We start from the raw sequence: 144,179 nt of genomic DNA on the forward strand, positions 1-144,179 counted from the left end.
AGAAAGCCCACGTAGCCATGGTATTTGATCTCTTGGTTTGGTTTGTACAATGAGAAAATGTTAAGAGTTGCAGATAAAGAGTCCATAGTTTTTTCTGTCGCAACAGTGCCGATTGTTAACCTATAATAAGTTGATTTTGAAGTTCTTCAGGGATAATGTCACATAGCATTATATATTAAGCAGCATGTGTGTATGTGTGCGTATGTGAGCGCGTCTGCGTTGGCATGTAGTGAGAGACCGGAGGGTGATTGTGATACGTTGAGCTGATATGAAGCCCTTACCAGATCTTTAGAGATGTTAGCACCTATATAATACCACTTGCCTTTTTACCATATCAAAATCTATATAGCTTCACTTTCCCTTGCCCTCTTCACATGTGTTCCCTCCATTATTGATAGATTGAATAAAGATTTGTTGGAGGGAATCTTGCACCTTGGTAGTGGATGCTTGACATGTGCGATCTGTGCCTGGATTTGAGAAACCTCGTATGAACAACTGACTCAATCAGTACCTCTGAGACTCCTCAGACCTGGATTTAATTAAATGGTGTCTGATAATGCTCAAAGAGATTCGTCTAAAATAACTTTCCTCTAATTGTAGTTTTTTTTCTCCACTTTGCCAACACTTGTGGTGCAAATAGCTCTGTTGTACAGTCTGCACCAATCTACGTGTATGGATTAGGAAAAATGAAATAAACCTGATGATAACAATTGTGAAAATTAGACTCTCAGGCCTTTTGTTTCACAGAGCATACACGAGATCAGTACAGACGGTTTATTTGATCTTATTGTCGTCATGAAGTTGAAAACAAGTCAGTCGTGCAAGTGTAAAGGCACGACTGTATGCATTGCATTCTAAACACGTATGTAATGTTATGTCGATTACATCCAGACTTGCTACATCGGATCAGCATGACCCCAATTTATGTGTAAGGGTCTTTTTATCTTTGTTGGTGGTCTGGGTGGGGGGCGGGGAAGGGGATCTCCGGTAAATGTGTCATATATTGCTGCCTCCAGGTGGTGGGGGCCTCCAAGTATTACAAGTCCCACCTCTTTACAGTAAGAGTAAAGTATTCCTGTCCCCATGTTTTCTTGTGCAGTGAGGTGTTTTGAATTACAAGCAGTAGGTATGTTTTTGCTTCATGCACATAACCTGGGTTATTAGCCCCCTTTGGTCTTTGTCCGAAACGGGGGCTTCTGGATTTGGTCTCAATTTTTGTGTCCGTGTGTGTGCGTCCACCCGGTGTGTACCCCGGTCAGAATAGGTACACCGTATTCCTGCGTGTCGTAAAAGGCGACTAAAAGGGTTGGCGTCAGGAAGGGCATCCGGCCATAAAAACATCGCCTCAAAAGGAAACCATGATGAGTACAACTGATGGGCAGGGTACAGCCCGAAGTACCCCGTGGGGGTCCTCACCCCCTCTCGTTAAAACTCAAGGTGGGGAACCCGATCGAAGCAAGGGAGGAAATTTTTCCATTTATGATGACCAATCGTCTGATGCCCCCACGTGGAGATCGGTTTCTGAGGTTTGGTACATGGAATGTAGGGACAATGACAGGGAGATCTGGAGAAGTGGTTGAAACATTGGTCAGAAGAAGAGTGGACATATGGTGTGTGCAGGAGACACGGTGGAAGGGAAGTGGTGTGAGAATGGTGAAGGGAAGGCAGGGGCAGAAGTACAAGTTTATGTGGCAAGGGTGCCTGGAAGGCGTGCATGGTGTTGGTGTAATGTTTTCTGAGGAGTTTGTAGACAGTGTAGTGAGTGTGACTAGAGTGAGTGAAAGGTTGATGATGGTGAGAATCGTGATCGGAAATCTCTTGGTGAACGTCATCTCGGGATATGCCCCACAGGTCGGTCGAAGCGATGAAGAGAAGAACATGTTCTGGTGTGCGATGGAGAAGTTGATGGACAATGTGAAAGATGAGGAAGTTGTTGTGGTTGGAGGAGACTTGAATGGACATGTGGGAAGGAGTCCAGACGGTTTTGAGGGAGTCCATGGGGGTTATGGATATGGTGTGAGAAATGGAGAAGGTGAAAGGATCTTGGAGTTTGCTGATGGAGCTGATTTGTTGATTTTTAATACTCAATTCTAGAAAGCGGATAATAAGCTTATTACATACACGTCAGGTGGGTCGACGACAACCATTGACTACCTGATGGTGCGTCGGCGAGATAGGGGAAACCTCCGGGACACAAAGGTGATCCCAGGGGAGGAGACTGTTTCACAGCACCACCTGGTTGTCTGCGATATAAGGGTGAAAGGTGCGCGGAGAATTCGGCTGGTGAAGTACCAACCGAGGATGAAGGTGTGGAGGTTGAAAGAGGCGACAGTGAAGGAAGCATTAAGAGAGAGGCTGAGTATGGTTGAAGATGATGTGGTTGAGCTTGAAAGTGGTTGGATGTCAATGAAAGATAGTCTATTGGGAGCCGTTGGTGAGGTATGTGGATGGACAAAAGGATCACCGAGGCACTCGGAAACATGGTGGTGGGGTGATGAAGTTGGAAAGATGATTGAAGAGAAGAGGAAGAAGTTCAAGGAATGGCAAAAGGAAAAGGATACGGTGGAAGAGGAGGCTGCACATGAAAGTTATAAGGAAGCCAAGAAGGCTGCAAAGAAAGAGGTTGCAAAGGCGCAGGAGGCCCATCGGAAAATGTTCGGAGAACGCTTGGATTCGGAGGAGGGTAAGAGATCGGTATTCAGGATTGCAAAGCAGATAGCGAGAGAGAGATTTGATGTGACGGGGGTGAGTTGCTTGAAGGATGAAGTGGGACAAATAGTTGTGGACTCAGATGGAATTAAAGGAAGATGGAAAAGATATATGCAAAGGCTGTTGAATGTAGAAAATGAATGGGATAGAAACATCGAGAGTGTACTGTACTGAAATGGAAGATGCTTAGCAGGCAGACACGAGCGGAAGGACAGTCGAGCCGGGCTGTGTTGTACAAGTATGAGCGCGGGCGTACTCTGCCCGGCAGCTCTCCTTTATTCGTATGCACCCGCACGAGCCAGCCGACTCCAGCATTACTACGACGCCTCAGACGGCGCGCACACCCTATATCCCTTGCAGATACGATAACAGTAGGGTAAGAATACTGATTCTGGCTCACTTTTCCCCATGTAAATGAATGGGGGATTTTCAGCGATTCATAATTTTTTTCCCTAAAAATAAATCCCCTTTTTATCCCAAGGTATATTTATTTGTCTCCCCTTTTAACCTGGAGGTTGAACCTCATTGAATTGAACACCTGGGGGGTTGAACAGCTCACTCATTGAACCTATAAAGATTTGTTCATTCTCAAATTCCTTCAATAGTTTAATTTTCTTTGCACAATAATCCCCATCTAAAATATTGACAAACAAAACATTTGAATCTTTATATTTTTTAAGATACCCCTTTTGTGCCATTACGAAATGATAAACTTCTCTTAATGCTCTCATCTGACCACCTCCTGAGCCACATATCATTTTGAGATTATAGTAAATTGTTTTTTCATTGTTCAATTGATAACCATCAAAGTTTTCAGTCCATTCAAGGATATTCATTTTTTCTTTACATCCTCTAACTTACTAGTTTTTAAATTAATTCGCTTATTTGTTTTATTTACCTTTGTTTTAGTTATTTTTTCAATAAGACTTATTTGATATTTTTCACATTCATTATGTTTTCCATTTATATACCAAGACTGAGATTTTCTCCACTCTTTAGTTTGATTAATACTTGGTTTAACCATTTATATATTGTGAAAAACGCGGCGGTAGCCCTTAAAAAACCCTAACCCATCTTCCCATCGTTAAAACATAATCTATTTTATACACTCTATCATACAATATCCATATGGAACACAATCTATTCCATTATCTAAAATAAATCTCTTATCATCAAAGGCTCCTAATGCCTTTTTATTTACTTCTTCACTATATATGTTATGTTTATAACTTCTTATTGTATTCATTTTCCTATATTCTTCTTTCTTATTCATCAAACAATTATAATAATTTCTAAAAGTTATTGATTTCTTTATTACATATTTCTTTATTCCCTTTAACCTCTTATCAATCTGTTCACCATACTTATAAGCATATGCCTTTGCTCTCAATCCAATAAACTCACTCATTACTTTTCCACCCAACTCATCCTTAAACTTACCAATAACCTTTTCATTCTTTTTGGAAAATAACTCACTCTTCTTGCTGAAATTACTTGTATCATATACTCCAATATTTTTTCTTCATATCTTCATAAACATCATCAGTTTTTATATCTAGGATAAAACTATCAGTATCCATATACAACAATGAAACATTTTCACCATACTCTTTCTTTAAGTCATTATACAAATAATCATACATCAATATCTTTGATAAATCAAGAACTGCTGTTCCAATATAAATTGGTTTATCCATTACAATACTTTCCTTTTTCATATGAATTGCAGAAAAGTTCTCTGAAAAAACCTCTTCTCTCTCAAAACTTGGTTTATTTATCAATCTCGAAGCTTCTTTCCAAGATGTTGCGAATCTAATGTTTTGCCTGTTTCTAACATTTTCCATAGTCTTTCCAAATACAGCATTATTCATTAATTTATAAAAGTCCCCTTCAAATTTTACTTTTGTATTTGCTCTCATATCTGTATTAAATTGAATATACTTTTTCACCCAAGGACTTTGTTTAAATTTTAAAACTCTATGAATTTTAGCTACTCTCAATCCTTCTCTCAAAAACTGTTTTAAGCTTCTCTGATGTAAAACATATCCCTCTTTATCATAGAATGTTGTTAATAACTTTTCTGTTGATTTGCCTTTAATATTAAAACTTTTATGATAATCACTTAACCATTCTTTCTTTGGAGTTTCTTTCTCACATGCAAAAGGAAGATCTTTATGCTTATTATGAAGATCACTCGGGTACCTCAAATCAACTTCAAAATAATAACCTTCTTCTTCGTCATTCAATTCCTCTTGAGAAGAAATAACAATATTCATCAAAGCCTTTTCATAATCCTTTTCTTCCACCCACTCTAATTTACCATAAGGCAGAGATTGAGACATTGCCCATCCATACAAATTATTAGCATCAAAATACATCAAATAATTACTATCTTTTTCACTATCATAATTTGGAAGATATTTATTATTTGCTTTAGCATATCTTTTTGAACATACTTGTGATATTCCACCTCTCTTGGACTTCTCAATCATCAAAAGCATATCCACATCACTGATTAAATCTATATCTTGTTTTGTCATTTTCAACATTGCACTCCAAGCTAAACCAGGAGCTGTGAAATAGTGGGCAGGATCTAATCCATAACAATTTTTATTATGACAGAGTGATCTAAAAGCTTCAAACACATCAGCTAACAATAAAACATCTGTTTTTAGATATAAATCGTGATATTCTCCAAGGTTCTTTATCTTAAATATTTTCCATATTTCTTGTGCGTGTTTATATTCCTTATCACTTATCTCTTCTTCATAAAGGTTATTATAGAAACTTTCTTTTGAAGGAAGTTGTGTTTCTTTAAATCTCATAAATGAATCCATATAATCATAAGGATAAATTCCCTTACTTGTAAGAATTTTCTCTTTACTTTGAATTTCATTCCTTGTTTGAATTTCCTCTCTCGTAAGAATTCCTTCTTTAATCAGAATTTCATCTTTAATCTGAATTTCCTCTTTAGTTCGAATTTTCTTTATAATTAGAATTTCATCTTCAGTTAGAATTTCTTCATTAATTAGAGTTTCCTCTTTACTTTGAATTCTCTCTTTAATCTGAATTTCCTCTTGAGTGAGAATTTCCTCTTTTGGAAAGAATGAATTAAGATTTGGAAAAGAGTCCGTGGAGCTTAGATTTGATGCGAGGTAGGCTAGTGGTGTTCCCATAAACTTGTAAGAATCTAAAAACCTAATACGAGTTATAGGTTTTGTGAATATCATTTTTGAAAATGAAATATACTTTTGACTTGTGTTTGTTATGGCAGAAATATTCCCTGGTGTTTTTGAAAGTTCATTTATAAATAGATGTGTATCATAGTTGGCGCTGTTGTGAAGAAAGACTGGAATAAAAGAAGGTAATTTATAATTAAGATTACAACAGGAATGAGCGGGACCTCTATATTTACCAGTAAGATGACAATGGTCTCTAACTTTAGACTCCTTAATTTCCCCCTCACAAATATGACAGATATTGTTCATTCTAAATTCTAATTTTTCTTCTTTGGTTAATTTCATCGGTTCATTTGTTTCTTTCATTAATTTAGTGAGTCTTATACAATCCTTTTCTAATCGTTTTACAAACTCTTGTGAAGCATTTTTTCCACGATAATGTTCAAGTTTGTTATACTTTTCTCCAACAGATGATTTGATATAATAACAGAAACCACAAGGAATATGTTTTTGATATTTATTTGTATATGGTTCTTTTGGATTAGGAGAAGCAGTATTTATCTTTTTAAGGATACATTCAAAATCAGCGTATATCACAAATGGGTGCATGATAGATTTATTATAATCTTCAAAATAAATCTTTTCACCAGGTTTAGGCATTGTAATTACAGCTGATTTATGATTACTACAATATTTTGAATGTTGTTCTAATCGTTCTTTTGTATGAAATGAATTAAGACATCGCTTACAAGGATATATTTTGTTTGCTGTTCTGAATACCTGAGAAGAGATTAATCTTGATAAATTATTGATGTATGTGTAATGTGAATTCTTTCCAACACTAAAATATAAAAGGTCAATGTGTGTTTCTTCATTTTTATAGTTGTTTGAAATTTTTAATATTTGAACTTTGTTTGTATCCGTTAACCCATATACATTAATAGAAAGATTATTCTTTTTCTCAAATTTAGGAATATCTGTTAGTGGCATTGGGAATTTAAAATCTTTAATGTCTAAGGTATTCTCATATTTCATATATTGTTTTACTCTTTCTGAATTACATTTTGGTGGATGTAAGTGAGCAAGAACAGACCAGAGAAAACATTTATTATCATTGTTCTTAATATTAACAACTGCCTTCTTTAGTTTTATTTCTTTTGGTAATTCAATATAAGAAGAAGCTTTAAGAGGGTTTGATTTTAGAATGTGTATATCTAAAAAGATGATTTTTTAATATTGAATCCACTTCCTACCACTGTATTATCAACATCCTCCTCTTGTCTTGATAGTTCTTCATAAACCCCACTATTCAAAAAATCTTGAAATGATGTTATAAAATGAAGATCTGTTCTCATATAAGGAGTTTGTTCTTCATCTTGTCTTTTCATATTCATTTTCACTCCCATATAAAACTTTAAAGTTTTCATTTCTTTTAATGTCTTTTTAATAAATTTTTCAACATCGGGTTTCACTATTTCAATTGATTCAGCTATTGATGATGGACCGGGTTCTCCAAATTGAAAAATCCTTATTTTTATATGCCCTTTAAATGCCCCATCAGTGTTTTCAATATAATAGTCTCCCTTTACTTTAAACTCATTTTTCTTGTGTTCTTGTGATTGAAGATGTTGATTATAACTACTCTTCAAAACATCCTTTGAACAGATATCACAATGTTTTCTTTCCAACTCAAGAGGAGATATTTGATGAAATAGATTAAATGTGTGTTTGTTGGTTCGGAGGTGTTTTCTATAATGTTTATATTCGTGATTACAAACATCGCAGTACGTTGTATTCACCATATTTATAGAATAAAACTTTGCTTAAACTAAAATTTTCTTGATGAAAATTTCGTTTAATTTATAGGTGAATCTGTGCTTAAAAACATTTTATCCTCCAACTTTTTCACTTAATAAATACAATGTTTCAAGACACAAAAGACAAGTTTCAATCAATCTCTTCATCTGTTAAAGATACTGAGAAATATGTCAAGGATGTAAAATTGAACAAAGATAAATATAACAACTATTGGATAAAAACTATTATGGTAAATAATATGAGTTCTTCAATTTCCTTCAGTGGAAGGGCTTTTAGTATACCTGGTAGAACATCAATTAAAGTATCTCTAACAAAAGTTTCTCCTCTCCTTCTAGTAATATATTCAAAACTAGAAAAAGCAATGAAACAAGAAAAAGTATCAAAGAACAAAAACCTTATGGATGAAGCTTTAGAAAGAAAAGATAAGACCATCTGTAATATGCAAGGAGAAATTTGTATTTTTTTCAACAACCCTAAAGATGTAAATCTTGATGAAATAAAGGATGTTAATATATCAGGTGAAATGACATTTCGTTCAATAGTAGTTAACGATAATTTTAAAATTACCTTTAATATAAAAAATGTTGTCGTTGAATCTGATAATGAAAAAAAGTATATCGATATCGATGGTAATATACAACTGAAAGTATAGATGAATTTCAGTTTAAGTAAAGTTTGACTTTATAAATATGCTAGACTTTCCTGATTCTCCATATGACAAAATTGAGAATTGTCCTGCGTGTGAAAGACGGGGATTAAACACAGAGTCAAAAGCCTATAAACAATGTATATTCTGTGATTATCTTCTAATTAATGATAATAAAAAATATAAAAAGGAAAATAATTCTTTTAGATTTACACCAAAAATGAATTACTTTACAAGATTGATTAGAGAAATGAATGTAAAGTATGAGGATGATAACACACCTTTCCTTACAAGGGAAGAAACTGAACGTATAAGAGAAATGTTCAAAGGATTGTTGTTGTATATTATTCATGGATGTAATTTTCAGGGAAATATCAACACAAGATATTGTATAAATAAAATAATGGATTATCTTGAAATTAAACCTGAACTTAGGATAAAATATAGAGTTTCTAAAAAAGCCAATAATAAATTAAATAATCTGTTTTTCAAATATATAAATGAATGATTTTTTACCTATTTGGGAAAATAAGATAAAATTTAACAACCATAAAAATCTCCCAAATTCATTAAGATGTCTCATAGTTGGTTCAAGTGGATGTGGAAAAACCTGCTTACTTTTAAAAATGCTCCTCACTCCCAACTTTTTAGATTATGATAATTTAATAATTTTCACAAAGTCGAGTTTTCAACCAGAGTATCAACTACTCTCACAAGGTTTTAATGCTGGTCTTCAAAAAGAAGATATAATAGGTTTATTTAAACGTCAAAAAAACCTAAATGATTATAACATTGAAGATATAATTCAACTATTTTGTGATACACAGAGATGTAAAAAGAAATCAAATCTTATAACTTGTATTCTTAGTGATAATACGGATGATATACCGTCTCCCCAAGATTTGGATAAATCAAAAAAGAACCTCGTTATCTTTGATGATTGTGTTAATGAGAGAAACCAAACGGTAATGGACAGCTACTACACAAGAGGGAGACATTCTTCTTGTAATTGTATTTATCTTAGTCAATCGTACTTTCAACTTCCTCGTCGTTCCATCAGAAACAATGCTAATACTTTTATTTTATTCAAGTTAAATTCAATAGATATCAATAATTTTTGGAGAGATAATTGTTCTACATTATGTAGTAAAAAGAAATTTGAGGATTATATGAAGCACACGACTGAAAAATATAAATATATTGTTGTGAAACAAGATGAGATATTAAGGGATATATTTTTTGTTTTATAAACAATTACATATATAAATGACAACTATTATTATAAATCTTGTGGGTAAATCTGCTTCTGGAAAAAACTTTCATAAATCAAGGTTCTTGTGTAGTACAAATGAGAATATTGTAAATTTACTTAAAAAACACCCCGTGATACGCATTGTATCAACAACAACTAGAGCAATAAGACCTGGAGAAGTAAAAGGTGAAGATTATCACTATATTTCAGTGGAGGAACATATGCGATTGAGGAATGAAGGACAAATATTTGAGGAGGTTTCTCTTGGTACAACAAAATATTCACATTGTAAGAGTGAGTTAAAGAAACTAAAATCTGGTGGTGTTGGGATATTAGAAACTAATCCAGAAGGAACGAGACAAATTATTAAATATCTGAGTGGAGTGAAGATTTTATCATTCGGTTTTGATGTTGATGAAGAAACTCAACACAAACGTATGAAAAGCAGAGATGCAAGGATTAGTGAAGAAGAAATTACAACTCGCATTAATGTTAATAAAGAATTTGATGAAATATTTAAAGAAAAGGATTTATTTGAACACATCTACTTGAATGATGAAGAAAAGGAAAATTTCCCTGTTGATCTTTACAATTCATTAAATGATATTTTACAATAAATAAATGGATACAAAAGAAAGAGCAAGAAGATTTAAGGAACATCAAGAGTTGGTTTCAAAAGTGGTAAAACAACAGGAAGACATAAAGAAGAAACGCAGACAGAAACTAACGGGCGAAGAAGCATTTGAAAAAAAACAAGAGAAATTTTTTAAACCACTTTTAAAAACTTCCCAAGAAAAAATGAAAGATGTTTCCACAGTTCCCACAGTAGAATATACTCCTAGAAAGCTTCAAATGTTAAAAGATTTCAGTCAAATGACGGAGGAAGAATTAGAGCATATTGGAGAATTAGAACATGATGAAGGTTTATTTCAACAACTGGAAGAGATTAATCAACCCCCTGATTATATTGTGAATGCTGTTCAAAACAATGAATATTCAGCGGATTCAAAAACCAAAGCAGGACTCATTCCAACAGAACAACCAGCAATATTTCATCTTGTTCAAGAAAAGGTATTGATATTTAATGATGAATTAAGGTTCTTAAGTTCTGCTCAACCCCCTGTTAAACTAACTCCGAGATTAATGTTTCTTCTCACAAAAGATGGAAGACAAGGTTCAACTGTGAGGGATGAATCAAAGTATATTGATAAACCATTGGATATGGAAAATAATGATGATAGAGTATATATTGATTTGCTGAACACTCTAAATTATAAGGTTATTCTTTCTGGTAAAAGTAGGAAGAATGAGAAGGAGAAACACATTATTCAGGCTTTAAGTATCCTTGGTTCAGGTATTAGTTTTCTTCCAAATGACCCATCGCAATTAGTTAATAGACTGTTATTGTTGTTCGGCAGTAAGAAGGCTGGAAATAACAATTGTTTTAATGAAGCATCAGCCATTTTAGACCAGTTGATGAACATGAAAATAATTAATAAATCTCAATATAAAGACATTTTATCTCATATTAAATAAGATGAGAAGCACAATCCTGAGTTTTAATTTCACAACAAGCGACCACACATCTTCATTCCCATACCCACTACAACTTGACACAACAAAAGAATATGAGGCATCTTTATTGTCCATGGAGACTTATAATACCTTATTTAATATAACCGAGAAAAATGACAAGTTTAGTTATAATCCGGGAAGTGGATACAAAACGATAACAGTCTCAACCCAAGCATACGAGATTTCTCAAATATCTTCCGAAATTGCTCGTCTTATGAAAGAACAGGGTGATGAACCAAAAAATATTGTTATAAACATTCAAAAACATACTTCAAAATCAACGATTAAAGTAAAAAATAACTACAAGGTTGATTTCACAATTGATAATTCATTTAGAGAGTTATTAGGTTTCTCCTCAAAAAGATTGAAACTAATGGGACGTTTTACAGTGATAATGTCATTCAAATATCCTCAGGAATAAATTCGGTGTTAATTCACTGTGATTTGATTGATGGTGCTTATAATGATGGATTAAAAACAAATACAATATTTTCATTCAGCGCATACTCAACCCCAATTGGTTATAAATTCAATATGGAGCCTAAAAATTTGGTTTATCTACCTGTGTCAGGAAAAACCATACACAGAGTAAATTTTAGGATAACCGACCAAGATAATCGTGTGATTTCTTTTAATGGAGAAGTTATATCCATCAGAATTCACCTACGTGAAGTTTTTCAATAAATAAATACGATGGTTATTGTGAGGAAGCACGAGTTGGGAAAATATAAAATAATTACAGGGGATGGGATGTTCCTTTCCCGTACTACAAGGGTGAAGGTATGTATCTTGGTAGAGGATACTATAAACCTAAGAGACAAAGGGGTGTTGGACATCAATTTAGAGGAGATGGGATAATTGATACTCTCATGGGTATTGGTTCAACTATTCTTAAACATAAAGACCTAATTGGTTCAACTGCTTCTGCTGTGGGAAATGTAGCAGGTGCTGTAAAGAGTATAAAAGATGCTCAGAAAGAATCTCATAAATTACAAGCAATAAAAGAAATTAAGAAAGGTAAAACTCAGTTGTCCCCCCAAGAACGACAGAAAATAATTCAAATACTTGGATCAGGGTTTCAAAAGTTTTAACATCTTTTTCCTAAATAAATACAAGTATGGAAGCAATTGATAGTATCTATGATTTGGATGATACTATTATTATCTCAAACTCCACTAAAAAGAAGATTACTTCAAGGTAAATGCAATAACTGGAACAGACTGGAATACAAATGGTACAAAAAGTTTTGAAATAAATAATCAACAAACCTATTTGAATCTCTCCGAAAGTTTCTTGTTGTGTAAATTTAAATTCACTAAGGCTGGGAATAACACAAACGCTACACTTGTAAATGATTTCTTCTGGAAAATGTTTGATAGTGTGCGATTGTATATTGGAACACAAGAAGTTGAAGCGGTTGATTATGTCTCTGCTGTATCTGAAATGATGAAATTTACACTCTATACATTCAGTGATAGAATGGGAAAGGGGTCTGTCGAAGGTTTTATTCCTGATATGTCAACGGGAACAAACACAGACCCTGGATATATTCAAAGGAAAGGAATGTATAATGATGATACAAAAGCAGAAAATAGTTTTACTGTGGCAGTTCCTCTTAAAGGTATATTTGGATTTTGTGATTATGATAAAGTTCTGTATGGTCTTAAAATTAGATTTCAACTACAAAGGAATGATAATGAAAATAGATTGCTTTTTGGTGTTGGTAATGCTTTTGGTGATCAGAATAAATTTGTAATTGAGGAGATGAGTTGGTATATCAGTGAATATACTCCTAATCTTAAAACAGAAGAGATGTTGAATCGAAGACTTAACTCAAAGAATCCACTCAGTGTATCATACCTCAAAAGAAGATGTCAACACGTTAAACTCAATCAAACTACTTACACGTGGAATTTGGGTGTTCTGGAAGGAAAGCCACGATATCTGTGGATGATTTTTAAAAAGCCAGATGGTGATACTGCGACTGATAAGAATAATGCATTGAGTGATAATGCTAAGGTGAAACAACTTCGCGTTTCTCTAGATGGAACATTTTATCCACGAGATAGATTGGAAATTAATTGGGAAAAAAATGATTTTGCTGAAGCATACAAGTCTTACCAAAAGGTGTGTGAAAGTAATGGAAATAAAGAACCTATTTTGGATATGACAGCATTTAAAAGTTTGTATACAATCTATACGTTTGACCTGAGCGCTCAAAAAGAAACTATAAAGTCTAATCGAGTGGATACTTCCCTATACATTGAAAGAGGAGAGAGTGAAGAAGTTGATACATATTGTTTGCTTTTGGAAGAAACAGAATTGCAGATTAATACAGATAATGGTGTGATGATTAGTCTCACATAATTTTTTTGTTAAATAAATGAGTGGCAAAGTACCAACTGGGGTATATGTTAATCAAATCAATCTTCATAAACTATCATCTTGTGTTCAAAATCAAAAGCCTTGTACGATTAACGTGAATACAATTCAGAGAAAAGGAGCAGTAAGAATTGATGTTTTGCTCACAAGAGAACAGGTTAAAATCTTGAATGACACTGGCTCACTTAAAATTAAAATGATAAAACGAATGTTGAAAAAATATTCAATAAGAGAGACGAGTGGAGGATTTCTCCCATTTCTAATTCCTTTATTTGCTGGTTTAAGTGCGGTTGGAGCATTGACGGGTGGTATTTCAACAGCGGTCAAAACTGCCAACGAAAGGAAGGCTCAACTCCAGGCTCAAAAAGAATTGGAAAGACATAACAAAGAGTTGGAGAAACAAATTAGTGGAAGTGGTGTAATTGTAGATTTTGCTGAAAAACTTGAAGGTCTGCCTGATAAAGCGAGATTGTTAGTTGGAGATATGCTTTCTTCTATAGCACAAGCAGGTGTAAAATTAACGAAAAGAGGTAATGGATTATATCTTTCTAATAAATAAATGAGCATTGATGAGTGGTTGAAAGAATTTGGAAAGAATACAACATCAAATTTACAACTTGTCAAATATTGTAAGAAATTAAAAATTCATAATGTGGTTATTTGTATGAGAGATGAATTAACAAATGTGTCGAAACATACAAAGAATATTATTATGAACTTAGAAGATAATGATGGGAACGGTTCTCATTGGGTTTGTATTTTTAATAGTCAAGACAAATATTATTTTGATAGTTTTGGTCTTCCACCACCTGTTGAAGTCATAAAATTCTTACAGAATGGTGTTTATCAAACATTTCAAGTCCAAGAATTAAATTCCAAGTGTTGTGGTCAATTATGTCTATATGTGTTATTTCAACTCAACAAAAATAAAAAATTTTATGATATTATTTTTAATCTAATATAAATGACTTATGTTGGTAAAGATGGTTCTATCTTTGGTGTATCTCAAGAACTGGATATTGATTTATCAAATTATTATACAAAGGCACAGGCTGAACGATATAAATATAATATAAACAAAAATATTAACATGAAAAATGCTTATAAATTAAAAATTATCCAAGCCCGACTGACGCGAATGACTTGGTGAGATTAAGCGATTTATCACAATATATATACTTAAATAAAACGGCTGTGTATTCTAAAGATACAGAAGTGTTGATATTATCTCCAGGTCATACAGAATTCACAGTTCGAATTAAAATAAATTTTTATAAAGAAGGGCGTATCGTTTGTATGAGAATAGAACAATGGGGGTATGATATGAATGATTTAGGGTATAATTGGTCATTTAAAATTAACCTCGAAGACCTGGAACAATTAAATCAGTCTCGTAAGGAAGAATATTATCCACTTTGTATCGAGAATGAGTTTTGTGGAGCCACGATTAGTAAACAACAAATAAAAGAATTTAATAAGGGTAAATATAATAATGGTTTTGCCCTTGTTTATCTCATGAAAACAGAAAAAACAGGATTATATATAATAAGTAAGGAAATACAAAATGATTTAACTATGGGAAGATGGGGAGGTGTTTCGTGCCATAATATTATTCTAACATATATTTCTAATACATAAATGACAGCAAGAAGGCTTCAAGAAAATTATCATTTCTGTGTCCAAGCATACCTTCAAGAAAAGGGTATTCGGTATTTTAATAAATATGTTCTACAACATAAGAATGAGGTATTTTCAATAAAAGATTGGCATTATGCTGATGTTGATAAACCGACAACTTTAGATTTAATTAGAATGTTAAATAATGAAAAAATTATAAGGTTAAGAAAAGGTAAGGCTCTTTTAGAAATTCAAAAGAAATTTTATTGGTTTCCTGTTGTAAAAAAAATTATTTTGGATACAGGAATAACAAGAAATCCTGATGAATATATGTATAATATTCTATGGGGTGTAAACGATTCAAGTATAGTAAGGGATGAGGAAGGAGTTGAAGAAGAGAGGGAAGAGGAGGAAAAGGAGAAGGAGGAGAGAGAGAATCGAGAGAGGGAGGAAAGAGAGAAGAGAGAGAGGGAGAAGAGAGAGAAGGAGGAAAAAGAGAAGAGAGAGAGGGAGGAGAGGGAGAAGAAAGAGAAGGAGGAAAAAGAGAAGAGAGAGAGGGAGGAGAGGGAGGAAAGAGAGAGAATAAATAAATATTATAGTATGGAAACCAGTGAGATTCAAAAAAGAATAGAGGTATTACAGAAAATAACTCAACCCACCAAGGAGGAATACAAAGAATTAACAAGTCTATTTGCAATACTTTCAACAAAACTATTAGCATCGTCAAGCTATTCATTTTAATTCAAGTTTTTTCTTAAATAAATGGAGGAGAGAGTGAAGGCATTTCTAAGGATTCTTTATGTTTTAAAAATTAAGATTCAAATGTGCATGTTGGAAACTAAAAAGGTTTTTGCACTCTGCAGAAATTTTTCTCATAAATAAATGAGTTATTGTCTCAAATGTAAAAAGAAAACTAATACTAAAAATATTTCATATATTAAAAGTAAAAATAACAGGGTTATACAAAAAGGTATATGTTCGGTGTGTGGTTCAAAAAAAAATCAATTTATCTCTAAACACAAACTCGGAGGAGATATACAAAAGTTTTTATCAGGAAGTAAATTTACAACTACTGGAATACCAGGGGAATTACATCTTCCAGGGTATTCTTTCTGTGGTGCAGGCACAAACTTGGATAAAAGATTAGATGAGGCAAACAATCCTAAATCCTGGAGTAAACCAATCAATAGAGTTGATGAAGTGTGCATGAGACACGATATTGATTATGGGAATACCACAACGTTGGAAGAAAAGCATGAAGCCGATAGAGAAATGTTATATAATTTGTCTCTGATACAAAATCCAACCTTGAGAGAAAAAGTTGATAGGTTCATCGTGAAGAAGATGATTAGTGCTAAATTGAAACTTGGACTTGGAAATTCAAAAAACTTATAGGCTCTAATGATGCCATTAAGACTGAAGAGCAATTAGCTGATGAATTACATAAACCAATATTCACAAAGTTTCAGAGAAGGAAAGTTTATTCCAAGGAAGTTGATTATATCTGGTCTGCTGATTTGATTGAACTCAATAATGATAAGGGGTACAAGTATGCTTTAACCGTTATTGATTTGAGGAGTAGATATGCGTGGGTTGTCCCTTTAAAAAACAAAACAGGTAATACTCTTATGTTAGCTTTTCAACAGATATTTAATAAAAGTAAGAGAAAACCTAAGAAATTGTGGACTGATGAGGGTAGAGAGTTTTATAACAAGACATTTATGAATTTTCTAAAAATAACAGTATTACATTATACAGTACCTTTAATGAAGGGAAGGCAGTTGTTGTTGAACGTTTTAATCGTACCTTAAAAGAGAGACTATATAAAAAATTCACACAACTCGGTTCACAACAATGGTTATCTTTTATTCAGGATATTGTGGATAAGTATAATGACACGATTCACACGTCAACGAATATGAAGCCATCAGAAACATTTACAAAATTAAAATATGAAAAAGAGATTAATGTCAGAAAACCTAAGTTCAAAGTTGGTGATATCGTAAGAATATATAGGTGGAAATCTCATTTTGAAAAGGGTTTTACTGAACGATGGACGAAAGAACTTTTTAAAATTGTTGATGTAATAGATACAGTTCCTTGGACTTATAAAATATATGATTTGGAAGGGAAGAGATTTTAGGTTCATTTTATTCACAGGAATTACAAAAGACAAAACTAAGCAGATAATACACCTTTGTGGACACTAGAGGGACAAGTCCGAGGTGTATTACAGTATATAATGTGTGTCAAGGGGGACGTTCTTAGATCTGTGAACCCCAAACACAGAATCCTCAACTGAATAGTCAAGGCTTAACTTTTGTTTGTGTGTGTGTGTGTGTGTGCAATGGGAGCAATAGGTTGGCGCTTCACTCCCTCCTACTATACACCGTTGTGGACACTCGAGGGCCAAGTCCGAGGTGTATAACAGTATATAATGTGTGTCAAGGGGGACGTTCTTAGATCTGTGAACCCCAAACACAGAATCCTCAACTGAATAGTCAAGGCTTAACTTTTGTTTGTTGATGTGTATGTGTGTGTGTGTGTCCCAACCCTCACATTCAAAATCTCAACCCCAACCCTCACATTCAAAATCTCAACCCCAACTCAATCCTCGCCCAACACAATGTCTTTTTCAAAATGAGATTTCCACCTATATATATATATATATTTTTACGTTTTTTTTTTTCTTCTTCCAATTCTGTCTTTTAAGGCTTTCAGGTTTGATGACGTAAAAAGGGGGAGTAAGCCTGCACTTTCTTCCCAGAACTTTCTTGATCTTGCTCCCATCAAGCACCATCCGACAAAGAACTACATCGATAGGTTTAGATCCCAAAGAGTGATAGCAACTCCAAAAGTCTCCAAAATATAAATAAATAAAATAATAATAATAATAAATAAATAAATAAATAAATAAAAGCCCCCAAAAAAGTTTCAAGTGTCCAACATAAACCCAACTTTCCAAGTCTTCAAGGTATAACCACATTCCCGTTGAGTTTCCAAGATATGTATCACATTGTGAGTTATCAATCCAGAACCCACATTTCAAGTATTCAAAGTAAAACCAACTTACAAAGTCTCTTAAGGATAACTCATTTACTGATTTTTTCAAAATTTGTGAGTCTCCAAGGTAGGACCCATATTTAGAACCATCTTGGCAGAACCCTTTTTCTGAGTCTCCAAGGTAGTTATTTAAACCATCAAGGCAGAACTCATTTACTGATTTTTTCAAAATTTGTGAGTCTCCAAGGTAGACCCCATATTTAGAACCATCTTGGCAGAACCCTTTTCCTGAGTCTCCAAGGTAGTTATTTAAACCATCAAGGCAGAACTCATTTACTGATTTCTTCAAAATTTGTGAGTCTCCAAGGTAGGCCCCATATTTAGAACCATCTTGGCAGAACCCTTTTCCTGAGTCTCCAAGGTAGTTATTTAAACCATCAAGGCAGAACTCATTTACTGATTTTTTCAAAATTTGTGAGTCTCCAAGGTAAAACTTGTATTCTGGCTCATCAAGGTATAACTTGTTCAGTGGGTATTGTCTTGATAACTCACAATGAGTACTATTGCTGTAAAACTCTTTTTCAGGATTTTGCTGGTCTCCAAGGTATAACTCTTTGGTTGGGTCATCAAGGACGAACTCGTTCTGTGGGTCTTGGTCGCTCATAAGGTCTTCAACCAAGCCAACAATTTCGCCCCAAGTTGTAGCAAAAGCAGTATTTTCATTTCGTATTTCAGACACAATTTCCTGTGAGAGAAAATAATAATGTATTAATTAAGTTATTTAATTATTAAATGAGTATGCTTCAATCAAAGTTTGAAAATAGGAAAATAAAAAATCTTACCTCAATAGATAAGAGGTTTGAATCCAGTTCATCAACTTGAAGGTTTAGTTCCATACAAGACAGAGAGTTCCAAGGAACACCAAAGTCATCCCACTCAAGGTCTTGGTCGCTCATAAGGTCTTCAACCAAGCCAACAATTTCCCCCCAAGTTGTGGCAAAAGCAGTATTTTCATTTCGTATTTCAGACACAATTTCCTGTGAGAGAAAATAATAATGTATTAATTAAGTTATTTAATTATTAAATGAGTATGCTTCAATCAAAGTTTGAAAATAGGAAAATAAAAAATCTTACCTCAATAGATAAGAGGTTTGAATCCAGTTCATCAACTTGAAGGTTTAGTTCCATAGAAGACAGAGAGTTCGAGACAAGCACACAAAACACCATTGCCAGCAAAAACAAATGTTTAAAATGGAGCCTGGGTTTGAAGCTTTTATAGAGAAAGACTGGTGGGTGTGGTTTCCTTTGGAAATTCCCTGGGCAAGCCTAGGCAAGCCTTCATTGGGAAATTTTTCAAAACCATAACATCCTGTAATTTTCTAGTGATTTCTTTGTGAGTCAGAGATGAACTGGAAATGATGTAAGAGTGGGCGGGGCTTAGCAAAAGTAGGCGGAGCTTAGGAAAAGTGGGCGTGGCTTAGAAAAAATACCTTATGAAAAGTGGGCGAAGCTTAGCAAAAGTGGGCGGGGCTTAGGAAAAGTGGGCGTGGCTTAGAAAAAATACCTCATGAAAAGTGGGCGGAGCTTAGCAAAAGTGGGCGGGGCTTAGGAAAAGTGGGCGTGGCTTAGAAGAAATACCTTATGAAAAGTGGGCGGAGCTTAGCAAAAGTGGGCGGGGCTTAGCAAAAGTGGGCGGGGTTTAAAGAAAAGTGGGCGGGGCTTATTGAATACCTTGTGGAAAGTGGGCGGGGCTTAAAGAAAAGTGGGCGGGGCTTAACAAAAAATAACCTGTGGCTCAGGAGGTGGTCAAACAAGAGCATTAAGAGAAGTTTATCATTTCGTAATGGCACAAATGGGGTATCTTAAAAAATATAAAGATTCAAATGTCTTGTTTGTCAATATTTTAGATGGGGATTATTGTGCAAAGAAAATTAAACTATTGAAGGAATTTGAGAATGAACAAATCTTTATACGTTCAATGAGTGAGCTGTTCAACCCCCAGGTGTTCAATTCAATGAGGTTCAACCTCCAAGTTAAAAGGGGAGACAAATAAATATACCTTGGGATAAAAAGGGGATTTATTTTTAGGGAAAAAAATTATGAATCGCTGAAAATCCCCCATTCATTTACATGGGGAAAAGTGAGCCAGAATCAGTATTCTTACCCTACTGATAACCACCACGACCACTCCTCCAATCATCACGCCCATCATGCATCACCATCATGCCCCTCCCCGTAGGCCCGCAGACTACACCACACTCCTCCCTCCTAAAAGTATGATTATTAAATGACCACCAATATAAGAAGCATTATAAGGACTTCGGTATAATAATCATGAAAATAAAATGACCAATAGCGAAGTATAATAGCACACCACATCATATAATGTGTCGATGTGAGCGAGTGGAGCAGCAAAGGCCAGGTCTGACCGCGTTACCGATATGAAGCAGCAAAAATGAGAAGCACAGCAGCACTACGCAGCAAAAACGCCCCCAGGCGGCCCATGCTGACATGACCCTCGCGAAGGTCGTAACGACCTTTCGGGCCAACCTCCTCCAGCCCCATCAAACGCCTCTGGCCCACTCCCCCCAGGCAGACCCGACGTAGATAAACATCCCGAGGCCGGCAGCCCGCTGTCTGGAAGCCGTGGCGCCAGCCTTGATCGACCTTGGCCGGGGGCGCTGAACAGCGCCGCTGGCTGTACGCATTTAATGCTCCAAAACAACCCACGCACCACAATCAGTTGAGACGCCAACGCCCGTCCCAACGGCCTTGAGCGAACACAGAGAGCTGCGCCCGCAATCAGAGGTGGGGGTAACGCCGACCAGGGCACCAGTCTTGGTTCCGAGTCGACCTCCGAGACCCACACGGCAGCTAGACGGGAGCAACTCCATTTAAACCACACTGCAATCATAGGCTCGTTATAAATCACTACGAACATTATACGAAGCATTGCAAACTCATTTGTCCGTACAGCGCGCTTCTCTGATAAAATCCCAGCACATGACAAAGCAATTACCTGCGGCCCGGGGCAACTGGAGGCCAATAAACCTTCTTTATTTGCCCCCACATCACATTGATCATAACACCAACTCCATTGACTGATCTCCGCCACATCCACTTTTACACGAGAACTGCTGGCATTTATTTCAACAACGTTAAACTGCATCACTAGAGCAAGGAAAAACACATATGCCATGAACAACAACCCACAACCCGCATCACGAGTCCGCTTCTTGGCTGTCGACTCGATGTTGTGACTCGCGACTCCCTTTAACGCCACGGGCTCACCGTCACCTGTCGAAGCTGCCTGCACAACACCGACGCGCATTGCCTCACGAACCCTGCCGAAGCGCGGGAACTCATCGCGAGCGAAGCGCGGGAACTCATCGCGAGAGCTGATACGGCTCTCGCCGCCCGCCAGAGCCTCGCCCTCGGTACTCGACGAAGGCCTCAAAGAGAGCATTGGCACATCTGGAGGTACGAACCGGAGACCCAGTCCGAGGTGCGCCAGCCAGTCCCGACCCAACAGGGGGGGCCCTCCCCCTCCCCTCGTACAACGAACACCGAGAGCCGGGCGCATCGATCTCGGTTGCGCACTGAGACGTCGGCCCTCGCCAGCGGTGCAATCGCTTCACCGGTGTACGTGTATAACGACAAGGCCGTCTTGACCAGGCGAATACCGCGAAGACCACGAGTCGCCCGCTCATCCATGACCGACACTGCCGCCCCAGTATCCACGCAAAACACAGTAGGTTGGCCATTCACTTCGACCTCAACCGTGAAAGGCGTCGTCATCTCCGAACCAACGGAAAACAGACTCAACCGTGGTTGCATCTCCTGCTCTGGCTCGCCGGCATTGTCAGGCCCCGGTTGCAGGCCGATCTCCAGGTCACTGGGGTCCTCTCGCACCTCGTCATCCAAGACCCCAACGGAGGCCCCCGCCATCCGACACACATGCTTCAAATGTCCCACCTTGTGACAATTCAAACACACGGTGTTCTTATATGGGCACATTTGTCGCAGGTGCGGACCCCCACACCCCCAGCAGCCGCGGAAAGTCCCTTCGCTCCAGGTGCGACCGTGCTGCGGTGCCCCCTCGCTCCAGGTGCGACCGTGCTGCGGTTCCCCCTCGCTCCCGGTGCGACTGTGCTGCGGTGCCCCTTCGCTCCCGGTGCGACCGTGCTGCGGTGCCCCTCGCCCCGCACCGCCAGGCGCGCGTGCGACCTGCGGCACTTGAGCCACCGTTCGGACTCCGGGCTGCATGACCCGCGGCACTTGTGCGGTTACCGCGTGGACTTCGGGATTAGCCGCCATGCTCCAGCTGGAGCTACTCACTACGTCCTGGCCGGCAATGGCGCGGACATCCGTGAGTGTCTGCTTGACAGACGAAGCAGTCACGACCGCCGAGTCGAATGTGATGTCGGTTAATCGCAGGATGGCCGCTACCATCTTTGCGTCTCGCAGACCAGAAATAAAACGATCTCTGAGCCTTGTCGGACGCTCCTCTGCCGTGAATTTGCATGGCACAGCCGAATGCTTCACTCGTGCTACGAAGTCCGCCACGCGCTCCTCGCCACCCTTAGCGAGATGATCGAACTGGAACCGCGCGAGATGTAACGACTTCTCCGGCGCCAAGTGGGTCTTCATTTTCGCCACGATGTCCTGAAAGGATAGCACATCATCACTGGGTCTATTTGGAGCCACCAAATCACTCAGCAGGCGGTAGTGCTCCGTTGATAGCGAGGCGAGCAAGATCGCCTTGCGTTTCTCTTCATCCTCTACATCATTCGCCCGAAAGTAGCAACCTAACTGTTCAGAAAACAACTCGAATTCATCTCCCCTGAACACGGGTACACATCCGTGTGCCGTGCCTCGACCTTCCGCCATGCTCCGTGAGACCCTTGGCTCCGTAGCTTGGAACCGCCCGGGTTACTTGCCGACCCTGCAAGTATTCGAACCCTGCCGATTCGAAGATCCTCGTTCGCCAACTGTACTGTACTGAAATGGAAGATGCTTAGCAGGCAGACACGAGCGGAAGGACAGTCGAGCCGGGCTGTGTTGTACAAGTACGAGCGCGGGCGTACTCTGCCCGGCAGCTCTCCTTTATTCGTATGCACCCGCACGAGCCGGCCGACTCCAGCATTACTACGACGCCTCAGACGGCGCGCACACCCTATATCCCTTGCAGATACGATAACCACCACGACCACTCCTCCAATCATCACGCCCATCATGCATCACCATCATGCCCCTCCCCGTAGGCCCGCAGACTACACCACAGAGAGTAACCCAGTTTTAGGACCAGCAGCGAAGATAACTGAGAAGGAAGTTGAGGAAGCTATAAGAGCAATGAAGAGTAGAAAAGCAGGAGGGCCGACGGGAGTTGTGGGAGATATGTTGAAGGCAGCAGGAAGTTGGGGTGTGAAGAGAATGACAGAGATCTGTAATCTGGTGGTGAAAGAAGGCCGCATTCCAGTGGATTGGGAACTGAGTACCCTCGTCCCTCTGTACAAGGGGAAAGGTGTGGCTCCTCTGGACTGTGGCTCCTATAGAGCAATAAAGTTATTGGAGCATGGAATGAAGGTATTGGAAAGGGTGTTGGAGAAGAGGATAAGGAAGAAGGTAAAGATTGACGAAATGCAGTTTGGATTTATGCCAGGAAGAGGAACGACAGATGCAATTTTTATTGTAAGGCAGTTGCAGGAGAAGTACATGGAGAAGAGGAAGAAGTTGTTTTTTGGGTTTGTTGATCTGGAGAAAGCATTTGATAGGGTCCCACGCGAAGTAATGGCATGGGCATTGAGGAAGTTAGGAGTGGAGGAATGGTTGATCAGAGTAGTGATGGCCATGTACGAGAGAGCACGCACAGATGTGAGGACGAAGGATGGGAACAGTGGTGAGTTTGAGGTGAGGGTAGGAGTGCACCAGGGGTCGGTACTAAGTCCACTTCTATTTGTAGTTGTGATGGAGGTGCTGGCTCGGAGGGTAAAGGAAGGTTTACCGTGGGAGCTGCTGTATGCAGATAATCTGGTGTTGATTGCAGAGAGTATGGATGGACTGAAGGAGAAGATGAACAAGTGGAAGGATTGTATGGAGGCAAAAGGTTTGAAGGTGAATATCGGAAAGATGAAGGTGATGGCGAATGGTAAAGCATGTGGTGAGGTGGAAAGGACTGGGAAGTGGCCGTGTTCTGTGTGCAGGAAGGGTGTCGGAGTGAACTCCATTCAGTGTACAATGTGTGCTGAATGGGTTCATCGAAAATGTAGTGGGGTGAGAGGGTCATTAACCAGTGTGGCAGCTACATTCAAGTGTAAGGTGTGCATCGAGGGAGCAGCAGATGAAGGAATTGTTGAGTTGGATCTTGGAGATGGTGTGAAGCTGGAAGGTGTGAAAACATTTTGCTATCTCGGAGACATGCTGAATGGAGAAGGTGGATCAGACTCTTCGACGGTTGCTAGAGTGAGATGTGCATGGAAGAAGTTTCGGGAACTGAGTGGCGTGCTGACGAAGAGGGGAGTGTCGTTGAAGCTGAAGGGAAAGGTGTATGCTTCATGTGTGAGGAGTACGATGATTTATGGGAGTGAGACATGGGTACTGAACATGGAGCAGCAACAAAGGCTGGAAAGGGTGGAAATGCGAATGGTTCGGTGGATGTGTGGAGTATCGTTGAGAGAGAGGAAGACAAATGATGACTTGCGGAAGATGATGGGAATAGAGTCTGTGATGGAGGTTGTGAAGAGAAACAGGTTGAGATGGTTGGGTCATGTGTTGAGGAAGGATGAAAGTGACTGGGTGAGAGGAGTGTTGGAAATGAGTGTAGTCGGAAGTAGAGGACGGGGAAGACCGAGAAAAACTTGGCTAAATGTGGTGGAAGAGGAAATGTGGGCAAGGGGATTAAGAAGGGGAGATACAGAAAATAGGGTAAAGTGGAGAAGATTGTCATGGGGCCCGCAAGGCTAACCCCCGCTTTAGCGGGGAAAATGGCCTTTAAATGCTTGTGTGTGTGTGTGTGTGTGTGTGTGTGTGTGTGTGTGTGTGTGCGTGCGTGCGTGCGTGCGTGCGTGCGTGCGTGCGTGCGTGTGTGTGTGTCCACAACCAGAACGCAGACATGTATGAACCGATTTTATTCGTACTTGGCACAAAGACAACACATGATGGTATACATAAGCATTTTTTTTTGTTGTTGTTGGACATCAGATCCAAGATGGCCGGCTGACGGCCATTTTAGTTGTAAAAATAGAAATTCGGTGTCGAACATGTCCTCAACCATTTCTCTGACATGCATTTACTGATGTTATTCAAACTTGGCACACAGATGATAAATTATGGCTTACATGTGCACGCCATTTGTTTTCAAGATCAGTTCCAAGATGGCCGACTGGCGGCCATTTGGTTACTTAAACGTGTCCCCAACCTTTTCTGAGACATGCTTGGTCAGATTTTGTTCAAACGTGGCACAAGCACAGTACACAATAATATACACTTGCACCTAAATTTATTTTCTGATCTGATCAAAGATTGCCGACTGGCAGACTGGCGGCCATTTTAGTTGTAAAAAAACCCCCCATGTTGAACACGTCCTCAACCATTTATCGGACATGCATTTACCGATGTTGTTCAAACTTGGCAAACAGATAACGAATGATGCCTTACACATGTGCATAATTTTTTCTCGACATCAGCTCCAAGTTGGCCGACTGGCAGCCATTTTAATTGTTAAGAAAAACCTGATGTTCAACACGTCCTCAACCATTTCCCAGACATGCATTGACTGATGTTCAAACTTGGCACCCGGATAATGAATGATGGCTTCCATAAGCACGTCATTTTATTTTGAGATCAGATGCAAGATGGCTGACTGGTGGCCATTTTGTTATTTGAACGTGTCCACAACCATTTCTCAGTCGTGCATGCTCTGATTTATGTTCAAACTTGGCACAAGCACAGTACATGATGGCATACACGTGCCCCTCACTATAATTTCCAATCTGATCAAAGATGGTGGACTGGTGGCCATTTTAGGTGTCCATAAATATGGGCTAGCCCTTTAACTCCATAACAGAAAAATTCTAAAATAATGGTGGCTATGACATTTTATGTCTTTTTTAGTTGTTTTTATTTTATTTTCTGGAGCGATTGAAGCAGCTGTCAGTTGCCTATACACCACCCAAATAAAGGTATTTGTCAGAATATCGTGTTGCATGCTTGGAACAATATCGCGCATACTCTGCTAGTATGCATAATACATCTACAGAACATTGAAACTGCACCACTCAATGAAATAGGTTGCCCAAATTTTGACAAGTTTGATCGAAATTTGAGAATACTTTCTTTTAAAGGATAGTACCATATGCATGACAAACAACAGTGCTCACTTGCTGTAGGAAGAGGGTGAGGTGGACTGATAGGGTAGGAACTAATTAGGAGGGAAATTTGGGGGAGTAATGAGCTTTTACATTTTCTTCCACATTATCAATGGCCCCATTCCCAACAGGCTCTTTTCAGTTAGTACATGTATCTGTAGCTGTATGGGGCTGTGAGTGCTATAACATTGATCTACTTCTTGGTTTATACACCATGCTCAATACAGAGTGTCGGTTTGGGCAAAGCACTTTCTTGCTTGGGGTTACAATCCTGGACCGGTGCAGGATACTTGACAGAGTGTGCACGTACTTTGGAATTTTGGCCTGGGTGCTGGCAATAGCTCACTCTACGTGAAGGACACCATAGGATCTTTAAAGACCAGTGCTGGCAGATTGACCCTCCCACTTCACTTTCTTCCAATGGACGACACACATATTGATGCCTCGCCATGCCAGTGAAACACGAAGGTGGCAGTTTAGAGCTGGGTTGAGATTCCAACCCAAGCGAGACAACCCAGAGGCGAGTGTACATACGGCGATCTTCTTGCCAGCCTCAATATATTCTTGTATATGTTCAAGCAGTTACAAGGAACTTTAATGCAGGAGGAGGCCATTGGGCCGATCAAGCTTTTGCAATCCTGCCAATATCCAAGTATGCAATGCCCTTATACCCACTGCTACATAATAACTACACAACTCAAAAGTAAATCTATCCACTGTTTCTGCTTCCACTTCCTTTCCAGGAAGACCCTTTGTTTCTGCTGCCACTACCTTTCCAGGGGAGACCTTCCCATGCATTCACTACGCCCAGAGTGAAAGATCCTTGCCTTACTATTACTACCATCCTAACACGTCTCTTCCTTACTCTGACACTGTGACTCCTGGTCCTGTCACTGTCGATTCCACTGAAAAACTCTTCTGTACTTAATTTGTCGATCCCCTTCATTATCTTAAACATCTCTATCAGATCCCTTTGCAATCACCGCCTTTCTAATGTAAAGGTCCTGTCTCCTTCAGCCACCCCTCATAGCTTAGTCTCGCGAAGCCTAGAATCAATACAGTTGTTCTACGCTATATCCTCTCTCTGGCAGCTATGTCCTTCCTCAGAGGTGGTGCCCAAAATTTAACACAATAGTCAAGATGAGACCTCACTAAATTCCTGTACAGTGTGAACACTACCTTTTTTTGATTACCTCCGCTTTCGGTGGACACAGGGAATGTTTTCACCCCTGTCTGTTTGTTACTTGCGAAATCAAAGATTCACAAATATATTGGTCTGGTCTGTTATTCTGTTTGTCGTCTGTCTGTCTGCCTGCTGTTTGTTACTTGGGAAAAAAATTAAAAAATTTTTACAAGTATGTTGATCACCTCCGTTTGTTTGTTTGTTTGTGTGTGTGTTTGTTTGTCTGTCTGCTCAACTCCAGCCCAAACACCTCAACCGATCACTCTGAAATTTTCAGAGATTAATGTTACCGACCCTGCGACGGTCAGGCATTGAAGTTTCGTCAAGTTCGGTCGACCGAAAAGGCCGACACAGGCCAATAGGCCAATTTGAGCCAGATTCTCTAAAATCCTCAAATTTCATCCAATTGACTTGAAATTTGAACAGTATTTGCATATAAGGTCATTTAATTCAGCCACCTATTACTTTTGAGGTTATCATCGGTCAAAAGATCAACTTACGCCACAAGGTCAACCCAAAATAGGCCAAATTTTAAAGTTGTTTCTGAAATTGTCAATTGTCATCCGATTGAATTGAAATTTGAAGACCATTTGCATATCAGGTCACTGAATTCAACCACCTTCTAATTTTGCGGTAAACATAGGCCAAAAGGTCGACAAATGGCAATAGGCCAATTTGGGCTAAATTTTCTAAAATCCTCAATTTTCATCTGATTGAGTTGAAATCTGAAAAAGGATTTACATATCAAGTCACTGAATTCAACCACCTATTCATTTTGAGGTAAACATAAGCCAGAAGGTCAAAATAGGCCAAAAGGCCAATTTGGGCCAAATTTTCTAAAATCCTCAATTTTCATCCGATGGACTTGAAATTTCAAGAGCATTTGCATGTCAGATCACTGAATTCAACTCCAAATGAATTTTAAGGTCAAAAGGTCAACACAGGTCTGATTTCTAAAGTTGATAGATCGGGCCAAAAACTAAATATATCACTATATCTCAAAAAGTTGTGGACAAGTTATGACAAAACAAGGTGGATGAGTTGGATCGGTGACAAGAACAAGTGGATTGGATTTTGATTCGGATCCAGCCCATCAGTGGGGTACAAAACGTGAACTGTTCCACCTGGCAGAGGTATGCGCTCTACCGAGTGACATTCCACTTTGTGTTGTTTTGCCAAGTTGTCACTCTATGAATGATTTTTTTATTTGTACGTCAATCGTCATCAGGTCACGTTTTTACTCCGATCTTCCCAAAACTTCACCACCTGAACAAAGTAGTGACAAGCTGGAAGTCCATTGTTTTGAGGTCAAAAGGTCAAAGGTCAAGGTCACATAAATCGTAAATTTTCAACCGATTCACTTGATATCAATGGAGATACTGGATATAAAACTGAAAAACATGGGTGGACGGTGAACCCTCGGCGAGGTGAAGTCTTGGTCGACCCCTGGGAGTATGTCTATTAATTATGTCCTTTTCGAACGTCTATCAATTAACTTGACTTGGTCTATTAATTACAGACTATTGGAACATACCTTTTAGACATGTAGACCTTTCGAGCCATTTCACCTTTTCGCTCCTTTAGATTCTTAATGGCATCCTTTAGACTCTTTAGACCTCGAAGAATCTTTAGACTTAGACTCTTAAGACCCTTTAGACCCCAAAGACCAGTAAGACACATAAAACCCTGAAGAACTTTTATAGCCCTAAGACCCCTTAAGACCATTATAGACTTGTTAGACCCTTAAGACCATTTGTAACCCTAAGACCTTTTAAGACCCTGAAGAATCTTTATGACCATAAGACCCTGTAGATCCTATAGACCTCATTAGAACCATTAGTACCCTAAGAAACTATAGCTCCCTTTGGACCTTCTGCCTTGAGAGCCTTCTGCAATAACATTTGAGGTTCACCAGTCATAATCAAAAGCCCCCCCCCCCCAAATTGGGAAATCACCTCAGTACCAAGCGAAGAGAGTGAAAAATAGAATTGATTAATTAAATGTCTGTTTTTTTTCAGGTTCTGCACGTCTTGGTTAGTGGCATCGGGAAAAGTCTGACGTGGAATAGAAAAATTCCCACGTGGCAAAGAGAAAACAGTGTCCATTACAACAATTTCACCCATGATATAATCAAATGGGATATGTTTGTGATTTTATTATTGCCAATACTCAGGAATTTTTGAAGATATCAGAATGAAACTTACACAGCTTATTTGTTTGCATTTGTAGTATGTGTGTATAAAATCTGGTCAAAATTAGTCAAAGGTTAAGGTCAATGCCATCCAAAACATGTAAAACACCTATTAGGGCACAATTAGAAAATGTATCAACCAAATTTGTTATGCACAACATTAGATCAAATTTTACAAATTACCAAATTGCTGTTTCCATGGCAACTATTACTTATTTGGATTTCACTTGTATCGTGCTATGCACGACATCTTTCTTGTTTGTCTGTTTGTGTGCAGGATATCTCAAAAAGTTACAGACAGATTCGGACAAAATTTGGTGAACAGGTTGGGTGTGTGACAAGGACGAATTGTTTAGATGTTGGTGAAGATCCAGATCTGGTCTATCAGTGGGTTACAAAACGTAAACTCTTCAGCCTGGTGAAGGTACGTGCTCTACCGAGTGCCATTCTAATTTATAATAAATCCCCCTACAAATACAACCGAAAACCCTGTTAGCTTTACCTATGGCTCCCTGGTACTATGATGTCTGCTTACCCCCCAAATGTATTCCCACCCCCATATCCTTATCCTGTGTCCTATGCTCCAACACTGCCTCTTGCATTACATAATCCCTATTTTCATTATTCTTCCCCAACCCAAACACTTTAATCTTTAGCCAATCAATTAAAGTGTCCAGACTTTCTTAAATCTGTTTATACCTCTCTCTCTCTCTCTCTCTCTCTGATGTCGACCATAGCTCCAAGCATAGTGTCGTATGCAAACATGGAAAGCTTACTCTTAACTCCTCTGTCCTAATCATTGATGTATATTATGAATAAGAACAGTCCATGTTCTGATCTCTGAGGTACATCCTCTGATCTGATCTGATCCATCCTCCCAGCTTGACATCCTCCCACTCACAGCCACTCTTTGCTTGCTCTCACTAAGCCAGTTTTCAATCAAGTTGGCTCCTCTACCAGCCAATCCACAAGTCCTCACCTTCACTCTCAGCCTTCTAAGTAGTACAATACCTTATTTACAGCCTTCTGAAAAATCGAGATAAACTACATCCACTGCACTTCCCTCATCTACCCAATCATAAACTGCTTCATTCAACTAGAATAAATTTGTTAATCATGATGTCCCCTTCATAAACTCATGCTGACTGCCTCTAATTAGTTTGTATGTATTTAAATGGTTCCTCATCTGGTTCCCCACACCTGAAGTCAAACTAACAGGTCTATAGTTTCCCAATTCTTCTCTGGGTCCTTTCTTAAATAATGTTGTAACATTTGCTACTCTCCAATCCTCCGGTACCTGTCCTGATTCCAGTGATTTGTTAAACATATCCATTAATAATCTCGCTTACCTGCTCAGCCACCTCCCTCAAACACTCTCGGGTGCATATTATCTGGACCCGGAGCTTTATCTACTCTTAGATTTCCTCGCTGTTCCTTTGCTTCCTCCACTCCTGCTAGAATATGTTCAAGAAGCCCCTTCCTTACCCCTGAGATAAATGTTTGCAGCTACTGTAAGTTACCCTCACTGTACTTGTGCAAATGTAGAGGCAAAAAAGGTATTTAACTGGAAGGGCACTTGGTAGAGCGCATACCTCCACCAGGCTGGTTAGTTTACGTTTTCTATCCTACTGATGGTTCGAATCCAGATACGGACCTGAACTAAAACTTAATTGGCTTGTTCTTGCCGCCGAACCAACTCATCCACCTAGTTTCATCCGAATCCGTCCATGAAATTTTGAGATATTGTGCTATATATCGTTTTAGCCTGATAACTCAATGGTGAAGAATCACTTTCAAAATTTTAGGATCCAGATCCAGATCTTCACCAAAATCTAATCATTTCGTCCTTGTCACATATCAAAACTCTCCACCAAATTTCGTCTGAATCTGTCCACAACCTTTCGAGAAATCCTGCTATATGTCATCTTTGTCCTATCTCTCAATGGTGAAAAATGAATTTTTAATTTCTCATATCCAGATCGGGATTCAGATCTTCATCAAAATCTCATCATTTCATCGGTGTCACACACGCAAGCTCTCAACCAAATTTCCTCTAAATCTGTCCACAACGTTTTGAAATATTTTGTTCACAAACAAACAACCAGGCAGGGGTGAAAACATAACCTCCACTAACCTTCGGTTGTGAACGTAATAAGTCTGCCATTTTCCCCTCATTATCCACCATGTCTTTTTGCTGTTCCTCAAGTGGTCCAAACTTATTGTAACCTGTTCCTTACTCTTTATATACTTCAAGAATCCCTTGCCGTTATGTTTAATATGTTGGCTATATCCTTTTCATATTTCCTTTGGTTTGATGAGTTATTTTATTAACTTGCCTATGTTTACTTCTATACAAATGTGAATCAGACTCTAGACCTGTTATTTTGTACTTAAAGAAAGCCTTTCTGCTTAAACTTAATAATATTACTTACCTCCCTGCTTAACCACCCTGGTCTCTTTTTGATTCCACCTTTACACCTCACTCATGGATTATACCTACTGTACACCCTGTGCATCTGCCCCTTGAAGGTTGCTCATTTCTCTGATGGAGACCAACCTGGAGCACTACTTGTCTTCTTATACCCTCAAAGTTTGCCTTCCTGAAATTGAACAGCCTCGCACTACCATCCCAAACTGCACATATCAACAATATAGTTGCACACACGATGTTATGGTCACTTGTATGCACATATTCTCCTACCGTCACCTCTTCAACCATATTGGGATCCTTGCTTTAAAAAAAAATCTAACACTGCACTCCTCGTTGGCTTTTCTTTAAAATGACTTAAATATAGCAATCCTGGATTACATCTAGAAAATCCTCCTCTGCTATGCTCTTTCCCCATCCCTGGACCCAATCCATCCCTGGCAAATTAAAATCCTGCATAATGGATGCTCTTCTCTTTCCACAGGCCTTTCTGATTTATTCATTCACTCTCTCTCTCTCCTGCTGTTCCCTCATGCCAGGGGCCATACAGACGCATCCTACAAGTATCTTACGATTATTACAATCTCTCATCTCAATCCACAAGTAGTCCTCAACATAAACTTCCTCCTTAATGCCTCCTCCTTTGTATGCAGCACAAGGCTGCCAGTAGCATCATTTGCTGGGGCCACGGCTGTGCCACTGATGCAATTCCCCTGTTGCCAGCAAGCTGGTACTCATTTCACCGACCTCAGAAGGATGACAGGCTGAGTCAACCCTACCTGGTGTTAATGCAGTGGCCCAACAGAGGCTTGGACTCGATACCCTATGATCTTAAACCAGCCACCCTAACTGCTAAGCCAACACCTGGCTTCCCACATCCCTATATACACTTTAAAGCGGCCTTTGGTGGCTTCAAAGTGGACTTCTTGAGTGGTAGTATGTGAAAAAAAAAACAAACATGTAGTAGCTTGAAACTTTTTTCCAGATTCTGAGTACCTACACCCTAAATTTGGGGTCTCAAGGTGCTAGCTACAGTTTGGCCGTGAAAAAATAACGTACAAACGCACAAACAAATACGTAAAAAAATGTTCATCTAATCAGGTGTAATCAGACTGATAACACTGAACAACAAATTTCAAAAATTTTTTTTTACTGGAGATGTGTAAAGTGATTAAGACTAATTTGGGTACACTGATTTCAAAAATCATAACCGTTTTGCTGTATCACGTCAGGATTTTCAGGAACAGAAATATTCCCATTGCCTAGAAGTCAGGATTTCAATGAAATTTACATATGTCTTTAACATGTCTATTTCGTACAATTGTTGTTAACTTGTGTTATATTTCTTTCTTTCAGATAAAGATGAGTAGGCGTTCCTGTACCAATCATCCTGACAACTGTTATGTCTGTGGTCGGTATACCAAAAAAGATCAACAGCGAAGTATATCGACAGCAGTGAAAATGAAGGCCGCCTACTTTCACTACTTCGGGTGTAAGGTGGGGGACCAAGAACAGAGCTGGGCACCACACATCTGCTGCACAAGCTGTCACACAACCTTGACTCAGTGGTTGGTGGGCAAGCGCGCGAGCATGCCATTTGCGGTGCCCATGATATGGCGTGAGCCGCAGAATCATCATGATGATTGTTATTCCTGCTGCACAAGCATCGCCGGCTTCAACAAGAAGAATAAAGATCACATCAAGTACGCTGACTGCATCTCTGCTCGTAAACCCTTGCCTCATGATGACGAGAACCCCGTTCCAACACCTCCAGCTGATCAGAACATAGCTGTAAGCAGTGGTGAAGAGGATGGTGATGATGAACCTTTTGAACCCGACACTCAAGAATCACACCTTCTGAACCAGGGAAACTTAAATGATCTTGTAAGAGATCTCTCGCTGTCAAAGGCGAAGGCAGAGCTGCTTGGATCAAGGCTGCAGCAGTGGAATCTACTTGAACCTAACACCAAGATATCCTTGTTCAGAGCACGTCACAGAGACATGGCTGAGTTCTTTGAGATGGAAGACACGATGACATTCTGCAGTGACATCAACGGTCTGTTGAAAGAACTTGGGTGTGATCACGATCCTGCAGACTGGCGCCTCTTCATCGACTCGGGGAAGAACAGCTTGAAGGCTGTTTTGCTCCACAATGGCAACGAGAAACCATCAGTCCCACTGGCTCACGTGTTCGGCATGACAGAGACCTATGAGACTATGCGGCAGCTGCTTGATTCCATCAAGTACAATGACTTCAACTGGCACATCTGCGGAGACTTGAAAGTGGTGGCGCTGTTGTTAGGGCTGCAGTCAGGCTACACGAAATACATGTGCTTCCTTTGTCTCTGGGATAGCAGAGACGACAAGAATCACTGGACGAAGAAAGATTGGGAAGAGCGAAAAGAGCATGTACCTGGTCGACACAACGTGAAGCATGTCGCCCTTGTCAACCCAGCCAAGGTTTTCCTTCCACCACTCCACATAAAGCTCGGCTTGGTGAAAAGTTTTGTACGGGCAATGGATCTGAATGGGCGTGGGTTTTTATACCTCAAGGAAAAGGAAAAAGGAAAAAAAAAAAAAAAAAACACCTTGTCGGAGGCCAAGATCAAGGCTGGTGTCTTTGTTGGACCGCAAATCCGACAGATTATGAAGGACGAAACTTTTCCGACAACTCTAAACCCCAAAGAGCTGGCAGCGTGGAGGAGCTTCAAAGCTGTGACGGACAACTTCTTGGGGAACGAGCGCGCAGACAACTATGAAGAAATAGTGCAGCAGCTGCTGGAGTCCTTCAGGAAACTTGGCTCCAGGATGTCCCTGAAAATCCATTTCCTACACCAGCACCTGAACTTCTTCCCTGACAACTTGGGAGCAGTCTCGGACGAGCACGGCGAGCGATTCCACCAAGAGATTTCACTCATGGAGACGCGTTACCAAGGGCGGCACAACCCGAACATGATGGGCGATTTCTGCTGGTTCCTGCATCGTGAAACTGACACAGAGCAGCACAAACGCAAAGCCAAATGCCTAAAGCATTTTTAATTACATTCTAGTGGAGTTTTTCTGTAATTTCTATAATTCTGAAGCATTCATGATGAAATAAATGAATAAATGAATTTTTGTAAATTTCATTGAAATCCTGACTTCTTGGCAATGGGAATATTTCTGTTACTGAAAATCCTGACGTGATACAGCAAAACGGTTATGATTTTTGAAATCAGCGTACCCAAATTAGTCTAAATCACTTTATACATCTCCAGTAAAAAAATTTTGTTGTTCAGTGTAAGCCATCAGCTCAATTCAATCTACAATCTCATTTTAAACTGTTTGAAAGTATAAGAATGAAACGTCACAAAGTCCATTTTTACTGACGGTTTAGTAATTCTTCTGTATAGAGTAGATGTCAAATATTGAATGATGATTGGCTCTAAAATGTTCAATAAACGTAAGTTGCCTTTTCGAACGAGTCGAATGCCACAAAAACACTTTGACAAACATCACAAATTACTTTGTTGTATTGCTTGTATATTGATACGACCTGCTTATGCAAACGTCAACATTTGCACAGCACTAATTGTCAAGCATGTAAAACCGTTTGAAACTATTTGCATGCAAATGAAAAGTGGAGGAAAAGTCTCATTAATAGTCAGTCGATCATATACAGCACATTTAAAAAAATAATTTTGATGCTCCAGAATGAGCAATTTTCTTGGTGTAAGCAACAACTGCAAATTGAGATTTCATAAACAGAATGTTCATGCAGAACAGAACGATGTACAAAGTTTCTAACTGCTGATGTCCACAATGCTAATAGACGTTATAATTTTTGTCTCTGATCCATTTGTTTTTTGTACCTAGGTCTATATGGCGAGGACATTTCTGATACAATGAGGAACAGAATGCGAGGTTCCTTACCCAGCACGAGGAATGTTACATGCGCCACATGCAATGTGTTTCGCAAGAAGTCTGGATCGGGCAGGGAGTGAGCACTTTGACATCCCATTCCCATTGGCATACAAGTAGTTGGGATTTGGTCTTTGAGTAGACTGTTAACAATACAAGGGTGATGATGCTTGGGCATACTGCCATCCTTGTCGTGACTTTCTTTGACAAGATGCTACAGGCTATCTCTGATGGCAAATATCTTGAGCCGAATGTTCATGTGCATTGGCAAGAATGAAATTTTTGATATTTTGGCATTTACCAGAAATATATCTCGGTTGGTAGTGTGCCCACTTCTGAAATGTCTGGTTTTGGGTTATTGACCATAGTTCAACTTAATGCAGATGATGACAACTCTCACTTTGCCCACAGGTTGTCATGATGTCAAAGCTGAGATCTGCACATCCACATCTCCATCGGAAAAGTCTCTTACCAAACAATGCAGCTTTAGTTTCATTAAATTTGCCATTTTCATCACGAATTCTGCACTTTCCAATTATTTGACGATTTGAATATATTTTTCAATTTTAAAGCACATATTAAGAATTTCCATTAGCAACAGATGATGTAAAATGAATTAAATGAGTTGCTGCTGGTGGGGTAGGATTTTGTATGCAAGATCTTTGGCCATGAGACAGGAAAGAGGCAAAGGGGCAGTGGGACCATGGTGGGGCCCAAGAAGGAGACCATAATTGGGATGAGTTCAAAGTTAGTGGTGGTCCCACAATAATCTGCCCTGATGGTTGTAAATAAAGGCTGAAGGTCTTGGGAAGAAATCTTTGCTTTTTAAAACCTTGCCATTCTATTTCAGAAGGTTTCCAATAATATCGCTGTAACAGGCAGCTCAATGCTAAGAAGTATAAATCAATCACAAATCGATACAAATATCAAATGTATGTTTGAAGAGTAAGGAAACAACCCTCACTCTGGATGATTTAATCAATGTACTTTTTATCATCTGAGAATGTGGACGAATAATCACATTTCAGTGTAATCAGCATTGGTGGAGTTGCGGGTCGCTGCAATATTAGAGTTACATTGTATCCTCCAAAGACAAAAGCTTTATATAAGAGGTTCAGCAGTTGTTCAGCTGAAGATGATTCTTTTCTTAGAAGAATTTTTTTTGTTTGTTAATCTTCACTTGGTCTTTCATTGATGATGGAACTCTTTCTGTTGATCACAGTCTTCATCTCATCCTTTTCTTTGATCTCATCAACAAAGACCATCGAACCACCATTTATCCCTGGCAAACTACTGATCACTGCCTGGAATGCACCGTCTCACCTCTGTGACATTTCTTTTAAAATCAAAGTGGATGTGAGCATCTTCGATTATGTGGGCTTTCCGTCTGGACATCTGAAAAATCAAGATATTATGCTATTCTACGAAAGTCAACTCGGTATCTATCCTCACATCGATTCCGAAGGGAATGCCATACACGGGGGTGTTCCACAGCTCGGTGACCTTCGAACTCACTTGAAGAAAGCTGAAGAAGACATTCAGAAACTCATTCCCTCAGATTCTTCAAGGCTCTGCATCATTGACTGGGAAGCATGGCGTCCACTGTGGCGACGTAACTGGGGCTCACTATCCATTTACAAACAAATGTCTGAGAAGTTTGTACAGGAGAACCTTACTAATATTTATCCCACCTGGAAAATAAAGACGATAGCTGAGAAGCAATTTGAGAATGCCGCAAAAAATTTCATGCTCCGGACATTACAGCTTGGGCAAAGGCTCAAACCCAAATGCCTTTGGGGTTTCTACTTGTTTCCCAATTGCTACAACTATGAGTACAAAAAGGAAAACTTCCTATACACAGGCCGTTGTCCAAAAATAGAACCCTCACGAAACGACTTGCTCCAATGGATGTGGCATGAATCCGATGCGCTGTATCCCTCAATCTATGTGGAGTTAATGCTGAAGGACAGTCCCAAAACCGTTCCTTATGTCCGTTATCGCTTGGACGAAAGCATACGCGTTGCCTCACCACCACTGACTGAGAAGACCAAGTACATATTCCCGTATGTCATGCCCGTCTACACTGAAACGGATACGTTTCTGACAGAGGTGAGATGCATGGCGGTGCGCATTGACAAATATCAGTCAAAAGTGAGGTTCAGTGGAGCTTTGATACATCACTAGTTTCATTTAGTACATTATTGCACAGTGGATGGGGTTTTGCAATTGCGTGTGTCTGTCTGTCTGTCTATCTGTCTCTGTGTGTTCAGGCCATAACTTTTTTTTTTGTACCATTTGAACTCTTGTCATCAAATGTTCCACAAAGCATTATTATGAGAATATGGAGAAGATTTATTGATAATTGGGTCAAAATGTCGAACAGCAAACTCAGTAAGTAGAAGTATTCCTTAATACTTACAGCATGAGAGCCATACAGCATGAGAAGGCCGGGTTTTGTAATCACTTCCATGTTTCTTTAGCTACAAATAGAGCTTTTATCATAGAATTTTCAAAAACCTCCATTATGAGAATATGAATAAAGCTAATTAATAAAAAAAATTTACATTTTTTTTTCCCCCCCTTTTTTAGTTGTTTTCACCAAGTTTAGTTTGCGTACAAAGTGGACGTGGACAGGCTTTGCATTTTGAGATGCTTTCGATTTATGATTATCATTGGAATAGTTTTCCATAAAAAAATAAAAAAACAGACAAAGATGTTTTGTCCAATCTTGTTGAACGGCAGGCAAGTATTTCTCCTGAGAAATGTTTACAAAACAAAGTTTATCTTTCACTGCAATGATAAAAAAATGTTTCTGTTCATCTCGAAGAATCTCACGTGAGTTGTTTTTGGTTCGGCTGGACAAACCTCTTTCAACTATATTTAACCTTCAATCTTTCACCTAAGTTTCTCTGTTCCCCTCTGTCCCATTTATATTATGTAACACACAGAGGGACTGGTGAGTTGTTGGCCCAGCTTTACTGGGGGAAGGGTGAGAGGGGGTCTAAAATTGCTGAAAAATTGGCTATGTAATTTGTGGATGCCCCCTTATCGTGCTGTTGCTGATTCATCGTAAGGAGTGATATCTTTTAGCATCCTAGTTAAAAAAAAAAAAAACACATGAACTGTATTTTCAATGTGTATAATGGTATGCTTCTTACAAAATGTGTTTCATCTTTTTCTCTCTTTTTAATTTTTTTTGCCTTCAGGTGGTGTTTGCCATAGTCTTAACCTGAGTATGGCAAGATGGTGTTTTAACCTTAACCTGAGTATGGCAAAATGGTGTTTCAACCTTCACATGAGTATGGGAACAAGATGGCCACCTTGAGCCTGTTATTGTGTCATTTTCAAGCATGCTTTCGACATGACAATGACAGCTCCAGTGAACCTGTCTGTCCTTTCTGAAAGCATGCCACGATTAAAACACAGTTGCATGTTTTGGTTTTTTTTTGCCAATGACGATCCGCTGTTTTCATCTGGTGCCAATGATAGCATATCTCGTTAGACTTTGCTGGAATGGGCATTCGGTGGGTTTAGTAAATTTTGGCATTGGTGCATCACGTGAGGATTGAGACCGTCTCGGTGAGGCCTACGCGATTTGACGCCATTGCATTGACTGATCGTCAGGCAGAGAGCTGACATTGAAAAGCAATAAAATGAAACAAATGGGAAGGCCACCGAAGCAATCAATGCAATGTTTTTGAGGAAAAAGATAGTAAAATAACATATCCTTAATAAAAATTGCAGAGGAGTCGGTTAGATGACAATTATAAAAGTCGAAGTAATGTGGTGGCAATTGCTGCCACCAAAGAGTTTGGTCCATTTTTTTTTTTTTTTTTTTAGGAGCGGGCAGCAGTTTCTCTTTTGCATTGAAAGCTCCCTTAGCACCACATCTGATGAGAGTCTTTGCCAGTTCAGGCCACCTAGCCTATCAAATAATTCATCCAAAGCGAATCACGACTTGCATCCGACTGTCGAAGATGGCTTTGAATAATGTTGGTCATCCTGCTCCCAGTCAATAATGCACCATTATGGTGCTGCAGAGATCACATGCTCAATATGCTTTCAATTTTCAATGCAATGCTCGTTCTCAAAGGTGTAGGATGGTGCTTTGCCTTTTCCCAACCTCATGAAGAAAGGTCTCATCCAGTTACCCATCCTTGTTATCTCTCCGAGCTCCGAGCTTTCAGCTCACGCCAACCCCTATGTTTTCTCATGCAACCCTACTTCTAACATTTTACAAACATCAATTTGACAAATTTAAACATTACTGAAATTTAAACGTTATTTCATGGATTTCATGTTGAGAATTGGATCAAAATCGTTTCCTCTTTCTCCCATTTGCCATGCAGTCCGACCTCATCGCGATGGTGGGAGAACCCGTGTCTCTCGGAATAGATGGATGCATCTTCTGGACCAGCAGCCAAGTGACAGTTAAAAAGGTAAATTTAATTGAATACTCTTGTCATTCACGAGCTGGCAGAATAACAGACTCCAGAGAGGTGTGAGCTAGTTTCTGAGTTATCTAGCCTGGGTTCGAATCTCCACCCACACATAAACTGTCGTCCTGGTGTTTCACATGCAAGGCGAGGTATCGGTGTGTGTCCTGGCCATCGCAAGGATGTCAAGGTGGAGGACCCATCAGCCAGTACTGGTTGACGGTGGACGTTAAAGATCCTATGTTGTCCTTTGTGAAGAGTAGGCGAGTTAGTGCTGCAACCCTGGCTAAATTCCAACTCCCTGCCAAAGTTGAGTGGAGTGAGTGTTCTGATCTTCTTGGACACTCCTTGACACGAAGTTACATGGCTTGCAATCTCAGTGTGGTTGTTGTTTGGTTCAGCAGCTCCTGTACTATTAATTCATATTCCCAGGTTGATCATACGTCGCTTGTGAATGGTCGCAGCGTTACATTTTTATATACAGAGTCGAGGCTTGTGGATGAGCTTGAACACAGAGCACACCAGGACATAATGGGACGAAAAGAACAGTGAAAGTTACTGGGGGAGGATGCATGCACGCACACACACACACACACACACACACACACACACACACACACACACACACACACACACACACACACACACACACACACACACCGGTAGTGGGGTAGAGGGACAAAATAGAAGGGGACCTAAAGGAAGAAAGGATAAGGGGGAAGAACGAAAGCAATGGGTGCGGGACAAGGACACAGGGGATGAACAAACTGAATACAAGTGCAAACTGTCAATCACAGAAGTGGAAAGGAAAACTGTTGAAGAAGCAGAAAAGGAGCAAAAAATTGAAGAAGGGGGGGGGGGGGCTGATAACCTGGAAACATGGAAAAGGTATGCTTAGGGAGGGTTAATGAGGGTAGAAAATGTGAAGAGTATGGATGGGACATCATTCATTCATTTTGTATGTCGCATGTCGCTGCTGGTTGCATCACTGCCAGGAGCGCAGTTGTGTCACCAATGAAGTAGCCCTGTAGGTTAGGGCAGGAATTTGTAATTTGTTCATTTTGCCGGCGATAGCTCATCTACTCTTCGCAAAGGACACCGTGGGATCTTTAAAGTCCACCAACTAATGCTGCCAGACGGGACGCTCATTTTAAAAGACAGAGACCAGGAGTAGTTGGGTGCGACTGGGTAGGTTGGGCACAGGGAGTGTGGGGTTGGGGACACAATATTTTGAAGCATACACATTGAAGCATACACAGAGAATTGAGGCATTCAGCCACCTTACAAGTGGAGTTGGGTGTGGTGCTATTTGAGATGAGGGAAGGGATGGAAGGGGAGCAAATTCCAGAGACAGACTTAAAGAGGTGCCACCAGGTCTTTGAGGAAGGACCCAGGTTTGAGAGTTCAGCCTCGAGGTTGGCCAGGTTTTCTTTTCTGGCTCTTCTGAGTGGACACACACTTGCTATTCCTCTGGCTATAAACATCTGAAAAGAGGAAGAAAAAAGTTTTGTGAAACTAATGGTCCCGTTGGTCCATTTGACGAAATTTTAATTGGTCTTCACAGCCTTGTTGCATAACCGCCTGCCATACTGCTTGAGCATTAGCTTGCCTTTCACTTAGCCCAGATGTGTTTGGGGCCAGTGCAGGGATTGTATGTTCATTATTATTATTGCCGTATGACACTAATATTAATATTATTGTTGTAAATATTATTAGTATTAATTAATATATGCTATATTACAATTGCATCATTATTTTTGTTATTTATTTTGTAATTTGAATGCCATACCGTGGTAGCTAAGGACATATTAAGCTGCTTAATACACCTTAACATGGCATGCATTTAAAACATGACAATTCTAACGGATTTTTTTTTTATACTTAATTAACGTAATCAACTCAGGAGGTTATGATCATTTTGGTGTATTACATTCCACATCAGAATGCTCTCGTAGAGCTCCACAAAAAACATGACACACCGCACACACACACACACACAACTCATCCATTTAAAGTAGAAGTATGAATGAGCAATATGAAAACAAAGGACTGACAAACCACATTTTCTGCTCTCAAATCACAAACGAATGATTTCGTGATCCAATGGTGAGACATCTTCCACGGTCTCATCTCAAGATGTTTTCTGTTTTTAAAAACCTCCTTTATTTTACCTACAGTCACTTATAACCTCTCCCTTCACCGCAGAGCATGCATCAGCACCTGTACTTGCACCAACACTCAGTGTTTGACCTGTCCTACGCCTCTTTGCTTCACGTTCGTTCATCACCGAAATTGTGTACTTTTCTTCCTTCAAAGTTTATAAAAGTTTCACGTTCTTACAAGAACACCATTCTTGAAATGAGCAATTTCGATTGACATTGTACTCCTAACTCCACCATGGTAGGTAAATTTATGATTGTTCTTCATTCCTCCAGGACTCGTGCCTTGCTATGAGGGACTACATGGACAATGTTCTCCAACCATATTTGACCAATCTCACGACCGCTGCACAACTGTGCAGCACGATTCTGTGCAGTGGCAAAGGGCGATGCGTGCGCAAGGAACACACTGCACCTATTTACCTGCACCTTCCGAGATCTTTCAACATTACACCCTCTTATGAGGTGGGAGAGCCACCAAAGGTGACCGGTTGCTTGTTGGAAGCAGACGCCAGGCAAATGCGAGATGATTTCTTCTGCAAATGTTGGGAGCCAGACTGTGAGAATTTTTCTGAAGAGCAGCACTGTATTACCTGATGTTCCAATATGTTTTTAAAAACGTCATTTTAGCTTGTTTTGAGTTTCCATACTAACAAGCATCTCATGCTGATGTGATCCCAGATTCGAATCTTATAAAAGGTGTTGATTTGCTGATTGTCTCTTAAATCCTTGTTCTGCTGGCGATACACAGTGGAAACTCGCAATCATGAACTCTCAAACTTAACAATGATCCAAGCCCATTGATGTCCAACATTTTGCACAAGCAAGACACTCCCTGTGTAAGACACAGCCATTTTTTACAACCTACTCATGAGTGTATCAACTGTCCACTTGGGTTCCAATCTCGGTGCAGCTCAAAACTGCCACCCTGTTGTTGCACACCGACGTTAAGCCCGAGCAACCATCTGCCAGCGCTGGTCATTGGTGGATGGTGGATGGTGGTGGGAACAATTGGGACAAGTACAACAACTAGGTGTAGAGTCTCTTTCATGTAGGCCACTCACGTGTCACTACACACTCATACAGTATACATACGTGCATCAGACAGTATACATACGGTACTTAAAAACAGCTGGGCCGCTTTATTTCATCACTTTAACGTGAAGTCTCTTCCGGTGCATCAAAACAACACGAACGAGGCCTGGAGCTGGATGACTGGTGAAAGTTTCAATCGATGCAGATTTTGTCTCCAATATGTGAGGAAGCAAAATTGTTGATTTCTCCAAAAACAAGTGAAACCTGATGGTGACAAATAATTCTGTTTTCTTTTGCATGAAGTTTAGCTCTTGTTCATAAACTTCATTTTTATTCTTCCCACATCATCATTCGGCCAGTTTAGAGTATTTTGTGTGTTTTCATGGTTTCTTAATTACAATAAACATCTCCTATATAACACAAAAAAGGCTTGGATCTTGACCGGTCCGTTCGAGTGAGTTCCCTCTGTGTGTGCAACCGACTGCAGCCAAAACTCGCACCACCAACCACCCTCTCTTCCTTTAAACACTTCTTCACATACAATGGTCATGACAACCTTTGATTGCTCATTCAACAAAAAAACTACCAAAAGTGTATGAACTTTTATTTTTGCATTACTTTTGGCTTTGTTTTTTTAGTTCCTCGTGGAGGATCTCTAAGTCTAAGTCTCACTCACGTTGTTGTTCTTGTGGAATTTTTTGTTTCACTGCCTACAGTTTTCATCGAAACTTTCTGAAACTTGGCATATATATGTAGAAATACCCTGCGCAGACAGTAACCATCTCCGATTTTGAAAATTCCTCCTAGAAAAAAAGTTATGACGTCAAAATATCTCCTCTTATGGAAATCGCCGAAAAAATTGTCTCTGAAACTAGGCAAGCTTTTTGAATTCTGTTTGCGGGGATCGAACAGGGCATTAGCAGAGATGAATTACCGCACATATGATACATCACTATGACCTCATATCAATTTTTATGACGTCATTCCTATTTTTTGACATTTTTTGTTTCACAGCCCAGAGTGTTCATCGGATCTTCGTGAAACTTCCCATGTATATGCAGAAAGCCCACGCGCAGACAGTAACCAGCTCCGATTTTGGAAATTCTTCCAAGAAGTTGACGTCATAATATCACCGCTAATGGAAATCACCTGTACCATTATCTCTGAAACTAGGCAAGCTGTTTGAATTTTGTTTGCGGGAATCAAGCCGGGCATTAGCACAGATAATTTATCGCAAACCTGATACCTCACAATGACGTCATATTCGTTTTTATGACGTCATCATTAAGAGGACGAGGATCTTAGCTCATTTGAGCTTGTTCTAATCGTATCCATTAAGTAGCTGCTGGTTGCATCATTTGTAGAGGACGCGGCGACTGTGCTGCTGATGCCGTGCCCTCGATGGGATGCAACGGCCCGCCCGTGAAACACCAGTACGCCAGTTGAAACGCGGGTCGGGAATCTAACTTCAAATTGGCAGCTCACCAGGAATTCATGCGGTACTTCTGGGTCATATAATCCTGTTGGCCTATAAGTGCCTTAAACGTTTTCATCAATAGGGTGAAATCAGTTGAACTCAGCATAAAGTCATTGCGATTACCATGGTTCATTATGATGTGTTTCACTTGCATTTAAACTCTGCAACTTATGTGATAATTGTTGGTTTAAGTAACAATCTCGATCTGGCATCATCTTAATTTGTCCAGGAAGTTGCTTCATTTTTTCCAAACAGGTAATCTTTGTGAGGTAGGCCAAAAACAGACCCTGGAGTCTGGCTGCTCAACTGACTATCCTGTGCACAATTGGATGCCCATGACTGGTGGTGGAGCTGAATCATCCAAGGTGGAGTTTAGCTCCTCAACAGTTTGAAAAAGAAAAAAATATATAAAAATTGGCTGAGTTGAAGTGCGAAGAGTCTTTCATGCCAAATCATCGGTGTAAAAGCTTGTCCCAAACCTTGGGTATATCGATACGTTGGACACTGTCCATGGAGCGATATTATAACAAAGCAGGTTAAAGGCAACACAGACCCGTCCATGAATTGCCTCATCCTCAAAGTCCAGAAGCAAAATGAACCTTCCAAACCATTTTATAATCCAGATTTAATTAATTTTTTTTATATTTATGAGTCCGAATGGATTCACTCCCTGGAAGATGTGAAGGCATGGAAAACTTTGGATGCCCACAACCGGTTGATAATATCTGGGTGGATCAGTGATGTGGTTGATCATGTGAAGAATCTGAATGGCTGTCACGTTGTGTGATCAAAGGTAGGCCTATAATACATGAATTACAGACCATACAAGCAAGCATGACGTTATACTGCATATGTTAACATCATGGTTACCTGTCCTGCCATCTCCTTCAATACTCTCGGATGTATTATCCAGCCACAAAGCTTTTATATCTTCTTTCTTCATTTCCAAGAAAGCACAAACTAATGTGAAAGACAGTTACTAAAGAATCAATACCAACAGATTAGATGCCCAGTTTAACGTGCATCCGAGGGACAGCACACACATTGATGAATCACCCAACCTGTGAAACACCAGGATGGCAATTTATAGCTGGGTTGGGATTCAAACCCGAGCGAGACAACTTGGAGGGAGTGTGCGTACCTCCAGGTCATCCTGCCAGTCCTTACCAGATGGCACTAAAGTATATATATATATATATATATATATATATATATATATATATATATATATATATATATATATATATATATATATATATATATATATATATATATATATATAACCTCTATTTCTTAAATACATCGTTTTGTTGAAAAGAGTTGGTTCAGAGAGTAGAGACGAACTGATTTGACTTTTTGTTAAAAGGGGATTCTGAATTGTAACATTAAGTGGGTGTGAGTGTGTGAGTGTTAAGCTTGTTTATCATGGTAAAATGTGTTTTTTTCATTTATCACTCATTTTGGGGACTCAAATGGTTTTGTATCGTGGCACGTTAAAACTTGATGTGACGGTCGATCTGCCGATGACGTCACAGCCGACATTTTTTGCAGGGCTCCGAGGCCTCAAAATTGCCACTAAATCACTGCTCATGACTGTGTCTGTGCTTGTGCATTTTTCAACCAGACCTGTGTGCTCCTCAACCAAGTACACAAGGTAATTAGACAAAGGTGGAGGCTATTCAGCCCATCATGCCTGTGCCACATCAACACCACACCAATTTATCAACTTCAGATCAAAAGAAAGAAATGGTAAATGTTTTTTTTCTTTTAAATAGTGTTTTTTGTGGGGTTTTTTTTTGTAGTTTTTGTCGTTTTCTTTCCCGGGGGGGGGGGGCATGAGCTTGGGTACAAAACACACATCAACCACACAATACCCCTTGACAATATCCCCACCAACGGCATTCCATACACATGCACACAATCAGGCATCAATGCTCAAGCTACCAAAAAGTCCTGGCACCTATTTAATTGCAATTTAAACTTATATTCTGTTTCTGCTGCCACTACCTTTACAAGGAGGCCATTCCATGCATTAACTACTCTCTGAGTGAAAGACTGTCTTAACTCTCCTCTTCTTCACTCTCAGGCTATGGTCCCTGGTCTTATGACTGTCGACTCTGCAGAATAATTATTCTGCAGGTATTTTATCTCTACCTTTCATTATCTTAAACACCTCTATCATCTCCTCGTAACTGCCTCCATTTTACTGCATAAAGCCCTGTCTCCTTCAGGCGCTCCTCATAGCTGAGTCCAGCTCGGCCCGGAATCAATCTAGAAGCCCTGCGCTGAACCCTCTCCATGGTATCTATGTCCTTCCTAAGTTGTGGTGACCAAAACTGCACACAATATTCTAGATGTGGCCCTCACTAAATTCCTGTTTTATGTTAACACCACCTCTTTTGATTTATAATTGATCCCCCACTGAATACAACCTGAAACCCTATTTTCTTTATCTGAAGCTGTCCGACATTGTGCTGCCTGCTGACCTCACATATATATTACCATCCCCAGACACACTCCAAAATTGCCCCTTGCATCCTGTAATCTCTATTTTCATTGTTCTTTCCCTCCCCCAACACTTTACACTTGCTCAGCTTAAATTACATCTGCCAATCTTTTTCCCAATCTATGCAAGTGTCAATACTTTCCTGAATCTGATCACCACCCCCTCTGCCATCCACCTTACCTCCAAGCTTTGTGTCATCTGCAAATTTGGAAAGCTTACTCTTTACCCCATTATATAAATAATTGATGTAAATAATTAATAGTAATGGTCCGAGTATTGATCCCTGAGATACCCCACTACTTACATTCCCCCAGCAAAACATCCTCCCAATCACAGCCACTCTTTGCTTCCTACCACTAAGCATAGAACTCTAAAATGTTTGTTAAACAGGAACTACCTTTGATAAACCCATGCTGACTACCTTTAATTAGTTGATATCTGTTTAAATGGTTCCTCATCTGGTCCTTAATTAATGTCTTCAACACCTTCCCCACAACTGAAGTCAAACTAACAGGTCTATAGTTTCCCAATTCTTCTCTGGATCCTTTCTTAAATAATGGTGTTACATCTGCTACACTCCAATCCTCTGGTACCTGTCTTGACTCCAGTGAGCTATTGAAAGTATCCGTTAATATTCCACTTCGCTGCTCAGCCACCTCCATCAACACTCTCGGGTGTATATTATCTGGACCCGGAACTTTATCTTTAGTTTAGAGGAATCTTCGTCAAGGAATAATTGATTGAATGCTCCCGTTAAATCAAGCTTGGAAAATACTTTTCGCTGTGTGCCATTCTGTGTTATGTTGGCCAAGAAATCCTGAGTACTTGGTAGTTTGTAATTATCATTCTCAATTGCCTTGTTTAGGGCTTTATAGTCACCACAGACTCTGACTGATTGATTCGGTTTGGGATCATCTACTGCTGGTGAAGCCCAATCACTGACTGCAACCGGTTGCAGTATTTCTGCTTTTATCAGTCTGTCATACTCTTTGCCTACTTTGTCTGCATTGAGTATGGAATTTGCCATAACTTCTGGAATACTGGTTTAGCACTTGGCTTTAATTTCAGTGTTGCTGTGTACCCTTTTATCCCTGCACTGGGAGTAGAGAATAGTACTTTATTCTGATCTAGCAACCTATTGAACTCTGGGGGGTAATCTTTTGATTCTGGGACCTTGGTTTTGGAGATTTCTGACACTGAGAAAATATTTTCCCAATCTAGTTTGATTTTACTCAACCAATCTCTCCGCAACAGGCATGGACGTGTCCCCTTTACCACCACAAGTTCTCACAACACCTCCGGGTTACCCAGATATTTGACTGGTACCTTTACCCAACCAAATATAGGATATAATTGCCCCGTGTTACGATGAAGAGTTATGTTTGCATCAATCAAAGGATACTTATACAGATTATTTCTATAAACAGTGTCTGAGATTGTTGAGTGTGACACTCCAGTATCCACATCCATGGTGATATCACAACGTCCTTCAGGCCACCTTTACCTTGACAGATTTAACCTTATTGTGAGAGTCATCACCATTTTGGTACAAACCAAATGGTCTCGTTCTGAGTCTGATTCATTATCACTGCTTGAATCAAATGGTCTCGTTACCCACCTCCCCTCTCACCCCTCCTCCCCTCCCCCTCCCGCTTCCCTCCCCCTCCCACTCCCCTCCCACTCCCCTCCCACTCCCCCTCCCACTCCTCCTCCTCCTCCCACTCCCCTCCCCTCCCCCTCCCACTCCCCTCCCCCTCCCCTCCCACTCCCCCTCTCCTCCCTCCCCTCCCCTCACCCTGCCATTCCCACTCCCACTCCCCTCCCACTCCTCCTCCTCCCACTCCCCCTCTCCTCCCCTCTCTCACCCTGCCACTCCCACTCCCCTCCCACTCCCCTCCCCTCCCACTCCCCCTCTCCTCCCCTCCCCTCCCCTCACCCTGCCACTCCCACTCCCCTCCCACTCCCCCTCCCCTCCCACTCCCACTCCCCTCCCCTCCCACTCCCCTCCCCCCTCCCACTCCCTCCCCCACCCACTCCCCCTCCCCTCCCCTCCCACCCCCTCTCACTCCCCCTCTCCTCCCTCCCCTCCCCTCACCCTGCCACTCCCCTCCCACCCCCTCTCACTCCCCCTCTCCTCCCCTCCCTCCCCTCACCCTGCCACTCCCACTCCCCTCCCACTCCCCCTCCCACTCCCCTCCCCTTCCACTCCCCTCCCTCCCACTCCCCTCCCACTCCTCCTCCCACTCCCCTCCCACTCCTCCTCCCACTCCCCTCCCACTCCCCTCCCACTCCTCCTCCCACTCCCCTCCCACTCCCCTCCCACTCCTCCTCCCACTCCCCGTCTTGATATTCTCGCCAGCGAAGCGACCGACAGGTTGTATTTGCGAGTTTTAAATATTATATGTGGAGATGGAAAGTTGCCGCGAGGTTTAATAAATATAATCAGAATTACATTTACCTCATCATTTGTAATTATATCATGCTCTGAGGTTGTGAAAATTTGTCCCAAAGTACTTTCATTTCCATTGTGATTTTTTTTATTGAATTCCGATATTTAAAATATTTTATATCATTCTAATAAAATATATAATTTTAAAAATCCGCATATTTCAAATAATGTGATCAAAGAGTCTTAAATTGTTTATTTTATCGTTAAATTTACATTCTTGAACATATTTAGCAGAAAATTTAAACAGTATTGGCTTGAGCGGTGTATATATATTGAAGGATCTGTTACTATACCTATTATTATTCTTCTTCTTCTACTTCCTATACCGCAGAGACCTGAACGGAGTATCACGATCGCACTGAGTTTTTACTAGTTGTATGATTATTCTGTCCCAACACTTACAGTCTTCGTTTTAATGCATTTTGAGAGGATTAATAGAAAAATTCGATCACAAGGAAGAAAAGTGTGAAGGATTTGTAATTATCTTAAGATAACGCCGTGACGTCAGCTCTCCAGCCGCTTTTGACTCGTCGCTTGTTGATGACGTACGTTTTTCTCTCAGGTGAGAGGAAAGCTGCTTGTGCGAGGTTTTCTTTTCACAGCGAAAACCTACCAAAATGGACAAAAAGAAGAAAATCTATGAAGTAAACGCGTCTTCCGTAAGTTTGTCGTTATTTACAACATCGGTTCAATTACAGTGGCTAATTTGTGGTCTTTATCTGTTTGTTCAGCTTTACAGAAATTTTGCCACAATGATTTTAATCGTAGTGAATGGAACAAGGAGTTGATACTCTCGGTCTTCCGCCTTTTGGGTGGTATGAGGAATAGATATCTGTAATAATATGGAATAGGCAAAGCCGAGAAGCCAACGTAGAATTCTTCTTACATTCGCTTCTTAAATATATCAAATTAAAGTCTTTTTGCTATGAAAAAATAAATATTGCCTCAACATTACCTTCACAACAACAACTACACCGCCGAGAACAGGATCTCATCTGAAAAAAAAAATTACCTCAACATTACGTTCACAACAACAACTACACCGCCGAGAACAGGATCTCATCTGAAAAAAAAATTTCCTCAACATTACGTTCACAACAACAACTACACCGCCTAGAACAGGATCTCATCTGCAAAAATAAATACTAGAAGCGAACGTAGTATTCTTCTTACATTCGCTTCTGACTTTACCTATAACTTGTTCACAACTGTATACGCAATTTCCGGTTACTTCAGCCTGGATTCGGGATCAGCAATCGAGTAACGTAAATCACGATTAAAAATTATTTTTTGATGATGCGGGAGATATCTTTATTAAAATCAGTGTAGGAAATATACACCATTTCTGATATTATTTGGGTCCTTCATGTCTCCGACGATGCCTTTATCTCCCGGCATGCATCATTCCCCATGACAAAAACCGGAAACAAAAAAAAAATCCAGAAACAAAACGGAAGCAAAAGAGTCATAGGCAACAACACGGATTCACAATTGGCAGGGTATTGTGTTGTTTTTGTTGTTTCCTATTCTCTCATGTGCACGTGTTAAATAATATTCACAAGATAGAAATAAAACCCAATCGTGTTTATACACCGCACAGCGTTTAAAAACAACCGGAAGCAAAAGGTCATAGCCAACAACACTGATTCTAAATAGCCAGGGGTATTGTGTTGTTATTGTTGTTTCCTATTCTCTCACGTGCACGCATTAAGTATGAAGTTCACTGCGTTCGCTATGAAATGTTTAAATGTTCAACTTTTTTTTTTAACCCTTAGATGCATGAGTGAAAAAAGATAATGCAAGAAAACAGCCAAACTAGGTCATTTTTGACCCACTTATGCATCTAAGGGTTAATATCGTGTACACAAGCCAAGTTACCGAGATGGTTGCCATGGCAACATAATCCAGCCAATCACAGCTGTGAGCTCATCAGGTTGAGATCATGTCATGAGGAATAGATAGGTGTAATATGAAAGGCTAAATGTTCAACGATTTTTGAAATATCGTGCACACAAAACTACATGGACAGATGATCGGTCAGTCAGACAGACCTCATTTTAATGTCTTTTCTCATAACCCCCTCTCCCCACCCCCCACCCTGCCCCCCCCCCCAGTCTCCAACCTTATAGGAGGGTGGGGGACATAGGATGTTGAGGTCATGGAGAGATTCACTTACCTTGGCAGTGACATTCATGTCTCTGCTGGCTGTGAGTCAGAGGTCAACAGACTTCTGGGTCAGGCCTGGGGAGTCATGGATTCACTGGATCATGAGGTGTGGCGCTGCCGGTACCTGTGCGGGAGGACAAAAATCTGAGTCTTCAGGTCCTTGGTGCTTCCAGTCTTGCTCTACGGATGTGAGACTTGGACTCTGACCAGGGATCTGAGATGGAGACTTGATTCCTTTCCTACCAGGTCTCATCAGAGAATCCTTTGCTATCGCTGGTCGGACTTTGTGTCCATTGAGCGGTTGCTGAGAGAGACTCGGATGAGATTTGTTACCTGCATAGTCCGTGAGCGTCAGCTGTGGCTGTATGGACATGTGACTCGTTTTCCTAACACTGATCCTGCTCACCAGATTCTCTCAGCGAGGGAGTCTCGTGAGTGGAGGAGGCCAATGGGCCGACCCCGTGTCTCGTGAGTGCAGCAGCTTGATCAGCATCTCAAGGAGATGGGGATGGGCCAGGCATCTGCCTGGGGTTGCCAGACTGAGGCCCCTGGAGTACCGGCAGAAAGTGGACGCAGTGAAGCGCTGCTCCGGCGCATGCTCCCATACCTGACCTGGGGACATCGACTAAGTTTACATAAGATGTAATTATTGGAGTTCGCCTTTGTATTCCAATGGTATCATGGAATGCTGAGCCTGAATTGTACTTTGTCTCCTGGACAGACTCATTATTTTAGAGGTTCTTTTCAGTTTATTTCGGTATAATTTTGAAGGGATATACCACGTATGGATAAAATGCTTTTTGACCGAATGAGATTGCACAATCCTTGGCAAATTGACAGTAAACTTCAAAGTTTTGAAAGGAAGCCTCACTTGTTACTGCCACTTGAACAAAATTTTATATCATCAGTGTATATGTTGAAATGTTGGTGCGGTGAGGCTTCCATTATGGTGCTGTATTTTACTTTTGGTTCCAAGGTCAAGGCTCGTGGAAGAACGAGCTGACTGGTTAGAATGCAATGTACTGACAGTGGATGAAACGAGCAGTCAGATGGACTCGCAGGAGGAGAGGAGCAAAGGATACCTATCAACCTGCAAGCAAATCCTCATGGGGATGGGTATAGTGGTGTGGGTGGGGGTTTAATGAGGATAGAAAAGATTATGGTTATGGATGGAGGATAACTTTAGATGGTAGAGCATCGCCAACTTAATGCCCTGGTGTGTAGAGTGCAATTGAACAGACTGTGGAAGGAGGTTTCACAAGTGTGAGAAGTTAGTGATGAGCTTACATTTTGGGAGTTTCACAAGGAGGGGAGGAACCCATTATCTGGAAAAAAATAACATGGGCAAAAAATGGCGGTTTTTTCCCCGAGATAACGTTGCACTAATTTTCCGTTCTCGGAGGTTGTTTGCATTTTTAGCAGTCACTTCTCTACCTTAATACTGCAAAAAATTCTGGAGAAAATTTGACGTTTTATCGCGTTTTATTATTAAAAATTTTTTAGAATAAAGCAGATCCGAACTGAGCCTGTCCTGGTTTCATGATCAACCTGGTACAACATCACCCAGTATAACATACAACAACAGTTGCTCTCCTAAATGCCATCCATGTTTGCCCAATGCCTTAAGTCTATTCATTGAAAATTGCTCTTGAAATGTTAAAATGAGGTTTCCGACACAGAAAGTGCTTTTGTGAAAATTCCCATCGATGAATTAAGCAGAAACCGAAATACAGACTTTCATGAAAACTCCAGAAAAGTTCCGAGTTCCAGTTTGGGTTTCTTTTTTCAGTTAGCTTAATTTAACAGCTCAGTTTCTTTTATCCCTATTATGGATTGAGTGATGGTGTGAATGATAGTAATGGCAGGATGAGTGGTAAAAGACCATTATCTGCCGAGAGTTGTGAAACTTTGAGGCTGTATTTGAATTGAACATTATAGTATAAATATAAAAGTTGTTATTGTTCTGGAGTATGGTTTTTATAAAAATGATATACCAATTACTGCAAAGATAATTTTACTGTAGTGTAAGTATGTATTTTTTTTTTTAATTTGCATGGATTTCTATTTGTGCAGTTAAAAATGTTACATTTTGATTCATGAAATTATACAGGATATCAAAATGATGATCTCCCTATTTGAATGGACAAATTAAAATGCTGAAACATTAGTTGTAGGTGATACCACAGCTTCTCATTTGTCATGTGATGAGGATTCTTCCATCATTGGATGAACCCCAAAATAGTATTGGATCAATACAGTTAGGGATGTATCCCTTCAAAGCTTTTTAGTGTTACTGGCTTTATCTTGCATTTCAAGAATGCTACATTATGTCTTTGTGGATGGAAATAGGGTTTGTTTGTTTGAATATTGCTGTGAGCACCATATTGGCACAATGGTAGTGATTTGAGGATGCTCTCTGGTGATGGTAATTTGTTTTTAAAATGTATGGTAGGGTGCTGAAGGGCCTGCACAGTGCAATGCCATGCATACTTTTTTGGTGTATCCCATCTATTTTCCAAACCCCTGTTCCTTGAAGCTGGTGGACTTGAAAGCGGAGCTTTTTCGCAAGCAGCAGCAGTTTCAGCAGCAGCGCCCCAGTGAAACCCCGGTCGTTATTTTGGCCCCTCAAACTGCAGCAAAGGTTTCACACCAGGACATGGCTGTTCATGAGCACACACTCACACTCATTTGCTTAAGGATCACAACCGTCTCTTCATTTCTATGCATGATATTCAACAATTGGGAAATATGTTTGAAGTGAAACTAAACACGCTTCAAAATTGTGAATTACTATTTCTGATCGTTATACAGTTTTACACCTTACATCTTTACATAAAAACACTCTTAAGCGGTAAATGCACCTTCCGTGACTTTCCAAGCAATTTTGCAAGACACAGTCATGTCTTGCCTCTTTTTTTTGAGTGTGCAATGCACATTTACGACTTGGGCCTTTCACAACCATTCAGGGACCCCTCGTTGGCAAGACGTATCTGCCTTTAAAAACTTTACTGGGAAATTCCTTGTGGTTGTATTTGCTGCTTAATGTTGCATTCATTAATAATGATCCGATATAATTATCGGTTTTTGAAAGTTTGAGTTAAGTTTGTCTTCAATGGACTTGCGTCATTTGTCATAGTAGCCAGATATTCTTACTTTAGATGAAAAAAAAAAATTTAATGGGATTTTGGCAGCATTATTCAGACGGCCAATTTAGTCAGTAAGTGTGGAACGATCTATATTAACAAATGTCAGTGTGTCTCCTCCATAACTCAAAAACCATGAAACCTATCAGCCTGAAACTACATGCATACGAAGAAAGCGCCAAAGAAGTGCATGACTGAAAATTGGGTGTTTTGGTTTTTTTATGCCCCCCCCCCCCCCATTTTAAAGATTTTGAAGCCAAAACACCCCTTTTGAAGAAAATTTTACAGCCTTATTTAATTATATCCTTTATCAGGCACCATCCTCGACCACCTAACTTTCTGTAGTAAGGTGTCACCTGGGTTACCTCGCTGGCCTCTGAAGCTGCCATGTTTTTTTGGCCTGCTCAACAACGCCTTGATTTGGAACAGACCGCAACGATTTCTTAACGATAGTTAATTTTTTTCACTTTCCTCATATTATCGAATGCCTGTTCATCATAGCGATGAATTGCTGTACAAATTGCTTTTGTAAGTGCAATAGTTTTCAAATTTGGAGCTCGGAGTGATTTCATGCATTATATGATACGATTTTCCATGATCTACTGTGGTGGACTAAAGTATATCATCACAATATGATTTCGGCTTTGAGGATCAGATATCGTACAGACTAAATAAGTGTCAAAATCTGATAATTTAAAGACCTCTTTATTCGCAACGATCGTCCGCAAGTTCTTCACATCACATTGATCATATCGGTCATCCCATTGATTGATCCCAACCAAACATATTATGCTCACACGCGGACTGTCGGCATTGGCTTTAACAACGCTAAACTGAATCACTCGTGCAGTGAGAATGAAACACACAACAATTAGCAATTTATGAACCACATTGTGCGTACGCATCTTGGTTGTCGCAACGTCGAGGCGACTTGCGTGCCGGTCGTCATCTGAACGTCGATGAGGACACCGCCGATGTTCGCGTTCCGCGAACTTCTTGAACGCGACCGGCTCGCTCCAATCCCCCGCTGAAATCGCCTGCACGATACGGGTGTGCACTGTATCATGAGCGCAACGGAAGCGCGAGAGACCGTCGCAGCTGGCATGGCCCCCGTTGCTCCAGACCCGTATATCGTCGTTGCAGGAAGCAATGAACGGCAGCCCATGTTGCATCGTCGCGGCTCCTGTTGCTGGAACCTCGCCCTCGGGTCTCGAGGGAGGCCCGGGCCCAAACGGAGGTACGTGCCCCGAAGGAGGCACAGGTGCACCTGGAGGTACGAACTCTGACACAGGAGCCTCCTCCCCCTCCCCCGTGCCTGGCCGTCCAAGGCCATCAACTGGCGCCATCCAGTCTAGCCTGAGGCTAGCCAGCCAGTCCCGGCCCAAAAGGGCGGGCCCCTCCCCTCGTACCACAAACAATGAGAGTAGGGCGCTTTGACCTTGGTAGACCACCGAGACATCTGTCACAGCAAGTGGTGCAATCGCTTTGCCAGTGCACGTGTACAGCGAAAAGGTCGTCTCGACCAGGTGAACACCGCGGAGGTCACGAGCGGCCCCGGTATCAGCTTGAAACACGTTCGGTGCCCCGATCATCTCGACCTCCACTGTCATTGGTCTTGTCACCTTCGGACCAATTGAAAACAGGTTCAACATTGGTTGCATCTCCTGCTCCGGGTTGCCGGGATCGCTATGCCCAGGCTGCAAGACTCGACCCGGGGCGTAAAAGTGTACGCCATGCACAAAACACCGTACCGGCAGTAGAGCCCGGGACGTAGGGGTCGCTTTGCACACCGCCATTCATGACCATTATGATGGGCAATGACCCTCGGCACACACACCGTAGACGTCCCTGAGTGTTCAGACTACCGTCCGACTGGCTGCGTTGCAACGCTCGGTCACGACCCGCACCGAAGACTATGCGTGCGGCTGTGTGCGCTCGGCACACCGCGCTGACCTTCGGATCATCTGCCGCGCACTGACCATCGAGACTCCGGACATCTCTCAGAGCTCGTGCGACAGCCGACGCCGCATCTGAGCTGAACTCAATGTCCTCGTCCTTTAGCCGTGGCATCGCAGAAACCATTCCCGAGGCTTGCAAAGCAGAAGTAAAACGAACTCCAAGCGCGGCCGTCGTTCACTCGACGCGATTCGCAGGCGACGGCGAGACGTCTGGCTGCAGGACTCGACCCGCACCGAAGATTGTGTGTGCGGCCGCGCGAAACTCGCGATGCGCTTCCCTGGGCTCCTCGCCAGGTGGTCGAACTCGAACCGTGCGAGATGCGCTGATTTTCCCAGCGCTCCGTGCGCACTGCAATCCAATTGCTCCGGCAATGACTCCAAGTCAATACCGATGAGAACCAGGCACTCTGCACACGTCGATCCGAAACAGACTCTTTGCCAAACTGTAATGTCGTGGTAGAGGTGCGCGCAGGCAGACACGAGCCAGGGGATAGCACAACCCTGCTTTATTGCCACGAGCGAGAGTGTGGGCGTACGATGCCCGTAACTCCGCTTTATTACGTACTCGATGCACTCTACAGGCACACGACCTACAGGACACTGCTAATGACAGTACATGCCGCTTCTGACGCTACTGGCACTACAAGTCCCCAGTGGGCGAGTCGCGACATATGAAGCCACAACCACGCGACCACCCCCAACCGTGACTCGGGCTCCGCCCATACAGTACAATAATGAGTCTTGTAATTAAGCCTATATACCTATTTACTTTAAGCTAGCAAGGCTATGATCTCTCCTTCTCCATATGTTCACAAGAAAATGTGAAATTTCCGAAGCATTAAACTTATCTTTTTCTCCTGTTTGGAGAATTTTATTGAATGAACAAAATATTTATGAATGCGCCAAAATTAACCAGCTTCATCGAGCTATATGATTGAATCCATTTATTGCTTGACTTCATGCCCTGTCCCCCAGAGGGACTGCTTATCCATAGCTTCTGCCAGATCTGTGTCTATATTTTCGGAGGTTTTGCGAAGTGCTCCACAGAGAAATCCAAGCATATCTGGTGAAAAACGGACGTTTTAAAATAAAGTTGTAACGTATGCACGGACCGCGAACCGATGTGACGTATGCACGTGGCGGATTATCTGCAATGTTTATTTCATGGGTGATTAAACTCTGTGACATCTCCAGGGTTGTTCTATATTAAACAGTACAGTCAACCCCCGCTTTATCGCGGTTCACCTATCGTGCCCCCGGTTCATCGCGGGTTTTCTCTTGGAACCTAACTAATTTTTTCTGCGGATTCCCCTGGTACATCGCGGTAATAATATATAAAATATAAATTATTTAAGCAATAAATTATAACATGTGGTGCTCGACCAGTCACACAACGCACGACACAAAGTTTCGCTTGTGAACTTCGAATACTTTCTACGTTTTCTCTCCAAGCCCTACGATGCCGCCCAAACGCCCTGCACCTTCTAAGGCTTCTGGCAAGGAACCGAAGCGCCAGAGGAAGGTCCTGATGCTCCACGAGAAGGTTAAGGTGCTCGATATATGTTTCGGGAAGGAAAAAGGTTTGCCGCCGCTGGACGAGCACTGCTCGTACCCAGCACCTCAAAACCGACCAGACCAGACGAGTCAATCTCCAGCACCTCAAACCCAATCACTGCCAAACCGACCAGACCAGACTAGTCGATCTCTGGCACCTCAAACCCATCACTGCCAAACCGACCAGACCAGACGAGTCAATCTCCGGCACCTCAAACCCAATCATTGCCAAACCGACCAGACCAGACGAGTCGATCTCAGGCACCTCAAACCCGATTACTCCCAAACCGACCAGACCAGATGAGTCGTTTTTTTTTGTTTTTTTTGGTGGAGGCGTCCATTCATCGCGGATTTTCACTTAGCACGGGGAGCTTTGGAACGTAACCCCCACGAGAAACGGGGGATTACTATCTCTTTTGTGGATAAAGTCATTATTTGAACAATTCATTTAATTTCTTTAACTGCTGCGGGTGTTGTGAAGACTGGCTTTAATGTTAAAGGGATCCTATATGGCATGCTGCCACAGCCTGGCCAGCTGTTGCTTATCAACCATTTAATTGGAGTGCTTGCTCGAGTGCATAAGCCACTTGCCGAGCACCCTACATTCGATAGTGGTAGTTCGTGTCACGATCGGGATATGCAGTAGACAGTTGACAAAAGGTATAGCTGCATGATTTACTCAGGTTATATGGTTTCTTTTTGCGAGTTTCATAGCAAAATATATTTGATAACACCCGATTTCTGATCCATTTGCCGTATTCATGTGTTTTCTAAATTCCAGAGCCAAATGTTTTTTTTTTCCCACCCGTCACATGATGATTGGCAGCTGTAGAGAAAGATTAATGTTTATGCACATCTCCCTGAAACGTCTAGATAATGCAACGTTGTTTTTATAATTTGTTTATTGAAATTCCCCCAAAACAAGGGTGAAAGCTACTCAAGGTTTTTTGGGTTGTATACAGTATGTGCTGTAGTCAGTAATCACACTGACTCCAATCTGCCGATTCCTGAAGAATTGCCGATATCGTGTGTGTGTGTGTGTGTGTGTGTGTGTGTGTGTGTGTGTGTGTGTGTGTGTGTGTGTGTGTGTGTGTGTGTGTGTGTGTGTGTGTGTGTGTGTGTGTGTGTGTTTTGTCTTTGGCTTTGTCCCCTGACTACCTCGGGTTCCCACCAGACTCTCTGGAATCGCAGGCCGTCGCACACGGATAACTTCATGATGCGGCAGGTCGTTAATCGACTGTGATTGCCAATAACTCAACCACGTGACTTAGGGTCCTCCGTCTAATGGAAACCGGTTACCTAAAATGGTCACGTGATCTAATTACCGGGAGACATGCCCTCTGTACGCCTTGTTCAAATCGGATCACCTTATCGAATCAGATGCAGCCAAGCACGTACCAGCTCGGAAACAGATCTTTGGGGGATAACGTCCCAGCTCAGCTCGGATATGGACCATGCTGGACCAATAGTCCAGGCAATCTAGCCCATTTTTTCACTTGATCGGGAACAAATTGCAACAGAATTTTTTTTTAGCGCAATGCATTTCTTCGAGGTCCCCAGAACACCATACTAAAAGTCCAAAGAAATCCCTCTTGCGGAAATACGTCTAATTTGCATAAATCCAATATGGCGGCCAATTATCAATATTGTGCCATATCTTTGCTCACAGATGATATATTTGAGTGATTTCAACTTCTAGAATGGGTATTTTGTATATAAGGATGCATTTAGCATACTTTCAAAATTCCCTGGAACAAAATCTCATTTGCATAAATCCAATATGGCCGCCAAATATCAATATCTTGCCAAATCTTTGCTCTCAGTTGATTTATTTTAGTGATTTAAATTTATATAATGAGATCTTTGGATCCAAGGATGCATTTGTAATACTTTAAAATTTCATTGGATGCATCTATGACACACACTATATGCAAAGTCTGCATATGTATACCTGCAAATGATGCTTAATTTGCCAGAAAGTCATCCAGATGTCCATCAGCAATTTGAGAAAGGATACCATGTGGTGAGGCGCAGTGATAGGTACTGGGCAGGACTATCCACAGATCTCACAATTGAGCAAGTGCTGATGAGAAGTATAAAGACACATGGAGTCTTGACAAGAGGAAAAGGAATGACAGAAACTCAGCGTTTGGTGTGGGTCCTTTCCATGCCAGCATGTGCAAATATCAATGAGGCCATGCAGAAGCTCAGTGGCATCTCATTTGAAACCAGTGACCAGCACAAAGACCTGTCAAAAGCTAGATAAGCTAGAGATGTCAATGACACCCTTGATCTTATCAGCTATCTCAGGGAGAGAAATCCATTCGCACGGGATCCGTCCCTGTTAAACATTGCAAATGGCATGACAGCCCAGGAAGGAGTCAATGTTGAAAGATCAAGAACAGTTGGAGAAAAGATCCTAGCATCCATGGTTGGGAAATCTGTAGAAGAGTTCACCTTCCGGAAATGTGATCGAGCAGTGACACTTAATTCAAGATCAACTGTCAAGATCAAAGGAGAATCTGTGAAGGTAGATCCACAGTTGATCTTCCAGAGACTGGTAACTATTGGGGAGTGCTGTGAAGATCTACAGTCACTCTTCAAATATGAACTGTGTAGTTACCCCCCAGCATTGTTTGAATCTTCCTTCCTTCCCCTGCAGGCCAATAAGGCTGTCCTGCCGATGTTCTCTGGAAGACCATTCAAGGGGAGCAACGAGAACCAATTGGAAATGTCAAGTATATTCTCGATGGTGGTGCGCTACTTCATCGTCTTCCATGACCAAGAGGTTCCACATATGAGAGTGTCAGTCAGCTTTATGTCACATATGTTGCACATAAATATGGGGCTGCTACCATTATATTTGATGGATACTAAGACGGTCCAACAACAAAAGATGCCACACACATGAGAAGAACAGGGGCTTGTTCAGGCATGACAGTAAACTTCACTGATGGAATGGTTATACAGTCCAAGAAGGAAGAATTCTTGAAAAATGTGACAAACAAACCGTGATTTATTGTTTATCTTAGTGACAAACTAGAGTGGGCTGGGTGTAATATAGATCATGCAAAGCATGATGCTGATGTGCTCATTGTCCCAACAGCTGTTGCATTGCTAGAATCAAAGACACTGTCCTGATAGGGGATGACACGGACTTGCTCATCCTCTTACTGCATCATGCTGAACTGGATGCACATAACTTGTTCCTGGCCCCAGAACCCAGGCAATCAGCAAAAAAGACCAGGATATGGTGCATAAAGCAGTCTAAGGCATTTCTTGGTCTGATATTTGTGACCATGTGTTATTTGTCCATGCAATCCTTGACTGCGATACAACTTCTCGCCTGTTTGGATTGGGAAAGGGTTTAGCAGTAAGGAAGATCAAGAGTGTTGCCCTGTTCCGTCAGCAAGCTAAGGTGTTCAGCCAAGAAGGACATGTGGAAAAACAGGACATTATTGCAGCAGGAGAAAATGCACTTGTGTCATTATATGGTTGTGCCAAAGAACAAGGACTGGACACTTTACGATACAGGCAATTTTGTGAGAAGGTTTCCAACAGCACATCTCATGTAGAACCTCAAACTCTACCCCCAACCTCAGCACCTGCAAAGTATCACAGCCTCCGTGTATATTATCAGATGATGGAGTGGAAAGGAAGAAGCATCAATATGAAGCCGGAAGAGTGGGGATGGCACATGGTGGATGGACAATGTTTGCCAATACAAACTGACCAGCTTGCAGCCCCATCAAAACTACTGGATGTCATCTGCTGTAACTGTAAAACAGACTGTAATACAAAGAGGTGCACATGCAGAAAGTATAGTCTGCATTGCAGTGCTGTTTGTGGAGAATGCCGTGGGACAAGTTGTGCAACTCACAGCTACCAGATTTCACTGATGACTATAATGATGACCTTGATCGGCATCTTCAGTAGGTTATTAATATGCCTGCAATGAAACACTAGCCAAAGAAGTGACTGTCATAAATTTGATCACAAAATATCGATATTTGGTGGCCATATTGGATTTTATTAAATTCATCCATCATTTTATTTAAACCCATCCAATCAAAATATTAAACTATCCCAAATTTAGCCTTTGATCTCCTCAAATATTCTAGAAATATAAACCGCTCAAACCTGTTGTCTGAGAGTAAATATATGGCAAAACATTGATATTTGGCAGCCATATTGGATTTATGCAAATGAGATGTGCATCAAAATGCATCCAAGAAAATTGTTAAATACTCTAAATGTATTCTTGTATGCAAAAGATATATACTAGAAGTTGAAATGGCTCAAATATATCATCCAAGAGCAAAGATGTGGCAAAATATTGATATTTGGTGGCCATATTGTATTTATGCAAATGAGATTTTGTTCCAGGGAAGTTTAAAAGTATTCTAAATGCATCCTTGTATACAAAATACCCATTCTAGAAGTTGAAATCACCCAAATATGTCATCTGTGAGCAAAGATATGGCACAATATTGATAATTGGCCGCCATATTGGATTTATGCAAATTAACTTATTTCCGCAACAGGGATTTCTTAGGACTTTTAGTATGGTGTTGTGGGGACCTCATAGAAATGCATTGTGCTAAAAAAATTATGTTGCAATTTGTTCCCGATCAAACCTTATTTTGCCTGGACTACAATGAAGGAACAGACGAAAACGAGGTGGGACCATTACAATACAAAGCATTTATTTACAATTGGCGAGGAATGGTATGTGGCACAGTAAATTGGGTTTATTATTATGTACAGCAGAGGATAGCAAGGAATTTGTGGGGTGCAACAAAAGGCAAGCAATTTACAAAAGCAGACACAGAGCAGACTTATCCCGTTAAATCTTCTACAATCTTAATTTAATCTACCACAGGTGCCAACACACACACACACACACACACACACACACACACACACACACACACACACACACACACACACACACACACACACACACACACTGAAGATTAGTTAGCCAGAAGGAAGGGGAGCAGATGAGAACTAACGGCCTCTAAATACCTGGCTTGGTCGGCCGGCTGCGCAACCCAGTACGCTTTGGGGGACGCTCCGCTTGAGCGATCCCACCTTTGGAGTCGGCACATTATCTCTTGCTTGATCACTTTGCCGGGGTTCGTGGAAACGTGTGCTCTGTACTGGTCCAGAAGAACGTCTGTCGCACACCAACCCTGAGTGCAGATGCAGCGACAGACAGATGAGGTGCAGTGGATTAAGTGGGTGTAGCAAACAGGTGGAGACAGTGCGAGGCAGGCAGGCGAGAGGGAGGAGAGAGAGAGAGAGAGCGGACAGCTTCGCGATCCGCCTTTTATAAGCTTCAGGCAAAAGGTGGGGCGACGACGCATCGTCATTCTAATTGTGCCCTTCCATTGGATCCTCGCCCTGCCAGGCTCCTGGGGCCGGAAGCAGCCTCATTCGCACATCCGGCGCGACACAGCCCTGAGCTCTGCACCGAACTTCCGGGCCGTGTTCTAGCGACTGGACAAGGGTTGTGTCGAACCCGCATGCCCATTCAAGGCACCCCCAGCAAGCTGTGGTTGGTGCTGTTAAAGTGCTTGGCCCGTCCCCACGCCACGCAGTCCAAGTGGCCTGGGCAGCGCAGCACGCTCGTTTGGTGGCAAATTGCATTGATGTGGAGGCACGAGGTGATTTTTCCAGTGTGTGGGAGATGTTGGTGGTCAAGGGGGTGAGCTTCTGGTGAGCGAACGTGGAGCAAGGTGAGATGCCATTGTAAATCAGCGCGCAGATTCGATTGAAAGGGCACACCATGGGGTCCTGTACAGTGTTGGTGGAGAGTCTCTCATGGGGTGGCTGCCTGGGTGCGGTGCCTGCTTCGATTTGGATCATGGATAAAAGGAAAGGGTTGGAATGAAAATCAGGACTGAATTGAAGATAGAGGTATAATTAGAAGATCAAGGTTTCCTTGGCCGAGCATCTGCACACAAGCCTAAGATCACCATGTGCAATGCCAAGCTTCAGCTGGAGTGGTGTAAAGCTTACCACCATTGGACTCTGGAGCAGTGCAAACACATTCTCTGGAATGATGAATAACGCTTCACCATCTGGTAGTCAGATGGACAAATCTGGGTTTGGCAGATGTCAGAAGAACACTACCTGCCCGACCGAACGCATAGTGCCAGCTGTAAAATTAGGCGGAGGAGGAATAATGGTCTGGGGCTGTTTTTCATGGTTCGGGCAGACCGGCTTGTTCCAGTGAAGGGAAATCTCAACGCAGCAGCATACAATGACATTCTAGACGATTCTGTGCTTCCAACTTTGTGGCAACAGTTTGGGGAAGGCCCTTTCCTGTTTCAGCATGACAATGCCCCCGTGCACAAAGCAAGGTCCATACAGAAATGGTTTGTCGAGATCAGTGTGGAAGAACTTGACTGGCCTGCACAGAGCCCTGACCTCAACCCCATCAAACACCTTTAGGTTGAATTGGAACGTTGACTGCAAGCCATACCGAATCTCCCAACATCAGTGCCCGACTTCATTCATGCTCTTGTGGCTGAATGGAAGCAAATCCCTACAGTAATGTTCCAATATCTAGTGGAAAGCCTTCCCAGAAGAGTTGAGGCTGTTATAGCAGCAAAGGGGGGGGATCAACTCCATTTTAATGCCCATGATTTTGGAATGAGATGTTGGACCAGCAGGTGCCCACATACTTTTGGCTATGTTATAATATACATTGAGATATATATATATATATATATATATATATATATATATATATATATATATATATATATATATATATATATATATATATATATATATATATATATATATATATATATATATATATATATATATTGTTGCGGATCCGCGCCCGCCGGCGTGCGAACGGCCACGTAACTCGAATCGCGGCACGTCGCCCACCGGACGGACAATCCAGTCGTGACCCTCTCGGACTAACGCCGGGAACCAGTCACGGGTGGACCTTTCGGTCTCACCGCGATCGAGCCAATCGGCCCCCGCGTAGGATAGGGTTGCTCGCCAAATTCGACCTACCTAAGTACCCACACGGAGGGTAGACCGGGCGATCGCACCTCGCCGCAGGTCGACTTCGGACACGGGCCACTTAAGCGACCCGTTCCGTACTATCGGGATAACTGAGTGGTGTTATTCGTCGGCCTCGACGGTTCGATTAATTATCGGGCGTCTTAGCCCACGACCAACCCTTTACGTGAAGCAAGATGGGGATTCAATGAAAGAAATGACGAAGCGAAGCGGGAAAACAGTTCAATTATAATAAGCACATTTATTTCGCGGCACACGGGAAGCACACATACAATTCCACCAAAAGCACATAGAAAAGAAGAAGACAAAAAGCAAATGCGACAATGCAGATCTAATAACGACTACGCGAGCACACGGCAACACTTATACAATTTTACTTCACAGACGGCGCCGACAACACATATTCCCAAAGCAAAAGAAAAAAGAACCACCCTCCAGGATGAGGGGGTAGGCGGGCCTGGGGCCGAGACCGTGTCGGGCCTACCCGTCTGATGATGAGACGCGGAGCGGCGGTGGTGCCTCAACTCCGCGGGCATCGCGGACAGTGTCTGGTACGGGGTGGGAAGGGGGCCCCCTTTTGTCGCACTATCTCAGCGCGGGGGAAACAGGAGGGGGTTGCTGATGCTCGGGGAAAGGAGGATTTCACAAAATCGCGGGTCCCGCGACGAGCGTCTCCACCACGACCTCGGTCGCGCCGCCGGCCTTTCTCTCCGCAGATCCCCGAATCCGACGCGAGCACCCCCTCGTCCGCCTTCGCCGCCGCCGCCTCTCCACAGCTCCGTCCTCTTCACTCTGACTCCGCGAACTCCCAACTGCACTCTGCCAACTGCGAACTCCGAACTGCTTCTCAACTTCCAACTCTTCCTCCGCTTCCAACTCAACTCTTCCTCCTGCGAACTGAACTTCCTCGACTGACGAACGCGGCCCCTTATATCCCCCGTGGCCTCGCTCCTTCATCTTTGACCCTCTGCCTCCGACCTTTCACCTCTCTTGCTGGCTCACCATTGGCCCGAGGAAAAGTGGGCGTGAATGCTTTTTGATCCATGAATTTGCATATAGCGACCGCCCTCCAACGCCCTGGAGGCGGGGCCAAATCGCCCCTCGCTCACCGATTGGACGGAACAAAAGTGGGCGTGAGTCGTTTTTGATCCGTTTTTCTGCAGAAAGTCCGCGATGCTTTTGAACACGCTGCTCGGTGCGCGCTCTGCACGAGTCCAGCATCGGTGCCCACGAGTGGCGCGAGATGACGGTGATGCGATGGTGGCGAGTTGTGACGGTAAAGGTCGTGGCGGTTGTGGTGAAGCGGCGTTGTGGTTGGTGGTTGTTGTTGTGATGGCTGTTGAGACGTGGTTGGTGGTGGTAATAATGGCGGTTGGTCCAAAATAAAGATAGTAAAAGAAAAACGGCTATCCTGAAGAGTCGCAGCCCTCATGAATGACATTTATTCCCTCTAGACAACGGGTTTGGGCCTAACTACACATATACTTACCGAGATATCTCACCTAAGGGACCTGAATGGTGGTTTGCGAATTTGGTCAACCACAACACTACCCCCTCCCCTTTTTACAGACTTGTCCCGAGTCGTCAAATTTTCGTGTGCCAGCATGTGTAGTTTTCCCCTAGTACATTTTACCTACGGATCCCTGAGTGCGACATTCATGGTATTCGTGTCCCCAAAATAAATAACCTAAGGGCTGAGTAACAACCTAAACAAACTCACTCACACGGACGACTTAAATAAAATTGCCGGCGCGAAGACAGACATGCCGGGGGCGCACTCATATGTACAGTACATCTTAACCTTAACTTACAAATTTTACACTAAACCATGGCCCAGGATCAATGAACCCTGCAAAAGAAAAGCAGTTAGCAGGGAGCCAGGCTGCTCGCATGCAGTCCACGGCCTTCCCTTTTGAACTGAACGCAGTGAACCACAACGGTGCATGGGCTGCACAAACGTAGTCTCCGTGCCAGCTCAAGTGGCACACGCAATGAACACAACAAATGGATGGATGAACACAAACACGGTGCACGGGCCGCCACTGCAGGCCCGTGTTGTAGCTGCCAACGGGGCAGTTCTTGCAGCTTGCAAACTGTTGCTTTCTGATCCTGGCGCACATGGCAATGAACAGGGGGGGGGGGGGCAAAGCAAAAATTGAACGGGGCTGGTGAACAGGGGCAGTCGGCATGGCATGGCAAAGGTAGCAGGCAAACACAGCCCGCAGAAGAAGGCCGTTGCAGGCAAACACAGCCGGCAGATGAACTGGCCGGCACAGGCCTTGAAGTACCACAGCTGCAGATGATCCGGCCGGCACAGGCCTTGCAGCAACACAACAGCTGCCGATGAAGTGGGCCGGCCTTTGCCTTGCAGCAACGCAGCCAGCAGATGAAGCTGGCCAGTCTTTGCAGTTCAGTGGAGGTCGGTGGAGGGAGTGCGGTGGTGCTGGCCACTCAGAAGGCGGGCTCGGACCTACCTACCTGTCTCCCTCCCAACCTATCGCCTTTGCCTGTCACTGTACATACCCACTCCCTTAATTTGTCAAACCCCAATTTAGCCCCAACTTATTTTTTTGTTGTTTTTATTTTTACTTCCCCACTATAAATCGTCCCCTAACCCCCTTTATCGTCCTTGTTCGGCTAACCTATCCTGTCACCTAGCCTACTCCCAACCCCTACGTTCCCTTCCCGGAGGGGAATAAGGGAGAGCTAACGTCCTGTGCCGAGGCCCAACGAAGCCTCAGAATGGCCTCCCCAGAGTTCAGCGATCTATAACACAAAGTGGGTCCAGCGGCTCACAACGAGAGCGAGGGGATGGATGGTGCGGAGGGGTACACTTCCTAATCTACCCTATCCATTTAACTGTTAAACTACCCCGGGGCTTTCAACAAGCGCCTCTCGCTTAAACTATTGGTTCTAACAACCCAGATTCCCGTCGCCTGTGTTGGTGTCCTCACAATTTCGGGCCTCGCCCCCCAAATTTTCTCTCCGTGCCCTCACACGGTCTCCTGGCTGGGACACGTGGCTCCCTTTGGCAGGCACGACCCTCTGCCGAATCTCCCGCTATGGCACCCCCGGGCACTACACTGCCTCCGAGCCTACCAGCTCCCGAACACCGGGGAGTGCCCCCCATGGCACCTCCCCTGAAACGCACACGTGGCAGGCTGGCTTCCCGGGCTTATTTCCGAGGGTCACCCATGCCCACAACACTGCCCACGCGGCTAATGGCGCCCCGGGCCCCCGCACCAAGCAGGCGCACCCGTGCCCACTACTCTATCCCGGCCCCCCATGGGCCCATGGCCTACCGCGGCCGACTAGCCTGGTGCCCGGGGTACCCACTCAGCGATACTCACCTTTCGCAGCCACGCTCCCAAGCCCGTCAACAGGGCTCCTGCACCCCTCCAAATGGGTCTCGAGCCTACTTTCCCACCAACAACAAAACGACCTCCATTTTTCAATTTAACTAACCCCCTAACTCACTCTACACTGACCCCGGGGGTCGCTTGGGCGGGAGTCACTCCTCCCCCCAATCACTCATCGCACCATGCATTCCCCATTCGCTCCACTCACACAGACCCGCTGGCCTCACTCACTCAACAAGTACTCACCTCACAACGCACCAACTCTTCAACACACACACCGCTGAACTCTGCCATCCTCCTAAGCCATCCTCCTAACTACTTCCCCTAACTAACTCGTGCTCCCACGTCGTCCCTTATACTATAGCACGTTCCATTTAACGCTACGTAGCTAAACTACGTCCCCTCTACACATTCACAAGTCTGTCACTGTCTCCTAATCTCTTTAATCAATTTCCCCACCTAAATCTGGCTACAATCCCTCTAACTAATCCATTCCACGGACTCCATGAGGACTTACCCCTGCCCCATGAAGTCGGTCTAGCTAAGCTAACCCCCCTAACTAGTTTCCATCCTGTGCCCAGGCCAAGGGGGTCTTCAACCCCTTGCCCAGGAATCCTGTGCACCCGAAAGTGAGGCTTGTTTTTTTTTTTTCATGCGCAGCACCAGCGCGGCAACTCAGAGCTCGCGCACTTTGCACCTGCCCGTGACGTCATGCAGCTGCACGTGTTCCTCGTCCCTCCTTGGACGGTACTATCCGGCAGGGATACCCCTCCTGCCGGTTTCCAACCCCACGTGCAGCCATGGCGTCACCGTGCGCATAAAAAAAAAACACAAGCCCCACGTCTCGAGGGGTTCCCCACGCGAACACATGTGCTTTGCCCGTTGGAGCTTAACACACACGATCGCGTGGAGAACCCGTCCGGTCCAAATCCGTTTACCTGCCTAAACTTTGTCCGTCCGCGGGATCGGCAAATCCACCGCGTGCGTTTCCGGACCGGCACTTCACTCTCGCAAGCGAGCACGTGGGGGTCTCGTGCGTTGCACAGCACGGACCTCGTGCTCACTGCTGGGTGAACCCGGCACGGTCCCCGAAACAACTACAGCCGCTACTCGGCTTTCTTTCCTCCCATGTCGCCGTCGTCGCCATTCGACCCACGCACACCTGCGTGTTACGACGCTCACACTCCATTCCGTTACATTCACACCGGGAGACGCGGCTGCGTGCTCCCGCATGCCAACCGACATCTCCCTCACATACCGCTCTCTCACACACACGGTCTCCCTTGCACTCGGCCGTTCACTCACGCATGCTACCTCCCTCACACACGTGGCTCCACGCACTCGCGGCCTTTCACTCACTCGTGGTGCCTCATCCACACACCGTGCCTCACTCACACACGCGGGGGCACACACCCGCGGTGCCTCATCCACACTGGCCGTTTCATCCACACACACGGCCTCACTCACACACGGTGCCTCACCCACACTCGGCGTGCTGGGAAGCACGTACTCCGGCACCATCGCCACCACACCACTCACACACGGGGTCGCTTCCACACACGGGGACGCACTCACACCTTGCACCACACACACAGGGACAACCACACTGGGGATTCGTGTCCCCACAAGGGTCTCTGGGGCCTCTATACCCCCCAAGCTCTCCGTGCACCTGTCCACAGCACCCGTCCCCTCAACCTCGCAAAGCACGACCGAACTCACCTGGTCGTGACTCACCTCAAGGGGGCAGACTCCCTCCCCTCGTTCCTGGAGGAGGCTATCCCGCTGCTCGCACCGGGCCTCCACCCAGTCCACCAGCTCACCCCCATTGTCCTCCACTACCTCCGTGTGTGTGTGTGTGCGTCACTTACCCCGTCTTCATCGTGTAGTCTTCCCTCTATCGTTCCCATCTCCCGTGTCTCTGCCAACTCGGTCACCTCTTCACCCTTTACCTCCCTTGTCTCAACTATTATTTCCGTTGTCGTCACCTCGTGTCTCGTCTCACACGTTTTGGTCTCCCCATTTAATTTTTCCCTTCCGGTCATCGTCACGACCCTCGCCCAACACGTTCCCCGAATTATTTTTTCACCCGCCTCCACCGCGGGCCTGTCAGCCGCTGCACCCCCTTCCAGCTCGTTCGCTCCTACACGTGGAGTCGCCATTTTGAGTTCCCTGCTAACGGCCTTCATGCCCGCCTGCAGGCATCGGCCCATGTTCTGCGTCTCACCCCGCAGCTTTTCCGTTTCTTTCTTCATGTTTGCTTCCATTCCGTTTATTTGCTTGTTCAGGTCTTTCATTTCGTTTTTCATTTCATTTGTGTTTGCATCCATTTTCGTTTTCATTTCCGCATTCATTTGTTGCGCATCCGCATTCATCTTTGCCAGCATGGTGAATAGCTGGGCCATGTTGGGTGCGCTTGGGTGAGCCGTTTCGGCAAGAATCGGGAGGTTTTGGTGGAGAGGGGGAGGGGAGGTGTCATACACCGCGGCCGCTGCCGCACCCATTTCGGGCTCTGGGTTCAGTTGGGCGAGTTTGTTTTCCTGTACAACCAACATTTCCTGCATGGGGATTTCATCCTGAGCCATGGATTCTACACATTCTACATCCATTTCTAATACCCCCGGCTCCTGCTCGCCTTGAGACGCCATCTTGCTTCTCTTAAAGGGTTAATTTAGCTCGCTCGTAATTTAGAGGGAATCGGGGGTCGCTCCTCTCACCCCTGGACCGATTCCCGTGAATTTAGCCGGAGACAGGAGAGCCCGTTTTCCCGTTCTCCGTTACCAGTGCCGTGAGGAGGGCGATGGGTTTATATCGCACGACCTGACACCAGTGTCGCAGATTCGCGCCCGCCGGCGTGCGAACGGCCACGTAACTCGAATCGCGGCACGTCGCCCACCGGACGGACAATCCAGTCGTGACCCTCTCGGACTAACGCCGGGAACTAGTCACGGGTGGACCTTTCGGTCTCACCGCGATCGAGTCAATCGGCCCCCGCGTGGGATAGGGTTGCTCGCCAAATTCGACCTACCTAAGTACCCACACGGAGGGTAGACCGGGCGATCGCACCTCGCCGCAGGTCGACTTCGGACACGGGCCACTTAAGCGACCCGTTCCGTACTATCGGGATAACCGAGCGGTGTTATTCGTCGGCCTCGACGGTTCGATTAATTATCGGGCGTCTTAGCCCACGACCAACCCTTTACGTGAAGCAAGATGGGGATTCAATGAAAGAAATGACGAAGCGAAGCGGGAAAACAGTTCAATAATAAGCACATTTATTTCGCGGCACACGGGAAGCACACATATAAAATTCCACCAAAAGCACATAGAAAAGAAGAAGACAAAAAGCAAATGCGACAATGCAGATCTAATACCGACTACGCGAGCACACGGCAACACTTATACAATTTTACTTCACAGACGGCGCCGACAACACATATTCCCAAAGCAAAAGAAAAGAGAACCACCCTCCAGAATGAGGGGGTAGGCGGGCCTGGGGCCGAGACCGTGTCGGGCCTACCCGTCTGATGATGAGACGCGGAGCGGCGGTGGTGCCTCAACTCCGCGGGCCTCGCGGACAGTGTCTGGTACGGGGTGGGAAGGGGGCCCCCTTTTGTCGCACTATCTCAGCGCGGGGGGAAACAGGAGGGGGTTGCTGATGCTCGGGGAAAGGAGGATTTCACAAAATCGCGGGTCCCGCGACGAGCGTCTCCACCACGACCTCGGTCGCGCCGCCGGCCTTTCTCTCCGCAGGTCCCCGAATCCGACGCGATCACCCCTTCGTCCGCCTTCGCCGCCGCCGCCGCCTCTCCACAGCTCCGTCCTCTTCACTCCGACTCCGCGAACTCCCAACTGCACTCTGCCAACTGCGAACTCCGAACTGCTTCTCAACTTCCAACTCTTCCTCCGCTTCCAACTCAACTCTTCCTCCTGCGAACTGAACTTCCTCGACTGACGAACGCGGCCCCTTATATCCCCCGTGGCCTCGCTCCTTCATCTTTGACCCTCTGCCTCCGACCTTTCACCTCTCTTGCTGGCTCCCCATTGGCCCGAGGAAAAGTGGGCGTGAATGCTTTTTGATCCATGAATTTGCATATAGCGACCGCCCTCCAACGCCCTGGAGGCGGGGCCAAATCGCCCCTCGCTCACCGATTGGACGGAACAAAAGTGGGCGTGAGTCGTTTTTGATCCGTTTTTCTGCAGAAAGTCCGCGATGCTTTTGAACACGCTGCTCGGTGCGCGCTCTGCACGAGTCCAGCATCGGTGCCCATGAGTGGCGCGAGATGACGGTGATGCGATGGTGGCGAGTTGTGACGGTAAAGGTCGTGGCGGTTGTGGTGAAGCGGCGTTGTGGTTGGTGGTTGTTGTTGTGATGGCTGTTGAGACGTGGTTGGTGGTGGTAATAATGGCGGTTGGTCCAAAATAAAGATAGTAAAAGAAAAACGGCTATCCTGAAGAGTCGCAGCCCTCATGAATGACATTTATTCCCTCTAGACAACGGGTTTGGGCCTAACTACACATATACTTACCGAGATATCTCACCTAAGGGACCTGAATGGTGGTTTGCGAATTTGGTCAACCACACCAATATATATATATATATATATATATATATATATATATATATATATATATATATATATATATATATATATATATATATATATATATATATATATACACACACACAACACGCATGCACGCACACACACACACATCTCGTTTTTCACACAACTGTTCCTATCAATTCTATCACCCAAACAAATGCACACATACCACACACACATACACGGTGTACATAAAGTCCTTGTGCAACTTTGAAGTTGAACTTTTGATAGACACATGATCGAAACAGACTAAATTGCATATGAAAGCATAATTCATCAAGTTTGGTAAATGTTGTTGTTGTTTATCCCACACACTCAAATCAAAAATTGGGATTAAGCAATTGGTTCCATCTCTGTCTCTCTGTCTGTCTGTACACAAGCATCAGTTTATGATCGAGGATCAACTTTACTTCAATTGAGCATTATATTTTGACCACGAATTGTCACATGAATCAAAAACAAAAGCTGTACTTTAGCAGTTCTTTAGCTCTGTATCTGTGGTGATCGTGCATTTGCAGAGGATCAAGGTAAAAACTTTTTTCCTCTGTCTCCCTTTCTGACAATTAAACAAAAAATAGAAAATCATTCCAAACAGGAAACTTATCATAAAGGACACAAACAATAGGCATTACGAACTAACTAGCGATACCCGTGCACATGCACGGGATAGCAGTACAACATAGCTGGTAGCAGACGACAGACCGTACACGGGAATGACAAAAATACGCATTGTGCAAAATGCAAGTGGTACTATGGAACGCTAAGACTTCCCAAACATTGTCGGCATGTCCGCTAAGTGCCACAGCAATTTCATAGGGATCATGTGACGGCGAGCCGAGTTTTTAGTGTGCAAGCTTGGTATTATAATAGAGATGTAACGTGTTAAATAAGTTGGGCGAAAAGACTGCATTAACAGTGGTAAACTTTCGGAAATAGTTTTTTTTCCTTCAAAGTCTTTATTTTATTTCAATTGAATTATCTACTTGAACACTGCAGAACACAAATCGCCTTTATGGAACTTTTACCCTCCTTTTGTTTCGCAGTATTTGGACCTTCACAGACCCCACCCATGTCCTTTTTTTCTCAAGACTGCATAGGATAAGGTGTTCTTTGAGCTCTCTGGTTATTAATGTTCTTATTGCTGTTGTTGAATTCACAATTCCTCTGGGTTTCTTCGCGAGTTGACATTTTCTGATAAGTTAACTTCTACATCAGTGATAAAGTCAATCACCACAATTACCGCATTCGGTTTCTGAAGTATGACAATTAAATATTTCACATATCACTTTTTCCCAGCAATACTCGACTCCCTGCCACTATGCTTCAAATGTGTGATGGGTCTTGAATGATCTCTTCCCAGACAATGTGGATTGGTCGATGTGAACCAATTACTTGGCTACCTCATTTACCTAACCTGTCCCCATTGATTACATTTTTATGGGGCTATGTAAAACGATTGTTTACTCATAAAAAACACATTCTTTGGATGAACTTAGGGCTACGATCACAAATGCAATTCAACGAATTACTCAGCAGCAACTGGAGAATGTCTTCAACAAGTTGGAAAATCGAATTGAACGATGCATTACAAATGATGGTGGTCATGTTGAAGCCCAAAATTTGAACTGTATTAAGTAAACACCTTATGAATTATAATTTCATGCACCAATTAGAGTTTTTCTATCATGTGTACATTAAAAGCTGTAAAAGTTTAAAGCTGCACAAGGACTTTATGGACACCCTGTATTTGCTCGTTTCCTCTGCTTGAGTTGTTCTTGACAATAAGTTGCTGCCGACAGAAACCGAATACAAGGAAAGAGAAAAATCCTAGAGTTCAACAGCGTGCTGAGAGGGACACTCAGGAGGATATTGAGGAGGAGATGACAATTGAAAAGGCAAAGTATGATCAGTTTTGTGCCTTTCCCATCCAGCCATTCATTTTATTTATTTATTTAAAATTATTTTGTGACATATTTTGGCTTTTTCTTTTATTCTTTAACTATTCTTAGCCCATTTCACTATTAGTTTCCTTTCCTTATTAGTTTCTCCTCTTCATTCTTATTGAATTTCTCATGCAATTGTATAATTTTTGTTTGTTAATGGAAATTTCCCCAAACAAGGCATCGAGCCACTCTAGGTAAGGGGCTAAGGGAAAGTTACATACAGTAAAAATGAGGGTAAAACAAAATAAAACAAAGATAAACTTAACAAGAAAACATCAGAGACACAGGAGATAACAGAAGTCAGGTGAAATGTGATGTATCCTCAAATATGTAAGAAGTAGGAATTGACATTCCTCTTAAGACTGTGTAGATCCATGGCTTGCATTTTGACGGGGCCGATCGGCCTCGCCCCTGTGATCGACCCGGTGGTCGATTTTCAGGGGGTCTTTTTATCGGCCCCGTAAAATTAAGCTGTGAAAAAAAAAAATTAAATCTAAGATTACCTGTATGGCAAAACAAAACACCTTTGCTCAACACCATTGGTCTCCTTTTGGACGCGAGAAACAGACAATGACATGGTTGGAGCCATCTCCACAGATGATGAGAATACTGTCATGTTGGACTTATCTCCAGGTAGCTCAGGGGATGAATCTCTTTCGCAATTATCTGATGAGTCTGATGATAGTGACTTTTGGGGGTTTCTGCCTGAAGATTTACATCAATACTAAACCTACTAAAGTTAATTAGTATTTGGCAGAATGTACTGAACACATGTATCTGTTATGTTATTGGATTGGAGAGAGAGATACTTGCAGATAAATTAGTTTTGTTGAGACAGAAATGCATCAATAAACTCATTAAATTTGCGACTGTTCACATTTTTTTTTTTTTTGGTCATTCAGCTTTGCAGCGAATAAAGTTTTTAATTTGTTACGAAAATAAATATTTTGACATTATTACTATGTTACTGGTGGATCCAGGTGTGGACATTCAAGTACAATCTACATGACAAGGTAATGGCAGTGAAAAGTCAAGGTTTATCCCCATGTATATGTTGAACACAGTGAGCTAGTCCAGGGGGATAAATGGGTTGGACTTGTGTACGTAATACTTGAATGGTCCCAGTTCAATGGCATACATGTAATGTATTGTACCGGCACATCATTCATGCAAATTGTCAGAACATTTGTCATTACAGGTAATAATCCACAACAACAAAGACAACTTAGTTCTAATACTTTTTAATGAAAAGGATTGTGGGAAGGTACTGTGCTTGAGCAGAAAGTTCTGTTTCTCAGAACTTTGTGTTTGGCCCCAAGAAGGGCCGTTTAAGGTACATTTTGAAATTACATAGTTAGGATTAGGCTCAGTTTATTCAGATTCTTTGGCAGTTCAGTTGTACGGACATTGGTCAATTTGGACCACATGTTAAAACAATTTACAAAAACTAATTCACAAGATTTTGAAGCTATTTTAAAATCAGCCCCCTCACCCCACATGACGAGGCCTATTTATCAGCCCCGTCCGATTTTGAAAATGCAAGGCCTGGAGATCGTAGGACAATGGAAAGCATGTTACAGGTCATGAATCCCAAAGTGAGACCGCACGAGGGATAAAACTATCTGCATAGTCTTTTGTTCTGCATTTTGGATCAGCTATAGTGAATGGGTGTTCAGAGATGGCAAACCGAGTCTTGTGTCCAAACACTCGTACAGGAGGAACCAAGCGAGAAATTCCAGCAGAACATTTGCCATGAAAATATCTGGAGAACAAACCAAGAGTGGCAACTGATCTACGGTGAGGGAGCAGTTAGAGTTGAACCCATCTCCGTACCAACCAGGTTAACTGGTTGGTTAACCTCCCAAGCTATCGTTTCTGGAGCCTATCAAGTGAATATATGTAGTAGGCTGGTGCTCCAGCCCAAATGTGGTAACAGTACTCCATGAGGTGATGTATAGTTGTCTAATACAGGTACAAAACAGCATCAGGAGGTAACTACCTCTGCTTGGAAACTCGCTCACTTGGAAACACTCTTAGCTTTACTAGAAATGTACTTTTTCCAATGGAGGTTCGAGGCGATGTCCAGACCAAGAAGCCGAAGCTCAGATAGGTCTGTTAAGGTTGAAGACCCCATGGGCACAGAAGGGAAAGACCTGGTTGCCTGGTTCTGGAGTGAGACATGGACAACAATTTAGTTTTCGTTGCATTGAATGTTACCAGCCAGTCATGCCCCCACTTCAACACATTCTCTAAATCATTGTCCAATGAGACTCCAACCTCATTATGAGTAGTGTTGAGTGAATCAGCAGATGTGTGGTGAAGCGAGGAGTCATCAGCATCCATGGCTAGCTGTCACAGAACATTATCAGGAAGATCATTGACGACTTCGAGGGGGAAATCCCCGGTTTCTCTCAAACTCACCTGGACCTGAGACCACTGGAAGAGAATAACTTCACCCTACGGTAGGTTGCGACGCAACTACAATGCCAATGACATGACTACGAATGCCAATCGAGCGACCACGAGTCCTAGTGTCCGTCCGTCTAACAACCATTTAACTAGGGATCCTGTAGCACCCCTACCGGGGAATGCACCCTTGGCAAATGTGCTACTTACCTTATCTAGTGATCTTGAATGTGGCTGAGTTGTACCACTAGCACATGCTGGACCCTGCAAACCGAACCGTAGGGAATCTTGACCTCCCAAGCTATCGACTTTTGGACAGTGCTAGACCAATGGTGGAAAACACGGAAAGATCGAAAATGGATTCCATAAGAACATGTTTATTTACACAAGTGGGTCACGGGAAAAAGGGGGAGGGGGGGAGGGAATGTAAGGGTTTTAATGGCACGGGGAGAAATGAGGGTTAAGCAATTTGTACACCAATGACATCAGAGAAAGAGAAAAGAGACACAGAGCAAACTTAACAAGCGCCTTCCCTTCGAGTAACACAGTACATGGGTCACAGCATTCACAACCGAAGGAAAAGGGGGGAGAGAGGGAGTGAGGAATTGCAGCCTCAGCCTACTAGGTGGGGAAAAGATGTCCTCGCTATTCAATGCTGAGGGAGAGAAGTTGGAATAAAGATTGAGGTTTTTAGGGTGCATGGACAAGAGTGTTGTGTGTGTGTGTTGAGTGTATTTGAAAAGGGAAACTGAGAAAAGTGCAGCGGAGAAAAGATGTGTGAGGGGATAGCCTGAGTGTGAGATCCCACCAGATGTGTCTGTAGTGTAGCTTTGTTTCGGTCCCATTAATCGGCTTGGCTCCATCCGCCCCCCTCGCAGCCTCGGCTCCTTGCTCATGATGACAGTTGGTGAGATGAAAATCAAAGGGGCGAAAATGCCAACAACCAGCAGCGTCACTTCTGCAGAGTGAGTGATGTAGTGGTCCAATGAGAGGATAGAGCGAGTGTGTCTGACCCAGAAGAAAGAAAGGATGTCCAGCGCCCGTCGAAAAAGAACAGAACAAACGATGTCATGCCTCAGGGAACGGAGTGTCTGGCACCTGTCGACGTTGTGCCTCAGGGAACAGAGTATCTGGTGCCCCTTGGAAGAGGGAGCGCAAACGACCATTCAGAGAGAGCAAACGCTCCGGGGTTTGCTGTTTTATAAGGCCGGCCTGGAAGCTTCAAGAATGTGCACATAATTGGGTGGGGCCTGCGCGCGGATTGGCGTTCCTCCTCCCGAATCACACCCATTCGAGTTTCTGCAGGGAGTCCTCTCAGTCGGGGCTTCCGGCTGTCGTACGAATCGGGCCTTGCTTGCCACTGCTTAAGGCGAGCAAGCATTCAGCTGGTTCGAAGTGCGCAGTGCCAAAAGCACGCAAGAATGATTATGGGGAAATGAACGCAGCCGATGCCTCCCAGGCGTGTGGTAGCCATCACGTAGGTTTACAATGGGGTTAAGGGTTGAAGGTTTTGGGATGAGAGATCTCCTTTAGAGCGGGGGAGTTAGTTGTTATGGATCTGTACTTGTCTTGATTAAAAGTTAAGACAGTTAAAGACAAGACAGTTAAAAAAAAAAAACCTGTCTTGATTGCCTTACTTGCGTGTCGGAAGAGATCGTGTCAAACGACAATCTGTTTTGCATAAAAGTGTGTGTACTTATGTGTGGTGTGAGGAAAGTAACGATAGAGAAGAGAGAGGGAAATTAATGATAAAGGGAATGTAAGGAAGGGATTGGCACACACCTGCATCAAATGGCAGACAACCTTCCATGTCCAAAAGAGAAATAGGGGATGAATCCTAATTTACCCATTCCAATGCAGTTTGGATTCCACTGACTCATCTAAAGGTAAGGGACTATTCTAAACATTTATTATGGAAATAACTATACTGAAGGACCTACGTGTCGTAAGTGCATCTTTACAATAGCAGTTCAACACATTCTCTAAATTGAATTCACATACACATTCACCCAATTCAACACATTCTCTAAATCATTGTCCAGTGAGACTCCAACATCATTATGAGTAGTGTTGAGTGAATCAGCAGATGTACGGTAATGTGAGGAGTCATCAGCATGCATGGCAAGTTGAGACAGAACATTATCAGGAAGATCATTGATAAAAACAAGAAGCAATCAAATACCATGCTGATTGGGTGATAGTTACTTAGTTTAGAATGCTCACCAGTACCTTAGAAAGTTTTCATCTGCTACTGTTGTGGCATTTTGTTGTTAATGCATTGTGATATTTCACTGTTTCAGTTTTTATCTGCCATTTATGATGCTGGATGTCTGTTTTGAACAGAGCTAAGTTGGAGGCAAAGGCCAAGCTGTATGAGCGGTTGGAGAAAGGTGCTCTTCCAGGTAAGCCTGAATAGCCTTATACAGGAATCATTTTTGCATTTGAATGCCTGGGTTGCAGTCACATGCAAACGTTTACAATATTGCACTTGAGGAAATGCACATAATATACACAGATATTGCAGACCATTAATAATTGTAACTCGATGCTTCACTGTGGATGATTTCAATTGACTTTATAGAAAGTTGGATTTGGATTACCTGAATGTGGAGCAACCTGACATGGCCATAATAAAATGCCTTAGTTTTAAGGAGGTAAAATTGTACATTGTGACTGACTGCTTCTACACACACACACACACACACACACACACACACACACACACATACACACACACACACACACACACCCCCACACACACACACACACACACACACACACACACACACACACACACACACACACACACACACACACACACACACACACACACACACACACACACACACACACACACACACAGTCATGCGCCGCCTAGGTCACATTTGCCACGGTGGCCGTGGGGTCTCCAAAATCTGCGGCCACTAGCAATTATACGGCGGCCGCAGTATTTCCACGGTCACACAATGTAGCAGTCACATATGTTTTTATTTTTCGGGTAGCCACATGGCGTATTTATAAATTGTGGAGACCGAAAACGTGGGGGTGCCGTACGTTCTTTCATTTGATGTCGCACGGTGACCTTCGGGCGTCGCTGCAGCGGCCATAGAATTTTGAAGGCAGACGCAAGGTGCCCGCAAGGCGACCGCAGGGGGGCCCGAAGCCGAACGTGCGACCAGACGGACGGTAACGAGTGGGTATATATACCAGTTCTTTTTTTTACTGAAATAAAAATATACCAGTATATATAACTGAATATACTATAACTATAATATACCGTGGTGCCCCCAGAATCTGAATGCCCCATTGTTTGAACAAATTGGAATCCGAACAATTTTTTCGAGAAAATTTTGCCCTAAAAACCTAATACATTCTAAAAAACCGAACACAACGTAGCGTTCATGTTTGTTCACGTGTCTTCCCCACCTATTCGACCCACATCTTCACGCTTTGTTCATTCAGTTCGTCGGTGGAAGTCCTCGTGAAAGCATCTTTCGTGTGTCTATCGATACTTTAGGCCTCAGTCACATTTGCTCGACGGCGAGGATACGGCGGCCGTACGCCCTCTGAATTGACAGAAACGTGCGGCGGCCGCAGAGAAACTGAGGTGGCCTCAGGGTGGCCCTACGCCGTATGGCTATATTTTACAGGTCGTAAGGTCGCGGTGGAATTATAACGCGGAATTATAACTTTTTTCATTTCTACGTTCACCGTATAAATTCGACAAGCCGAAACAAAAGAACTGGTAAAAAAAATTAATAAATTAACCCATTCGTTACCGTCCGTCTGGCCGCACGTTCGGCTTAGGGTCCCCTGCGGTCGCCTTGCGAGCACCTTGCGTCTGCCTTCAAAATTCTATGGCCGCCGCAGGAACGCCCTGAGGTCACCGTGCGACATCAAATCGAAGACCGTACGGCACACCCATGTTTTCGGTCTCCATAATTTATAAATATGCCGTGCGGCTTCCCGAAAAATAACACGGACAAATGTGTCCAAGAGCAGCGTCCAAAACCTAAAGGTTTTGTCGGCAAAAAAAAAAATTAATTAAAAAAAAAAACAACAGCAACAACTTCTGATATTTCGTCACGTGCCTTCATTAAGCCAATAGCGAAACCCGTCATAATGTATTTACGTATTTACGATATATCGTGTATTTATGAAATATATAATGTATTTACGAAATTACAATACGATAAATGGAATAATCTTTAAATAGTAACGTCAACTTTTCGAAGCTTTATAGCAAATGTCCGAATATATTTAAAAGTTCATGATAGACGCTCTCAAAAGACACCGTCTATGTGAGGATGTGTACATGTGCTCAGTATTTAAGGCGATCCGGATCTTGTATATACAAGAGCCGAGTCCGAGAGATTAAGGTTTTGTCTTCACAAGAAGAAGAAGAACAACAACAACGCTGAGCTCTCTATGAGCAGCGTTCGCTACGCGAAACGCTGCTAAAAACATATGTGACTGCTACATTGTGTGACCGTGGAAATACAGCGGCCGCTTTATAATTGCTAGTGTCCATACATTTTGTAGACCCTCCGGCTGCCGAGCCAAATGTGACTTAGGCCTTACCTCGTGTTTTCACCTTCATTTGTGATGTTTGTTTTTTTAATCATCTTGTGTTTTAATTAATAACAATAATGCAATCCGATCACGTGGTGTGACGGACTGTCGGACAAGGATTGAATTTCACAGCAAAACCAGTTGTAATTTGGAATATCCATGATTACGTCAGCCCGATGCGTTTGATGAAAGTGATTGTGGTTCTGTGGGCATCATGTTTGATGAGCTGCCCTGAGAGCAGCGCTCTCGCAGAGTGCGTGGGCGATCGGAACCCAGGCCGGAGCTCGAGCCTGTGTGGACCTTTGGATGTGGTGATTGTGCCAGTTTACATACAATACACCGCCACCAAAGGTCATTTACTCATCTTATTTTACCTTAAACATGGGGAATTTCAGTTTAAAGTGTCTTGAAAGTGGGTTTTCTTTGGGTCCACGAATGGATTAATTCAGTCCGTTATTTGTTATTAGGAAAATATTTTTGGAATCCGAACTTTTTGCAATCCGAACAGCCTCCTGGAACAAATTAAATTGGGATTCTGGGGGCACCACAGTATAGGCAAACACCTATACTCCGATCTCTAGCGGTAGCGCACGGTGGACGCACGGTCGACGCAGACTGCCAATGAGGCCGTACGTAGGTGCACGGTGGGCGTAGGGGAATCGTGTGTCGACCCTGCATTGCCCGCAGGTAGTCACACAGACCGCACGGCCACGGTACGGTGACCGTGGAAATAGTGTGGCCGCCGTAATTTTTGGGGGTTGGGAAAATTCATTTTTCATTGAGAAGAGCTTACGGCAGCTGCACGAATAACGCAAGCCCACCGTACGCCCTACGTATGGTCGACGTGGAACACATCGACGTCAGAGCTTGGCTTGTCGAATTGCTACGGCGAACGTAGAAATGAAAAAAAGTTATAACTCCGCGCTATAATTCCACGGCGACCCTACGGCCTGTAAAATATAGCCAAACGGCGTAGGGCCTCCCTGAGGCCACCTCAGTTTCTCTGCGGCCGCCACACGTTTCTGTCAATTCAGAGGGCGTACGGCCGCCGTATCCTCGCCGTAGAGCAAATGTGACCTCGGCCTTAACGACGTTCCGGGCAATGACGGATCGCAATACGACAGATCTGCCAGCTATGAAAAAAAAAAGCTGAAAAATTCCTATCGCCGAGTGATGTAGCCGACGTAGTGCTGCCAGTCGTATAAAAATAGTACGTACAATTATGTACACTGTACAGTACATCATACCTCGTAATGATAAACGACAGTGTGGCCCCGTTATAATGCGATCGTTGAGGTCCATAAAATGTCATCGCGAAAAAAGCAGGGTCGTGCTAAATCGGGATTCAAGGAAATCGGCTTTCAAACTGAACCAATGTTTGCACGTTTACCTTCCAGCAAGTAAATTACCTTTGAATTGAAGAATTCCGCGAATAAATCATTGTTGTTAGTCGAAATTAAAACACAAATTAATTTTTCGTGAATAGAAGCTTTTTATGTTAAAACAATCGCACTGTTCCGAAAATATATATCACAATTGACAGGTGCTCGTTTCTTCATTTGGAAATTATAACATCGATGCAATGGTTACGTATTTATAAAATCCAAACGCTATTTATTCATCTTTCTATAATCGATGCGAGAGGAGATTGTAAGCTGCTGCGAACAACACCAATGGCCGTCATGAACAGCACAAAGGTAAAACTAACGTGTCTTCCGTCTCTTGGATGTGTGTTACAATTGCCGACAGTATTCAGTACAGTAACATGCTGCACAAGTTTGTATCCGAGGAGCAATAGGCTACACCATATAGCCTAGGTGTCTAGTTTTGTGTAAGTACGATGTTCGAAAACTAAAACTAAAAAAAAAAATTATGTTCGCACAACGACGACATTACTTAACGACGCGTTTCTCAGAACGTAACCCCGTCATTAAGTGGCGCGTGACTGTATGTATATGTATGTATATATATATATATATATATATATATATATATATATATATATATATGTATGTATGTATATATATATGTATATATATATATATATGTATATATATATATATGTATATATATATATATATATGTATATCTATCTGAGTTTATGTGTGTGGGTCTGTGGGTGAGTCGTAAGCACCACCCTTTCTCGAGGTCCTACTCCTTTCCCTCCAGCCATCCAGAAATTGCCACCATCTTTTTCGCTCCACGTAGATCAGATTGTTTATAGGCCTCTGACGTACATTTGAAGACTCAACAACACGTCTTCCATCATTAAATGAAGATACAGTTTTGAGGAAAATAGGTACATTTTGATTCCAACTCAAATGAGGTAAGAGTCATTCCACTTCATATCACCGGAGGCCTCCCAGTTGACCCCCTCAGATTTACTTTAAACTTTCATAAAATAGTTCCCAGGTATCAACATGAAGCTGCGTAAAATTTTATGTCCATAGATGCGGTCAACTCCAAGATATTGAGTGTTGAAAATGTGGTTGTGGCCCTATTTTTATGGTCGTTGCGAGCATCACAAAATGAACGGCTACTTTTAATCTCCCACAACTTTTTAAATATTAATGCTAGAGCCTTGAAATTTTCAGAGATTATTCTTCTATAACTGCTCTGTAAGAAACAAACATAAAACAGAGTATACCTCTACTAATTTTTATGACCTGATCAGTTGAAATCCAGAAAAAAACATGTTGGTTTTGTATGAAGACCCAACTTTGAGACCCCATATATTTTTATTGACCCATCCCAGAAGCTTGAAAATTTTGCAGGTGATAACTGTATGGTAAGAGTATTCAAATACATGTTTACTTTTCTTAATCAGTCAGATAATATATAATACAGTCATCATCCTTCAAAAATTGAAAATTCTCATTTTTCCCTGAAATTCAGGTGAGGATTGCAAATATATGACAAGGTATACCACTTCAAATTGTTCACCATTGGAAAGAGCATATTCAAGTTAACTTAAGTCTAACATTTCAATGTGGTATCATGTTTCTATCAATATTTTTAAAATATTTGAATAAATGATGTTCTGCCAGTGCTGTGCGCATTGTGTGTGCTATTTAATGAAGTCTTTTTACATGTAGTACATATGTGTAGTACATGTATATACAATGTACATACATATCATCTGCTATTAGCATACCATGAACACAATACTTTGAAATTTGAATTTGCAATTCTTTGTTTCTCATTTGTAAATAGCAAGAGCTTAACTCATCTGGCTGGGGCTAAAAATAGAACTCAGGGATAGTGGCTGATCTGCTGATGTCAGCAGTGTATATAGTTACATTAAAGAGAGGACATTTGTTGGGTTCCTTTGGTCCATGTTATGAAAGTTATTGATGCTCACCTCACGTCAACTGGGAGGCAGTACAAGCTCACTCCTGACTTGGAAAAGCAGATCAAGGACCTATTCAAATCATTTACGTGAAATGTTTTATTACATTGTTATTGCAGTATGGGATATATTTTTCTATTATTGATTTGAATCATAGAACTCATCATTCATGATTGCCATGGTACCCACACCATGCACACACTTCATGTATTCACGACTGTGTTAACAACAGTTTTAAAAAAAATAGAAAATATATATTTTTAAAATATACCACTTTGATATTTGACACTTTTGTAAACTTGAATATGCTCTTTCCAATGGTGAACTATTTGAAGTGGTATACCTTGTCATATATTTGCAATCCTCACCTGAATTTCGGGGAAAAATGAAAAATTTCAATTTTTGAGGGATCATGACTGTATTATATATGACTGATTAAGAAAAGTAAACATGTATTTGAATACTACTACCATACAGTTATTACATGAAAAAATTTCAAGCTTCTGGGATGGGTCAATAAAAATATATGGGGTCTCAAAGTTGGGTCTTCAAACAAAACCAACATTTTTTTTCTGGATTTCAACTGATCAGGTCATACAATTTAAAAGAGGTATACTCAGTTTTATGTTTGTTTCTTACAGAGCAGTTATAGAAGAATAATCTGAAAATTTCAAGGCTCTAGCATTAATATTTAAAAAGTTGTGGGAGTTTAAAAGTCGCCGTTCATTTTGTGATGCTCGCAACGACCATGAAAATAGGGCCACAACCACATTTTCAACCCTGAATATCTCGGAGTTGACCGCATCTATGGACCTAAAATTTTACACAGCTTCATTTTGATACCTGGGAACTATTTTATGAAAGTTTAAAGTAAATCTGAGGGGGTCAACTGGGTTCATTTTCTTAAATTTGGTGATTTCAGATGGAATGACTCGTAATGCATGTTTCGTTCACAGTGATTGCAGCAGCTGTCCAATACACACCACCCGATGAAGGTACATTCATTCTCAAATGCAGAAGAAAGAAAATGGTGATCTTTCATTTGGAATTTTGTTTGGTTTTCGCCTGACATTTCCGGGATTATCAACAAATCGATGGACATGTAATATTATCATTAAAATTGGCTTGGTCGTAAAATACCTGCAATCATAATTAATTCGTTGAGAGGCCAGGAAATTCACGAGAGATATTTATTATATACGTGTACATGCACACTTTAAAGCTATATAAAATGTACATGTACACTCAACATAACTTCTTAGTTTATGTACATTTTAAAACTGAACAAGGTACGTTTTCATTACAACGAAAATGGTCATGATCAATATTTGAAGTCTAATTTTTAAAAATGTCATTTTGTCGGTGTTTTGGATGTACTGTATGCTGTTGAGATGTCCAGGGGTGTGTTCAATTATCAAGCAGCTAGCTAGCACTTGCCAAGCCAACTGCTCCTTATCAACGGTTTCTAATGGACTGCTTGCTTGAGTGCATAAGACACTTGGCAAGCGCTTTACAAGAAACTTGGTAACTGAACACACCCCAGACTCATAACATGGCGACGAGGCTAAACATCTATATTCTACACCATCATTTACGGATGCTTTCCGACTGATGGTGTATCAGCTTCAATGTCTGTCGACACGAGAAATTACCATGCTTCCCCATTGTCTCAGGTCGCTCACCTGAATTTATCACTTCTTTCAGCCATATTGATGAATCACGTCCTTCAGGGGGTGGGGTGGGAGGAGGCAAGGGTGGGGTGGGAAGAGGGACCCGGCGTTGCCCGGCAACGTCGGGTACCCCTGCTTGTAAATATATAAATGTGTGCAATGTTCAACAATAATAGTTTTGTGTATTTGTTTTTTGAACATTCCTGTATTAAACAAGGAAAAGTTGTTATTGGAGGTATACTGATGTGGGTTTTTCAAGGGCCGATGCCCATACCAATGTTTTGAGAGCAGGGGGGGCAGATGACCCATTATAATGCTGATATATGCGTCTGATTAAACAATTTAATAATAAAAAAACTCGCAATTACATAAAATTGTTGAACTTAAATTAACAAATTTATTTAACATAATATTAACTTAGTTTGTTCAGCACAAAATCATAGAATAATTTAGGCTAATTGCCAACATTATTTTAATTATCAACACAACGATAATGTCGAGCAAAGCTTATCCAGGATCCTAAAGTCGGTCTTACCTGAAAACAGTCAATTTTTCAAACTAAAACTATAATTTTGAGATTTAGGTGAAAAAAATGTTAAGAAACGAAAATTTTTAATTCCCGCCTCCCATGTTGTTCTAGTACGAGCCGCCACATTAGAGTGACACCACAGTTGGCAGGGTGTTTCTCACCATTTGTTTCATTAGTCCTACTTTGAGTGTCTAAGACTGTAATTCCTCATTTAGCGTGGTAGTTGCGTTCCAAGAATTTACCATGTTAGCTGAAAACGTGAAAAACTAAAGTAAGTTTCCCATAATAGTTTTCCTAACCCTAACCCTAACCCTAACAAATGTAATCAGTGGAGGTTGTGTGTCAGAACATGGGTGGAAACTGAATGGGGAAAAGACACGGAGGGAGACCTACCTTTTACCTCCTATACAGTACAGTCTTATCTTTTCCTCTTGGGCATATCCAGCACTGCCAGCAAGCTCTCACTATTGTTTCACAGTAGCCATCTGACCTGAAGGGTGGCTGCATATGTCAAATTTATACAAGTGGGAGCACTAGCTGCCGAGCATCACGAGAAGGAATTTTTACGATCTTTTTAAAAATATCGGCCCGGCTGATGCAGATATCCTCAAAATGCTACATATTGGCCAATATATACGTTGACCACGAGACTACTGGTTGAATTTTTTTATCGAATACATTGTGATATTAAATGCTTTTTGACTTTTGCTTGTGATGCATAGTGGATGAGGTGAGTTGATGATGGTATTTTTCATGGATGTGTGCTGATTATAGACGAGGAAACGGAAGAGCGGTTTTTGGTGGACTTTGCTCAGAAAGTCATTGACAACCAGCGGGAGATGCGTGAACAAGGGTCCAAGGGTATGGCAGAAGAAAAGTCCAGCCATGTAATGGGGAAAATGGAAGAACAAGATGGAGAACTGGCTCAAGAAGAAGACCTTCCTCCACCTGCAAATCCTGAGGAAGAGTGGTAAGTATCGGTAGTGATTGTAATGTAGTTGCTATGAAAAAGTTTTTTGGACACATTTTATTTCGATATGAGTATTTGTACCAAGGGCAAGCAGGATGGCCTAGAGGTATGTATGCACTCGCACCTGTTGAGCTGGGTTCAAATCCGAACCCAGCTATAAACTCATCCTGAGGTTTCACATGTGGGTTGTTTTTAATCAATGTATGTGCCATCCCTCGGATGGATGTTAAGCTGGGTGTCCCATCTGTTATCATTAGTTGTTGGATATTAAAGATCCCACGATGTCCTTCACAAAGAGAGGAGAGTTATCACCAACATCCTGGCCAAATATATATATATATATATATATATATATATATATATATATATATATATATATATATATATATATATATATATATATATTGTTGCGAATTCGGGCCCGCCGGCGTGCGAACGGCCACGCAACTCGAATCGCGTCACGTCGCCCACGGGACGGACAATTCTGTCGTGACCCTCTCGGACCAACGCCGGGAGCTAGTCACGGGTGGGCCTTTCGACCTCACCACAATCGTGCTAATCAGCCACCCGCGCAGGGTTGTTCGCCAAACTCGACCTACCTAAGTACCCACGCGGATGGTAAACCGGACGATCGTACCTCGCCACAGGTCGACTCCGGACACGAGCCGCCTGGGCGGCCCGTTCCGTACTATCGGGATAACCGAGCGGTGTTATCGTCGACCTGGACGGTTCAGATTAATTACCGGGATGTTGCACCCACGACGAACCCCTTACGTTAAGGAGGATGGAGAGTCAATAGAGAAAAGATGAAGCGAAACGGGCACAGTTCAATAAGCAAGCATTTTATTTCCCGGCACACGGAAAGCACGTATATACAGCCATACAGAATCAAAAATCACATAAAGCAAATGTAAGAGTTAAAACCGACTACGCTCACACACGGCAACACTTATACAGTTTTACTTCACAGACGGCACCAACACACATTTACACAAAAGCAAAGGAAAGAAGCCACCCTCACAGACAAGGAGGCAGACAGGCCCGTAGGCCAAATGTGCGCGTGACCTGGAGGAGCGGCCAGGTCCGCGAGACAGGGGAGGTCTTACCCGCGTCCTCGTGACGCGTTGACGGCCAAGCCGCAAAATGTGGCCGCGCCGCTGTGCCCCGACTCCGTGCCCCTTGGCGGGTTTCGTTGGCACCACGTTTGGGGTGGGGTGGGAAAGGGGCCCCCTTTTGCACTATCTCAGCGCGGGGGAAAGGGGGAATTGTTGATGCCCTGGGAGAGGGGAGTGGCTGGCTGGCTTGGGTCCTGCGACGAGACGAGCGATCCCCCACACCGCAACCTCGTCGCCGACCGCCGTCCTTCTTGCCTCGGACCCGAGCTCCCTTGCTTGCAGTTCCACCGCACGCACTCGACTCAGCTCCGCCAACGCAACACTCCTTGTCCCCAAGAGCAACCTCTCGACAACACTCTCAAAGCAACTCCAAAACCCAACTCGCTCCAATTCGCCTTGCGCTCACCTTTTTATAGGCGGCAGGAGCAGCCAATATACAAATTTTAGGATCAGAACGCGAATGGAGGCGGGGCCATGCCGCCCCCCCCCCCCGGTCAGTCATTGGTCGGGAAAAAATGGGCGTGAACCTCTCCTGATCCTAAAATTTGCATATACAGACTTCACATACACACGCTTGGAGGCGGGGCCAAGCCACCCCGCGCTCGCCAATTGGACGGAGGAGAAGTGGGCGTGAAGCGTTTCTGATCCGAATTTTCCCCTCGGAAAGGCCGCCATTCGCGCTCGCGGCTCGGTGCATTCGGCACCAATCGCCGAACGGGCCCGAGACAGCCCGACGTTCAGTGTTCACAGGTGGTGCGGGAATGGCCGTGGAAGCGATGATGTGGGATGGATTCGTGAAGGTAAAGGCGAAGGTGGTGGAGGGTTGGCGTTGTAGTTGTTGTCTGCGGGTTGGAGCGTGGTTGTAGTTGGTGACGATGGCTGGCGTGGTGGTTAAGGTGGTTGTTGTGTGATGGGGGTTGAGACGTGGTTGGTTCAAAATAACGACAGAAAAGAAAAAATGGCTAACTCAAAGCGTCGCAGCCCGGATGGATCACATAAATTCCCTCTATACAACGGGTTTGGGCTAACTACACATGTAGCTATGAAAATATCTCACCTGATGGTCTTTTATGGTGTAATGCGAATTTCCACAGCCGTAGCAACAAATATATATGTATATATGTATACCTTGTCGAGGCTTGTATGAGAGCTAACACACAATGCACAGCAAGGGGGGCATGAGACAAGAGGGGTGGGAGTGGGAGGACAAAACGGTGAAGAACAGAGACATTAGGAAATCTGTGGAAGGGAGAGGGGTGGGAGTGGGGAACGTGGGGAATAAAAGATGGACATTACAGGAACTATCAGGAAGGAAGGCAGGGAATTTGAAAGAGGTGGGCTTGGCGTGGATTAACGGGGGAAGAAAAGATCAAGGATTTTGATGGGGGATGATGAGAGGTGGTGGTGAACAGATGTTTTGAAGGACTGGAGGGAGGAATGGGATTGAATAGAGTGAGGGAGTTTATTCCAAAGGTGGGGAAAAAGAGGAATGAGAGAGTGAAAGTGAGCAGCGATTCGTGATTTTGGTAGTTTTATCAGAAGGGGGTTGTTGGCGGACCTTGAGCGCCCTGCGGAAATGTGGTGGGGACAAATCGCAGAGAGAACGGGGGGGGGGGCAAGACTGGAGAGGAGACTGTAGAAGACAGAAAGACCACCGACCTGCCTGCGGTGAGAGAGTAAGAGGCCCAAGGACTCAGCCTCATCGTGGGAGATGTCAATGATCCGAAATGCCTTGGTTTCCACAGCGTTGAGCCGATAAAGGTGGGAGGCAGGAGCACCAGCCCAGAGGGGAGAGCAGTACTCCATCAGGCTGCGGACGAAAGCTTTTTAAGTGGTCAGGAGCTCAGGTGGGCCGAGGAAGGACTTTGCATGATGGAGGATTTCCAGTCGGCGACTGGCTTTGGAGGCGAGGTTTGAACTGTGGCTTTCCCAGGAAAGATCATGGCAGATCGTGAGACCCAGAAGCTTGAAAGAAAGGGCTTCTTCCAGAGGATTGTTGAGAAAGTGGATTGGGGGGGGGGGGTTGATGAGAAAGTGGATGACAGAGAATGATACATCAGAATCATAATTTGTACCAATGTGTACCCTGTGAATTTTGTAAACATGATGTGGTGATTTGAATATGGTAGGGTATATCATGTATATATTGTTGCGAATTCGCGCCCGCCGGCGTGCAATCGGCCGCTCGACTCGAATGCCGGCCGCCTCGCCCACCGGAACGGACAATTCAGTCGTGACCCTCTCGGAACAACGCTGGGAGCTAGTCATGGGTGGGGGTTTAACCTCACCACGATCGTGCCAATTGCCCACCCGCGCAGGACAGGGTTGTTCGCCAAATTCGATCTACCTAAGTAGCTGCGCGAATGGTCGACCGGGCGATCGTACCATGCCACAGGCCGACTCCGGACACGAACCGCTTAAGCGGTCCGTTCCGTGCTACAGTGATAACCGAGCGGTGTGATCATCGGCCTTGACGGTTCTGATTAATTACCGGGATGTTGCACCCACTACGAACCCTTTACGTGAAGTAGGATGGAAATTCAAACGAAGGAAAGGACGCAGCGAAACGGGGAACAAGTTCACAAAAGCACGTTTATTCACAAAGACCAGCACGGAAGGCACGTATTTACAGTCACAATACTCAAAATGCACATATAAAGCGAAAGAAGAGTTAAAACCGAATACGCGTACACACCGCAACACTTAAGCAGTTCTACTTGTCGGACAGGCGCCACAAACACACATACAAAACCCCGAAAAGAAAATGGTCACTTCCCTTTGGGCCGTCGAGTCCTCCTCCCATGACCGTCGGCGTGGTCGTGCCTGGCCCCGACTCCTCTCGCGGTCTGCGAGCTCTCTTCGCCATGGAACACTGAGCTCATGCCGCGCGTAGCTCGCGTTGTCCGCCCGACAGCTCGGACGGGGTTTTGGGGAAACGGACGGGGTTTGTTCGGCGCTATTCTCCGCGCTCTCGCACGGGTTCCCAGGGCTTGCGCGAGGATCAAAGGAGCAAGTCAGGAACAACAGCTCACGACTTGATCCAGAAGACCAACATGAAGACCCATCTCGACCAACCCTCGACCAAAACCAACCGAAGACCAACCAGACCACCAGCCAAGACGAAAAGGAAGAGGCGTAAGAGGAAGAGGCGCGAGAGCGCCCCGCCCGTGTCCGTCTTTTATAGTGCGGGGCTCCGCCCTTCGCCCCGCCCCGTTCTCAGCTCCACCTTCCTTCGAGAGGGTTCCCGAAAAGGGCGTTCCCTCACGCCCTCTCTCCACCCCGCCCCGTGCGTGTGCCGGGGGAGTCAGTTTTTGGCTCTGGGCCAGAGAAGTATTCCCCCAAAATGAGACTCCTCCTTCACATGACCTCTGACCTTTGACCTGCATCGCCCCTCCTCCACTCCAAAGCGCTGGGAAGTCAAACGGGAGAAACAGGCGGGGAAACCTGCGCATCCTCGCAGTTCCCTCCTTGGCGCCTTTGTTTGCCGTTCGGAAGCGGACGTAGTGGCGAAGATGTAGTAGCGTAGATGGTGAAGGTGGCGTGGTTGCAGTGTGGTTGGCGCTGTGATGGGGATGGTGTGGTTGTTGAGATGCTGTGTGTTTGAAATAAAAGATAGAAGAAGAAAAACGACTAACTCAAAGCGTCGCAGCCCGGATGGATCACATAAATTCCCTCTATACAAGGGGTTTGGGCTAACTACACATGTACCTTTGGAGATATCTCACCTGAGGGCCCTTTATGGTGTAATGCGAATTTCCACAGTCGTAACAATATATATATATATATATATATATATATATATATATATATATATATATATATATATATATATATATATATATGTGTATATATATATATATGTGTATATATATATATATATGTGTATATATATATATATATATATATATATATATATATATATATATATATATATATATATATATATATATATATATATATATATATATATATATATATATATATATATATATATATATATATATATATATATATATATATATATATATATATATATATATATATATATATATATATATGTATATATATATATATATATGTATATATATATATATATATGTATAATATATATATATATATATATATATATATATATATGTATAATATATATATATGTATATATATATATATATATATGTATATATATATATATATATATGTATATATATATATATATGTATAGATATATATATATATATATATAGATATATATATATATATATATATATATATATATTGTTGTGGTTGACGCAATTCGCAAACCACCATTCAGGTCCCTTAGGTGAGATATCTCTAAGTATATGTGTAGTTAGGCCCAAACCCGTTGTTTCGAGGGAATAAATGTCATTCAGTCGGGCTGCGACTCTTCAGGATAGCCGTTTTTCTTTTACTATCTTTATTTTGGACCAGCCGCCATTATTACCACCACCAACCACGTCTCAACAGCCATCACACAACAACCACCAACCACAACGCCGCTTCACAACAACAACCACCAACCACAACGCCGCTTCACAACAACAACCACCAACCACAACGCCGCTTCACAACAACGACCACCAACCACAACGCCGCTTCACAACAACAACCACCAACCACAACGCCGCTTCACCACAACCGCCACGACCTTTACCGTCACAACTCGCCACCATCGCATCCACACCATCTCGCGCCACTCGTGGGCACCGATACTGGACTCGTGCAGGGCGCGCACCGAGCAGCGTATTCAAAAACATCGCGGACTTTCCGCAGAAAACGGATCAAAAACGACTCACGCCCACTTTTGTTCCGTCCAATCGGCGAGCTGGGGCGAATTGGCCCCGCCTCCAGGGCGTTGGAGTGAGGACGCTATATGCAAATTCATAGATCAAAAAGCATTCACGCCCACTTTTCCTCAGTCCAATGGGGAGCCAGTTAGAGAGGTGAAGGGTCGGAGGCAAAGGGTCAAGGGTGAAAGAGCGAAGCCACGGGGCTTATATAAACGGCTGCGTTCGTCAGTCAGGGCAGTTCAGTAAACAGTTGTGCGGAGTTCAAGAGAGTCGTCGGTGGAGCTGGAAAGAAGTGGGAGAAGTCAAGAGTGAAGAGTTGGGACGAGCCAAGAGAGGAGACGGAGACGGAGAGGGCGAGTAGACGGAGCTGTGGAGAGGTGGCGGCGGTGAAGGCGGACGAGGGGGTGCTCGCGTCGGTGCCGGGAGCTGCAGAGGGAGAGGCCAGCAACACGACCGAGGTCGAGGAGGAGATGCTCGCCGCGGGACCTGAGACAGGGTGATATCCTCCTTCCCCCGAGCATCAGCAACCCCCTCCTGTTTCCCCCCGCGCTGAGATAGTGCGACAAAGGGGGCCCCTTTCCCACCCCCTACCAGACACTGTCCGCGAGGCCCGCGGAGTTGAAGCACCACCGCCACTTCGCGTCTCATCATCAGACGGGTAGGCCCGACCCGGTCTCGGCCTCAGGCCCGCCTCATCCTTGAGGGTGGTTCTTTTTCTTTTGTTTTGGGTACATGTGTTGTCGGCGCCGTCTGTGAAGTAAAATTGTATAAGTGTTGCCGTGTGCCCGGTAGTCGGTTAGATCTGCATTGTTGCATTTGCTTTTTGTGTAATATTGCATTGTCTTCTTCTTTTACATGTGCTTTTGGTGGAATTGTATATGTGTGCTTTCCGTTCATCGCGAAATAAATGTGCTTCATGTTGAACTGTTTTCCCGCTTCGCTTCGTCTTTTCTTTCATTGAATCTCCATCTTGCTTCACGTAAAGGGTTGGTCGTGGGCTAAAACGCCCGATAATTAATCGAACCGTCAAGGCCGACGAATAACACCGCTCGGTTATCCCGATAGTACGGAACGGGTCGCTTAAAGTGGCCCGTGTCCGAAGTCGACCTGCGGCGAGGTGCGATCGCCCGGTCTACCCTCCGTGTGGGTACTTAGGTAGGTCGAATTTGGCGAGCAACCCTATCCCAAGCGGGGGCCGATTGGCACGATCGTGGTGAGACCGAAAGGTCCACCCGTGACTAGTTCCCGGCGTTAGTCCGAGAGGGTCACGACTGGATTGTCCGTCCGGTGGGCGACGTGCCGCGATTCGAGTTATGTGGCCGTCCGCACGCCGGCGGGCGCGAATCGCAACACTGGTGTCAGGTCGTGCGATATAAACCCATCGCCCTCCTCGCGGCACTGGTATCGGAGAACGGGAAAACGGGCTCTCCTGTCTCCAATTAAATTCACGGGAATCGGTCCAGGGGTGAGAGGAGCGACCCCCGATTCCCTCCAAATTACGAGCGAGCTAAATTAACCCTTTAAGAAAAGCAAGATGGCGTCTCAAGGCGAACGGGAGCCGGGGTTATTAGAAATGGATGTAGAATGTGTAGAATCCATGGCTCAGGATGAAATCCCCGTGCAGGAAATGTTGATTGTACAGGAAAACGAACTCGCCCAACTGAACCCAGAGCCCAAAATGGGTGCGGCAGCGGCCGCGGTGTATGACACCTCCCCTCCCCCTCTCCACCAAACCCCCCCCCCCCGACCCTTGCCGAAACGGCTCACCCAAGCGCACCCGACATGGCCCAGCTATGCGCCATGCTGGCGGCAATGACAAACGAAATGAAAGGCATGAACAAACAAATAAACGAAAAGATGGATGCGAATACACAGCAAACGAACAAGCAAATAAACGGAATGGAAGCAAACATGAAGGAGGAAATGAAAGCTCCGGGGTGAGACGCAGAACATGGGCCGATGCCTGCAGGCGGGCATGAAGGACGTTAGCAGGGAGCTTAAAATGGCGACTCCACGTGTAGGAACGAACGAGCTGGGAGGGGGTGCAACGGCTGACAGGCCCGCGGTGGAGGCGGGTGAAAAAATAATTCGGGGGGCGTGTTGGGCGAGGGTCGTGACGATGACCGGAAGGGAAAAATTAAATGGGGAGACCAAAACGTGCGAGACGAGACAACAAAGGAAATAAAAATAGTAGAGACAAGGGAGGTAAAGGGTGAAGAGGTGACTGAGTTGGCAGAGACACGGGAGATGGGAATGATAGAGGGAAGACTGCACGATGAAGACGGGGTAAGTGACGCACACACACACACGGAGGTAGTGGAGGATAATGAGGGTGAGCTGGTGGACTGGGTAGGGACCCGGTGCGAGCAGCTGGATAGCCTCCTCCAGGAACGAGGGGAGGGAGTATGCCCCCTTGAGGCGAGTCACGACCAGGTGAGTTCGGTCGTGCTTTGCGAGGTCGAGGGGAGGAGTGCTGTGGACAGGTGCACGGAGAGCTTGGGGGGTATAGAGGCCCCGGAGACCCTTGTGGGGACACGAATCCCCAGTGTGGTTGTCCCTGTGTGTGTGGTGCAAGGTGTGAGTGCTTCCCCGTGTGTGGAAGCGACCCTGTGTGTGAGTGGTGTGGTGGCGATTGTGCCGGAGTACGTGCTTCCCAGCACGCCGTGTGTAAAAGGGGAACCGCAAGTGGAAGAGGCCGTGTGTGTGGATGAAACGGCCAGTATGGATGAAACACCGCGGTTGAGTGCCCCCACGTGTGTGAGTGAGGCACCGCGGGTGAGTGCCCCCGCGTGTGTGAGTGAGGCCGTGTGTGTGGATGAAACGGCCAGTGTGGATGAGGCACCGCGGGTGAGTGCCCCCGCGTGTGTGAGTGAGGCACGGTGTGTGGATGAGGAACCGCGGGTGAGTGCCCCCGCGTGTGTGAGTGAGGCACGGTGTATGAGTGAGGCACCGCGGATGAGTGCCCCCGCATGTGTGAGTGAGGAACGGTGTGTGGATGAGGAACCGCGGGTGAGTGCCCCCGCATGTGTGAGTGAGGCACGAGTGAGTGGAAGGCCGCGAGTGAGGGGAGCCACGTGTGCAAGGGTAATGGCATGCGTGAGTGAACGGCCGAGTGCAAGGGAGACCGTGTGTGTGAGAGAGCGCTATGTAAGGGAGATGTCGGTCGGCATGTGTGAACATGCAGCCGCGTCTCCCGGTGTGAGTTTAATGGTGTGGAGTGTGAGCGTTGTAACACGCAGGAGTGCGTGGGTCGAATGGCGACGACGGCGACATGTGAGGAAAGGAAGCCGAGTAGCGGCTGTAGTTGTTTCGGGGACCGTGCCGGGTTCACCCAGCAGTGAGCACGAGGTCCGTGCTGTGCAACGCACGAGGCCCCCACGTGCTCGCTTGCGAGAGTGAAGTCCCGGTCCGGAAACGCACGCGGTGGATTTGCCGATCCCGCGGACGGACAAAGTTTAGGCAGGATTTCGGATTTGGACCGGACGGGTTCTCCACGCGATCGTGTGTGTTAAGCTCCAACGGGCAAAGCACATGTGTTCGCGTGGGGAACCCCTCGAGACGTGGGGCTTGTGTTTTTTTTTTTTATGCGCACGGTGACGCCATGGCTGCACGTGGGGTTGGAATCCGGCAGGAGGGGTATCCCTGCCGGATGGTACCGTCCAAGGAGGGACGAGAAACACGTGCAGCTGCATGACGTAACGGTCAGGTGCAAAGTGCGCGAGCTGTGAGTTGCCGCGCTGGTGATGCGCATGGGAAAAAAAAAAAAAAAACAGCAAGCCTCACTTTCGGGTGCACAGGATTCCTGGGCAAGGGGTGGAAGACCCCCTTAACCTGGGCACAGGATGGAAACTAGTTAGGGGGAAAGGTTAGCTTAGTTAGACCGACTTCATGGGGCAGGGGTAAGTCCTCGTGGAGTCCGTGGAATGGATTAGTTAGAGGGATTGTTAGTCAGATTTAGGTTGGGAAATGAAAGTTATTTTTTTGATTTTGAGGACAGAGACAGACTTGTGAATGTGTAGAGGGGACGTAGTTTAGCTACGTAGTGTTAAAAGGAACGTGCTACTAGTTTAAGGGACGACGTGGGAGCACGAGTTAGTTAGGGGATGTAGTTAGAAGGATGGCAGAGTTCAGTGGTGTGTGTGTTGAAGAGTTGGTGAGTGAAGTGGAAGCATGTGCTTGGTGAGTGAGTGAGGCCAGCGGGTCTGTGTGAGTGGAGCGAATGGGGAATGCATGGTGCGATGAGTGATTGGGGGGAGGAGTGACTCCCACCCAAGGGACCCCGGGGTCAGTGTAGAGTGAGTTAGGGGGTTAGTCATATTTACAAAATGGAGGTCGTTTTGTTGTTGGTGGGAGTGTAGGCTCGAAATCCGTTTGGAGGGGTGCAGGAGCCCTGTTGACGGGTTGGGAGCGTGGCTGCGAAAGGTGAGTATCGCTGAGTGGGTACCCCGGGCACCAGGCTAGTCGGCCGCGGTAGGCCAAGGGCCCATGGGGGGCCGGGATAGCGTAGTGGGCACGGGTGCGCCTGCTTGGTGCGGGGGCGCCATTAGCCGCGTGGGCAGTGTTGTGGGCACGGGTGACCCTCGGAAAGGGGCCCGGGAAGCCAGCCTGCCACGTGTGCGTTTCAGGGGAGGTGCCATGGGGGGCACTCCCCGGTGTTAGGGAGCTGGTAGGCTCGGAGGCAGTGTAGTGCCCGGGGGTGCCATCGTCGGAGATTCGGCAGAGGGTCGTGCCTGCCAAAGGGAGCCACGTGTCCCAGCCATGAGACCGTGTGAGGGCACGGAGAGAAAATTGGGGGGCGAGGCCCGAAATTGTGAGGACACCAACACAGGCGACGGGAATCTGGGTTGTTAGAACCAATAGTTTAAGCGAGAGGCCCTTGTTGAAAGCCCCGGGGTAGTTTAACAGTTAAATGGTAAGGGTAGATTAGGAGATGTACCCCTCCGCACCATCCATCCCCTCGCTGTCGTTGTGGGCCGCTGGACCCACTTTGGTTATAGATCGCCGAACTCTGGGGAGGCCATTCTGAGGCTTGAGTTGGGCCTCGACACAGGACGCTAGCTCTCCCTTGTTCCCCTCCGGGAAGGGAACATAGGGGTTGGGAGTAGGCTAGGTGACAGGATAGGTTAGCCGAACAAGGACAGTACAGGGGGTTAGGGGACGATTTATAGTGGGGAAGTAAAAATAAAAACAACAAAAAAATAAGTTGGGGCTAAATTGGGTTTCACAAATTAAGGGAGTGGGTATGTACAATGACAGGCAAAGGCGATAGGTGGGAGGGAGACAGGTAGGTAGGTCCAAGCCCGCCTTCCGAGTGGCCAGCACCACCGCACTCCCTCCACCAACCTCCACTGAACGGCAAAGACTGGCCAGCTTCATCAGCTGGCTGCGTTGCTGCAAGGCAAAGGCCGGCCCACTTCATCGGCAGCTGTTGTTTTGCTGCAAGGCCTGTGTCGGCTGGATTGTCTGCAGCTGCTGTGCTGCAAGGCCTGTGTCGGCTGGATTGTCTGCAGCTGCTTTGCTGCAAGGCCTGTGTCGGCTGGATCGTCTGCAGCTGCTGTGCTGCAAGGCCTGTGCCGGCTGGATCGTCTGCAGCTGTTTTCTGCAAGGCCTGTGCCGGCCAGTTCATCTGCCGGCTGTGTTTGCCTGCAGCGGCCTTCTTCTGCAGGCTGTGTTTGCCTGCTGCCTTTGCCATGCCATGCCCACTGCCCCTGTTCACCAGCCCCGTTCAATTTTTGCTTTGCCCCCCCCCCCCTGTTCATTGCCATGTGCGCCAGGATCAAGGCAACAGTTTGCAAGCTGCAAGCACTGCCCTGTTGGCAGCTACAACACGGGCCTGCAGTGGCGGCCCGTGCACCGTGTTTGTGTCCATCCATCCATCCGTTGTGCTCATTGCGTGTGCCACTTGAGCTGGCACGGAGACTACGTTTGTGCAGCCCATGCACCGTTGTGGTTCACTGCGTTCAGTTCAAACCATTCATCCATCCATTCGTTGTGTTCATTGCGTGTGCCACTTGAGCTGGCACGGAGACTACGTTTGTGCAGCCCATGCACCGTTGTGGTTCACTGCGTTCAGTTCAAAAGGGAAGGCCTTGGACTGCGTGTGAGCAGCCGGCCACGTTCCCTGTCACCTGCATTGTTTGAGCCAGGGACTGCATTTGAGCAGCCTGGCTCCCTGCTAACTGCTTTCTTTTTGCAGAGTTCAGTGATCCTGGGCCATGGTTTAATGTAAAATTTGTAAGTTAAGGTAAGATGTACTGTAAATATGAGTGCGCCCCCGGCATGTTTGTCTTAGCGCCGGCAATTTTATTTAAGTCGTCCGTGTGAGTGAGTTTGTTTAGGTAGTTACTCAGCCCTCAGGTTATTTATTTTGGGGACACGAATACCATGAATGTCGCACTCAGGGATCCGTAGGTAAAATGTACTATGGGAAAACTACACATGATGGCACACGAAAATTTGACGACTCGGGACGAGTCTGTAAAAAGGGGAGGGGGTAGTGTTGTGGTTGACGAACTTCGCAAACCACCATTCAGGTCCCTTAGGTGAGATATCTCTGTAAGTATATGTGTAGTTAGGCCCAAACCCGTTGTTTCGAGGGAATAAATGTCATTCAGTCGGGCTGCGACTCTTCAGGATAGCCGTTTTTCTTTTACTATCTTTATTTTGGACCAGCCGCCATTATTACCACCACCAACCACGTCTCAACAGCCATCACACAACAACCACCAACCACAACGCCGCTTCACAACAACAACCACCAACAACAACCACCAACCACAATGCCGCTTCACAACAACGACCACCAACCACAACGCCGCTTCACAACAACAACCACCAACCACAACGCCGCTTCACCACAACCGCCACGACCTTTACCGTCACAACTCGCCACCATCGCATCCACACCATCTCGCGCCACTCGTGGGCACCGATACTGGACTCGTGCAGGGCGCGCACCGAGCAGCGTATTCAAAAACATCACGGACTTTCCGCAGAAAACGGATCAAAAACGACTCGCGCCCACTTTTGTTCCGTCCAATCGGCGAGCTGGGGCGAATTGGCCCCGCCTCCAGGGCGTTGGAGTGAGGACGCTATATGCAAATTCATGGATCAAAAAGCATTCACGCCCACTTTTCCTCGTTCCAATGGGGAGCCAGTTAGAGAGGTGAAGGGTCGGAGGCAAAGGGTTAAGGGTGAAAGAGCGAAGCCACGGGGCTTATATAAACGGCTGCGTTCGTCAGTCAGGGCAGTTCAGTAAACAGTTGTGCGGAGTTCAAGAGAGTCGTCGGTGGAGCTGGAAAGAAGTGGGAGAAGTCAAGAGTGAAGAGTTGGGACGAGCCAAGAGAGGAGACGGAGAGGGCGAGTAGACGGAGCTGTGGAGAGGTGGCGGCGGCGAAGGCGGACGAGGGGGTGCTCGCGTCGGTGCCGGGAGCTGCAGAGGGAGAGGCCAGCAACGCGACCGAGGTCGAGGAGGAGACGCTCGCCGCGGGACCCGAGACAGGGTGCTATCCTCCTTCCCCCGAGCATCAGCAACCCCCTCCTGTTTCCCCCCGCGCTGAGATAGTGCGACAAAGGGGGCCCCTTTCCCACCCCCTACCAGACACTGTCCGCGAGGCCCGCGGAGTTGAGGCACCACCGCCACTTCGCGTCTCATCATCAGACGGGTAGGCCCGACCCGGTCTCGGCCCCAGGCCCGCCTCATCCTTGAGGGTGGTTCTTTTTCTTTTGTTTTGGGTACATGTGTTGTCGGCGCCGTCTGTGAAGTAAAATTGTATAAGTGTTGCCGTGTGCCCGGTCGTCGGTTAGATCTGCATTGTTGCATTTGCTTTTTGTGTAATATTGCATTGTCTTCTTCTTTTACATGTGCTTTTGGTGGAATTGTATATGTGTGCTTTCCGTTCATCGCGAAATAAATGTGCTTCATGTTGAACTGTTTTCCCGCTTCGCTTCGTCTTTTCTTTCATTGAATCTCCATCTTGCTTCACGTAAAGGGTTGGTCGTGGGCTAAAACGCCCGATAATTAATCGAACCGTCGAGGCCGACGAATAACACCGCTCGGTTATCCCGATAGTACGGAACGGGTCGCTTAAAGTGGCCCGTGTCCGAAGTCGACCTGCGGCGAGGTGCGATCGCCCGGTCTACCCTCCGTGTGGGTACTTAGGTAGGTCGAATTTGGCGAGTAACCCTATCCCACGCGGGGCCGATTGGCACGATTGTGGTGAGACCGAAAGGTCCACCCGTGACTAGTTCCCGGCGTTAGTCCGAGAGGGTCATGACTGGATTGTCCGTCCGGTGGGCGACGTGCCGCGATTCGAGTTACGTGGCTGTCCGCACGCCAGCGGGCGCGAATCCGCAACAATATATATATATATATATATATATATATATATATATATATATATATATATATATATATGTATATATATATATATATATATATATATATATATATATATATATATATATATATATATATATATATAAAGCAGATGATGAATGTAGAGTTGTATTGTCATGAACACATGCTGTGTGTTCAGGGTGGACTACACGGACACGTTGGGGCGTGCTAGACGGTGTCTGCGCAAAGATCTTCCAGCGTTAATAGCCATGGATAGGGACTTGGTGGGAGCAAAGAGGTAAGATTGTTACTTCTGTGGATGACTCTTCCACTCACTTATTTTTTTATCTTGAATCTACACTAATTCATTTGTAAATCCTGCTAGCCTTTATGCCTTTTAAATCATCAGGGTCAAGTTGGAGGAGCGCACACTGCTGTCTGATGACATGAAAATTGAGGTTGCACGGGAGAAATGGGAAGAGGAGGAGCAAGAGTCGATGAAAAGACCGGTCGGACCTGTTCATTATGAACATCTTCGTGAAAATGGTGTGATTTATGAAACTCGCTGCACGTAGAGAATGTTGTTCAAAAATGATTAGCAAAATAATTGTACAGCCAGTCCCCAGTTTATGAACACCCAGCTTCCAAACATCCGTTTTTATTAATGTGATACTTTATAACCATGTTTCGGTCTTTTGAAAGTTTGATCCATCCATACGAATACTGCTTTATTGAACATACCGTGCTAAAGGCAGGAAATTGGGACCTCACGAGTTAATTACCCATTCACCCCATAATTCACACCTCACTTTCGATTTACTCTCATTTATTCTTAAAAAAAAAAGTACATTTAATAACGTTTTTATGTTAAAATAAATAAATAAAGGGGTTAATAGAGTTTTCGAACATACTATGCTGAGCGTGTGGGAAAACGAACAATGCATGTGCGGCACGCTGAGCAGTGGAACACAGGGATTCATTAATGTTTCCACCATACTGTATTGTATTGTACTGTATTTGTACATGTTGACCTCCCCCAACTGCCGCAGTTTTTTGTTGATTGCCCAAAAAAGAATTGGACATACACGTTGTGTTCAGTGTTGTGCTTCGGCAGTGCTCAGGGATTTCATGATTCTTTTTACATTTACTGTCCTGTATTTTCTTTTCAGGCTTTATGATTATTATTATAATTATAATCAATGTTATTATTGTATTTATTTATTGCATCAATTTGTTCATTTTTTTTAATTTAAAAAGCAGATTTAGTAATGTTTTTCTGTAAAAAAAGAAAAGGGTTTAATTTGTTTTCCAGAACCAATTAATTAATCACTTATTCCATGTATTTAAAGGGGATTTATTTTTCCGGTTTACCAATGTCCACCTTACGAACACATTTTCAATAACACCTTGTGTTCGTAAAGAAGGGACTGCCTGTATTATTATTTTTTTTGTGGCTAACCTTTTCACATCATCCTGCACTCTCTGGTCCTCACTAAAGAAAAAAAATATTCTGAAAAAATGTAATGTGATCTTTCTTGACTGTGTTGCATCAACATTAATTTTACCCAGCAGTGATTGTATTTGACCAATGTCTTCTTGCACATTCTATTTTACTTATCTACATATTCATCTATTTATTTTGGTAAAATTAATTTTGTTGGGGTCATGACTAAAATGCCTGTTCTTAAAATGTGGATATTTAATATGTGTACAATCGCAGAGGAAATACTTAAGTTATTTTTTGGTGCCAAATATTGGCAAAATTCCACAGTAGTATATAGTTTTGTTTTTGTCGTATCTCATTTAATTGTAGATGGAAGCAGAAATGTAAGTTCAGAGGTGAGCACACCGCAAAGGTTTTTCTATATGTACCAGTCAAAGGCAATGATGTGAAAGACAAAGTTCCACTTTCTGATTACAATCAGTTTGTGTTGTTTTCAGACCATCTATTTATTACATGTGCAAAGATCTTTTTAAATCCTCCTTTCCTTTTTACCCATGTAAGTCTCATCCATGTCCCTACCCATGCCCCTATCTACTCCCAACCCTCTTTACCTTTTCATCCCACTCCTTCCAAACTCTATTTTCATTCTCTCCTCTTATTAAAATTTTTTTCCCAATTAATCACGCCCCCCCCCACACCCAACCACCACCACTTCCTCCTCACATACATGAAAGTAGAACGGGCACTCATAGAGCGCATACCTTCGCCGCCACTACTTTTTTGTTCTTGGTATGAGTGTGGGGAACTGGTTTCACATGAATGGTCTTATGACACAAACCACATATCTATAATGTCATGCCCCCCGACTTTCGGGGGCTACGGACTAAACAACAATCAACTCACGTCGTTTTGGCGAGTCTTCACTCGCAAGCTCGGTGAATACAACGTTTCAACAAGAGAAGGTAATCTCGTTTGATGCTGGTTTCATGCAAATCGAATAAGAATTGACTGAGTTATGCCGAAAACCGCATATTTTTCAAGGGCGTGACCCCCCCCCCCGACATTTTCCCCCAACCGGTGACGTGTTATGACGTCATTGTGTCACAAGATTGGGCATTAAATTCTGAACATTTTGGTGCTGGGTTCATGTAAAGCAGACAAGAATTGACCGCGTTATGTCAAAAAACGCATATTTTTCAAGGTCGTGATCCCCCTGACCTTTGACCCCTAACCGGTAACAAGAGTATGGGCGTCATTGTGTCATATTGCATATCACAAGATGAGGCGTTGAATTCTGAACATTTTGGCGTTAGTTGCATGCAAATTGAATAAAAATTGACCGTGTTATCGTAAAAAGACGATTTTGACCTTTTTTTGACCTTGACCTTTGACCCGAACGATCCCAAAATCTAATCAAATGCTTCCTGGCTAATAACCAATCATCCCACCAAATTTCATGCAATTCGGTTTAATACTTTTTGAGTTATACGAATCACAAAATTACAAATAAATAAATAAATAAATAAATAAATAAATACACGCCGACCAAAACATAACCTTTCGCAGAATGCGAAGGTAATAAACATGCATGGGTCCTTCCCTGATGAAGGTATTTCTCTGCTGGAACACCAGTCCTGATTCCTTGTTTACAGTTGCAAATTTCAGGCAGTTGTGCCTTTGAGTGAAGAGGTAATAGAAATATTAACAGTAGAGGTTCTGTCATTCTGTCATTGCTGATGGACCTCTGTCATTGCTGTCTGTCTGCAGAAGTGCGAGAGTTGGGTGTGGGATATTTTGCCTTCTCCATGGATGAGGAAATGCGGAAAAAGCAGATGAAGCGTCTCAGTCTGCTACGAGAACAGGTTTGCCATTGCTGGGAAAGTTTGAAACAAAGTTGAAAGTTGGGCGATTAGTATGTACATTGTTATGGTTGTGGGGGTAGATGGAAGAATTTAATCGGCAATTTAGCATTGTATAGAGTTGCTTGTTCCGTGGATGAGTAGAAAGCATCTCGATGTAACTAAGTTAGGGAACCTGCGAGCTTAAGTGTTATGTGTCACCACACGAGGGGTGGTGTGGTGTTAATTAGCCTAGGGAGTGAAAATAAGTTCCCCAGTATGTGATTGCCCTCTGTGACTTTTTTTCCCCCCTATGTTTTATATTTCAAGATCGGCAATAAAGGTGTAGGAACACATCCCTAAAACCACAACAAACAGGCGGAAAGCCCCGTGTTCAAAGGTTGACAACAAGTGAAGCCACGCCCCCGAGGAATGATTGGTGGGCGTGACGTCAGAAGCTTGCCGAGCAGGAGAGGCCCGCCTTCCCGGCTTTTTGTGCAGTCTGGCCACGCCCGGAAACGGACCTGAAGAGAAAGAAGGAGCGCACAGGATAGGTTGAGGTGGCAGATCTCAAGAGAAAAAGGGAGCGCACAGGAGGCAGGTTGTGCAATGTGGAAGGCTTCTGACTATAGTACGAGAGATCGGCAGAGCGTACACACAAGGACAGTGTGAGGAACGCACGAGGCAGGTGGCGCTTTTGAAGAGGATTGGAGTTGGCTTGTGCACTCTTGGAAAGATGAAGGCTGGCACATTTTGAGAGGCATCTGACTCAGTCGGCTTGTGCATTTTTAGCCATGATCAGAGTGGAGGCACGAGGTTCAGTTGTGAGAAACAGACCAAGAGCCTGGTGTATGTCATAAGCCATTACACCGGGGCTTTGAGCCTTAATGTTGAGTGCCGCTCGTGGATTGCCTGGCGTACGTCTGCCCTGCTACAAGAGAGGTGACAGCGCCATTTGCGCACGATTGCACATGTGAATAAATGCGCCTCCATTCCAAGTTCCACAAGGATCAGCTCTGGGCCAAGCCCAAGCCAAGTAAAGCAATAGTTTGGAAGGAGGGTTTTTCTTTTTATTTTGTGTCCCCTTTGTCTGTATTTGAGTCTGTGTGTGAGGTCTTGACTGCAGGATTTATTTATTTCATATAATTATCATTTCCTTTTGAATTATTTGTCTTTGTAAATATTTGTTTTATTTTCATTAAATGTGTTCATTTTGAAGAAACTGTATTTGTGTAATTGTCGTGGGTTCAAGGATAAACCCCCTGTGCATCTGTTTCATTCCCCGTACTTCTCCGCCCATCCGCCATTGCCCTTCGCCATGCCCTTCGAGCACGTGTTAAAATCTCCGAGGATCAACGTGTCTGCCGCCTCTTAAGTGCCAGGGGCTAGCGGTGTTAACTGGCCGGCACCACAAGTTGGGCCGGGGGATTAACCTGGGCCGGCCACTCCCATGACAATATATGTGTATGTATATATACAGGGTGTCCCAAAAAAATGTACTCACATTTTGGCTCCTCATAACTCATTTAATTTTTCATTTATTTTCAGATCAAATTGACCCTCATAATGGCAGAAGTACGACTAGGTTTTGAAGAAAGAAAATTTATCATAAAGTGCTACTACTGGAAGCATGAAAACATCATGGAAGTGCAAAGACAATTTAGAAGACATTTTCACAAAGATCTACCAACGCGACGCACCATTGCTCGCATCCGAGATAAGTTTGAAACAGATGGAACTGTGCATGACGTCCATAAGGAGTGTTCAGGAAGACCACGGTCATCAACCACCCCCGCAAAGGAAAATCAATTGCTGGAAACCCTCCACCGATCCCCACGAAAATCTGTATGACAAATGGCTCGTGAGACAGGAATCCCAAAATCAAGCACCCATCGCATTTTGAAGCGAATTAATTGGAAAAGTTACATTCCAACATTAATCCATTGGTCCGCGTTATCGGCTGTGTTTGGAACGTGATGGTCCTCAGTTTGAACATTTGTAAACATGCATTTATCCATTTATACATTTAACCATTAATCTTGTTTCTAAGTAAAGTCAATAAACAACGCATTTATTATCATTTAAAGAGTGAGTACATTTTTTTGGGACAATATATATATATATATATATATATATATATATATATATATATTACCGACTTAAAATAATCACGATTATGCTAATTATCCTCATGCTTTTTTTTCAACTAATTATCCTCACGCTTTTTGAAAAAAAAAAAACGGTATATTGCAATCGGTTCTGTCTGTTTGTCCGTCATGCTATCTCCTCCGAAATGGCTGTGCAGAAATTCATCAAACTTGGTAGTTTTGATCACCACTTGGCACAAAGGTGCAAGAGCACAAACATTTTGGCCATGCCAAATGTGGTGGGGTCAAAATATAAGGTCAAATACCAAAAATTGCAATTATAGGCACATTTTTTTTTATACAAAACTTTGTATTTGTAAACAACATTGGGAGATGCATGAAACATGCAGCAATTTTTTGGGGATTTGACCTCTGGTTCAGCCCCAAGGGATTGGTACTTAGGAGTCCAAATTAAAAAAAAAAATTTTTCAACGAAAACTTTGATATTGTCATTCCTGGTGGAGCCTTTTTCCATCTTTCAGCTTTGCTTTTGGTGGGGATTGACGATGGCACACGATCAATTTCGCTCTAGTTGATTATTTCTCTGATTTTAAAGCGACGTGCAGTATTATATGTATAAGCAGCATTCAAAAAGTTATAGGAACTGAATAAAATAATCCATGACATGGCAGCTTTTTCTTTATCCTTCATCATTGTGTTGCTTGACTTTATTTGTCTCTCAGAGTTTACTCCCATAAAGATTTCTTTTTAGGATTGTTCATTCAACTTTTTGTTTTAGGATTTCTCGCAGTTGCTTCTATCACCTCGGTGAATCAATGATCATGCATCTATGGCTTCAAATTTCGAAATGCATAAAAATCATTGATTCACCAGTTCTGACCTATATCAGGGATTGATCCAGCTGTTTGAAGTCACAACCACAAACGCAGTCTGCGTAACATGGGTATTGTACACAGATGAGTTGGCGTGAAGGAGGAGCACAGCATTTGTCAACGTCCTTTGGTGTTTGTCTTTGGCTTGTCATAATTTGTACATAAGGATGGCAGGCATAATATTCTTTTTAACAAAGAGCCTGTCCTTGTATGGGATAATTCCCACAAAATTGGTGTATTTTAATATGACTTGTAATATCCGCTCCCACTGGGAGTGGTGCTATGTCATACATTTACATAGAAAGAGATGGAGTCCTCCTCCCACCTTGAACACCTAGAACTATGATTTTTTTCTTCTTTTCTTTCCGCCTAAACCTTCCCTAAAACACCCCGACCCTGACGACAACCACCAATTTTCAACTCGTTCTGTTCACTGCTTCAGCAGTGCATTCAAGTCAAACAGACATTTCTTTCATTATAATATGATTTTTTTTAAAAATCCAAAGTCGAGGCTCGTAGAGGATCAGGAGAGTTCCTGGTCTTCCCTCCATTGCATTCCTCCTCCAGGTCTTCAAGACAGCTGTTTACCACCTTCTCATATTGTCCCCATCCAAAACCTTTTGACCTTTTCTACCCTGATCTTTTCTAGGCTTTTGATGTTTTCTACCCTCACTAACCCCCACAACCTACCCCACCTCAAGCCCTTCTCCTTCTCGCTTTACATATTTTTCTTCCTGTGAGTTTCCTTCTATATCCATTTTGTACTTCCTGCCCCCATTCTTCCCTACAGCCATTGTTTGTCCAAGTCTGCCTCTATCTTGACCTTCAACCTGCTGTTGGCGTTTCCCCCCTCTCACCACTGTTCCTTTTGTCCTGTTACGTCCTGATCTGTTCAGTGTACTAGCTCTTCCATGAGCCTTGACTATGTACACAAAAGGGAAAAAACTCCACAGTTCTCAGGTGCCAACGAATATTTATTCCTCATAACATATTGAACGCCATCTGGCGTTTTTTTTTTTTTTGTTCAAAAACACTGACATTGCATCATCTCTTCAAACATTTTGCCAGCATTTTGACATTTAAAATGTTACCAAACATCGTGGAGTAATATGTGCAAAAACATCCTCTCAATTGCAAGTTAATATGCTTCCATTTATATGGAAATTCATGATAATCCCACATCGCTTCCAATGTAGTCTTCCTCGTTTCCAAGTTTGAGCATTTGACTTTCAAGCAGAGTTTACTCTTATTATTACGAATAGCCTGGCACCCAAAACTTTCAGCCTTTGTCAATTGCTTCCTCCCTCCACTCTCATGGCTCTCAACAGGATCCTTTAATTTCCTTTCTGATGAGGGTGAAGTGGCCCAGGGTACTGTCTTGGGCCCAGTCCGGTTTCCTATCTTTATGATTCTGTGGAGAACCCTTCTTAGCTTCCTCTTAGCACTCCACACTTTGCTGTAGCATCCCATATCTTTTAGATAGGCAGGCAGCATCCTTGTCCCTCTCTGCAGACATTGATAGAATCAGGAACTGGTCTAACACTTGGGAATATGTCTTTCAACCATGGAAAATTTCAGTCTCATCTTGTCACTCAGAAAGATCATTAAACAAACCCCACTAGCTATCTTGATGGAGAGCTACGAGAAGAGGGTCATTCTTGGATTTCTCGGCCTCACCATCATCAGCCATGACTTCTCCCAGGCTGATCATACATAAAAGCTGGCTTCCAAAGACAGCCTAGACTGGGCATCCTCCTTTGTTTCAAGTCATTCCTCAAAAATTAAACTACTCACAGCATACAAGGTCTTTGTCCATAATTCAATGGAGTATTGCTTTCCCCTCTGGTGCCCCAGCATCACACCTTTCTCTTGCATTCTGTAGATTCTGAAGCTTTCAATGTTATTGGCATCTCCCATGTTTTGGTAGAAGCACAAGGCCTGTTTCTCTGCTGTCTTTGATAAGTCGGCGGTGTTTTTTTTTTACTTTTATTCTTTTTCACCACCTCTCCTAAGTCTTGCTTCTGTTCTCTCAGCTCTCTGACCCTCCTCAGCCCTTCGTTGCAGCATGTATTCTCTCTTCTAGTACTGTATTCTCCTCTTGTTTAAACATTCAAAATTCAGTCTTACAACCCAATTCCACTCTTTTTGTACCTCTTTTCTTCATTGTGAGACTGTTGACCTTCCTGAGGCTGTTCATTCACACGCTTCCTTGTTCAATCTGACTGTTCAATCCCATGAAAGGCTGTTGAATACCATTTTTCCCTCCAGGGCTTCATGTTGGGAGTACACCACAATCTCCTATCATCCCCAACCCCACCTGCAATCTTTTGTTCCCCACCAACGCTACCTAACCAAACCTTTTTCCTTGTAGATTTCCTCCCCTCGTCTCTCTCTTCATTTCCTTGCTTCTGTTCACTTACAGCCCCACTGTTATTGTGTTGCTTTTTATTCACTTTGTCTCTTCAAACTTCCTTCAGCCTAGGTTTTGTGTTGAAACACCAAAAAAATTCTACTTGCTTTTTGTGAGCACAAATCACTCTAATTGTGGCCTAACTTCTAATCTCAATTGAGATAAATGATCTATACGGTACTATAACAGAGATATTTGTATCGATACGATGTCTGTGTGAAGCAATTTTTCTCAGAGATGGCGGAACGGATCTTTGTCAAAGTTTCAAAGGTTCATCAGTGAGTATCAGGGAGTGTTTTCAGCAAATATATTGTTACGGTTGTGGAAATTCGTATTATACCATAAAGAGTCCTCAGGTGAGATATATCGGTAAGTTCATGTGTAGTTAGCCCAAACCTGTTGTATAGAGGGAATATATGTGATCCATTCGGGCTGCAACGCTTCAGTTAGCCGTTTTTCTTTTGCTGTAGTTAATTTGGTGCAAAAACAACAACGAACCTCGCCACAACCAACATCTCAATGATCACGCCATTCACAACACGACGCCACCTTCCACAACTACGCGACCACATCTTCGCCACTTTCCATTCAACGAGCACCGTGCGGGCGCGTGCAAGAACAAAAACCAACAACGCTTGTGGGGTTTTCCCTCCTAATTTCCCCGCCTGATGCTTCCGCCTGAATCCCCCCACCACGCTTGGTGTGAAGGGGAGGGGTGCGGCAGCTCGCTCCCGATTGGTGGATGCACGGCGTGAGGCGGTCGGAATGGGGGCACGCCCCCCTTCAAAAGCTTTCTGGAAACGCCTCGAAGGAAGGAGGAGCCAAGAATGGTGTGGGGTGCAGGGCGGAGCGAAGGGCGGAGCCGGCCCCTACAAAAGGGTGGGCGTGAAGAGTCGTGGTTGGTTGGTTGTTCCCTTGTCCCAGTTGGAGGCAGGAGGCTCTTGGTTCGTGCAAGCGATTGACAAAAGGCGTGGACGTAAATGTCGACAAGAACGTCGTTCCCTTTCCTGTTCCCTTGTCCCTGAATGGGAATTGTGGAGAGTTGCGGTGATCGTCCCTGGTCAGAGGTTCTGTTCTTTCGTCCGAGCAGTCGGGCGGATGACACGTGCAGGCGCGCGGCACGAGCTCACAGACCACGCCGGAGGGACTCTGAGTTACGGTCGCCAAGGACTCAACGCGCTCATGGAAGTCGCGACTTCCATTTTCTTTTGGGTTTTGTGTAAATGTGTGTGTGGCACCAATCTTGTAAGTAAAACAGTTTAAGTGTTGTAAATAATTATATTCGGTTTTAACTCTTTCCCTGCTTCCTTTTGACTGTGTTTTCTTGCTTGACTGTGAATACGTGCTTGTCTGTGTGTGTGCGCAATAAAAGTGCTTGCTTGTCCAATTGTTCCCCCGTTTCGTTTCGTCATTTCCTTTAATTGAATCTCCATCTTGCATCAGTAAGGGATTAGTCGTGGGTTTAGAGCACCCGGTAATTAATCGGAACCGTCAAGGCCGATGATAACTCCGCTCTGTTATCCCTGTAATACGGAACGAACCGCTTAAGCGGTTCGTGTCCGGAGTCGGCCTGTGGCGTGGTCCCATCCCTCGGCAGATTACCCATGCAAGTACCATAGGTATATCGACTTTCGGCGATTTACCCTATCTCGCGCGGGTGGACTTCGGACTGGGTGGTGGTGGGGTTAAACCCCCACTCGTGACTGGCTCCTGGCGGTAGTTCGCGGAGGGTCACGACTGAATTGTCCGTCCGGTGGGCGACGCGGTCGCGATTCGAGTTACGCGGCCGATCGCACGCCGGCGGGCGCGAATTTGCAACAATATATATTTTTAATTTTGAAAAAAAGGAGTTAAAAAAAATCTCTATAGAGCTTAAGCCTTTGTAGCAATGTGAAAGTTAATAAATGATCCCTTAGTGGTTGTAGGGACGTGTTTTAGGCTCTCCCCCCAAAAAAATTGGAACAAAAAACAAAAGTTGATTTCTTGAAAATGGCAACAGGATTAGAACATCAATGGGCAATGCCGGTACCCCGCTAGTTAACAATACTGAATGGCAAACATTTCCACTTGTAATCATGAGTCATTGAGCACTTGCTATTTCTGCTGAACTTCTGAGTACAGTATAAAAATGTAACAGGACAATGCTTAAAAAGGTTACAAAAGATTGACAGTTAACCACATTCTAGAGGTAGAAAGAGGTTTGCCTGCACATTACTGTCGTGAATCTGTTCCCATTTTGGTCCTATGGTTTGCAGCTGCTTTGTCACTTGGATAGCTGAGTGGTCTAGAGCTTCGGAGAAAGCGATTTCTGTTATTAGGCACAACTCCAGTTTGTTTGGCAGAGCCGAAGAATGGCTCGGGCACATGTATAATGACATCTGAACAGATTTCATCAGTCTTCAAGAACACCACAAACAAAAAAAATCAAGCATTTTGTTGAAAACACTGTTCTTGATTGAACTCAAAAATCTTAAATTAGCTGATTCTGACCTTTCATTTTGTGTCATAAAAACTTTGAAACAAATGTGCCATATTATGAAAACACTTTTTCATAAATGCCTGAACATTTTGAATCCTGTCTTGGTGGTTATTGTTCTGTGCAACAAAGAGGGCTGTGATTTAGTTTACCCTGTTCAACTAGCAAATTTCATTGATTTCATTCAGAAATTACAAAAATAATTCTCTGTTGATTTGTAATGCATATTACTCGTTAACTGTCTGCTCATTGCGGTGATAAAAGTCATGTCACAAGATGGAGTCTCTGGCACCAAAAGTGGTCCAGGAAGTTGCGTCGTTTCCTCAAACACCACCAGCTGTGTTTATCTGATTTAACTTGTTCATCTGATCGTGTGTGTGTGTGTGTGTGTGTGTGTGTGTGTGTGTGTGTGTGTGTGTGTGTGTGTGTGTGTGTGTGTGTGTGTGTGTGTGTGTGTGTGTGTGTGTGTGTGGCAACTCTTCCATGAGCCTTTGACCCTGTGCAAGTTAAAAAGGTACGGTCGGACCCCGCGTATTCGCGGTTTATAAAATGTAACCTGCTTCGACATCCATGTCCCTGTGCTTTCGCGTATTTGCGGATTTTTTTTTTCTTCACGTATTTGCAGATTTCCCCAGCTGTATTCATGGTTTTTCACAGGATTTTTGATTTTTCTCTCATGAATCATGAACCACTGGGAATCTTTCCCTCCTTTTTCCATTGAAACAATGCCTCAACATTCATGGATTTGACATTCGTGGCATTTTCCAGGAACGTATCCCCCACGAATGTGGGATCCAACAGTATATTGCTGGAAAGCAAAAATAAGTAACAATCTTTAAATGATGAAGGTAATCCAGGTGTGACTTGAATTTCATCTTGATTGCATCCCAATATTTCAGTTACTTGTGTAACATATGTACTGCAGCACTTGCCAAGCCAGCCATTCCTTATCAAATGGAATGCAATGCATGCTTGAGTGCTTCACTCACTTGGTGAGTGTGCCACAAGAAACTTGGTAACCGAACACACCACCAATATTCTTGATGCCCGAGCCTAGATCTACTGTAATCTATATACCCGGGAGAGGATACTAACATGACCCTCCTTGCTGCTCCCGTAGGGCATTGGTGTACTAGTTTTCAAAAATACGAGATTTAAAGTTAAATAAAAATAAACAGTTAGCAGCAGGATATTCCACATTTTCCTCCTTCTGCACCTGACCCTCTGTCTCCCACGCTTATTTTTCATACAGACCGAGGAGCAGCGGGAGAAGCGAGAACGCCTTCGAGATCGGCGGCAATCCTTGCTCGAAGCACGACTTGCGAAGGTGCGTGAGCGACGGGGTAAAGCCCCACACCTGGAAAATGAGGTCATGAGTGAAGTTACAGATAAAGCTAATGTTGTGGAGTTCGTGGAGATGAACCCTGAGCCCAAGGTTGAGGTGATCGTTCAAGTGCGGAAAGACACACGGAAAGGGGAGTTGCCTCCTGTACGTGAATGGGACCTCGGGAAAAGTAAGTGTGTGTGTGTGTGTGTGTGTGTGTGTGTGTGTGTGTGTGTGTGTGTGTGTGTGTGTGTGTGTGTGTGTGTGTGTGTGTGTGTGTGTGTGTGTGTGTGTGTGTGTGTGTGTGTGTGTGTGTGTGTGTGTGTGTGTGTGTTATTTTAATTTTCGTGATTTTACCTTCGCAACTGAAGGTGGACGAAGGTTATGTATTCACTTCTGTCTCTGTCTGTCTGTCTGTGAGCATGCTATCTCAAAAATTTGTGGATAGATTCAGCCAAAACTTTGTGGATGGGTTGGATGTGTGAGGACTAATTGATTAAATCTTGGTGAAGATCTGGAACTGGATACAAGAATATATATATTTTTAGTGATTCTTCACCATTGAGAGATTGAGTCAAAACTATATAAAGCACAATATCTCAAAAGTTGTGGACTGGTTTATGACAAAACTTGGTGGATGAGTTTGGTAGATAACAAGAACAAGCCAATTCTATTTTGGTTAAGGTCTGGATGCAGATCCAACCTATCAGTGGGATACAAAACGTAAACTGTTCACCCTGGTGGAGGTATGCGCTCTACCGAGTGCCATTATATTTTACTTTTTGAATGCTGCAAGCCTGCTTACAACAAAGGAAAGGGCAGGGAAAGGTGAGATGCCAAAATAACAAAGTAATTAAGCGATCAGATATTGAAAATATTTGGTAAAATGTAGGGAGATCAGGTATGTCTCAACTGCCACGGGACGTGCAGGTGCACAGTTCGCTGTTGTCGCATGCAATACGGCACTGCAACTCCTCTGGTCGTTCTTGTAGCATTTGTGTTATCGCTGTATTGCCTAATTTGTATTTCTCACTCACTGTACTGCCCCTGCAACCTTTGCATGCATCCCTCTACCGTACTGCCTTTGTGATCCCTGTGGGATGGAGTCTCTGCTGTCCATGCTGGCATATCCTTGCCTGCGTGATGGCAATAGTTCTACCACATCCGTACTGGGCGAACTGGTACAAGCAGCTGGATGGGGATGGATGGATGGAGGGAGGGGAGGGATTATTCTCATAAAATGTAGTAGGGAGTGTGAGAGGGGAGATGGGTTCACACAGGTTTATGGGATGGACCTACGGCTTGATGATAGATAGATGCCCTCACTTATAAATATGGCAACTCCTCCTCTCCTAAGGTTCTGGCCAAAGGTATGAATTTGGACCTCAACCTCTGAGATGAGAATCCATTGCCCTTGTCACAAGAAAGATGATCCATTCCTGTCTTTTTTTTTGTGAATCATTTATGGACAGACTACTCATCCATACACATGCTGATATTTACAGGATTATAGACTAATGTTTGCGTTGTCTTTTGTGGTTTGTGCTTATTGATGTTCTTGGATATATGTTGTTTTTCCAATCTCATTTTCATCTTCTCATGAAAGTTTTGTGTATCACCTCCTTGCCCATCAAGGCTTCTATCAGGGCCAGTGGCAAGCAAGGTCTTCAGACCACTGGGCTGAAGGGCTGCGTGATAAACGCCCTTCAGAGTTTGCACCTCCTGAAACGTATTTCTCTGGCACTTTGGACAGAGAGGCCTCCACCCACAACAGTAGCAAATCGCAGGACAATCCTGTTGCCCTAAGTGTACAAGACTTGTTGTCTCAGTGTCGACATGATAGCCAGGTATGATCAACAAGGTGCCTTTTCCACCTGCTGATGTGCATTGGTCATTGAGTGTTTGGCCTTGTGGCATGGTTTCTTTCCAGTTTCTACATGACGGGTAGGTCTATACAACATACTTTGCAGAAAAGGTGTTGCTCAACTTTTATCTATCGGTAGCCATCTAACTATTAAGTAGTCCATTTTCCCTTTGCACTATATGCAGTTGGATCAAATCAACATGCTCCTGCTTTTGGTTGTGATATTTTTCAGATGCACTTAAAATATATCTGCCACAAATGAGCTGTTTCCAGATTGTCACCTTAATTCATTTGCACATTTTGCTTTGCAAGTTGTGCATCATGTTGCTTTGCAAATTGTGTTCGATCACATGGAGGCGTCATAAGGCAATTGGCGAACACGATGTTTTGTCTGCTTGTACTTGTGAACAGGAAGAAAAAGAAAGTTCCATTTTTAGTCTTTTTAACTCGAGAAAGATTCTCCAATGCAAACTGTGCCGCATGACTGTTTTTCCAATTGTAAATTTTCTCCTTTTTTGTGCCTTTGCTGCTATTTTGTTTTTAGTACACAATAAAGTGGTATATGGGATCGGAATAGGTCCCAGGGTGTAGTGTTAATGCTCGTTTTTTTCCCCGATCAGACGTATGGTTATTTTGGGGAGGAGAGGGGAGTTGTCATCATTTGCAATACTCGTCTGTTTTCATGAATAAGTTGCCAAATGCAGAGACTTTCTTTTCCCTTGCTCAATATATATATATATATATATATATATATATATATATATATATATATATATATATATATATATATATATATATATATATATATATATATATATATATCTGAACTTTAATGGTCATTGTGTTGTAGTTTGTGCCAATGCTTTGTAGCTTTGTTTCATATCGTGGCTTATTAGTTGGTCTCTCCACTAAAAATGTGCAAAGTAAACCATGTGAATGTTTTTTTTTGTTTGTTTGTTTTTTTTCTTCACACTTGGCATACTTTGAAGATGCTATTGATGCTGGAATATAATTTTTTTTTGTCTATCAACCTTTCTGATTTACATGTGTCATGCTCCCTCCCCCTCTTTTTATTTTTTAAATCAAAAATAGAATGGAATATTCCTCAAGATAACTGTTGTACCATTTTTGTATATTGTCTATGCTGTACATACTATTTCCTAAGCTTGGTGTTGGCTTAGTGGTTAGGGTAGCTAGCTTGGGATCTTAGGGTCCTGAGTTCAATCCCATTGGTCACTGAATTAACACCAGGTGGGGTTGACTCAGCCTGTCATCCTTCTGAGGTTGGCGAAATGAGTACCAGTGTACTGGTATAGGGGCACAGCATCAGCAACACAGCTTTGCCCCAACAGAATGATAGCTACCTGGCAGCTAAGTTGCCATATGCAAGAAGAAGATACTATCATATTGTACATTTTTGTTGAAACCATTTTGTTCTTAAAAATAAAAAATCCAGAATACAGTTGCTGATCTTATGTAAATCTTCGTTTATCATGTATACTGGGAATCTGGATCGGCAGGAATAGCTTGGTTCAATTTCCAACCCAACTATAAACTGTTGGTTTGCAGGCTCGATTTTGTATCCAATGAGTATGTCATCCTTCAGCGGTAGCCTTATCAGCTGTGCCATCTGCTACCATTCACTTTTGAACAATGAAGACCCCACACTACCCTTTAAAATAAGTGCATTGGTACTCTGGCCAAATTCCAGCTGTAATCTATTTGAACATCTGCATCATTTGGAGAGCCGTGCCTCGGTAATACTGTAACCAGCAGGACATTAGTACAGTATCTGGATCTTTGTCCATTACAAATTTAATTGCTAGATAGTCCATCTAAACATCCAGATCTTGGCCATGTAAATATCCAGACCGTTGCCATTTTTACAAAATGGCCACCAATTAACTCAGAGTCCATTAAAAGTAAAAGCTTGACCTAGAAGAAATTGCAAAATAATTGTGGTTCGCTGTAACTAGTCCCCCAAACCCTTTTGAATAATGTACCAAAAATGTAGATCAAGATCATTTGGGAAAAATTGCTAATTTGCACGAGTCCAAGATTGCCACCCAGTACGATATTTTCTGCCAATATGGCTGTTTAATGCAGTTTCTGGAAGAATTGTTGAAGTGATATACGAACAAGGAAAAAATATTTCACGTATATTTTCATATTGGAGGGTTTTATTAAGATCTTCACCAGCCTCAGTGGTGTAATGGTTAAAACTATGGCTCTGAGTCTGAAAGTCAAACCAAAGACATAAAAAATGTACATGCTGCTTCCTTGCTTGACGTTCAGCATTTAAAAAGGATATTTCACGGACAAACAACCCCAAGTTACTAATAATAGCACAGGCTTTATTGGGCCTCATGGCTTCCTTATGTGTCGATGTTACTTGAAAAGGAACTCGTAGTATTATTATTATTATTATTATTATTATTATTGCTACTATTTTTTATTTATTTATGTTGAAGGCTATGGGCACGGACTAAATGGTCCTCATCGAGGCCAAGCCTTAAATAAAAGAACTGCATAGAGAAGTAAGAAAAGAGAATAAAGTGAGGAGGGAAAATAAGTGAGTAAGAAAAATGTATGATGAAAAGTATATGATGTTAGTTTTCAGAAAAGAGAGATTAAAGCGAGCCCGGTAGCTATAGTTTGAGTGAGACAGAAAGTAAGACCAGCAATCCTGACACAGAGAGTGTAAAATGGTTCCGGGCACCACTTTAACGCTCCGAAGTCAGAACGGTAGTACCACCCTGGGTGGTTGCTGTCTATAATCTACTACCAAAAAAATCTCCTGACTGGATAGCCGTTGGCTCCCTCAAGGAGCTCATCCACTCTTTGGCAGGTGTTGTTTTTCGTCCTAACAGGGTGTCACAGTCACCCTCCCCACTGGCAAGCCAGTGAGGGGTGTCTGTTTAGTCGGCGACAACCAGACCATGTGGAAGGTAGTATTGGGTTACATGTTACCAGTGGCAGTCAAGAAACCTAACTGATCTGATCTGACTGACTGACTGATTATGAACAAATAACACCCGTCGCTTCACCGACGAAAATACTGAGAGGGGAGAGGGAGCGAGGAGATGGAGGAGGAGATGGAAGGGGAGAGAGAGCGAGGAGATGGAGATGGAGGGGGAGAGAGAGTGAGGAGATGGAGGGGGAGAGAGAGTGAGGAGATTGAGGGGGAGAGAGAGCGTGGAGATCGAGGGGAGAGAGAGCGAGGAGATTGAGGGGGAGAGAGAGCGAGGAGATTGAGGGGGAGAGAGAGCGAGGAGATTGAGGAGGAGATGGAAGGGGAGAGAGAGCGAGGAGATGGAGGGGAAGAGAGAGAGTGAGGAGATGGAGGGGGAGAGAGAGTGAGGAGATTGAGGGGAGAGAGAGCGAGGAGATTGAGGGGGAGAGAGAGCGAGGAGATTGAGGGGAGAGAGAGCGAGGAGATTGAGGGGGAGAGAGAGCGAGGAGATTGAGGGGAGAGAGAGCGAGGAGATTGAGGGGAGAGAGAGCGAGGAGATTGAGGGGAGAGAGAGCGAGGAGATTGAGGGGAGAGAGAGCGAGGAGATTGAGGGGAGAGAGAGCGAGGAGATTGAGGGGAGAGAGAGCGAGGAGATTGAGGGGGAGAGAGAGCGAGGAGATTGAGGGGAGAGAGAGCGAGGAGATTGAGGGGAGAGAGAGCGAGGAGATTGAGGGGAGAGAGAGCGAGGAGATTGAGGGGAGAGAGAGCGAGGAGATTGAGGGGGAGAGAGAGCGAGGAGATTGAGGGGAGAGAGAGCGAGGAGATTGAGGGGAGAGAGAGAGCGAGGAGATTGAGGGGAGAGAGAGCGAGGAGATTGAGGGGAGAGAGAGCGAGGAGATTGAGGGGAGGAGAGCGAGGAGATTGAGGGGAGGGAGAGCGAGGAGATTGAGGGGAGGGAGAGAGAGGAGATTGAGGGGAGAGAGCGAGGAGATTGAGGGGAGAGAGCGAGGAGATTGAGGGGAGAGAGAGCGAGGAGATTGAGGGGGAGAGAGCAAGGAGATTGAGGGGAGGGAGAGCGAGGAGATTGAGGGGAGGGAGAGCGAGGAGATTGAGGGGGGAGAGCGAGGAGGTGGAGGGGAGAGCGAGGAGGTGGAGGGGAGAGAGGAGGAGTGGAGGGGCGAGGAGGTGGAGGAGGGAGCGAGGAGGTGGAGGGGAGGGGAGCGAGGAGGTGGAGGGGGAGCGAGGAGGTGGAGGGGAGAGAGAGAGAGCGAGGAGGTGGAGGGAGGGGAGAGAGAGAGCGAGGAGGTGGAGGGAGGGGAGAGAGAGAGCGAGGAGGTGGAGGGAGGGAGAGAGAGAGCGAGGAGGTGGAGGGAGGAGAGAGAGAGCGAGGAGGTGGAGGGAGGGGAGAGAGAGAGCGAGGAGGTGGAGGGAGGGGAGAGAGAGAGAGCGAGGAGGTGGAGGGGAGGGAGAGAGAGAGCGAGGAGGTGGAGGGAGGGGAGAGAGAGAGCGAGAGCGAGGAGGTGGAGGGAGGGGGAGAGAGAGAGCGAGGAGGTGGAGGGAGGGGGGAGAGAGAGAGAGCGAGGAGGTGGAGGGAGGGGGAGAGAGAGAGAGCGAGGAGGTGGAGGGAGGGGGAGAGAGAGAGCGAGGAGGTGGAGGGAGGGGAGAGAGAGAGCGAGGAGGGTGGAGGGAGGGGGAGAGAGAGAGCGAGGAGGTGGAGGGAGGGGGAGAGAGAGAGCGAGGAGGTGGAGGGAGGGAGAGAGAGAGAGCGAGGAGGTGGAGGGAGGGGGAGAGAGAGAGAGAGCGAGGAGGTGGAGGGAGGGGGAGAGAGAGCGAGGAGGTGGAGGGAGGGGGAGAGAGAGAGCGAGGAGGTGGAGGGAGGGGGAGAGAGAGAGCGAGGAGGTGGAGGGAGGGGGAGAGAGAGAGCGAGGGAGGTGGAGGGAGGGGGAGAGAGAGAGCGAGGAGGTGGAGGGAGGGGGAGAGAGAGAGCGAGGAGGTGGAGGGAGGGGAGAGAGAGAGAGCGAGGAGGTGGAGGGAGGGAGAGAGAGAGAGCGAGGAGGTGGAGGGAGGGGGAGAGAGAGAGCGAGGAGGTGGAGGGAGGGAGAGAGAGAGAGCGAGGAGGTGGAGGGAGGGGGAGAGAGCGAGGAGGTGGAGGGAGGTGGAGAGAGAGCGAGGAGGGAGGGGGGAGAGAGAGAGAGCGAGGAGGTGGAGGGGGGAGAGAGAGAGCGAGGAGGTGGAGGGAGGGGAGAGAGAGAGAGCGAGGAGGTGGAGGGAGGGGGAGAGAGAGAGCGAGGAGGTGGAGGGAGGGAGAGAGAGAGCGAGGAGGGAGGGAGGGGGGAGAGAGAGAGCGAGGAGGTGGAGGGAGGGGGAGAGAGAGAGCGAGGAGGTGGAGGGAGGGGGAGAGAGAGAGCGAGGAGGTGGAGGGAGGGGAGAGAGAGAGTGAGGAGGTGGAGGGAGGGGGAGAGAGAGAGCGAGGAGGTGGAGGGGGAAAGAGAGAGCGAGGAGGTGGAGGGAGGGGAGAGAGAGCGAGGAGGTGGAGGGAGGGGGGGAGAGAGAGAGCGAGGAGGTGGAGGGAGAGGGGCGAGAGAGAGAGCGAGGAGGTGGAGGGAGGGGGCGAGAGAGAGAGCGAGGAGGTGGAGGGAGAGGGGCGAGAGAGAGAGCGAGGGAGGTGGAGGGAGAGGGGCGAGAGAGAGAGCGAGGAGGTGGAGGGAGGGGGAGAGAGAGAGAGCGAGGAGGTGGAGGGAGGAGGAGAGAGAGAGCGAGGAGGTGGAGGGAGGAGAGAGAGAGAGCGAGGAGGTGGAGGGATGAGGAGAGAGAGAGAGCGAGGAGGTGGAGGGAGGGGGAGAGAGAGAGAGAGCGAGGTGGTGGAGGGAGGGGGAGAGGGAGAGAGAGGATGAGGAGGGGGAAAGAGAGAGAGAGGGGTGAGAGGAAGTGCAGGGAAAAGAGTGAGGTGAGAGGAAGTGAAGGCAGACATGTGGTGGAGCATTAATTCCGAATCATACTGTCTCGTCAAAATGCTTCTGCACAGAATAGTGATGTAGGTGGAAACAAAATAATGTCTGAAAACCATGTTCCACTGGTCATACCAAAAAGAATGCCAAGAGACGACCAACACCGCCCGGATGCAACCACATTAGAGGAGAGGAGAAAAAAGAAGAGAATATACATACATCGAGAGATATTGAGATTGATTTGTATTGGGAGTGGTCGAGCCAGGGTGGGGGAAGGGGAGTTGGCAGAGAGAATATAATGTGCTTTAAGAAAAACACACACACACACACACACACACACACACACACACACACACACACACACACACACACACACACACACACACACACACACACACGCTTGGCCGATATCAGCAGATTTGAATCACTGTGATTATAGACTCCAGTGCGTACTCTATACAACCCAAAAACCATGAGTATCTTTCACCGAAAAACAATGTTGCATTTTATATGGACTTTTCATGGAGATGTGCACAGACATTAATCTTTATAAACAGCTACGTGTAACGGGTAGAAAAAAATTTGGCTCGGTAATTTTGAAAACACGTCAATGTGGCAAACAGCTCGGAAATCGGGTGTTGTCAAATATATTTTGCTTTGAAACTCACAAAGAGAAACATATAACCTTTGTAAAGCAAACCCGATAACCAAATGCTTTGGAAACAGTTGCGAGGACAAAGGAAAATCTGATAAAACTTCAATAAGATACAGGATGAAACTTTCCCACCAGGGCGCCCGTAACAGGCATGGCATGCCCACACACCCACGGAGAGTCCTACAGATCCAAATATACCCAATATGTACCACGTCCATGTGCACTGTATACGTACCTTAACCTTGTAACTTTTGACTATACATCCTGATCGGGACACGAACTGCACCACTATCGACTGGAGGGTGCTTTTTAAGTGGCTTGAGCACTCAAGCAAGCACTCCAACGGAATGCCTGGCTTGGCAAGCGATTACTAGTTGCCGTCTATGAAACTATGCACCCAGAAATGCCCAAGCAATGTCAGAATTGGACAAATTAACACTTTTATTTTTTTGAAGCGGCGGAACTACTGCTGAGTTCAAATGTGGGGCTTAAATTTTGTAATTCGGTGTGGTTTAAGAGATTCTCGAGATTATCACATAGGCTGAAATGAAATAAATCCATGAACACTGGTGTCTCTGGGTGTTTATAAGCATTGCAATGTACCCAGCGATTCGTAGCTATGATGAACAGCCATTCGATAATGCAAGTGAGGAAAGTGGGGGGGGGGGTGGGTGGAGGAGGAAGACTATCGTTGAGAAATCGTTACGGCCTGTTCCAAGTCGAGGCATGGTTGAGCAGGCCAAAAAACAACGACTTTAGACCACAGCGAGGCAACCCAGGAAACGTCTTAAGAGCCCATATTAGTGGAGCAGCCAAGAGCCAAAAATTTAGCTTGACCCTTCCACACTTTCGACCAAGGCAAATTCGGTATCGTCGGGTTCGTTAGGATGTCTACTTTGTGAAAAACGATGTTTTACAGTCAGATTCTAATTAAAACATGGCCATTTAACCCATAAAACGCACAAAAAATTGGGATTTTGAAATATCTTAATTGTTATTTTGGCACTTACAAAGATTGAAAACTTGGTAACATCCCATTAATTCCTTTTTGCCAAGTACACTCTCACAATATTTGGGGTTGAAACCTACTTTAATGGGGTTTTGGACCCCCAAATACCCCAAAATTAGGGGTTTTACCCCTTTTTTGCCATTTTTGAGTCCAAAGATTTGATGCAGTACCCCTCCCCCACATTAGAACAAAACAAATCTAGTCTCATTTGATTTGTATGGATGTCAACTCCATGAATATTGATGTTTGATTTGCATATTTTAATGCTAACATGGTTAATTAACCCCCTGTTTGCAAAAAATAAAAATCCATAATTTTGGGATTTTTCATTGTAACTGCACACTGAGGTTTAAAGGGTACAACTTGATAGATGTACTGCTGCCGTAATAATTACTCATAGCGTCTTTTGGATCAATAACGAACACAGACTCGTACTTTGTCTTCAGTTATACAAAGAAACCCTTGCGCAAAACGTTACACTCATTGTTACTTTATCGCTTTCTAATTGTGTATGTGTGTGTGACCTCAAACTTTTTCCTTGCAGGTTCAAGAAAGTATGGAACCACCAGAAGAACCCCCTCAGAAGAGGAGAAGCACGAGTCTTTCCGAATGCTGCGTATTTTGTGAGACTTCATTATCCAAAACCCAAGCTGATAACCCACTTCTCCAGAATCCTACAGTTGAAGGATTGAAATCCATTCTGAAAGCTGCCGAACTTCGTAAAGATGGTGTCTATGATCGGCTGTTTCCAGTGAAAAACGACATCCTAAAAGGGGATACTGTTATCAAATTCCACCAAAAGTGCAGAGCAAATTATACGAACAAGAGGAATATCCAGATGCCAAAAGAAACACTGGTATATGTGCTGACGGTGTCACTGACGATGGCGCAACAGGTAAGTGGGCCTACGGTTGGACTGTCTCGTCTCCGGCGATATGACACGTCACAATTTGACATTCGATTAGGCTGTTTCATATGTGGAAAATCACATAGCTGGAAGGAGAAACTGTCGAACGTCTCAACTGGGACGGGGGCCACCACACGGCAAAGAGTGCTTGATGCAGCCATTCAGAGAAACGACTATGAGATTCAAATGCTAATGCTGTCAAACACCGACCTAACAATATTAAAGCTGCAAGTGCAAGGGCTAAGGTTGATAAATCTGACAATGCGTGTGCCTTCAAAAGCTTGTGTAAGGACATTGAAGAGACTGTCCTGTCCAAAACCATCTCTATCACAACCGTGTCTGTCCTGAATGAACGATTGGTCGCTATATCAGCAGAGGTCAACTCTAAAACCAACGAGTCTTGTACAACATGGAGATTGAAGGAGAAATTACAGAAGCATTTCGGAGACAGGATTTCATTCATCGTCCAGCCTGGGAAGTCTGATCTTGTATACTCAGGGGATATCACAGTTGCTGAGGCTTTGAAACACGTAAGGCTACAACTGCATGTAAATGAAATTGGTGAATGTGAACTCGAATCCTCTGATGATGTCAATTCAGAAGAGGACACTGTTGTCTTGCATAAGGCAGCTGGTATCATCAGGAAATGTATCGGTGACATTACATTTCAATCTGATCGTTATGATTCTCGTGGGAATATGGAGACAAAAAAGTGCAAGGACTTTGTTCCGAATCGTTTGTATGATTTCATTGCATTGTTTACTTCAAAGAACGACTTTGACAGCGCGACAAGCTATGAATCTGAGACTGACATGGGAAACATTGAAATGAGAGTTCTTGCAATATGTCACAACATGATTTATCGAGTTTGTAAAATCCATACCCCAATAACATTTGGTTTAGGTGTCAAGCTGCACCACGACCATGGTAGTCGAGAACTGATAGATGACCTGTCATCTCTTGGACACAGCATACCTTATGATGAAGTGCGTAGATTCTTCACTGCCATTGCTTTGGACCAGCTGTCAACCAAATCTGGCGTTCATATACCACGTGACATTTCTGTCTATGATCCTGAGAATGTTATTAAGACCACTGTTGATGCCGCAATTGACAATTTCGATCAAAATGAACAGACAATAGATGGAAAAAACACTACACATTCAATGGCTGTGGTGTTGTATCAAAGGTCCCCGAGGCCAGAAGGAACACCTTGCATTCCAAGATCAAACCTAAAAACCCTAGATGCACAGAGCTGTGATGAGGATGAAATCAAACGCTACAACAAACCCCATACTAAACCAGAACCCTGTGTGAAATGGGAAGTCAAAGAACTGGATAAGTCTGCTTGTGATGTGATACGAAAAGACTTTATTTGGGAAATGGCCCGTGCAAGTGCCCCTGAAACCTCATATGTTCCGGCTTGGGGTGGATTCAATTCTCTAGTTAGCGAGAGAGAAATTCCACTGACTCGAATATGGTATCTCCCATTCATTAATGCGACACCCTCTGACTTCTCTACGATCTACACGACTTTGCTCAAATTGGTTGAAATTGCAATTGCATTGGGACAAGAACATGTTCTGGTCACTGCTGACCTGCCAATATATAGCAAGGCTGAAGAGATTCTCTGGACTGAGCCAGATCCCTTGGCTGGTCGAGTGACGATGAGGCTTGGTGGGATACATCTCACTATGTCTTTCATAGCTCGTATAGGGAAGCTGTTTAGTGATGGTGGTCTCCACAACATGCTGACAGTACCTGAAGTGTATGCTGATGCGTCCGTGAGTTTGATGTTGCAAGGGAAGCAGTATGCCAGAGGTCGAAGAGGAATCAGACTGGTACACGAAGCACTGTTTCACTTGTTTCTATCAGCTGCCGAAACCTTTGCAATGAAAAACAAGTTGCCCTGGTTGGATGATGAGACCACATGCTTCATTGCAGATCTAGAGAATACCTTCAAAATGCAATCCCTGGAAGCCTGCACTGCTATGTGTCAGGAGATTGAAATGCGCTTGTCATCCTCTCTTCTCAGTACAATGAAGAAGTTCAAAGACACAAGAAGAGAACAATCAGCAACATTCCGTAACTGGATTAGCTTTCTGGATGCTGGTGACACCCTCTTGAAGTTACTTCGGGCAGACCGTGAGGCTGATTTTGAAATGCACCTTACCGCCATCCTTGAAGTCATACCGTACTTCTTCGTAGCAGGCCGCAGCAACTATGCACGATACACCCCAGTCTATGTTTCGGAAATGCGTCACTTGGAGGTGTCAGCTCCACGAATGTTTCAGCACATGTCGGAAGGTGGTTTCGTTGTGAAACGCTCAGAAAGGACGTTCAACTGCGTTCCTATGGATCAGGCTCTCGAACAGAGTATCAATCGCGAGGCTAAAAGCCAAGGTGGTGTCATCGGTTACACACTGAGGAAAGGAACCTTAGTTCGCTGGCTGCTGACCCGCCACATAACTGGGGAATACGCAGAACGATTCAAAGAAATGTGTACACCTACCAAGTCCAAGAATACACATGAAGAACTTGGACGTGCTCGAGTGACCAAGGACCAGAATGATGTTAAAGTCATCAAGGAATACATCAAGGAACAATGCCAAGATCCATTTGACCTGGAAAGTGTGGCAACCTCCCTAGTTAATATAACTAGTGGTCAGGTGGCATCAGAAGAAGTCGAAGAGTCGATGAATGGAGTGCCACAAAAGGGTGGGGAAATGTTCAATCAGTTCACGAAAGAAAGGCTTGGGGACGAAAAGGAGGAATTTCTGGGATCCAATCCCCAAGACAGTAGTCAAAACGTTTTCTGCTATGAGGAAGTGTCTTTCCAGTGATAAGGATAGGAAGATAATGATCAATACGGAGGTACTCTTCAGAAGACTGCTTGCAGTGTCAAAGAACCGTGACGTGGATATGCGCAAGGTCCTCTCCTACGAACTGGCAGCTGTTCCACCTTCAATGTTCCACGACGATGGTTCGATGAGGAAAACCAACAAAGCAGATCTTGCCAAAAAGCTGGAAGCAAATACGATAGCATGGCAATGTGTCATTGATGGCATGGCAATGTGTCAGGCCCTGAACAGAATCATTTCAAGAATTTCAATGATCTTGGAAAGATGGTTTTGAACCGAACTGTGCATCTTCTGAAGAAGAGTGACATGGATCCTTCCATTGACGTTGTGACGTTGGTCTTTGACCGGTACGACAGAGAACATTCAATTAAGTCCACTGAACGACACAGACGAGGAATGATGGATTCCGGATTCAACTACCAGATACAAGGGAACAGGGACGTCCCGAACTACAAGAACTTCCTCAAAACCAGTACCAACAAGGCAAGTCTCGCGTCATTCATCTGTCAGTACATCTGCGACAATGGAAAAGATCTCCTGCCTGCAGATAAATCGGTAGTACTGGCAGGTGGATTTGAAGATGGAGAAGTGGTCAAAGTTCTGAATGAAGTGGGTGTGTCCCGTCTTGAGGGGTTGTACCGCACACAAGAGGAGGCGGACACTCATCTGGTATTGCATGCAATCATGTTATCGAGAGAATATATATATATATATATATATATATATATATATATATATATATATATATATATATATATATATATATATATATATATATATATATATATATATATATATATATATATATATATATATACAGTGGGGAGAACAAGTATTTGATACACTGCCGATTTTGCAGGTTTTCCCACTTACAAAGCACGTAGAGGTCTGTAATTTTTATCATAGGTACACTTCAACTGTGTAAGACGGAATCTAAAACAAAAAAAACGGAAAATCACATTGTATGATTTTTAAATAATTAATTTGCATTTTATTGCATGAAATAAGTATTTGATACATCAGAAAAACAGAACTTAATATTTGGCACAAAAACCTTTGTTTACAATTACAGAGATCAGACGTTTCCTATAGTTCTTAACCAGGTTTGCACAGACTGCAGCAGGGATTTTGGCCCACTCCTCCATACAGATCTTCTCCAGATCCTTCAGGTTTCGGGGCTGTCGCTGGGCAACACAGACTTTCAGTTCCCTCCAAAGATTTTCTATTGGGTTCAGGTCTGGAGACTGGCTAGGCAACTCCAGGACCTTGAGATGCTTCTTACGGAGCCACTCCTTAGTTGCCCTGGCTGTGTGTTTCGGGTCATTGTCATGCTGGAAGACCCAGCCACGCCCCATCTTCAATGCTCTTGTTGAGGGAAGGAGGTTGTTGGCCAAGATCTTGCGATACATGGCCCCATCCATCCTCCCCTCAATACGGTGCAGTCGTCCTGTCCCCTTTGCAGAAAAGTATCCCCAAAGAATGATGTGTCCACCTCCATGCTTCACGCTTGGGATGGTGTTCTTGGGGTTGTACTCATCCTTCTTCTTCCTTCAAACACGGCGAGTGGAGTTTAAACCAAAAAGCTCTATTTTGGTCTCGTCAGACCACATGACCTTCTCCCATTCCTCCTCTGGATCATCCAGATGGTCATTGGCAAACTTCAGACGGGCCTGGACATGCGCTGGCTTGAGCAGAGGGACCTTGCGTGCGCTGCAGGATTTTAATCCAGGACGGCGTAGTGTGTTACTTATGGTTTTCTTTGATACTGTGGTCCCAGCTCTCTTCAGGTCATTGACCAGGTCTTGCCGTGTAGTTCTGGGCTGATAATGAGTGGAGAATGGGAGGGCTTCTTAACGACAAAACTAACAGGTCTGTGAGAGCCGGAATTCTTACTTGTTGGTGGGTGATCAAATACTTATTTCATGCAATAAAATGCAAATTAATTATTTAAAAATCATTCAATGTGATTTTCAGGATTTTTGTTTTATATTCCGTCTTTCACAGTTGAAGTGTACCTTTGATAAAAATTACAGACCTCTACGTGCTTTGTAAGTGGGAAAACCTGCAAAATCGGCAGTGTATCAAATACTTGTTCTCCCCAATATATATATATATATATATATATATATATATATATATATATATATATATATATATATATATATATATATATATATATATATATATATATATATATATATATATATATATATATATATATTTGTGGACGCATTCGGATTCTTTGGTGGACATGTTAGGGATGTGACAAGGACGAATTGATTTGATTTTGGTGGAGATCTGAATCCAGATCCAGATACGAAAATTAGTTCATTTTAAAGTGATTCTTCAGCATTGAGAGATGGGGCCAAGAATGATATTGTTACGAATTCCGCGCCCGCCAGCGTGCGGACAGCCGCTTTTTAGCCGAATCGCGGCCGTACGCCCACCGGACGGACAATTCAGTCGCGACTTTCCGGAACACCGCCAAAAACCAGTCACGGGTGTGCTCCAAGTGCACACCACGGCCTAGTCAATATTCTACCCGCGCGCGACAGGGTCAATCGCCGAATTGTCGATATACATAATTATTCGCGCGGGCAGCCTACCGAGAGACCGTACTTCAGCGAGGTCTGCTTGGACACGAACCGCTTCAGTGGTTCGTTCCGTTCTGGGATAACCGAGCGGGGTATTATCGCGAGACCTCGCTGGACTCGATTCTTTTATCGGCTATCAAAAAGCCCGCTATTATTCCGAAGGCAAGATAGCAGTTCAATTGGGGAAAGAGGGCACAACGAACGGGTGACATTTAAACAAGCACATTTATTTTTTACACATATACAATCAAGCAATGAATTGGCAGGAAGGGACAAGACGCGAGCAAGACAAAGCGCTACAACCGTCTATTATTTATTATTCACAAGCACTTAACAACAGTTCTACTTACAGGACACGGCGCCACAACTTTCACACAAATAAACAAGGAAAGACCCCCTCAAAGACAAGGGGGTCAGACTGGACCCGTAGGCCTTTATAACGTAGAGCTTGGCGAACCGAAGGAGTTCCACGAGACCGTTGCAGGTTACTTCCACCCTCGTGGTGCTTCGATGGGGCGACCTGCGACGTCCTGTCCTCACGGCAGCTAGCGTAGCCGCGGTTGAGCCCAGGCCTTGCCAAGCGGCCGGGTGATTCGGGCCTCAGCCAGCGACGCGTTGAGAGGAACGAACGGGCCTTGATGCTCTTCCAAAGTTGATGCTCTTTGTAAGAACCCATCCGTCCCTCAGCGATGCTCGAACTGTGCCGAAGCGCGATCACCTCAAGACCGTTTTGCGCTGGCTGGCGAGCTCTCTCCGGCTCTCTCCATACGAACGCACAGGTCTGCACGGCACAGCAGGTTTGGCCACGCTCTCAGCTCGCGTGTCCTCCACTCTCCTGGCCTTCTCCCCCGACTGTATTCTCCAGGCTTCAGGCTTCCACTCGGCTCCCCGACCTCTCTGGACTGACTCTCCACCGACTCCAGACTTCACCGACTGACTGCGAACTGGCGCTCCGCTTGGCCTTTTATAGGGCCCGAGAGACGAGATCTGACCTCCGCTCTCCGACCTTCGACCCCCACAGGCCCCGCTCCTTTCTCCCTTTTGATCCGAATTTCGAGGCGAAGCTTCCACAGAGCAGACGTGCGCGAGATCACCAAACTTGCGCGGAGAGCGGACGTGCGCGAGATCACCAAACTTGCGCGGAGAGCAAACCCCTGCGTGTGCCTGCAGTGATGCCGTTCGATGCGGACTCGCCGCGGCTGGTGCAGAGATGGCATCGCTTCGGGGATGAAGGTGAGGCGATGTTATTCGGGTTGGTCTATTGGGGGAGATGCGGTTTAGGAGATGGTGGGGAGATGTCGTTGTTATGAAGGCGGTGTGGAGAGGGTGGTTGGTGGTTGACGTGGTGGTTGGTGGGTGGTGTGGAGAAGGTGTTTGGTGGGTGGTGTGGAGAAGGTGGTTGGTGGTTGGCATGGTGGTTGGTGGGTGGTGTGGAGAAGATGGTTGGTGGTTGGCATGGTGGAGAAGGTGGTTGGTGGGTGGCGTGGTGGAGAAGGTGGTTGGCGTTGTGGTTGGTCCAAAATAACGATAGTAAAGAAAAACGGCTAACTTAAAGATCACAGCCCTGTCCACACGGATAACTCCCATTAAACAATGGTGGGGAAATCTAACTGAACACGGACTTATCGGCATAACTGAACTAAGGACCTATATGGTGTTCTGCGAATTTCCACAGCCGTAACAATATATAGCATGACATTTCAAAAGGTTATGGGGCCTGATATGTTCTACTGGATCAGGAATTGCATGGTGGAGGTATGTGCTCTACCTCATGTCCTAGTTTGTGGTCTGTCTTCGTTCTGACCTGAAGAATGGGTCAAATGAGCATGGATCCACATGGAAGCACAATAGCACGAATATGTCTTTTTTTTTTTCTTTTCTTTTTCCTTCGATGTCAGTAGCAGCACATTTGGAAGCAGAATCCACTGCTGTGTGGGCAGTGTAGTAGGTCTGCATCACCTCTGCATGGATTGTTGTAAACCAATTTCCTTTCAGCTTCTCACTTTGCATGAGGATGAAATTCTGTTTGTTTATACTGTTGGCCAATAAGTTTTATTTTTGTCTTGAATGGGAATGCCTCCAACAAAGTTCATTTGGGGACCTGTGACACCTTTTGATCGCTGAATATGCATGGTGTCTTTTGTAGGTGGGTCTGCTGTACTTGCGATGAACAATAATCTACGAAGCTGTTGCAAATGCAGTCAAATGTTGCATCGCATTTCCATGGCAGAATGACTGAACCACCATCAAGCAAATATCATATTTCGTCTTCGTTTGGTGCAGGAATGAATATCAGTACCTCCATCCCATATTTATCCCCATGCTTAAAAAACAAAACAAAAGAGCATGACAGACAGACAGATTGCAATATCCCCCTATCTCCTCCTAAACGGTTGTTCAGAGATTCACTAAACTTGATAGCTATGATCACCACTTGGCAAGAAGGTATGAGAGCAGTGTCATTTACACCAAAAATGGGGTCCTGGGACCTCTGGGGTGTGGTCAAAAGGTTAAATACCAAAAAATTCAATTACGGGCACATTTTGAAACATTTCAAAATGAAAATTTGTATTTGCAATCAGCATTGGGGGGACGCATGAAATATGTAACTTTTTTTTGGTTTTCACCTCTGGTTCATGCCCCATGGGGTGGTCGTAGGGCAGCTAAATAGGCCCCACGTGCACCCCCCCCCCCCGAGTACTAATGCAAACATACTTTTTTAGAATCCTTAAGGTGTCCAGTTAATATTTTTAGGTGTTAAAAAGAAAATTAGGTTGGTCTTGGGGTGTATTTGGCTGCTATCTTGGATTTTGACATGCCCAATGATTGAAAAACAGAAATTTTCATAACATTTGAACCAAATGGACTAGAAACACAAATTAAGCATTTATTCTGCACAATTATGGCACAGGAAATTGAACCAAATCATCATTTTAAACATTCAATGACATCTCAAATGAGAAAAAAGAAAAATGTCCTATTTCAGCATAATATATACAAAAATTAATTATCATCAAGGTAATCTAACAGTTCCTCATGGTCATAGACACCAGCTTCCTCTTCATTCTCTTCCTGTTCCTCCTCAGGGGTGTCAAAGTGGTCCACTAGGGAAGGGGGAGAATTTGACAACATGACCACACAGGTTCTAGGAAACCATCCATCTTCATCCAGCCATGATCATCCTCTGATTTGGGAAGTTCCTGCATGGGCATGCTTCCACTGACCAACCCTGTAGTTGACCCTGTCAACATGAGGAATTAGGGAGTCTGCATGGAGGAAGATGAGAAAGTTCAACCTTTGACTTGAATGTCTGTGTTTCCTCTGCACCCACCATCTTCTGCAGCATCAGTGTATGCACTTCATACACACGAGAGATGTGAGGATAGCCATACATCAGGCAGACAAACTCTTCCAGACAGTCACACAGCTTGTCTTTCACCCTCCAATATATGCCCAGTTGCTTGAATGCTGCCTGGAACCTTGTATACTTCTGGAGTTTCTTCAGTGGATCAATCTTTCCTTTGCCTTTGAAGGCACTGGTACAATCTTCTCCAGTAAAACAATATAGACCCATAAGTGCTGTCCAGTGGTCACGTCCAAGTGTGCGAGCAACAGAAGTGACATCGACAGTGTCTGTTTCCCAACACCTGTATGAAAAACAAAACAAAAATACATTTAAAAAAAATGTAGCTCAATAAATCCCTTACTTGAAAAATTAAATAATTGTCTATCCTCTCACCTGGCTGAAGGTAAATCTTGAGCTTAACGTCCAAGGCATAGTACAGAAGTCGGAAGAAGATGTCTGTGTCAGGTGTGCGGCCAACAGCACTCTTATAACCAAAGCTCTACAGCATAGTTGAGATAGAGGATCACACGAGTGTCTCTCTCCTGATTTGACCTCAGGCTGTGGATCTCTGATTCTTCAACCTTGCCATCTTGAGATGTCAGCTCATAGGCCTTGCCCTGCCCAATGAGCACAGCAGGCGAACATCCCTCCAGTCTTGAAGCTGCATCTCTGTTGCTCCAGACCCTCAGAAGAAGATTACACAATTGCCTTTTGTTCTCATCATTCTGGAGAAATATGTTCATATCTGGGGGGGGGGGGGTTATTGTGGCTGGGCCATCAATGTGCAGCTTCTGTGACATACCATGGCGTCGCCTCTCCTGTGCCTTGATGGAGTCTGAAATATGAATCAGTTGAGAATACAAAGCCATGTTTCTTTGAAACCATCTATCTGATCAAGTACTTTCAGATAGATTGCACCAAAGCTTGATGGCAAGTCCTTTCGGCCATGGATAAGGGCATTCCCATCCTGGATGTAGAGTGCATTTTGAGGGTAATGCACTTCATCTGAATGATCACTCAGGAGATAATGGAGCATGGTGGCCTTATTTGTCTTTGCAAAAAATCCATCAGGAGGGCCAAGGCCGTGAGGAACAGATGTGAGGGAGAACTTCATGAGCTCAGAGAGGTTGATGGGCTCATCCATAAGTTGAGACTTAATCAGCAGCTGGAAGGCCAGATCTCCCTGTTCCTGATACTGGATTAACTGAAACATAAAAAAAATATTAACAACATTCAGAAGTAAAGATAAGGCAAACTCTCATAGTGCTTTTCAGACATTTTCTCACCTTTCCCTGGGAGGATGCTAGTGTTGTCTTCTTATTGCTGGCCTCCATTGTGCGAAGTTTCAGCTTCTTGACAGGGTTGAAGAAGCCAAGCTCAGATGACTTCAAGCGCTGCTGGATGAACACCTTAGCTGCTTTACTAGCTACATCAGCTCTTAATATGTCAACTTCCACCTCAGGAGAAGCTGCTGCACCAGAGGAGAGGCAATATAGCTGGTCCTTGTCTGGGATTGTGAAGGGATTGGTGAAAGACTGGATAGCAGTCATGGTCTTTTGTACAGCTTCCTCACTTCTCTTGACCTCTGTCTTCTGCAGCTCTCTATACTTTCCATCCTTTGGAGACTCAGTGTCACTGAGCATATCACAAAGTCCAAGCATCCTTTCAAAGAACTTGGCACTGAGGGGGGTAGTACGACACCAAGGCTGGTAGGCAGCAAATTTGTTTAATAGACCAGTGACACCACCCTGAGACTTGGCAAACTTCATGAAAGTTTCCTCCATTGTTTTGTCCACAGCACTTAGGGTTCCAGGAATCATAGACATTGCTACTACGATGGTAACCTGGGTGAGGAGGTCGGTTGCCCCTGGAAGGCTTAGTTCAATATTTGTGAGGAAGACATCAAGCCATGTCAAATACCTGTAAGGAAAGAAGAGTTATATTAGTTTATAGGTCCATGCCATCAAACCATGTCAAATACCAGGATATGTCCAAAGATTGGGAAATGCAAAATAAAAATTAACTGATTGTTTGGTATTGCTAAATCATAACAAAACTACAATACCTGGAATAGTTTTGCTCTCCATCAGCAAAGAAGAGATTTGCCATGTCACCCATACACATGTGGAAGAGCTTGAAGTTGTTGACTTTCACTGAATACAACAGCATGAAGATAAGCCGTGCATATTCAATGAATGAGAACCAGTAGCTAGCTGTCTTCCCCAGATGACCACTGCGAACCCTGTCTTCAAACAGCTTGTACTTGGTGATGATACCTACTGTTGTTGAATCTTGAGCTGTATCTAGCTGTTCCCTTCCACAGGTGTTTATGAGAGTAAGAAGAGCCACCGGATCCTCAATATTCACCTCCTCTTGCTTGATGAACTGCTCCATGCAGACCCTCTTCATAGCCTCACCAACAGTCTTCAAGCAGAAAAGGCTTTTGGTATATGCCTTTTCATTCAACATACCCTTCAGGCAGCCACTTGTCACCAGCTCAGCTTCAATCAAAATCTCTGAGTATCCCGATCCTGCCATCTTGTGCCCACAACATACCAATGTAGTTCATACCAGTATGAAACTGTCCCACCAACAAAATGTGGTTCTGGTACTCCTCAGGATATGTCAAAATTAAAGGCAAAGCTTTCATGCACACACCAAGGTCATAGGTTGAAATTACATATTCCTGTCCAACTTCAGCAGTTTCCTCACTTGAGCACTTGAGAAGGTCTGCGACTGTTATATTCAGTAATAGGCTCATTAATTCGAGTATAGTAATCAATGGTGGTCTTTTTGGGGGGAACTTTGTCAGTGACAGAAAACCACCCAGTTCAGGAACTGGCTGCTCTCCATGACTCCCCACCACTCGACAGAGGAGCCACACATAGCATTCCATCATAGTGGCATTCCAATGCTGAGCATTTTCAGGTGGGGAAGTAAATGAAGCACCATTGGGAAGCTTTGGACCAACTTTGTTGTAGATATTCAATGGAGGCAGACTCTTGGGAACTTCCATTGAAGAACTCTTCCCTTTCAAGCAATCATATGTTGGAAGTGTGCGCTCTATGGCCATATCACAGTCCTCTGTTGTTTCCTGAATCATGATCCCACCAGCAGCATTGACAGTGTTTGAGCCATGTACATTTGTGAGGATTTTATTGAGATTGTCCCATTCTGAATGAAACAGTACATTACCCTCTCCTTTGATGATCTGGGGAGTGAGATGTGTGGATACCTCATCCACAGCTTTGGAAAGTGCAGTTTCCAATTCAACACCGAAATCATAGGATTCACAATGACCGAGTCGATTGAGAATGGTAGTCAGCTGTTTGCTCCGGAAGAGATGTCGCAGAGTTGTACACTTAGTAAGATGTGTTTAGGGAGCTTCCACTCCCCATCCGTCACTGAGTGGCAGAGATCCTGGTCAATTGATAGGACAAGACACTTTGTCTTATCACTGGTTACTTCTTATTCACGAGATATAACTATATTCAGGAACTTTGTCAGCTCAGGGGGAAGAAGATCAGGCTTGACATCAAGATCATCAGGAGTGGGAAACAATGGAAGAGCTTGTATCTCCTTGAAAGATTGGCGTATGAGGCCACAAAGTAGAAGAGCAACAACCTTGGTGTTATCAGTGCTGGCCAGATTGTATGCATGAGAAATGGCATCAGCAACTGTTATACTGGAGTTATAAACAAGGTAGAAGGATATGCAGCCCTTTGTAATTACCATCTACTTTGGTGAATACAATGCTGGACCCAATGTCAGGATAATTCTGCAGTCTCCTCATTAATTTTTCACTGCGATAGTCTCTGTTAGGAAACCCACATTCATCCAGTTTCTTAGTGTAGATCAGTCTCAAGGAGGAGAGTGCTACAACCCCATTATCAGCAATGACATGTTCAAGGATGAACTCAACAACTGTATCAAATGCCTCATGGTGGGCAGCTTCCTGGTGAGCCTGCTCAGTGTCATCACATTTTGCATTCTCTGCAGCACAGAGATGATTGTGGTATGCCTTCGTAAAATCTCGTCGGCAACTTGGGTGAAATTTAGTTTCTTTTGCAAAAAAGTCAACATCGTTAACCTTGCGGTATAAACTGCTGTTCCCCAATGCTAATGCTTGAGGTTCAATACACTTCCAGGCTGTGGGTAGGGTGAACTTGATAGGTTTCTTCTTTTTGCCTGATCGCTCAGGTAGCTTCAGATCAATTTTATCACAGAAGATGCATTCAGGGCCAAAAAGAACAGTTTCTGACTGTTTTTTGCGAAGCGATCGCCCAAGTGCTGCTTAAGATGTTAAGGGCTGGTTTTTGTATTCAGTTAGCCGATGAAGGGACATTGTAAAGTACTGGTAACATCCTCTGTGATAACCAATGGCATCCAGTCTAACACCTTCTAATGAATCAGGTATCTGACTGCATATATTCTCCATACGATAGGAAGACCCTGAAGGTTCAGGTAAACGTTTATCACGAATGTCATGCAGGAAGGCCAGTTTATCAATGGGATCTGCTTTGATACTGCTAAATGATGTAAAATTCCCATAATTATTAATACCAGTCACATGCAAGATACATTTGGGGAAAGAGACTTTTTTTTTTAGCTTGAGAGTCAACTGGACTTTCAGTGCTCAGGTGTTTTTTTCCTTTAGGCATAGTTGGGTTAGTTTCTACTTGACAATGATGTGAACCCTCCACCAAATAAGCAATATGTCTGTCCACATTCTACAGATTAGTTTCTCACCATCACTGTTACATGCACCTGAAACCAGAAGAAAATATGATGAAGCAATTGAGGAAATATCGTTTACAGAGGTAACAATGCTCTTGGTCAGTTTACATATAGAGAATGATCACCGCTGCCTCAACAGACTCAAGTCAGTAAAGCTCATACATTGATACAATGCAAAAAAACTTAACACCTGAAACAAACAGAAAGTATTATGTAGTGCTCTCGGAAGGTAAGGTAAGTATAACACAGCAACAATGGGAAACAGCATAAATTCCTATTATTGGATTTGATTTAAAATTCAAGTTCCAGGATCTGATCACTCAATCAAGCTGCCTCATTATAGGGTACTTCCACTCACGATCTAAGGTGAGTTAGACTATTCTTACCCAGGTGCCAACATGGACTAAGAGTTCTAGGAAGACTGACAAACATGTCACAAGGTTACAAAATTTTACAAGGAATGAACATTGCTGACAGTTATCAGATGCCAGTAAGCAAGGCCTATACAATATGAAATAAGAGTTACAATGTTGTTGGTCAGTTTATATGTGGCAATGAACCAACATAAGGCATATATATGATTCCTTCGGCATGTTTTTTCACCATTTTGAGAAGTATGACCCATAAAGCATTATGAAATATAAAAAATGATATTATAAATAAATTTGTCATGTCAAAATTGTATGGAATAGATGTTTAAATTGTATTTCTAGCATGTTTGATTCAAAAGTTATGAAAATTTCTGTTTTTCGATAATTGGGCATGTAAAAATCCAAGATGGCAGCTAAATAGCCAGATTTGAAGGAGGTGGGTTTGGGTGGATTAATGGGGGAAGAAAAGATCATGGTTTTGGATGAGGGAAGACAAGAGGTGGTGGTGAACAGGTGTTTTGAAGACATGGAGGGAAGAATGGGATTGAATAGAATGAGGGAGTTTATTCCAAAGGTGGGAAAAAGGAGGAATGAAAGAGTGAAGGTTAGCAGTGATTCCGTGATTTTGATAATTTCACCAGAAGGGGGTTGCTGGTGGATCTTGAGCGCCCTGCGGAAATATGGGGGGGGGGGTGAGACCGGAGAGGAGATGGTAGAAGACAGACCATTGACCTGCCTGCGGTGAGAGAGTGAGAGGCCCAAAGACAGCCTCACTGCGCCAGATACAAATGATCCTAAATGCCTTGGTTTCCACATCGTGAAGCTGAGAAAGGTGAGAGGTAGGAGCACCAGCCCCAAGGGGAGGGCAGCACTCCACCAGGCTGTGGATGAAAGCTTTGTATGTGGTCAGGAGCTCAGGTGGGCCGAGGAAGGACTTTGCACGATTGAGGATGCCCAGTCGGCTACTGGCTTTTGAGGCCATGTTTGAAATGTGGCTTTCCCAGGAAAGATCATGGCAGATAGTGAGACCCAGAAGCTTGACAGAAAGGACTTCTTCCAAAGGATTGTTGAGACAGTAGATTGGGGGAGAGGGGTGGTTTCTAAATGGTCCTTTCGGAGAGACATAGTGAGAGTGTGAGATTTGTCTGGATTGAAAGACATGTTCCAGGTGTTGGACCAGTTTGTGATTTTACCCAGATCTGCAGTGAGCAAAGAAGCTGCTGTTTGCTAGTCTGAGGGATGACATGCATGTTGTTCATCGGCAGATGCAGCTTATTCACTCTCTGCAGATCTCGATAAAATCACAAACTGGTCCAACATGTGGAACATGTCTTTCAATCCTGACAAATCTCAAACTCACTATGTCTCTCCGAAAGGACCGTTTGGCAAGCCCCCCCCCATCCACTTTCTCAGCAATCCTCTGGAAAAAGTCTTTTTTTCAAGCATGATTTTTTTTTGAGTGTATTATGGTTTTTTGAGTGCATTATGGTGGAAGGTTTTTTTATTTTTATTTTTGATTGTATTATGGTGGAATTTCAACTCAAGTTTCAATTTGAGTGTATTTCAAAAAAGATATTTTTGAGTGTATTATGGTGGAAGTTGAAGGAGGAAGACTATTGTGTGGAATTTAGGGAGGAGGGGAGACAGGTGTTGGATGGTGGTAAAGAGGGTTGGGATGATTGGGCAACGACAGCAGAAGTGGTGAGGGAGATAGCGAGGAAGGTACTTGGTGTGACATCTGGACAGAGGAAGGAAGATAAGCAGACTTTGTAGTGGAACGAGGAAGTACAGGAAATTACAAGGAAGAAGGGGTTGGCGAAAAAGAAGTGGGATAGCCAGAGAGATGAAGAAAGTAGGCAGGAGTACAAGGAGTGGTGGCGCAAGGCAAAGAGAGAGGTGGCAAAGGCTCAGGAAAAGGCATATGGCAAGCTGTATGAGAAGTTGGATACAAAAGAAGGGGAAAAGGATTTATACCGATTGGCAAGACAGAGGGACCGAGCTGGGAAGGATATGCTGCAGGTTAGGGTGATAAAGGACGCAAATGGTAATGTGCTGACGAGCGAGGAGAGTGTGTTGAGAAGTTGGATGGAGTACTTTGAGGAGCTGATGAATGAAGAAAATGAGAGAGAGAGAAGGTTGGAAGAGGTGGAGATAGTGAATCAGGAAGTGGGGTGGATCAGTAAAGATGAAGTGAGGACTGCTATGAAGAGGATGAAGAGTGGAAAGGCGGTTGACCCAGATGATATACCAGTGGAGGCATGGAAGTGCTGAGGAGAGATGGCAGTGGGGTTGTTAACCAGATTGTTTAATAAAATCTTGGAAAGTGAGAGGATGCCAGAGGAGTGGAGATTAAGTGTACTGGTTCCGATTTTCAAGAACAAGGTGATGATGAGGCTTTTTCACCCAACCTCGTCATTTTCATTGTAGAATTCTTGCGTTGTTGTGGAGTCTTATTTTTCTTGCAGGGGTTAACGTCGAGCCGACTCGGTTTTAAATGTATCGTGTTCCTGTTCCCTCGTACACTTCACACAATTAACTTGAGAACCCCATTTGTTGCAATATTATTTGGGTCTATTTTATGTATTCTTACTTTTTTTAGTTAACCATTAAACCAACCCGATTAATTCACTTTCCACAATGTGAAAGTACATTACATCAGAGAGTTTTATTATTACTTGGTAATTGGTCAGTCCCAAGGAGTACAAGCCACTGAGATGCTATACATTACACGTGCTTGCACTAAAACAAGATTACAATTTCTGGTATTTATATGCTTTTCATGGGAGAGTGGTAGGGGCTGTTAACTCTTACTGCATACGTGTCTTCTCGGTGAGAAGCACATGATGTAATTACGGCAAAAGTTTGCTGTTATCAGCCCAGGTCACATTGTACCATAGCAAGACATTCTTTTTTTTAATCAACATTTAGGGCAAAGACTCTTGTCCAAAGGGAAGGAACACTGACAGCCAATTCGACTTATAGCATAAAAATTAAATTTATAAAGCACCAGCACAATTACAATTCAGAATACATTAATATAATTATTTCTTCCACAGTTATGTGCAAAGCTGTGGTAATTACAGAGGGATAAAGTTGTTAAGCCACACCATGAAGTTGTGGAAAAGAGTAGTGGAAGCTAGGTTGAGAGGAGAGGTGATGATTTGTGAGCAGCAATATGGGTTTATGCCAGGAAAGAGCATGACTGATGCGATGTTTGCTTTGAGAATGTTGATGGAGAAGTATAGGGAAGGCCAGAAGGAGTTACATTGTGTGTTTGTGGATTTAGAGAAAGCTTATGATAGGGTGCCAAGAGAGGAGTTGTGGCATTGTATGGGGAAGTCAGGAGTGGTGGAGAAGTATGTGAGGATGTTGCAGGATATTTATGAGGACAGCGTGACAGCGGTGAGGTGTGCGGTAGGAATGACTGACTGGTTTAAGGCTCATTCCGTGTCATTTCAGCCGGGGGTTGCGGTGACCCCCTGAGATTTTCCTGAAAAAATTATCAAAGCTACCTTAACATATATGAGGATGGTTTGCCAAGTTATAGCTCAAAATTCCAAGTAGTGTCTGAGATATGGCCCTACAAACACCCTAGGGGTGTTTCAATTCTGGCAGTTGCA

General features: G+C 43.8%; 3 protein-coding genes, 1 long non-coding RNA gene and 1 pseudogene across 5 annotated transcripts in view; 3 read left to right on the forward strand and 2 right to left on the reverse strand.

The window, feature by feature from the left end:
• The window catches only part of LOC147018107 (leucine-rich repeat neuronal protein 1-like), a 4,544-nt gene extending 3,825 nt beyond the window's left edge, over positions 1-719 (forward strand). Inside the window, exon 2 of the mRNA XM_085897468.1 lies at positions 1-719. This exon is cut by the window's left edge and continues 2,782 nt beyond it. The gene's annotated coding sequence lies outside the window, so the exon portion shown is untranslated.
• Positions 720-17,028: 16,309 nt separating this feature from the next.
• LOC147018108 (uncharacterized) lies at positions 17,029-20,345 on the reverse strand. The gene is made up of 2 exons (XR_015062286.1): positions 19,024-20,345; positions 17,029-18,926 (listed from the first exon to the last, which is right to left on the reverse strand). It is a non-coding gene; the product is annotated as an uncharacterized LOC147018108 (long non-coding RNA).
• A 17,022-nt stretch (positions 20,346-37,367) lies between these two features.
• LOC147018109 (hyaluronidase SFHYA1-like) lies at positions 37,368-44,306 on the forward strand. The gene is made up of 3 exons (XM_085897469.1): positions 37,368-38,358; positions 40,599-40,688; positions 43,121-44,306. The coding sequence occupies exons 1-3, from the start codon at positions 37,444-37,446 to the stop codon at positions 43,439-43,441; spliced, it is 1,326 nt and encodes a 441-aa protein (XP_085753595.1). The 5' UTR covers positions 37,368-37,443; the 3' UTR covers positions 43,442-44,306.
• Positions 44,307-50,771: 6,465 nt separating this feature from the next.
• CCDC174 (coiled-coil domain containing 174) lies at positions 50,772-119,643 on the forward strand. Of its 2 annotated transcripts, XM_085897470.1 has the most exons (10): positions 50,772-50,970; positions 55,014-55,118; positions 75,942-76,042; positions 80,835-80,893; positions 89,386-89,581; positions 104,042-104,140; positions 104,252-104,388; positions 107,054-107,148; positions 116,243-116,504; positions 117,950-119,643. In XM_085897470.1, the coding sequence occupies exons 1-10, from the start codon at positions 50,929-50,931 to the stop codon at positions 118,165-118,167; spliced, it is 1,314 nt and encodes a 437-aa protein (XP_085753596.1). In that variant the 5' UTR covers positions 50,772-50,928; the 3' UTR covers positions 118,168-119,643. The 2 variants fall into 2 exon arrangements, with proteins under 2 accessions (XP_085753596.1, XP_085753597.1); XM_085897471.1 differs by lacking the exons at positions 116,243-116,504; positions 117,950-119,643 and adding an exon at positions 108,673-109,204.
• A 15,378-nt stretch (positions 119,644-135,021) lies between these two features.
• Positions 135,022-140,086, reverse strand: LOC147018111 (uncharacterized; annotated as a pseudogene).
• Positions 140,087-144,179: the final 4,093 nt, after the last annotated feature.

The sequence above is a fragment of the Eptatretus burgeri genome, chromosome 10 (genome assembly GCF_056783735.1).
Source record: "Eptatretus burgeri isolate ZD-2024b chromosome 10, Ebu_testis_v1, whole genome shotgun sequence".
NCBI classification, from domain to species: Eukaryota; Metazoa; Chordata; class Myxini; order Myxiniformes; family Myxinidae; genus Eptatretus; species Eptatretus burgeri.

Bases quoted from the DNA above. Each gene is read 5' to 3' on its own strand.
- LOC147018109 (XM_085897469.1), top strand. From the start codon at position 37,444: ATGATGGAACTCTTTCTGTTGATCACAGTCTTCATCTCATCCTTTTCT. The intron at 38,359-40,598 runs GTGAGATGCATG...TTTGCCATGCAG, and splicing joins CGGATACGTTTCTGACAGAG to TCCGACCTCATCGCGATGGT. The intron at 40,689-43,120 runs GTAAATTTAATT...TCATTCCTCCAG, and splicing joins GCCAAGTGACAGTTAAAAAG to GACTCGTGCCTTGCTATGAG.
- CCDC174 (XM_085897470.1), top strand. From the start codon at position 50,929: ATGGACAAAAAGAAGAAAATCTATGAAGTAAACGCGTCTTCC. The intron at 55,119-75,941 runs GTTTCACACCAG...TGCTGCCGACAG, and splicing joins CCCCTCAAACTGCAGCAAAG to AAACCGAATACAAGGAAAGA. The intron at 116,505-117,949 runs GTAAGTGTGTGT...TTGCCCATCAAG, and splicing joins TGAATGGGACCTCGGGAAAA to GCTTCTATCAGGGCCAGTGG.